We start from the raw sequence: 144,179 nt of genomic DNA on the forward strand, positions 1-144,179 counted from the left end.
AGAGATCACTATGAAAATTAAAATAACGTAACCTGAAGTATTAAAAAATTGCCTGTGAATGCTATTAATTAGGTATTAATTTACCCATGTGAAGCTGGAGTGGAGCGTTAGTAGATAACAAAATTTAAGCATTAAAGAAAGAAGCTTAATATGCACAATTAGGTAATTTATAAAATAATTATTTCGTCGATTTTACATTAGCTTCAGGTTAAAATCAGACTCTCGACCATCTTCGGTAAAATTTTGGAATACTTCAACCAGTAATTTCTAGAAAAGATAGGTACTATTAATGTGGTGAAATTATTTGTCAGACGATCAGAAATCAACGAAGCCGAAGAAACGAGATCTAGAAGTAACATACTCAATAACCCCAATTCTTCATCGTACCTCCGCTCCCGATTTAAATTATTACCACCACCAGTCTGTCCTAAACGCAAAGGGAGTCAAGCTCAATCCAGGATGCTCGAACTTCCTGTGTGTAGGACACATTTTATGGGCAACTCTTTCTCGTATCGAGCTGTCCAGTTATGGAACAAACTCCCTTCCCACATACAAGAAAGTCCGTCTATTACTTCTTTCAAGAAAAGGTTGAAATCACATTTTCTTTCGCTTGAGTAATTTTTTTTTGTATCTTTCTAATTGAACTGTCAAATCTTAAAATTATTAAACTAAATTTCTAATGTAAGTAGTATATTCATTTATTTTAATATTTATTATATAAGTAGGTAGGTATTATATGAGATTTATAGATGTATGTACATTTATAAATATATTATTATATATTTTAATATTTTAAAAAATTAAACATTGTATATTTGTTTATGTATTACACTAGTGCAAGATGCGCTGCACTCGGTGACTAACAGGTCTATCACAGACAGAGCTATAATATACATATATTCTTTATTGCACTAAAAGATACAGTAATATCAAGAAGTTAATAACACTGTTAGCAAAGGCGAACTTATCTCTAAAAGAGAATTCTTCCAGTCAATCTAACACAGTGACATAGGAAGTAGTGAGTGAACAGTAGTAGTGCTAAGCAGAAACTAAAATATTTACATAAATTACAAAAAAAATAATAATAAAGCATACTCGTATAAATATAAAATATATAATATACTATATATTAATAAAAATCATAGTAAAGCATTACGGTACATTTTCTATAGTAATCTTCACGTGATTACATACGCAGCTATGGTATATATTTTTATTGCGTTCCAAAATTATGTGGACAGATATGACACGATTACGTAGAGATCGTCTTCGGCAGCTTGCTATAATATTACCATATATATCTTTATCTATCTACTATTGAAAAAGATACAGTAATATCAAAATTTAATAACACTTTGTAAGCAAACCGCAGAACTTTTGAAGATATTTTAAAAGAGCTGCTGCCTACCCATCGACCATTAAATTTTCTTAGTTGCTTCTTACGATACCCACGGGAAAGGAAGGGATGGCTCATTCTATCAGGAGATCACACAAAAATAACACAATATTATATATATAATTACATATATTAATACAGTATATAAATTAATAATGCAGAAAACATCATAAATAATATATATAATATAGATATATTGCGCCGAATATAAATTGTATGTAGCTGATGAAACACGGGTGTAACCTGAGGGCAAACATGTATATCTTACCTTCTTTCATTGATGTTTATTTCCACTAAGGAAATTCCCACTACCAGAACTTAATAATATTAACTTACAATATATGTATATTTTTAAATGTAATATATAAAAGCACATTTAAAAGGTTGACTAGTAAAAATGCCTACAGAATTATGTCAGCCTCTCGTACCATATTTTATTGGTCAATAAAATTTAAATAAACAAATATATTATTCAGACACACTCCCTTTACCTTGTTATAAAAACGGTATTTTCATATCTCTATAAATCTTCGCTTTCCTAATTTAAAATATAACATAGGGACTAACGGTCCCGACAGATAACGTTCTGTCAAAAACTACTTGACTTTGATCGTTCGTCTGCATCTTACGAAGAGTTTATATGCAAAAAAGAATAAGATTCAACATTCGAACTTCAATAAAATAAAAAAATAAAAAAATAGCCGAATTGGTCCTGGTCCTGGAACTTTTCATATTTTAAGTATAGAAACAGAGTTTAAGCTTCAGTGTCGCAGGTTTTTCTGCCTAAAAAAAGCCCTTCTTTCAATAATAATAACACAGCTTCTCGATTCATTTTTATATGTTTGCATTAAAGCTTTAACCACATTTCGTGGATCTTTCAACGGATCTAAAGATTGGCTCGTAGGAATACCAGAATATTAAATAGTCTTAGTATAAACCAGTCAGTTACACATACCTAAAATGAACTTTTATTAAAGTAACGCATTATGCTGTATACGAATAAAGCACAGGATCCACTCAGCACCTTGTATCATTTGCATGAGTTCTTTAATTACGTAAAGATATAGCCTCCCTCAGTATTTTCTACCACCGTTTTCATGGGGATTACTTAGATGAACTATATTCTCTTAATCCATTTTCTCAATGATATCGCACCACGAGGATAAACCACGTCAGATCGTTCGCGTACGTGTACAAATAAATTATGAATGATGTTAGTTATTTACTCCTACATTAACCACACCTTAACATTTACCAGAGAGAGACTTTGTACAAAAGTGAAGCAGTTGTGTTTCCATGGCTGTGTTTCGGTTTGAGTGGTGCGATATGGCAGTGAATTTACGCAGGGTACAGAGGAATAACAATTGAGTCCTCAGGAATGGCAACGCATGGGGATATCATGGGCGAAATAGTATACTCTGTAATGTCCATGGTACTACTGATGTCTATATGCGACGGCTACCATCTTCCATCAGGTGGGCCGTCAGCTTGTTTACCATTATAAATTGCATAAAAAAAAAAACATTTAGGAATACCCTTTTCCGTTACGTGTTCCTTTCATCCTATAATCTCGGACTCTCTAAACGTAACGTGAAAAAGCACTCTTTTTGCTGTTGATCACATTCATGGACTATATTGTCGCTGTTTGCTTTCATTTTATCCCGTGCCATTACATGTGAAAAAGAAATATTAAGACAAAATTTTAAAACCATTTTAATTAAAATTATTTGTTGAACTTACTTGGGCATTTGTATAGAAATTGGATATAGATGCAACTCCATCTTTTTTATCCGCTATTTAATATCTATTTCCCATCAGTTCTGTTAAATCTTTATATTAGACAGATTTATGTCCATTTACATAACTATAATCAATGAATCAAAATTATTAGACAGCAACATTATTGTAGATCAATTAATGATTAGATTATAACATTTTATAATCGTATCAGATTTATAAAAGATTGTGAAGCACTCGAATATTATTAAATAAGTAAACGATAGTACACTGAGCAGTTAATTTTTTTTTTTTTTTGAGTGTCCAATATGGAATTGAAATTATTTTTTTTATTTAGCTTAGTTTTTATTATAACAGTAAATGCTCAAGTTCGTATGGTATACGATAGAAATGATGTTTTTGATCGTAAGTTGTACGAAGAAGTGTTGGACCGCGGAGAGTGTTTGAAACAAATGAGATATATTGTGACAGAAGATCCTTTGTTATGGGCTCGATGTAAGTTTAAACTTAAAATTACTTTATAATAACTGCATATCGTTTCTTTGCTAGATACAGCTCTCTTCTTACAAAATAAGGATAATATATAAAAACTTAATACGTGTTATATTTCTAAAGAGAACTTTTTTTTTTTAAGATAGACTTATTAACCTTTATGTCAAGTATTTAAAGGTATAAATCTCTAGTGATAAAAAAGTTTTACATAAGTTTTGTCTTACATTATGATTTTTTTTTTCGGAATACCGTATATTAAATACAATCTAATATCCTTCTCCTACTCTTCTCTTTGGAACACAGTCGCATATTCTCTCAAAAAATCCTATATGGTTCATTATTTCTTCAGTTACTTACGGGAATAGTACAAAGTTACATAGTGCTAAGTTCAAATGAAAATTTTATTTATACTCAAAGTTTTTCATATTATTTTATGACATATTTGAGACTCGATATTAATAAACCTACGATTATATCGATTCCTCGTTTGAGAGCAAAGTAAATAAGTAAGTAAATTTGCATCTTGACATAGATTAAATCATTAACCGGATTGGGGTGAGTCGTTTCCGGATATTAGACTTAATTATATGAAAATTATTAAAGAAGTTTGTTTAATTTTATTTTGTAACATTACTTAAGCTTTTAATGGCTGGTTGATTTGAGACTCATTATTTATTGAAACATATACTATATAATACTATATAATTTAAAAGTCTTCTTTAAAGGTTGTTGAAAATGGAAAATCTATTAAATGATTGGTTATAAATCTTTAAAGATTGATTGACTATTCAAATCCAATGAGACAATATGCATATAATGAATCTGAGAGACTAATAGTAGAGTACCCAATGTACAATTTTCAATGCGATATGCATATAATGAATCTGCCTATTTAGTGTTTTTTTTTTTAATGAGAGACAGTTGTCTATGACTTTAAAATATGTATGTATACAATTATAAATGTTATTCCTATTAATTATAGTTATATATATATATATATATATATATATATATATATATATATATATATATATATATATATATATATATATATATATATATATATATATCTATATATTATTAATAAGATATTTATAAATTGTTTGACAACTTATTTCTTTTTTTACTGATCAATAATTTTTATTTAAATCGACACAAGATTGACTAGCACTTACCTGGTCTATAAAATCTTTACAATATTTCAACAATATTACAAATGGTCATTTAAATTAAATACATTTTATTCACTATTAATTATAGTTATATAGACTTATCAAATAATTATTAAACTGGATTCTACATAAATACGGATGATTCAAGTTTCAGTCTTTAAATTAGTGGCATTTATTTTAAATACACTATCGGGACGCGATGGAAAATTTTGCGGACAAAAAGTACCTACATATATGCCTTTATATTGCTGACGTTTCATCTTGGATTAAGCTATGTCGTGGTTATGACAGGTCAGGATAGTGTATTTAAAATATATGTCAACAATATGAAAGTTTAAAATTAATTAATGATATACATACATATCCTTAAATAAAATTAACTGAATTATGTCAGATAGGTAACTTGACAATGTTAGCTAAGATAAACGTTGCCGATTGCGCGGGGAAAGGAGCCCTCACTTGTCCTTAATTTTTATATAGAGTTTGTACAATTTTGTTAATTCTGCTAATTGTACCCTGTCATGACCATGGTACTGTTTATTTCTATAAGAGACGGTTACTAGTTTCCATCAGGTGGGCCGTCATCTTGATTACCATTTTAAATTGCGTAAAAATGTGACATAAACAAAACTACATTCACTTAGATTTATTTCGAAAAGCAAAAAGTAAGTAGAAATAAGGTAAATAAATGTATAAATTAAGTATTTATTGTATACAGATAAAATTAATTAAAAATAAATCAAATATGTTGTAAGAAATAATTGAGAAAATATAAATAATTTGATGTAGAGAAAAAAGGAAGAAATAGGTGGACAATGTTATTAAAAAAACCTAGGAAAAAAAGAGACAGTTAATTACATAAGTTTAAATTTATCAAAAACATTTACAAATAAAATACAACATAATAATACAGAATATAAAACATAATTGTAATGATAAATTTTTAGACAGAAATGATGTACGTAGAAAAGTGCAATATGTATATGAGGTATGAGAAGGTACGATGTACCCAAGTACCCAACATACGAAGTAGAATAAGTAATAAATAAAATAGGCCTTAACAAATCTCCGGATGCGGATAAGATTAGAGTGACTGATATTAAATATATCAAGAAACAAATAAGCCCAGACATAGCTAATTTTATCAACATGAGTGTAACTCAAAAAGCTATATATATATATATATATATATATATATATATATATATATATATATATATATATATATATATATATATATATATATCCTGAACAATTAAAAACAGCATCAATAAGTCCGTTATATAAACATACACACTCATTATGAATATAAAAACTATAGACCTATCGCTATTCTTTCTGTATTTAATAAAATAACGAAAGAGGTTATTGTAACAAAAATTACATTTTTTTAGAAAATAACGCTATATTGACAGATGTGCAACATGGTTTCAGACAAGGGCGCAGTATCAGGTTCCTGGTATGAGAACAGATATAGATTTAGTATACGGAATTAGAATACAAGTTTATAACGTTCTTTAAAAGGCTTTAAATTGAGGCAAACTAGATTAATTCTTTATAACAGTTTAGTACGTAGTCGATTGGAGTTTACCTCTGTTGCTTGGAATCCAGTCTACAGGTCTTCATCTCAACGAATAGAAAATATCCAAACGAGCATTCACTAGACATTTAGGTTACATAACCCTTAACATATCGCATAGGCGACCTTATAGTCAGAGGATATCTTTCTTTTACATTACCTTTCTTGGAACGCGTCATATGATTGCAGATTTAATGTTCATTCATAAAATTGTCAATAATAAAATTCATTGTGCGGATTTACTGAGTTCAATCCAATTAACGATACCTCTAAATTATCCTCGACACCAGTGTATACAGTGTGCGTGGTGGCATAGTGCGGGTGACAGTTCCAGTAATGTTTCGTTTCACTCTTGAAAGTCGCTGCGATTTACAAATTATAACTTAGTATTTCAGTTGTACCATATTCGTAATATATTAAATCATTAGTAACTGTAATAACTTAAATTTAACCCAGCCATACAGGCAATGTCAACGTTGTCAACTTTCATCCGTACCATGGTACAGCGCACATAGTATAGTGTTGTACACAAGTGTTCCTTTTCATTGCAGGATTCTGAAATATATATTTCTTTTATTTCTACTCTACTCCTATTTATTTTTTATTTGGTCTAATTAAAAATATAAACTTTCATAAATCAACACTGAGTAAATTCTTTACGTATGTAATGTAGGTACTTGCCGGTTATTTTTGTTGACGTTATAAGTAGAATCTTAAAAATATATTACAATTTGTCTTTTATTTTTAAAACTTATGCTTATTTCTATTCGATGTCTGTATACATATGGAAAATTAATGAACTCAGTGAGTTTTAGTCACATCTGACAATTGAGAGTCATTAACAAAACAGTGAGTGCATTAATTTCACGTATGTATACAAACAATTTGTCTTTTATTAAAACGTAAATACTGAAATGGGGTTTGTACGTTTTCAGTTTTAGATGCGGGTTTCAGAATGCCACGAAGTTTACAAAAAGGAAACTTAAACGATTTGGGTAGTTACTACGAATGTTTGGGTATAAATGAAAATGTACGAGATATGAGTATAGAAGGTAAATATTGTACGGCGAAGATACCGGTGAATAGATTTTTCAATTTGACTAGTTTGCCGATACAGTCGGAACTTCGAGAAGTACTATGGCCAGAGTTCAATCCGATGATGTTTAATATTGATGATAGTACCTACAATGATCTGATAAAGCAAATGAGTATAAAGAAACAACTTCAAGGATTAATTGGGACAACACCAGAAGACAATAACATATCGAGGTAAGTGTAACATTCCACAATTACTAAAATTATAAACAAATCTATTTATTTGAGAAAAGTTTAAATTAATTCTACATTAATAGAAGTTTGAGAGGTAACTGGTATGACAGAAAATAAAAATAAATCGATAAATAAGGTGTATGACCAGCCATAATTGAATTCTAAGTAGCAACTACGGTAATGACAAAATATATTCTAATAAGAACGAGAGAGAGAATATTCTTTATTTATACTATTACAGTACAATGAGATATGAGATGCTTTGAATAAATACTGAATATATATTAATTTACGAATATAGTTTAATAAAATGATGCGATGATAGGCATCCTGCAACTAAAACCAAATTTCAATGCAACTTTAGGGTGGAACGTGTAAAAGGAATTTGCGACAGTGACAGTTTTGTTACTTTATCATATTTATGTTATTTTGGTATTAAATTTCAGAGACGATGATTCTATATTAGGTTATGAGATCAGTATACGACTGGCAGTGTGTCTTCCAAAACCCTGTTCTTTACAAAATGTATTAGAAACTGTATCAAATATAAGTGGTTTGCAAATTCAAGAAGATTATTGCAGGCTTCCAAATGATAAACCATGGGCTGCTGCAGATTATGTGGCTTTGTAAGTAAACTACTATAAATCTTTAAATGTACAGTATTTCTTAATGCAATGTAGAATAGCAAACATGCTTACGGAACTTTTGAAAAGTGGTAATCGTCGCACATGATTCGCCAATCTTTTGGTACTTTTGTTTTATGCCTCTGTATCTTGTAATTTAATTGTTAAATCTCACCCATCAAACCAAAATATAGCCATGCTATTACATTTACTTCACGGCAGAAATTCGAGTGAAAAAGAAGTTAGAACATACATTTGCAGTTGTATTTGTTTGTATTTTTGTTGTATTTTATTAAGAGAGGGACTGGTTGAAAACTAGTGCTATGCACATTGCATTGGGACACTCACAGTATTAGCTGAGCCAGTTCCTTATGTCTAATATGGGACACAACTTATATATAACATTTCTATATTTTCTGATGTAATTATATATTTTTCTGGTAACAAATATTTTCTATTTTATTCTAAATAATTTAAATCAGATGATTTTTGGTCAGTTTTTTTCAGGTATAACAAAAGACTAGACTGTTATACTTGATGGCATGTGGTAATTTTCGGCTAAAGCCATGAATTGCATTACAGACAACATAGTATATGTATACCTATACTAATAAATGGTAATAACTTTTGAAATACTTATACTGTGAATTATTTGTTTCAGAGTTACATTTACTTTACTTGGTATTCTAATGCTCATAAGCACTACTTATGATATACGACACCGTATATTCTTAAAAAAAGGTGAGAAATTAATTAATTATTTTATCTTCAGTAACAATCTTTTTATAATACGACTATATTTTTGCCAGCAACTTTAACATGTTTAAAATTAGAAAAACCAGTCAAATACGAGTAAAATATGTCTAAATGGCATACCGGGATAAAACATACACTAGCTTTTAAGGTAAATCTTTAGGAATACAACTGTGAAATCGCAATCATATTGGTATAGTAGTTTTTGCGTTATGCTGGAACAAATATATAGACAGACGGATAAATCTCTGAAAGCTATTGTTTTGCCTACTATTGCTTTTATTAAGCCCTTATAAATTTTTTTCTTAAAAATCTTATATCGTGTAACAAAACAAAAAAATAGTAAAACAAAGCATTTGGGGATTGCTATATCTGGCGGCGTTTATATGTTTTTTGCAATATTCTTTGATCTAATATTTTGGACTGATGGTAACACGGTTTTTTGTTTAAGATCCAAAATTGGCCAATAAGCTGTACTTGTCCTTTTCCGTCTACACCAACACACTACGACTGGTGACCTACACACCAGTACCAGGAGCTCTGGAATGCTTGGATGGTATCAGGGCAATTGCAATGCTTTGGGTTATAATTGGACATACATATCAAATGTTTGTAACAGCGCCTACGATGCACAATCCTTTAGATCTTTTATACGTGAGTAAAATAAAAAAATGATAATTTTTTACAACATTATTTTCATATACGAGTACCAATATGTGTGTGCGTGTGGTTGTGCGTGTGCGTGTGCATGTGCGTGTGCGTGCGTGCGTGCGTGTGTGTGTGTGTGTGTGTGTGTGTGTGTGTGTGTGTGTGTGTGTGTGTGTGTGTGTGTGTGTGTATGTTTTGCAGGCATTAATATGCTACGGTAACCGTTTACCATCAGGTGGGCCGTATGTTTGTTTGCCACCTCAGTGGTAACAAAATATATAGCACAACGATTGGATGTGCTGTTAAGAGGCCAAGATGTTCGAAAAATCAGTCAAAACAAACAATCAGGAATACAACTATGAAAAAGACATCTATTTCAATGAATATTTGAAAAAAAAAAAATAAGTCGAATTGGTCCAGCCGTTCTCGAATTTTGCTAGCAACATATTTAACGACACTTTTTTATTTCTATACATATTGGCCGTGTAGTCCCGATATATAATAGGCCACCCCTTCCTTTCCCGTGAGTGTCCGAAAGCGACCAAGGGAGGGCGAGGGATGAGCAGCAGCGTCCCTCTTAAAACATCTCTAAAGTCTGACTACGGTTGCCAATTTGGCTGCCAAGCGTGGCAACTACTGGCAAAACTACCCACGGGAGAGGCTTATATTCAGCAATGGACGGTTAAATGCTAATACATATGATGATGATGATGATATTAGTGAAGATTTTAAAACTTTTTTTCTTTTACAGTTTCTACGATCCTTTTGGTCTTTGTGGATAACGGCTGCCCCCATTACTGTTGACACTTTCTTCATGCTTAGTGGACTTCTGTTAATTTATACTATAGCAGGCAAAACAACAAGGTGTAAGTATTTTGAATGATTTACGTAGATTAAAAGTATTGTGAAGGAATTTGTGATATAATTTATATTACATATTTTCACTTTCACTATTTACAGTATCTAGGTGTATCAAAGTTTAATAAGTAAATACATAATTACTGAATTTCAGCAAGTGTGATTTTAGTCTAATTTCGGTGTACTTTTTTGGTTTTGAGTCTTCATAAGTCGAAGTACTTTGAAAGTATTTGATAAAATAGTTTTTCTTTTCTTCTAATTTATCTCTATTTATCTTAGGTTTCAAAATCTAAGATTTCCACACAAATTTGACAATATAAACATTAATACAGTGTTAATGTAAATCTACACAATTATTCACAACTTTGGCACTCATCAATTCTTTCAATCAATTTCATATCAAACAAATTTTATTAAGAATAATATTACATTTTACTGTAGTAAAATGAAATGTCTCACTTTTATGGAAAAACACAATAAATTGCGATAGGAATACAATCATGATAAGTACAGTTACAGATAATATAATACTGTATGAGCTACAGTTTAGCTTACTAATACCTAATAAATAATAAACATTTGTATTGTATACAATTTACAATAACAGTTTACAATATATACATATATTGTATGTATTATAAACTGAAATATATTTTGTTCGAAACGTGCCATATGAGATAAATTGAACATTAATTTAATTGAGATTGCACCTTATTCTTCGGTTACTGTTACTTAGTCAACCTCAATACAATTATAACTAATATTAAATTTCGTCATAGATGGCGAGTTTTAATAAAAAAATATGGCGATAGTTGTTTGAGAATGTAGGTTTTAATAATAATTTATTTTCATCTTCCAGCAACACTCCTGAAGAACCTGCACCTGTTCTACTTGAGTCGATATCTTCGACTATTCCCTGTATTGGCCGCCAGTATTCTCCTTCAAGCGTCGCTGTTCTATCGGGTGACAGACGGGCCCGTGTGGGAATCAGTTGCGCAACAAACATACCAATGCAGAAAGTATTGGTGGTCAACATTATTGTACATACAGAACTATTACAACCCTCGCTTCACTGTTAGTATTTTAAAATGTTTTTGAAATACTTTAATTTTAATTAGGCATTTGTTATACTGAAATAGTAATTTCAGTATAACATTCAAATATAATTTGTTATTATTCCAGTGTATTCCAAATACATGGTATCTGGCAGTAGATTTCCAACTCTTCTTGATATCTCCTATTATTCTCGTCGGAGTCATTGGTACAACCAAGAGAACAGCTTGGATCACATTAACTACTGCACTACTAGCTAGTATTACAGGATCTAGCATTTTTAACTTTATAATGAGATTTACAGCTGCTAATTTTGTTGTTGGGTAAGTAACATCCTTAGGTATTGTAACGCGACATACCGTTGGCGTCACAGTATATTCTATATTCCTCCTACAGATGTTCATGTTTATAAGCAATCTCTAATATTGTCTATTTTACTTTTTGTAAATAAAAAATACTGTATAATCACAACAGTATCATAGCAACTGTTAACTGTTTTTTGTTGAACATAAGCCTCCCCCCCATAAGAGGGGTTTTGCGAATAGTTGCCACGCTTAGCAGGCGGGTTGGCAACCATAGGCTTTTGGTGATGTTTTAAGAGGGACGCTGTTGCCTATTTTTTGACCATTAAGTTTCCCTAGTTGCCTGTTACGACGCCCATGGGAAAGGAAGGAGTGGACCATTCTACTAGAGGGAGACTTTGTACAAAAATCCTTTGCTTGAGCATCTCTGTCCCATTCGTTTTTCTACCATGAAGTAGTTGTGTTTGCTTAGCTGTGTTTTGGTTTAAAGGGTAGTGCGTTTACAGGGTACAGGGAATAAATAACACTTAAATCTTCAGGAATGGTAAAGCATGGGGAGTACCATAGGCAAAATAGTATACTGTTATATCCGTGGTAATGGTACTGCTCATATCTATAGGCGACGGTTACCACTTTCCATCAGGTGGGTCGTCAGTTTGTTTGCCCTTTTAAGTTTCATACTACATTTTCAGCGAGTAAAATAGGCTATATATTATTTTCGAAAATTCTATCTATCTCTACGATGCCGGTCCAGATAGCCAGCAATAAAAAGGAAAACAATTGTTTGTTATTTCGTCAAGGATAAAAAAAGGTTGACGTTAGTTTGTTTGAATAACTAATGAAACAACTTCTAAGCAAATAGTAAAAATAATAGTAAAAATATTTTCTATTTCAGCTCAACAAGAGAGGATCGACCGGATTATTTTACTTTGTACTACGTAAACACATTGCCAAGGGCATCGCCCTTCTTCGTGGGCATGATATTTGGATATATTCTATATCTTTGCCGTGGAAAAGAAATAATTATGTCAAAAGTAAGTTTTTTTTATTTTTTTTTTTTTATTTTAAGCCAGTTTAGTCTAGATACTAGTATAGTATTATATTATCTGTGGTCTAGATAACGGTCGACTGCAGTCCCGAGATCTCAATATCGAATATCAGTCTAAACCTCTGAATTACCTAAATTCACGTTTGGATTAGATAATTAAGATTGTCTTCTACAAATAAAAACTCACTTCAATTGTGGCAAAACCAGTTATTTTGATTTAAAAATTAAACTAATGTACCGATTTAGATAAAATTTCTATAGGTTCAGATAAAAAAAATATCTAAATCGGTTTATAACTTAAAGAATTTGAATTTGGAAAGTTTATCGTTTTACTTTTCACCGAACAAATTAAAAAATATTTATTGTTCCCTGTTTTCAGATACAAATTACCTTCTTATGGTTTTTGACTATAGTTGTGTCATCTGGAATAATTTGTAGTCATTATATAGTTTTACGACCAGACTGGGACAACTGGATAGTAGATGCCTTAATCAATTCCTATATGAGGCCACTTTGGGCTTTGTCTATTTGCTGGATGATCTTCGCCTGTACGCATGGATATGGAGGTACGGTGACGAAGTTTTTTAAATGCCTATTAAATTTACTAAACTAATATTCTACTATATATATATATATATATATATATATATATATATATATATATATATATATATATATATATATATATATATATATATATATATATATATATACACACGCACTACACGCACACGCACACAAGCACGCACGTACGCACGCACATACTCACGCACACACACACACACATATATTATATATGTCATGTTTATATTTTACTCTTAAAGTTGAGGAAAAAGGAAGGACTCAGTTAAGCTCAGGAATGGCAACTCATAAGGGCCACCATGGCTGTCATATTTTGTTCTGTCATGTTCATTGTATTCTTTATGTTTATAGGCGACTTATGTCAATTCCCATCAGCTAGGTCAGGTTATATACAATATTCTAAGTATAGTAAAACAATACAATGTTACCTTATTTCAGGTCCAATTAACTGGATCCTGTCACATCCTATGTGGAAGATATTGGCAAGATTATCATACACCATGTATGTATTCCATTATCCACTTATGTTTGTTGTCAATGGATCCTTAGTAACTCCGCTTTACTTCAGCGATGAATTCGCAGTGAGTATTTTATTATGAGATACATGTATATTTTTTTTACAGTAGATACAAGTATTTATTTTATACTATCTGTAACTTCATCCTCGTGACCAGAATATACTGTTCGACCAACGTAAAAATGTCCTATATTTTTTCTATCACACATTGTATGTTCATACTACATTTCACGACGATTAGTTATTGAGGTTCTAAGAGGTAACAAACAATTTTTTTAAATGACTTCAAATGAGAAATATAAAAAATCACCTTTATAATATTAGTAAGGACTCTTTATTTAAATGGTTTTATTCATCTTGCTTTGTTCAGATATAACTGGATGATGGGAACTTAATGAACTTACCATATTTGTTATTTTCGACACTTATTTCGAATATTGTATACAAAAATATCACCAAAAACCATTGAGAAACTGGTAAAGATATAATGGGATATATCTATGTATCTATTGCATTTATAATAAGTTTACTACTGTAATCTTTTGGAGGAAACAATAAAGAGTATCTATCTATCTATATATATAAATATACAGACAAATAGACAATCTGCTCCTTTTTAAGACTCACAGAAAATAATGCCGTTGACTTTGATCCTTTTTTAATCAAAATGTTTCAAAATCGATATTTTGTAGAACAAAAATATTACATAGATAGAGATACTCTTTATTGATTTATATATTTGATATTTTTCTTAATCATTTTCATATGATAAAATATTGATATGAATTTCTGTTCATTTGTTTTTAATCAAATTAATATTATTAATTTACAACTAACTGTTGGAGATGGTATAACAGTAAGGTACTGCTAGGAGTCAATTGATACGCGGTCTTGATAAGCAGCAGCTTTTTATATTTCCTGAATTAACAGGCACAATAGTTAGGTAATAACTGGTGTAAGGATCGCCCCTATAAGAGTTGTGAATCGTCTCACACAGCAGAAGCGACACCAAACCTCTTTTATAGGAGATAGTGTGAAGATAGTCCAAGGAGTGGAAGTAATTTCATATCACTGTAGTAGTCTCCAATTAACGAAACAAACAATATGCTTAGGGGGAAAGGGATTGTTAGTAATGGAGACTAAAAATCCCATTGCTAGCAATATCCCCAACCAGGTCGACCTCCTTGTGGTTCCCCCTGGAAACTATCATAGTTAATTCCTGATGAATTCATCATGATGGGCTAACTGACCTGTTTTCATCCTCATCGATCACCCTTCACTGGTGCTCCGCCAGCGTATCCCGTTACCGCAGGCGGGGTAGCCATTCCATTTTCACCTATCAAAAAAACAATATGCTTAACATAAGATACATCCTTAATTACACAAGTGTTGTAATTTTGTACAGCGCCATCTAGCGGCATGATGAAATATTATATATGTTACAAAACTTTTTTTTCAGATACACAAGGCAATGACTGATTTCGTGATAGCAGTTTTGGCTGCGTATATAATCACATTGTTTGTAGACGCGCCCTGCTCTGTGTTGATTAAACATTTCTTGGGAGGTTAGTATATAATCGACATTTTAAGTTGTTTTTTTTTATCTGTATATTGAGATAGATAGATATTGGGATATTTTTAGGTAGATAGTAGTTTTTAATTAGTAGAAGGAGGTTGTATTTTTCTTTATGTTTATTACTTTATAACTATACGTTATTTATAAATCGATTTGGAAGAATTTTCTATTATCTGAAAGAATATACTTATAGATTAGACTTAAAACTTTTATATAATCGGTATAATAGTTTAAGTTTTTAAATCAAAATATCTGGTTATGCCATAATTGAAGTCGGTATTTTTTTTATTTAACACAATCTTTAATAAATCGTTATACTTTCTTGTTGTATGATGATTCTTACGTTCAAATTTAATTTGTTTTAATTACATATTTTTTGTTGCGTTAAATAACCTAACGCAAATTAACGTTTACTTTTACGAAATTAAAATTATTTTATTTTATTGATTTGAAAATTTATTTTTTAGGTTTCATCAAGCAAGCACCGAAAAAACCCTTGGATAATGCTGCTGATACCTCAGAAGTGAAAAATAAAAATGAATCAGCATAAAATTAATAAATAATTAGACCGTTACCGCCGCCTAGTCTTAATCTAAGAACCTGTATTATAATTATTAAATATAAGATATTCTATAAATAAATAAACTTTTTTTTATATATTTTTTTTTATTTATAAGTTAAGATGGAAAATGCCCAGTAAGCTGCATTATCTGGACGTTCCATAAGTAAGTATAAATAATCGTACCTACTCATGAATAAATATTGTAGTTTGTGTTAAATGGACATCGAACCCGCAAATATCGAAAGGTGAAGCAATGAAAACCGAGGTTTTCCAAAGAGACTACAGCATGGGGTTCTTCAAAGGGAGGGTAAAGAGGTTTCTTTAGGATCAGTAACGCGGCTATATAGGCTACGGTAACCACTTATCATCAGGTGGGCCGTATGCTTGATTGCCACCTCAGTTGTATAAAAAGAAAGAAAACAAACACTATACCACCGAGGTCGTTAATTTAACATAAATTAGCTTGAGTTGAGAATATTTAAATCGGATTGCGCATACGCAGCTAAGTATCGAATAGAGATATAGAAGTTGATAATGGTTTGATAATTATGCCGGTGACTCGAGCAATTGATGTCTGCCAGCCGTGCAAAAAATCAACGGTCGCCGCCGATTACCCCCACCCCCCCTCATACGCTGCTGTTTATGTTTATGCAACGTAAACATTCAATTTACATTGAATCATTTAATCGTATCAAATTTGGGAAAGCGCTTGTGAGTAATTAGTAACACGCCTATTGCTTGCAATATATCCTATCATCGCCCTCGATGTGTTTTTTCAAAGAAGCAATTGTGGTCAATTTTGTATTCGTCCAAATGGACCAATTAGCTTGCTTCATTCTCACCTATCATCTCACACTGGTGGACCGTCAATGTAAACCATTTTATTTTCACCTGTTAAAAAATCGTCACAAATTTAATATAAGACAGATATGAAGGTATACTATATCGATTGTAAAAATAATTAAAAATTCTAATTTTATAAGTCACCCAAATAACCTTTTACCTACACTAATTACGTAATTTGGTTGCAAATTTGCAAAGTAATGATAATCTGAGTAATGTAGTTATTTTCTGATTATATCGGTCCCGAAAATTACTTCAGCAGTTCTAATTATCATTATAATTAATAAGCGACAGATAAGTTGCCATCTTTTGGTTAATAGACTATCAATCAAGTGTGATAATACACGTACGTGATGCAGACTTTAATTAATCTACCTGCACGTATATATTCGTAGATAATAAAACTGAAGTTTCAAAGTGACATTTATAAAATTTTGAAGTTAAGCATTCAATCTTTCTGTCGTCATTTTATCGTTAAAAGATAAAATTACGCAAGCGACTGTTATATCATCAAATTGACAATGGTGAATACAACAAAAGTACAGGCTGATTAAAATTGACGTTTTTTACAAAAAAAAAACTTTATCATCGTTTGAGCCATTATTTGTCCACTGCTAGACGTAAGCCTCCCCCATAGACTGCCATATGGAAAGGTCCTAAACCACCTGTATCCACTGACTCCTTGCAATGCATTTTAGGTTATTACTCCATCTAGTGGGGGGTCGTTCTATACTGCGTTTGTCCGTATGGGGTCGCCAATCAAGAACCTTTCTTCACCATTGGTTAACGGTTCTTCGAGCTATATGACCAGCCCATTACCGCTTCACCTTGCTTACCCTTCGGGTTATGTCGATTATGTTGGTTCTTTTGCGGATATCTTCATTTCAGATTCTATCACACAAAACAACTACGAGCATAACTCTCTCCATTGCCTGCTGAGTAATTTGAAGCTATTGCATACGGGCAATCATGTAGGACAACATTTCGGTTCCATAAGTCTTTACTGGCAACACGCACTGGTAAAAGACCTTCGTCTTTAAACTCTGAGGTATTTTGGATGAAAAGATGTGGCTTAGGTTTCCGAACGGTGCCCAGTCGAGTTGTATTCGTCGAATGACCACTCAGTTGAAGTTTAAAAAAGTCTTTGACCTTTGAACCTTAACCTTAATGAAGAACTTTAACCAGAGCCTGTTGCCAATGATAACCTACGGAACCGAAACATGGTCCTAAACAGTTAATCATATGCAAAAGCTTTAAGTTACTCACCGAGCTGTAGAGAAGGCTATGATCGGAGTAACTTTGCGCGATAGAAAGTTATTTACTTAAGTCTTAACTACATTTCATAAGTTTTGTAACAAGATCCAAAAATTTGTCTCAAACAAATAAATAAACAATCATAGTAAGAACCTGCCAATAAGAGTAGTGTTTTAAGCTATATAAACCACAGATCATATATGGAGTACCTACTGCTTGAATCTTTACAACCATTCTACTCAGTACTATGTACATGTATAGATGACCTGTACATCTCATGGAAGATATTGGATTCTTTTTTTATGAAGAGTGCTTAGATAAACTAAATTCTCATATTCCACTTTCACGCTGATATCGAGCTACGATGATAAAGCATGGTAGATCGTTCCCGCTTGTGTACAAATAACTTTAGAAACTTGCATAAGCCGCGTCGTTACATTAAGGAATATCCTTTCCCGTTACGTATTCCTTTCATTCTATATTCTAGAATCTTTCTACCATATTCTTAATTAGTAAATATTTTTTACCGTAACTAAAAGAGTACTTCACCGACATAGTATAGCGGTATAGCTAACCCTTGAACCCTTAAAAGTAAATTATTCTCTTTTAGATTGTTCACATTCATAGACCATATTATTCCTGTGATTGGTCAGAGCGGTGTAGTCGTATATCGAATTTCAACATGTAAAAAGGAAATCATAAGATAAAATTTTACAAGTTTATATAAAATTATTTCCTAACTTAGATATAGTTTGAATATTAGATACAGATACGGCTCCATGTTTTCTTTCTACTAATCAACATCTATTTCGTAGTAATTCAGTCAGACATTATATATATTACACTGATTTATGTCCATTTCTATATATTCATCATCATCTTCCTACCCTTATCCCAATTATTATTTGGAGTCGGCGTAATATGTTTTTCATCCATATTACAAAAAGATTTGTTTACTTTTACATTTCTATATATATTATAGTCAATATATAAAAAAATTTTAAACAGCAATATTATAGTCGCTCAATTAACGATTAGATTATAAAATTTTATAATCGTATCAGATTTATAAAAGATTGTGTACACTTGAGTTTTGTCTTTATTAATATTAAATAAGTAAACGTTAGTACACTGAACAGTTTATATTTTTTGTCTCTTATCTCTTTTTTTTGAGTTTTCAATATGAAATTATTTTTTTTATTTAACTTAGTTTTTATTATAATAGTAAATGCTCACGTTCATATGGTATACGATAGAAATGATGTTTTTGATCGTAAGTTATACGAAGAAGTGTTGGACCGTGGAGAGTGTTTGAAACAAATGAGATATATTGTGACAAAAGATCCTTTGTTATGGGCTCGATGTAAGTTTGAACTTATCATTACTAGTGCTATAATATTGCAAAATTTCTCACTGTTAAATACAACTCTTTTCTAAGACAATAAATATAATATTAAAAAGTATTACGCATAATACTCCCCAGTATAATTGTTTTTGCCAATTTGTACTTATTTGGTTAGCTTTTTGTTTTACTACATAAGTTTTGTCATACTTTGGGATTTGTGCTTATGATATTTTTTTCAAAATAGTTACTACTGGCAGTAATATGATACTTTATACGCATAAGCCAAGTACAAAACACGTAGCTTCAATATTCTTCTGGAACACAGTTGCATTTTCTCTCAAAATCTTTTATAAGTTCCTCGTCGCTCAAATACATCCTTTATTTTTTCAGTTAATTTGTTATGTGCGAGAATAGTGCAAAGTCCAGATTATAAGAGGGGTGTACCAGGAATTTGAGTCCAACTTAATGCACTTTTTTATCCTATTGTTTACATCGACCTTTGAAAACTAGGTTTAGATATATGAGGATTTATTAAATGTCCGAACCAATTTATGCCTAAAAGATTTAATATTTTATATTATTTAACGGAAGATAGGCATGACAGATATGTATATATGTATTATTTCATAATATTATTCAAGTCTCAGTATTTATTAAATCCTACTAAAATATTTATAATTTTATCATTTGAGAACAAAATGGATAAACTTGAACTTCTACATCGTTCCCAGCTAGAACAAGCTTATTCCAGTCAAACTGGTACACCAGGAAATGCGTAATTTTTAGAGAGTGACACGCTCTAGGAAATAGGAGAAGTCGATCACCTAATCGAAACGGGCTGACCACAACCGACCGACTATTCAGCCTAAAGCTAGTATAGGACATTGAGTAGAAATAAAGGCAGTCAGCCAAGTATGAGCATTGATGATTAAATTGGCTGTTTATAGGCAGTCTCGTCATGGGCGTTGTTTTCTATTTTGTTAATAAGATGCTTCCAAATTCACTGTCCGTTTCTGATGGCTTGATTATTTTTCTTGCAAACAGGAAGTTTAAGTTTGTTTTGATCTCCGGCTTGTTGTTGTCATTTACCTGATAGATTATCAAAATATTAAGATCTTGTTGGAATGAATTTTTCCAAGTGAAAGATTAGTTTCCCTATTTTCAATTTATTTGCTGTGCAGTTCATTTGTGTAAAGTAAGTGCGAGGATTTAAAGATAATAACATTTAATGATTGTTTTTCCGTCAAGCATATCACTGACTTTTTGATTCCTTGGTAGTTATTTTTGAGTCGATAATGTCAAATAGTATTATAGGTTCATATGTACTGAAAGCTAATCTGTTTGCTTTTGTAATCGTAGCCATTTTTAGACTATGTATCATTGGTGGTTCAATTATAATTCGGTACCATTTGCCATTATATTTTTTTTAATAAAGGGAATTAATGTTATTACATTTTTGTTCACTTATTTACAGCGTGCTTTGAATAAATGAATAAATGAATGAATATACTTTCTTTAGATTGCACAATATAGGGAATAAGCATGACAGTTCATAAATGTAACGATACAATTGTGTAAGTACAGTAAGATGGTCTTATTGTTGAGAGCAATCTTTTCAAGACAATCTTAGGATAACGGACTAATTGTTGTACAAGTAGGCATGATAATATTGTATATTTAAGCAATTTTGAAATAAGAGTAAATGTGCTTTTCCGATTGTGTTCTGAATGTATGTATGTACCGAGATATTTGATTTTCTTTGGTTGGAATTAGATATATGCGGATATATTAAACATCTGAACTAATTTTATTTATGCCTAAAGATTTAATATTTTATATTATATTCTGGAAGATAGGCATGACAGATAAATTATATTTTATTTTATGATATTATTTGACATTTATTATTTATTAAATCCTACTAAAATATTATATAATTTCCTCGTTTGAGAACAAAGTGGATAAAGTTGTTAAATTTGGATCTTGATTTAGATTAAACTATTAAGCGAATTAGGATTAGTCGTTCCTGTATAGTGGACTTAGTTAAATGGGAATTAAAGGCCCGATGCCATAACTGTATATGATTTTCTCATTTGAGAACAAAGTACATAAAGTTATTAATCACTAGTGCACATCTTGATTTAGATTAAAATATTGAATTGAGTCGAGTCATTCTCAGATAAGAGACTTATAATAAATGATTTATTAAGATACAGGACTTAGTTAAATGAGAATTAAAGGCCCCATGCCATAATTGTATATGATTTTCTCATTTGAGAACAAAGTTTATAAAGTTATTGCACGTCTTGATTTAGATTAAAATTTTGAATTGAGTTGAGTCATTCTCAGATAAGAGACTTATAACAAGTAATTTATTAAGATACAAACAAATTTTAATTCTTCAGTATTTCATTAGATTTGAGACTCACTTTTAGTTAAAATATTAACATGACGACCCTTGATTATTTACTACTAAATTATAGCGTAATTTACTATTTACCCATTTGAGAAAAACAAAAAATCTTTAAGTTTGCGATAATTAATAGACAAGGTCATAGCAAGGTCATAGAACCTTTCATTATGATTATGATAATCAAATCAGCCGTTAATTTTGCATTGCTGAACATAGGCCTTTCCCACAGTTGCCACGTTTGACAGGCGGGTTGGCAACCGCAGATGGGCTTTGGTAAAGTTTTATGAGGGACGCTGCTGTACATTGTTCGACCATCAAATTTTCTTAATCGCATCTTGCGACACCTACGGGAAAGATAGGTGTAGAGCTTCTACTTATAGTGATGTTCAAATGTGAAATTAAAATAAATCTAATCAACTAATCAATAATGGACAAGTCAGAATTATATGTTTTTATTACTGTTTGAACAAAAATGTAATTTGAAATCAATGCATATAATAAAATCGTAATTAACCGCTATATGTACATGGAAGATATATAAGAAAAACTATTATAGGGGGGCTTTATAAACGCATTAGAACCCAAAACAATGGTTTTTAGTATTTTTGTTTGTTTGTTTGTCTGTACGTTTATGCAAGCTAATCTCAGAAACAGTTTAACCGATTTGAATTCGGTTTTCACTAATACATTACGGTTTGATCCACTTAATATTTAGTGTTTGTTTATCTTATATAAATCTAAAGAATCACATATAAAATTATATAAAATAACCGATAAGGTGAATTCGCTGAAACTTCATGAAGGTATTATGTATGTAATTATCATTTAAGTATATAATACAATATAAGACCGAATATGAAGGGATCCAATGGGAATGATATACGGAAACTACATAGAAACGGGCAACGTCGCGAGAAACAGCTAGTGTAATATATAATTATAGCAAAGCCGCCTAACTGATATTAGGCTAACAATCTCCTTTTACAGAAAATTTACTGATTAATCATATTTTAATTTAAATCGACGTGAGTTCATTTAGCCCTTACCTGATTTTGATATTTTAATATCTATTAATGAATACTCAGCAATATTACAGATAGAAATCTTATTAAATAAATTGGATTCCGTATTTATGATAGATATAGATAACATATCTATTAATACGAGTATATTCTTATCAAATAATTATTATACTGGATTCTCCACGAATAAGGACGATTCGAGTTTTATTAATTAGATTACTTAAATATCTTTTCTTCTTTTCAACATGGTTTTAAATATTGTTGCTTTCTTTGTTTCTATTTAGTTTTTATTAATATTATAAAGAGTAAATGTTAGATTTTTAATAGGCGTAAAAAATATTGCATTGATATTAACAAAAAAATTCACCAATACAAAGTTACATTATTAGCAGATAGAGTGGGCTGTATTTTATTTTAAAAAAATCTTGTGAAACCGACTCGAGTCGCTGGTAGATAATAAATACATAATAAATATAGAATAAAATTTGTAAATATGTGTAATTATGTGTATTTCGTTAGTGATATAATGGTAATAGTACTCTGTAATAGATACACTGGGAATTACAGAGCTAAGCTAAGAATTTAAGAAATAAGACAGGCAATCCGACAATGTTAGCTAAGCTGAACATTGGCCTTTGTACGGGGAAAGGTGTCCCCAGAAATTATCTTGGAAATTATCTCTTTTCCTTAATTTTCAGTCTGAACTCAGTTTCAGATAATACAGTTTGCATAACTTTGTTAAGTGAGCTAAACAAAATTACATTGCCTTTGCTCAGTGTAGCTTGCACTTTTGTCCACAATTGTTCTTTTTCATTACAGAACACTAAAAATATATATTTCTTTTATTTATCTTATACTCCTACACATATCATTGCATTTTTTTCACTTCTATTATCTAATTATAAACTTCCGTAAATAAACACAATAAACACTGAGTACATTAATTCTTTTACGCAATTATCTTCATTATCATTGTACTAGAATGATAAATAGATTTCAAATGTATTTTAATCGTACTAAATGATAAAATTATCTGTAAATTGAACAAAATTATCTGACTACTACGATACAGGTCTGCGAGCCTAGTGTAGTAATCACTGTATAAGAAATTGTGTACCCGACTTTTAGCTACAATAAAGTTATTATTATTATTAAAGTTATTATTATTATAATATTAGAATTTGCCTTTTATTAAAACTAAAATATTAAAATGGATGCCGTGTAAGTCCTGGCATTACCGTGGAGGTCCCGGCATAGAATAGGCCACTTCTTCCTTTCCCGTGCGTGGCTTAATAGTGGTAGAGAAATACGTAGAAGCGTCCTTCTTATAATATTATCAAAAGCTAAACTGCAGTTGCCAATCCGCCTGCCAAGCGTAGTAACTACTGGCAAAATCCCCCTTATAGAGGAGTTTATGTTTTGCAGTGGACAGTTAACGGCTGTAATGATGATATCAAAATTGTTTTAACAATAACAACACACACATTAAAATGGAGTTTGCACGTTTTCAGTTTTGGATGCGGGTTATAGAAAGCCACGAAGTCTACTAAAAGGAAGTCTAAACGATTTAGGCAGCTACTATGAATGTTTGGGTATAAATAAAAATGTACAAGATATGAATATAGAAGGCAAATATTGTATGGCGAATATGCCACTAAATCAATTTTTTAGTTTATCCAGTTTGCCAGTACAGTCAGAACTTCTAGGAGCATCATGGCCAGAGTTCAATTCGATGATGTTTAATATTGATAATAGTACCTACAATGATCTGATAAAGCAAATGAGTATAAAGAAACAACTTCAAGGATTGGTTGGAATAACATCAGAAGACAATAATATATCGAGGTAAGTATAACTCCTAAAACAACTAAAATTATACATAAATTTATTTATTTGAGAAGGATGTAAATTAATTTTGCAAAAAAGAAACTTATTAATTTAGATAGATAAATGAATCCAGAACCTATAGCTTGTGTCGTCGTGTCGTGTGTGTTGGCTCGTGCCAAGATTGAATTCTTGACAGCAACTGTGGTAGATGAAGTGGTAGATGTGGTAGAAGAATGATAGAGGGAGAAAAGTGTATATTATTTATACTATTAAAAATATAATGAGATGCGAGATGCTTTGAATAAATACTGACTATATCTTAATACGAGTATACTAGTATAGATCAATTAGATGTTATAATGATAGGCATCCGGTTATAGATACTAAGCTTTCAATGCAACTTTAGGATAATACATGTAGAAATATGGATGGATGTAGAAACATGGATGGTGTATTTTGCATCAATATTTATCATATTTAAGTTGATTTAATATTAAATTTCAGAGATGAAGAGTCAAGCCAAGGTTTTCAAATCAGTATACGCCTAGCAGTGTGCCTTCCAAAACCTTGTTCTTTGCATAATGTACTAGAAACTATATCAAATATAAGCAGTTTGCGAATTGAAGAAGATTATTGCAGGATTCCAAATGATAAACCATGGGTTGCTGCAGATTATGTCGCTTTGTAAGTAAACTTAAACTTTTAAAATTACAATATTTATTATTTGACGTATAAAATTAAGATGTTGATGATTAATCTAGAAAAATGAGATAACTAACACCTATATATCATCTTCCTACCATAATCCCAATTTATTTATTTTCGAGTGAGACAAAAGTATTCTTTTAAAAAGTAGAAGAAATTTGTCTACTCCACTTTTAATATTTTAAAAGACTAGTTAAATCAGTGATTATGATATTCTCATTTTTTTTTTATATTTCTGAGAATAGTGAACAAACTGATGTTGACCATCTATTGAAAAGTGATAATCCTCCCCTTAAGGGATGAATGGTATTATTGATTTTTTTTATATCACTAAGGTGGCAAACAAGCATAATGATGATGGTAAGTGGTTACCGTAGCCTATGAACACCTGCAATACCAGAGGCATTACGCGTGCATTGCCGACCCTGAAGAAACCTCTTTACCCCCCTTTTGAAGAACCCCATGCTGTAGTCTCTTGGGAAAACCTCGACATAGAGAGCTCATTCCACAATCTGAGTGTTCGTGGGAGGAAACATCTCTGAAACCGCGCTGTACGCGACCATTGAGGCTGTAGGACATGAGGATGAACTCCCTGTCGATGGCGAGCCGTACGATGGTAGAAAGTAGCTGTGGGCATCATATTGAACAATTCCTCTGAGCACAACCCATTGTACAGGCGGATATCGCTGAGTATACAAAAATATCTAATATCTAATAATTCATCATAATTTATAAATCATATCTATATACCATGTGTTACTTGTTTTCAGAGTTATATTCACTTTACTCGGTATTTTTATGGTACTAAGCACTGCTTATGATATTCGACACCGAATATTCTTAAAAAAAGGTAAGTTAATTAATTAATTTGTTTGTTTTTAGTTAATATATTATTATTTAACAAAATTTTTGGCTGCTACATTATACACGTGGAATTTATAAATAGAAAATATAAAATGTCACTTATACGAGTACATGGCTTAAGATAAAACAAACCAATTTTTAGGTTAAATCTTTAGAAACAAATGTAAAAATCGAGTTAAATTTGGTGTAATAGTTTTTGCGTGAGGCCAGGTAAATATATAGACAGACAGTTAAACAGAGAGCTAGACAAATAGACAAAATATCTAAAAATAAATATTTTAATTGTTATTGCAAAAAACAAGGAACAATTTTTCCAAGTACAGATATCGTCTAGTTGCAATTTAATTCTAGTTGCATATTAGTTAAATTTTGTTTGTGAGCTGCTGTATCTGTAATATTGTCTTTTGTAATATTTTTTGGTCCAATTTTTTTGGACTGATACTAACAGCGTTTTTCTTTATAGATCCAAAAACAGCCAATAGTCTGTATCTGTCCTTTTCCGTTTACACAAACACTCTAAGACTGGTGACCTACAAACCAGTACCAGGAGCTCTAGAATGCTTGGATGGTATTAGAGCAATTGCAATGCTGTGGGTTCTAGTTGGACATACGTATCTACATTATCTATCAGCGCCTGCGCTACACAATCCTTTAGAGATTTTCGACGTGAGTAAAATAAAAAATGTTCGATTTCTATTTACTTATAATAGATCTAGCTTTTAGTCTTAACTTTGTCTGCGTGTACTGGATATGTGTTTGACTGAAATAAAAAGTGGTCTATATCCTTCTCCATCTAAGCGGGATCCACTGTTGTGGGCACGATGGGCATGCCCATAACTCTAATAGACATATAACGTTACACTTTTACGGTTTGTTAACGTTGATATGCTGATAAAATTATATTCGCAATATGGGTGCCCAATGGTTAATACTAGGCTCTTTCTTCAACTCCGATCAGTGATCTTATCATTTGCCTGAAGATGCCTCACTTAGAGATGAAATACTAGTCGCAAAACGTACGTGGACGAAATGGCATTCGGAGATTGAGGGTATGGAAATATGGAAAGTTGTAATATGGAAAGTTGTACTTACTTCTGGTAGTAATGATGGTGCTCAATCTTCAAGTGTTGGTAGTCATGCATGTACAAATGGAAGTGGAATTGAATAAAATCATTCTAATAAAATAACCAGTAATAATGTCTTCTGTAAGATAACACCTATTTCAATAAAATATTATATTTAGTCAGTATTTTATATTTATATTTAGTAAACATATATCTCCTTTGTAGTGTAAATATCTCCTTTGTGGGAATGTACTAAGTTGATTTTGAGCGAGTTCATACTTCGATTCGCACTTGACTAATTTTCGAATGCTAATGACCACAACCTTTTTTGAGAGCTAAATCTGTATCTGCCTGCACATATAGTGCAACGAATAATTGTAATTCAAATGAAAACCTAAAAACTTAGGAACAAATAAAGTAAATACTTGTAAACCGTAAATTTATCATTATGTTTAGTGTCCCATTAGCGAAATGAATGTGACACCAAATATTAAAGAAAACGGCATTTTCTAAGACAAAAAAGTATAGTGCAATGATTCGATGAGACATTGAGACGCCAGAGTCACAAATAAAGAAACAATCAGGAACAACTGTGAAAACCTTATCTATCCCAAGGAATACTTAATAAAAAAGTCCTATTGGTCTAGCCGTTTTTAAGTTTTGCTCTTAGCAACAAATTTAACAATATATTTTTATATACGGGTACAAACATATTAGTAAGAATTTTGAAACTTTACTTTTTTTTTATTTTACAGTTTATACAATCCTTTTGGTCTTTGTGGATAACGGCTGCCCCCATTACTGTTGACACTTTCTTCATGCTTAGTGGACTTCTGTTAATTTATACTACAGCAGGCAAAATGACAGGAGGTAAGTATCTAAAAGTATCTTATATTGTAGTATCTAAGATTATTTTATATCATTACCTGCCCACTGCTGAACATAGCATTCCTTCCCCATAAAGGGCGTTTTGCCTGTTTGCTACTTTGGTGTTTTGATGATGTTTTTAGAGGCACGCTATTGTTTATCTCTGAACCATTAAATTCTCATAATCGCCTTTTACGACAACTACGACAAAGGAAGGGTAGTCCCATAGGTAGATTATATAAGTAAATAAATTTCTTCATTATCATTTATTTTAGAGTGGTTAGTATATACTGTGAAAAAATTTACGATGTAATTATTCATTGATTTATGATGATCGATTGATGGATATGATTTTCATTCAAATTTATCAATGCAAATGTAAATAGGTGTGGTTACAATGCAAATATTTAGTACTTGGCACAATTCACAGCTTTGGCACTCGGCCTTTCTTGTCCTTACAATTAAATTCAAATCAAACAAATTTTGATGAAATTTGGTGTCATAAGATTATCTATCACTTTGGTAAAATAAAATTTTTCTCATTTATAACAATTAATATCGAAATGACGCCATCTATTTTATACTCTATAAATGAAAATAATATTTTGTTTAGCACGTACTATCTATGATTAAAATTTAATTAGGGTTTGCACATTGTACTTCGGCTAAGAATAAGACTAGTAATTTCATTAAAATTTCAATTAATTTCACCTCATAGATGGCGTGTTTTAATACAAAAATATGGCAATAGCTGTTTGAGAAGAAAATGTATTATAAATTTATTATGCGAAATGTTTGAGGCTATTGCGATACATGAATCATTTTAGTTACTTTATTTTCATGAGTACTTTCCTTGTCAAATTCTCATTTTTACCTATAGCTTTAAAAGGTTGTATTGTGTAATTTTAAAAATTAATATATTTTACTATTAATAATTTATTTTTATTTTCCAGTAAAGTTACTGAAGAACCTCCACATGTTCTATTTGAATCGATATCTGCGTTTATTCCCCGTGCTGGCCGCTTGTGTACTCCTTCAAGCGTCGCTGTTCTATCGGGTAACAGACGGGCCTGTGTGGGAGGTCGTTGCGCAACAAACATACCAATGCAGAAAGTATTGGTGGTCAACATTATTGTACATACAGAACTATTACAACCCTTACTACGTTGTTAGTATTTTAAAATATCATTAAATAGTAGTACTTTAATTTATATAAACAATTTTTTTTTTGGTATTATAATTTTTTTTTAATATTAATGGAATTGAAATAGTAATGTCGACGAATATGTTTGATCTACCTTTTAAAATATGATTTGTTATTATTCCAGTGTATTCCAAATACATGGTATCTGGCAATAGATTTCCAACTCTTCTTGATATCTCCTCTTGTTCTCGTCGGAGTGGTCGGTGCAACCAAGAGAACAGCTTGGATCACATTAACTACTGCCCTACTGGCTAGTCTTACAGGATCTAGCATTTATAACTTTATAATGAGATTCGCATCTGGTATTTTTACTCTTAGGTAAGTGATATTTAGATTCTCAGAGATTATAACGATGTAGTGACAAAAATCGAAAAAGGAATGTTGCGTTGGTTTGGTCATTTGGAGAGGATGGATGAAAGAAGAATTACGTAAGAGATTTATGGAGCAAGAATGAATGGAGATGTCGGTAGGGGCCGCCCTAGACGGAAGTATGTTAACCAAATAGGCGACGTGCTGAAGAAGGGCCAAATTAAAAGTACCCGTAACCGGCGAGCATGTATGAAAAGATTGATGAATGTGGAAGAAGCGAAAGAGGTTTGTTTAAATCGAAGCATTTGGCGTTCCATTGTTTCTGCCTACCCTAATGGGAGACAGGCGTGACAGATATGTATGTATGTATGTATAACGTGTTATACCGTTGCTCTTATGACAGTCTATAGGGGAGGCCTACATTAGGCAGTTAACGGATAATGGTTGAAGTGATGGTGATAATGATACCGTTGGCGTCACAGTGTATTCTATAATATTCGAGCTGGTGTTCAACATCATTACTACCATGTAAGCCTTTAACTATCCATATATCTATGCCTTCCCCTTGGGGGGTTTTGTCAGTAGTTAGTTGTCATGCATGACAGGCGAAATGCCAACCCTTAATTGCTTCTTACGATACCCACGGGAAAAGCAGGGGTAGCTTATTCTATGCCGGCACTACATAGCCACGGCTGGAGTTCATATTTATAAAAAAATCTCTGTTATTTTTATTTTATTTTCTGTATGTCGCAAAAAATACCGTATAGTCATAACTATCGTAGGGGTATTTTGAATTTAGTAGACGCTAAGTTGAAAATAGCGTCTCATACATATCATACATATATGAAATAAATTACCGGAGTGTTATTTTGTTTGGGATCGAAAAGGACTAATTGACTTAATTATTTATCACTAGCATTTTCCTGCGACTTCATCCGTGTGACTGATTCACTGTTCACAGACGGCGATAAAAAAAACACTTAAATGTAACAAACAAATAAACCCAATTTCATCTAAGGTAATAGTAGAAAAAATTAATAATATTTTCTATTTCAGTCCATCAAGAGAGGACCAGCCGGAGTATTTTACTTTGTACTACGTAAACACGTTGACAAGGTCATCGCCCTTCTTCGTGGGAATGATATTTGGATATATTCTATATATTTATCGTGGAAAGACGTTAATTATGTCAAAAGTAAGTTTTTTTATAAACCATCTTAGTCGGACAACGCTCGACTGCAGTCTGGATATCCCAATATCGAATACCAGATACTAGAAAAAGACTTAGTACGAAAGTCGTTTGCTTGGGCACCTCTGCACCATTCGCGTTTTTACCGTGAAGCAATTGTGTTTGCATGGCTGTGTTTCGATTTGAAGGATGGGATATGGCAGTGAATTTACAGGGTATAAAGGAATAACACCGAAGTCCTTAGGAATTGCAATGCGTGAGGGGTATCATGAGCAAAATGGTATACTCTGTTATGTCCATGGTACTGCTCATGTTTATAGGCGACGGTTACCATTTTCCATGAGGTAGGCTGTTAGCATGTTTGCCATTCTAAGTTGATTAAAAAACAGTCTTTATATTAGAAATTTTAACCGACATCAAAAAAGGAGGATCAAAAAAATCATTTAGATTATATTTTTTTACGTTTGTTTCCTCATAACTCTTTTAGTTGTAAACCGATTTAGAAAATTCATTTTTTTTATCTGAAAGGATTTGCTTAATGGTCAGTCTCATAGAAATATTATCAAAATTTGATAATTTAGTTTTACATTTTAAAGAGGTTTGTTTGAATCGAAGCATTTGGCGTTCCATTGTTTCTGCCTACCCTAATGGGAGACAGGCGTGACAGATATGTATGTATGTATGTAGTTTTACATCAGTAGTTTAGTTTTACAATCAAAATGACTGATATGCAATAATTGTAGTAATTTTTTTTTGTGGTGCGCAATTTATTTATACATGTTACTTTTTAGCGATCATTTTTTTATTGTTAGTCGAAGTATTATTAGTCATGGGCGATACAGTAAATTCTGTAATACATAGTTAGTGATGCTGTTCATGTTTATAGAAGATGGATTATGGAAAAGTTACCGATTTTCCATTCATTTTAATTTAATTCTTTAAGCTGACAACATTATTATAATTACAAATAATTACAGGTACAAGTTGCCCTTTTATGGTTTTTTGCTATAATTTTGTCATCGGGAGTCATTTGTAGTCATTATCTAGTTATACAACAAGACTGGGATAATCAGATAGTCGATGACTTGATCAATTCGTACATGAGGCCAATTTGGGCTTTGAGCGTTTGCTGGATGATCTTCGCTTGTACACATGGATATGGAGGTACGATTCTGAAGTATTCCAGATACCTATTAAATCTTATTAAATTAACAATGTATTAGGAAGGGGTTTTTTTTTTAAGGATGAAAATGGTATGGTAACGCCGCCTGCGCTAATGGGATATACTGCTGGAGCACCAGTGAAGGGTGGTAGATGAGAATGAAAACAGTCCAGTTAGCCCATCATGATGAATTCATCAGAAATTAACCATGATAGTTTCCAGGGAGAACCGCGAGGAGGTCGACCTGGTTGGATATATTGCTAGCAATGGGATTCTCAGTCTCCATTACTAACAATCCCTTTTCCCTCTTATTAGGAAGGGGTAGCCCACTCAATACCGAGTATACCACACGGTATAGAATAGAATTTTCCGTATTTGTTGTAAGAGGTGACTAAAGAAACTTAATGGTTAAGAGATGACCAGCAGCATGTCTCTTAAAACATCACCAAAAACTTAATTGTAATTGCTAACCCATTTGTTAAGCATGAAAACTGCCCAATAAGGGGAGGCCTATGTTCAGCAATGGATAAATATGATCATGGTGAAATTTACAATACTGTTATATAGTTTATAGACAGTCATATGAGTATGATATGTCATACAGTTACCGTAACCTATGAACGCCTGCAATACCATGGCTATTATACATACGTTGCCGACCCTGGAGAAACCTCTTTACCCCTCTTTTAAAGATCCCCATGCTGTAGTCTCTTGGGAAAGGCTCGGCAGGGAGCTCATTCTATAATATAAATTCTGAGTGTTCGTGGTAGAAAACATCTCTGAAACCGCGTTGTACCGCGCGACCATCTAGGCTGTAGGGTATGCCGGTGAATTCCCTGTCGATGGCGAGCCGTACAGTAAAGTGATCGTGGGCATCATATCGAATAATTCCTCTGAGCACAATCCGTTGTATAATACAAGCGGTAGAACACGCAGAATGAGGCAAAATTTATCCTAAAACTTAAAGATTCGATACAGCGTGTAAGACTGGCATCATCGACAATTCTTATAGATTGTCGTTGCACTGAGTCGAAGTGTTCAAGCTGGTATCTTGATGCTTCCGCCCATAATGACAGCAATATTCCACGTGGGGTCGGATTTGTGATTTGTAGAGCATTAGTCATTGATCCGGCGTGAAGTAATGCTTCGCTTTATTAAACACATCGAGTTTTTCGGATGCCAGCTTCACCTTACTTCGAAGTAGCCTCGGAACTGTACATCAGCTAGTAAAATGTAATATTATTTTTTTTCAGGTCCCATTAACTGGTTCCTATCTCATCCCATGTGGAAGATACTGGCAAGGTTATCGTATGCCATGTATATTTTCCATTACCCACTTATGTTTGTAGTCAATGGATCCATAATAGCCCCTCTTTATTTCAGCGATGAATTCGCGGTAAGTGTTTTAACATGAGATATACTATATATATTTTTATAATATTATACAAGTAAGTATTTATTTTATACAAGCTTTTACCCGCTACCTCTTCCTTGTTACCTACTTAGATAGGTTGATCGAATTAAAAAGTAACTTACTTTTTTCTGACAAAACTTTTTTTTTTTCAAATAGGATGTGTGATTTTTTGCGTCGTTGAGGCTCTAAGATCTAGCAAATAAACAATATTTCAAGTAAGTTAATATTAGAAACGTAAAAATTCACGTTAATATTAGTGAAAAAAAAAATATTTATATGGTTTTATTTAGCTTCTCTTTTTTAACTGAGCAGAAATGTGTATTTTAATTGTTATAGAAAAAAAAAATTATTTTTGCGACCTTATTATTTAATACTAATACTAATTTTAAGGAATAGTTTAAGTTAAATAATAAACTTTATAAGACTGGATAATAGAAATTTAATTTACTTAACATGTTTATTATTTTCGACAAATATTTCGACTATTCTATGAAAAATTATCATAAAAATCGTTTTAGCAACTAATAAAGATATAGTATCTATAGAAAAAAATATACAAACATATACATATAGTTATAAATTCGCTACTTTTATTGTTAAAAATTTTGTAAATATACATTATAATATATTTTAATATAATAACAACCGGATTAACTTACATGTTAGTTAAAAGGCGACCCTTGTAGATATAAACATAGTCAGTGACTATAACACGGCAGGCGAAGAGGTAAGCTATGAGAAATCCAGCAATGCCGCATAAGCCAACAGCTCACGTTTAGCGCGCCGAGTCGCGCTGTTAGGCTCGCGCTCGCGTAATGTCTGCTCGTAAATAAGGGTTAAGGGTTGGTCCCGAAAGTAGTAGAGCTTTCTCGACTAAAATATACTTAAGTCAGTTACATTTGAATGTAATGGCGTGAATTTACTGGGTACAGAGGAATAACATCTGAGTCCTTAGGAATGGTAACGCATGGGGGGTATCATGGGCGAAACAGTATACTCTGTTATGTCCATGGTACTGCTCATGTCTATAGGCGACGGTTACCACTTTCCATCAGGTGGGCCGTCAGCTTGTTTGTCATTCTAAGTTGCATAAAAAAAAAAATTAAATTGGATGCTCTTGTCCGCGCTAAGCCTCTCATTTGGTCCATTGTACGTATGAGTCATGGCTAATATAATCAGCCCAGCTCCGCCCAGAAACACAGAAGCTTCCTGGGAACTTTATAGGCCTCATGGACCGACGACACTATTCCGAGAATTTCTAAACATTGAGGGGCCACAGCTTCGCATTCCAGGATTATGTGAGCAGTCGTTTCTTCGGCGTCAAAACAGCCTCAACATAGAGCGCTGTCTGTGGCTTCTATTGTATATAAATGTTTAACGGGCAATGGCCCGTTATTGTCCCTATCATTATTTTAAGGCTTTTCCTGTCTAGATATAATAAACGTTTTGATAGTCGTTTATTCCACGTTGGAATTAATTTTACTATTTTTGATTTTCAGATACAAAAAACTATGACTGATTTTGTGATAGCAGTTTTGGCTGCGTATATAATCACATTGTTTGTAGACGCGCCCTGCTCTGTGTTGATTAAACATTTCTTGGGAGGTTAGTATATTATCAATCGATATTTAAAAGAAAGTATTTTTTTATGTTTGTTCCCATAACTACGTTAGTACTGAATCGATTTGAAATATTCTTTATGTGACCGACATTAATTTTTTACAAAAAAGATTTTACATTCAATATAATACAATTCTTTTTTATATGAAAGAATATATTTGCAGATTGGTTTCATAGAAATTTTATAAAAATCGGTAGTTTAATTTTTAAACCAATATAATTGATTATGACAAAACTGAAGTAAAATTTTATGTGAAAAAGAAACTGAATTAATCGATACATTTTCTTGTTGTGTATTGTATTTTCTTGCCTTTAAATTAATTTAAAAATCAATATTAGTCTTAATTATACTTTCAAAACAACAAAAATATATAAAGGTAAAATAATTATATTTTATTAATTTAATAAATTTATTTCTTAGGTAACAAGAAGCCAGCGCCAATAAAACCCTTGGACGGCACTGCTAATCCCTCAGAGGCGAATAACAAAAATGATTCAGCATAAAATTAATAAATAGTTAGACCGTAACGCCATCTAGTCTTAAACTAAGGACTTGTACAATGATTATTAAATAATTGATGTACTATAAATAAATGTCATTTTTTTTTATATAAATAACATATTTAGATGGAAAATGCCAAGATAATCTGTATTATCTGGACGTTTCATAGTAAGTAAGTATAAGCAATTATGAATAAAAATTGTTATTTGTATTGAACGGGCATCGAACCTGCAAACATCGGAAGGTGAAGCAATGAAAGCACTATACCAACGATACAATAAAATAAGTATTATCTATTTCCCTGTAGTTTCATTTAACATAAATTTGCCCAAGTATTTATGAGACTTTTTTATTGTAGAAAATTTGCCATAGCTCTATGTGATTGCATTCACTAACATTATATGTTACTTGGGGGAAAGAGATTGTTAGTAATGAGGTCTAATATATCCATTGCTAGCAATATAGCTGACATTTTTTGATGTTTTCTTTTATATAACATTTTGAATTTTAATGACTCATTTATCATTTATTTCTTTTTAAGTTTTAATATTTGCATGCCTAATTATGGCAAAATATGAGGACTTATACTATTGTAACATCTATACACTTACCATGTTTCTTGTAAATAAATAAAATAAATAAAAAAAAAATACCTTAACAAGTCGACCTCCACGTAGTTTCCCCCTAAAAACTATAGTGACTAGTTTTTGACAACTTCATAACTTCATCACAATAGGCCAACTGACGTGCTACATCCTCACTTATCATCCCTCACTAGTGCTCTGCCAGCTATACCGACAGCGCAGACGGGGTTACTATTCCATTTACATCCATTAAAAAAAACTAAAAAATATGTTATTCTTTTATTATAAACTAACGACAGCCATTCCTAATATTAATTATTCGACTATACCATTCGAACTGCATGTAAGTATAAACAATTGGCCCGGCAATACGATAATCTGTTGATGTCTGTCTGATGGCAGTGCGAATAAAAAATTGTTTAATTTTAGAACACTAATGAAATATGGCGACGATGGTCTTTATCGTATGATTTGTTTATGGTTTTTAATTTTTGGGTATGTATTAAAAGAGGAGAGGCAGGAGGAGGTAGGAGGAAAGGGCGGCGGCAAATAAGTATAATTAGAAACTTACCAGTTTTTATTTCCTTTACAAAGACGTATATGTCAATAAAGTAAAAAATAAAAATATAAAAAGATATATTCAAAATAGAGGAAAAAAAATAAAAAGGTATATATTATATATAAAAGGAGGTCGATTACCAATAAAACGAAGGGCATACTGCACGCTCCACTACTAGAAGCAATTTAATTTCGAAGACTCAGCTAGGTATAATTGAGCCGAATATATGACCGTTTGTTAATGTCCAATAACAAGCAAATTAATAAAAAAAGTCGTTTCATTAAAGGAACGTTTCGATAAGTTAATATTTTTTTTAGAGAAAATAAGGATCAAAATCCTTATATTAAATATACATTAATTAGGTGATTCGGTTGCAAAATTGAAAAATAATAATGAATTGACTAATATACTATATTTTGTGATTGTATCGGTCTCGAAAAGTATTTTAAAACTTTTTTTTATCATTATAATTAATAAACAACAAATAAATAGGCACATTTTGTTCAACAGACTATCGATCAAGTGTGATATCTGTTTTAATCAAACTACATATATTTATATTTCTTGATAATAAAATTAAAGTTCAAAGTAATGTTTATAATAAACGTTGCATTGAAAAAAACACCTACTGAGCCGACATAATACGGCCAACCATTGAAAGTAAAACATTCTCTGTTGTTCGCTTTCATAGATTATTACTGTATTCGCTAAGTATGGTATTATTATATGACGTGCATAAATAATAATAATAATAACACCATGATTGTAGAGTGTTTACGTACATGTACAACCGTAAAATACTTCTGTCAGAGGTATCTACCTGAAGGCAATAAGAAGATTACGGTAATATAACATAAAATGTCAAAAATTTGTCCACTAATGCTAATATAAAATAATAATAGTATTGTCTACGCGTTTCAGCGGATCCTTTAAAAACCATGCTGCTAGATTGTAAATTTCCTTTTCCATGCTTATCTGTGAGAGTCAATTCCTAAATATTTTTAAGAGTGGAATAAAAGAGCATCATTATGGACATATATTTATTTGTAAGTGTGTGCCCTATGTGACATAAAAAACATACATAAATAAAAACATAAAATATTACTATAATAAATAATTAAATGTATTATAAGAACAAATAACAAACTACGATTCAAACTAGCCATCTGGCCCCAGCATAGAATAAGTCACCCCTTTCTTTCCTGTGGGTGTAGTAAGAGGCGACTAAGGGAGGGCGAGGGATGGGCAGCAGCTTCTCTCTTAAAACATCTGCAGAATCTAACTGCGATTGCCAATCCGCATACCAGGCGTGACAACTACTAGCAAAACCCCCCTAGGGGGGGGGGGATAGTTAAAAGCTGATATGATGATGACGAGTGATGCTGAATATATAAATATGTTAAGTATTACTTCAAGTTTCCTTATTCTTGAATGCACTGCTTATCTACGTCCTTGTTTGCTCATTGGCTTATTAATAGAGAATACCATCCGGTGTTAAGTCCGCCAAATGTACATAGAAATACATTGCTTTAAAGTTTAAATAAATAAATAAATAACTCAGTCGCGTAGACGAAATCGCAGATAAAAGCTAGCTAGATTACAACAACAACATGGTCTTCTCTTGTCCGCCAGATGATGTGTGGGCAGGCGAGATAGGGGCCTCGGGGCTACCCTATTACCCCGGCTTCTACTCCGGAGGCGACGACCTCCGGGTCGCTAGGTTTGCAGCCGGCATACATTGTTGGTATGTGTATGCCGGAGTGGTGTCTTTAGATTACATATCTCAAGATGGACAAATAACAAGTGTCAAAAATGAATCAAAATTAATTTAGCCAAACGTATGGCAATGTGGTACATAAATAATTTATAATGTGGTAAAAAAGAAAACAACTAAATACGCATTATTTTTTGTATTGTATGGAATTCGATTTTAAATTAGAAACTGTTTATATGTAAGATAGATACATATCATGTACATATTTTATACGATTATTTTCATGCGTAAATCAAAATAGCGGCCACTTTGATTCCGACGAGGAATATATATATATATTATAAATCTATTCTCAGATATCGAACAAAGTAATTGGCGACGATAAACATCGTTATGAATGATTATACTCTGTTTATCCTATTTCTTCAAATATATACGTAGAATATTGTATGTTTTTTTTTATTTTATATTATATACCTATATTTTAAATATTTTTCAACTTAATCTACAAATAAAATCGCCCACGTATTTTTAAATAAATAACGTGAAAATATCTTAGTAAATTTTTAGCTAAAACATTTAAAAAGGATATAATAATAATAATAATTTTTCTTTTAGTGTTTTATAGTCTTAGTTACATCTCCTTTATCTAATTTAGGAGACTCGGTGCAAAGTTGTATTTCTTCTTTTAGGTGTTTCATTCTCTTAGTCGCCTGTTGTCTATGTCCTGACCTTATTCCAAGTTAATTGCATTGAATTAATACAGGATTAAAAGATTACAAGAGAATACTTATTATAATTATTATTACATATCAACATGTTAACATATTTATACAGCAACTTCATTATAATTAAATCAGTTGTTGATTAGATTAATCAATATTATTTTGACAGTATAAAAATATTTTGAGATTATGCATTAATGTGTTATTAAGACTTCATTTGACGTTAGACCTTAGTGTTTCAAGGAGTTTTTAATATTACCAATCAATGTTTTAAATTTGTTTCTCTTTTTTTTTTAAATATGGAATTTAAATTAGTATTTATAATTATCCCAGTTTTTATTATCACGGCAAATGGTTATCGTGATTTAATATATAATCGATCTGAACTTTTTGATGACAATTTGTACGAGGAAGTGTTAAATCGGAGACAATGTGCGGCGCAAGTTAAATATCTTAGAATAAATGATCAACGTCTATGGGGTCGATGTAAGTTTCAACTTATGTTTGGATAAGTTTTTTTAATATTTATAATTAAAATTAATTTAAATTTTATAAGTCTTTCTTTAATAGTTCAAAAATTCAATGCTTGCTTCTCCCAAAACAAGGATAAATATTTACGGCTTACGGCAGCAGGAGACAATTTTCTACGAAAATTTATTATTGACTGGCTACAGCGAAAATCAATATTAAAAAATAAATCATAAAAAAGAATTGTTATTTTAATATTATTATTATGATTTTTTTCAGTCGTAAAGAGTAGAAAAAATGCTTCCTTTTGAGACTTAAAAAGTTAAAAGTAAAAAAGTTTACTTGGGCATTAAAATAAAAATTCAATGCATAAATATAAAAACTATCAATTCCAAATTTGAATTCTTATTATATGATAAAAAAAAAAACAATAATACTAGTCCTTTGGCAGTATTAACAAAAAATACGGGGCTTTAGTTCGGTAGCAATGAGCCCCTGTCACTTCAAACAAAAAATTTTTCTATGTAATCTATGTAATCAGTTTACTTAATTTGGAAATTTTATTTTACAAAGTAACTAGGTTTATTATTATATCTATCGGTATCAATATTTTGAAGAAAAGCATATTATAAATGGTTATATAACAGTATGAACCACAAACGCTAGAAACTAAATGGTCGCGTAGAGTGCGGTTTCAAAGGAGTTTCCTCCCGCGAATGCTTGAGCTGTGGAATGAGCTCCCTGCTAAGATTTTTCTTAAAACCTTATTACTATTGTATGAGGATCTTTAAAAAGGGTGTATTAAGGTTTCTTTAGGCGTCCATAGGTTACAGTGACCGTGTACCATCAGACGTGCTGTATGCTTGTTTGCCATCTGCGTGGTATAAAAAAAAATTATAGTAATTTGATTTGAAAATTTGAAAATTATACAATTTTTAAAAATTGTATTATTTATAATAATAACTATTAGATATCTATTTTAAATGTGAAAAGCAATAAAGGTCATTTTCAATTGATTTAAAAAAATGAAAAGGTTGTATTTTTCAGGTTTGTTATCTCATAACTCGGTCAGTTGTAAACCGATTTAAAAAAAAAATTAATCTGGAAGGATATGCTTACAGATCCTATAGAAATTGTATTAAAATAAATTCAGTAGTTTAGTTTTTAAATCAAAATAACTTATTGAGTCACAATTGAAGTCGGTTTTTTTGTGGAACCAAATTCAATTATATCGTCATAGTCGTAGAATACTGACGGATCTGACAAATATTACATATAAAGATCCGTCAGTATTCTACGACTATGACGATATGTCATAATTATTTATGTACAGAACCCTTAGCATGTAATTTCCACTCGCAGCGGGTCGATTCTTAATAAGCTGGGTGGATTTTATTTCATATCATATCGTTGGATTAATTGGATTTAATGACCTAATTGACATTTGTATAAACGTGAAAGTATACTTATATGCAGCGGAACTAAATCCAATTTAAATGTTTTTTATTTAAAAAAAAAAGAACTTTACTTTCGTAAAAATGTTCATTTCATTTATATTTTTTTAGATAATTAATTTCCTTTTTCTTTAAATCAGACTATAATCAGAATATAATAAATATACATTGTATGCATATGATAAGATATAAAAAAAATATTTTATACTAACATTGTATGAGAATTTGGACTGAAAGTGTATTCATTTAATCCAATACATATGCATTTATCCATATCTATAGTCCATCTACATATGTATATGTTGTCACATCAAAAATGTATTCGATATTATCGCAAAAATAATTTAAAACATCGATTATCTAAACGGTGTTTAAAAAGACTGTCATATTAAATATTGTAATCGATGTAATAATTGTGAAATTTTAATTTTATAATAAAAAACTATGGTAATAATTTTTTTTTATACCACTGAGGTGGCAAACAAGCATACGGCCCACCTGATGGTAAGTGGTTACCGTAGCCTATGAACACCTGCAATACCAGAGGTATTACGCGTGCGTTGCCGACCTTGAAGAAACCTCTTTACCCCCCTTTTGAAAAACCCCATGCTGTAGTCTCTTGGGAAAACCTCGACAGGGAGCTCATTCCACAACCTGAGTGTTCGTGGGAGGAAACATCATAACAGATTTGCTCATTTTAATATTATAAATGTGAATGAGGATTTTTTAGTTACCTTATATTGCCTTAACAGTTTAACCAATCACTATTAAATTTAGTGTATACTTACTATAAAGGATGAAGTAGGATATAGGCTATTTTTTTCCCGGTCAGTAAACATATCCCAGTCACGCGGACGAAGTCATTTGTAAAAGCTAGTTTTTAATAAGACAGACTATCCTTTGTTTAGACATAAACAAATTTTATACAAACTTTTGTAGTAAAAACTTTAATTATGTATTGTTTATACATAGTAAGTTTGAATTTTTTGTGGTAATACGGGTAACCACGAAACGTAACGTTTACCTTCAGTACATAATGTTTGTATTCTTGCAGTTTAGTATATTATTACTTGTGTGTTTGTTATTATTTACTATAATCATAGATATGACAATTCTATAATATATTTTTATATCTACGCACGCACGCACGCACGCACGCACGCACGCACGCACGCTTTTAAAAATTACAGACGTTTTATCGTGCTTGCGATTAAACTGTTTTTAATTACTCCTATCAATCCAAAGGTTGCCTGGAAGAGATCGCTCTTAGCGATAAGGCAGTCCATTGTTTTCTTACTGTGATCAATTCTTGTAATTGTTTGTATATATAATGAGTTTACTATTGCAATATTTTAGAATAAACAATAAAAAATATCTATCTAACTATTGTTATAGACAGATATATCGATTATATCGACCCGGATCCGGCTTGAACCGATGCATCCTAACCGTTGACGTCACAAAGCTAGCATTAATGACAGTAGCGTACATTTTTGGTATTACTGTACTATAATCTATCTAAACTCTAATTATTAATTATCTATTTAATTATCATAATAAATCTACTTATCTAATAAAAGACGTCACGTTATTTTAATAAATTTCATTTAATCCATTAAGTACTAAAAATAACGCATGTTTAATATTTTTATTTGCTTCATTATAATGAATTTAAATCAAGTGCCGAATTGTGATTATTGTACTCTGAACTGAACGTCATTTCGTTCAAAAACTCTTTAATAGAAATTGAATAATTGTTGTAGAGATAATATAAGATAAAAGATTAACGAGAAAATATTAGTATCTGATAAATACGATACCTATTAAAAAAAAATAAGATTCTATGTTCGACTGTATTATATTTTTGCCCGCTGACATTTACCTGACTTGAAAAAAAATTAAAATCATTTTTTCATTTGAAAAAGTATACTCCTAATGGTCAATAGGACCATTTATTATTCTTATTTACCTCTATTTAATCATTATATAAAAATGGGAAAAATTAAAAAAAAAACAACTTTAAAAAAAAAATTGAACCGACTTTATAAAAAGATGAAATAAGAACCAAATAACTCTCCAAAAAGCGAAAATTCCACTAATACTAGATTTTTAATTTAAAAGGTAAATGTGTTTGAAGTCGGCGTCGATTGTTGCGTTATATTGTTTTTGATAGATTTGTATAATTTGACGGTTGTTTAAGTGTTGGTCTTTGACTATTTTTTTCTAAAGTTTATTCATTTGAATTTTTACCAGTTTACGTTCTCATTATTGAAAATGTTTAAATTTGTATTAAAAAATATGTGAATATCTAAATCCCCAAGCATCTGCCAACCCTTTGAGGGTTTCCATAACCTACTTTTACAATAAGTATCAAATTTCTCATTACATTTTGCTTTATGCTTAATGCATATAGGAGCGAAAATGTAATGTGAAAGAAAAAGAGACAAAAAACTTCCACTATCTCGATCTGTCACGTGCACGCGGTAACGAAAACAAATACCGATAATTTCGTTTGACCCTTATCTTAGCGGACAGCCCATTATACAAGTAGAATACAAATCTATCGATAGATATGTTATCGCTACCGTGCATGTACCTATTTACAAAATAAACACTCAAATTATTAAGTTCACGTTTATATTATTATTATTATTTTATTAAAATTTGCTTCTATTGGCGTATATCCGATACACGTAGGTGGTTTTAGAGATTTATTATATTTATTGATTAAATTCCTATCAAGATAAGCAACGATTACAGTATTGTGTACGCGATCTATACTATCTATATTTATGTAATCAATCGTACCATTTCGATCAACCTTCGGTCAACAGTAACTATTATTAATTGCTTTGTTTACAGAGGGTTTTTATTTTCAATTAACTTGCTATATTTAAATAAAATATATTTCATCAGTAATCAATTGTTAATCGCTGAACAATACGGCATTTCACATACTGGACTAAGTTCCTTCATATATAGATGGCGCCACACCGCGTTTCTTGCACACTGTCTTTACGAGAAAGGGCGGGAAAAATATTAATTGCAGCACTGCGTGGTCAGTTTGTGAAGGGACGCGATCTAGCATTTGAAGGGATTTAGCCTCCTGCGTAAAGTCATTGTGTACTAATTCTCTATTACATATTTAAGATGGCACCATCTAGTTATAAAATGTGTGATTTTTTTTAATTAATTAATAAATAATGGTAACCATATTGTTAAGCAATTGGTTTACACTGGCAGGATAAGAGTAAAAGATGAGAAGAGAGAGTTGGTCTAACATGATGATATCACTTACTAATAATCTTTTATAATAACGTTGTTAAATAATAATTCTCGTGGGTGTCAACCCGCAAGTAGGTTGGCGGTTGCCAACCTACTTTCAATCCCCCTGCTCCCATGGAGAAGGCCTATATTTAGCAGTGGATAGTTAATAGCTGATATTATGTTGATGATTATGAATAATAAGACACTAAATATAATTAAAACAGAGTTTATATTTGTTTACAGTTTTAGACGCGAGATCAAGATTTCCGCGGAGTTTAACAAGAGGGAATGTAGTCGACTTAGGTGGTTATGATGAATGTTTGGGTATAGAGAAAAATGTACGAAACATGAGTATAGAAGGAAAATTTTGTATGGTGAGAATACCACTTATCCAATTTATACATTTAGTTAACCTCTCAGCACCGCTAGAGTTCTCACAAATATCACAGACAGAGGTCAATCGAAACTTATTAAATTTTGAGAACACCAATTATAATGATCTGACATCGCTAATAAGAATACAAACGCAACTCCAAAAATTTGTGGGAATGACACAAGAAGATGTTATGCAAAGGTAGGTAGAATTTTTTTTCTTAACATCGAGGTCAAAGAGCATGTAGCTTATACAGCCGTTCATTTATACGCGAAATATTTTAATATTTAATAAAGTTTCAAAAGACTGGAATTACTCACAGTTTCATAAGCCACTAACATTTGCCACCAGTAATCTATTAAAATTTTGCCGTTTCTGCCGACCTCCATAATTAAATCATATTAATTATAATTTTTTGTCATTGAAAACTTAACGTAACTTTATGATCATAAAAAGAAGTTTTGGACCCAATTTACAGCTCCTAAAATTTGCCGCACTAGACTTCAACCGGCTTGTAAACTCACACATAAATAACCTCACTAATACGCTTTTCATTTAGTTAGAGCTACCATATATGATCATCTATCATCTAGAGTTATTTATTAACTATATTTCAGAACCGAAGAGGTGAATCCAGTTTTTGACGCGAGTATACGATTTGCAGTATGCATTCCAAAGCCCTGTTCTTTACGGAATGCATTGAATATTATATTTGGTCTGCAAATAACTGGTTTGCAAGTTGAAGAAGGTTATTGCAGGCTTCCTAATGACAAACCGTGGGTCGCTGCAGATTATATTGCTGTGTAAGTAAATGACTACTATTATTAAAATTACCCAATTATTGGGTGAAGTTGATGAAAATTTTTTACGTGATTTTTAAATTAAGAACTTTTCAATTCTTCTATATTTTTTTATATGTTATGCTATATCTTTGCCAATTCGTAACTAATTTTAATAATTCTTCTTGATTCAGTAGATAGCATGCACATAAATCTTACGTGTGCAAAAAATATTATGATTATTGATATTGGTATTGTTATTTAATTATTATGAGATATTATTTTTATTTATTATAATTTTTTTTATTTCAGATCCATATTTTCTGTTATTGGTTTTCTTATGGTATTGAGTACTACTTATGATATTCGTCATCGGATATTATTAAAAAGAGGTAAGCAGTTAATTTACGAGTATCTTCTTTGATCCTGCTGGTTAAACTAAAAATATATAAAAGAATTGAGTTTTAATGTTCAATTTAAATTAGATTTATTTCATTTTAACTAATTAAGAGTTAATATTTCTTTAATAATTTATATCGATTAAAATAACTTGTTACATTCACTTATTTGTTTATTTTTAACCATTTAATTTTGTTTCCGTTAATTTTAATTCATGAATAATTTGATATTACTCTTTGAATATTGTAATTTAATTTTTATGGTCCAATTTTCAAAATAAATTTATTATTATTTTTTAAATTTCACTAAAATTCTCATCTGCCCTCTTAAGGAGAGGAGATGGCAACTAACCCCCGGCAGAAGCACAGTCGGCCGGGGTTCAGGGCCCCAGGGAGAGAAACCGGCGTACAATGCGGGCAGAATCTAAGAGCACCGCTTTCTGCATCTTTCGGAAGTGAATCTGAATCCCAACCGTCTGAGATGTTGTTCGAGACTGGTTGGGATAAGACCGTTCACCGACATAACGATTGGGATGATTTCGGTAGATGTCACCCCCCACATTTCGGTCACCTCGTGAGCCAGGTCGAGATATTTTCTCTTCTTCTCGGTTTCGGCTTTCACGAGGTTCTCGTCATGCGGTATGGTGACATCCACCAAAAACACCCTCGAGAGTTGATCCATCACCACGATATCAGGTTTGTTCGCAAGAACGGTCCTGTCCGTGATGATGGATCGGTCCCAGTAGAGCCTTACGCTGTCGCTTTCGAAGACCGGCTGGGGCTCATACTTATAGTACGGCAACCTCTCATTCGCGAGGCCGTACTTCAGAGCTAGCTCTTGATGGAGTATTTTGGCTTTTGTGTCTGTGCAAGTACTCAGTGTTGGCTTGAACAACCCGAAAGCACATGTCTGAGTGACTCTCCGGGATGGCGACATGCTCGACAGATGTCCTCGGTGCCATCCTTCAGAATGTGCTTTCGGTAATTGTTCGTCTTAACCACCTGATCCTGTATTGCACAGACAAAACCCTCGGTCTCTCCGAAGAGATCACCGAACTGTAGCCAGTGCACGGAGGTCTTCGTGTTTACGTACGACCCGTGAAGGGCTTTGAAGAACCTTCCGTGCAACTCCTTCTCTTTCCATACGGCCTCCCGCTGAGAGGTACCCAAAACTTCGGGTTTTCGCCAGTCCTCTTTAGCCAGAGAAAGAGGGGTGAATCCTTTGTCACATTCTATGACCTCTCTATGCAAACCCTCGTCTCTTTTCTCCAGAAAATATGTCCTGAGGCTGTCAATCTCGCGGTTGTGCATGGTCTTAACGCTTAACAAGCCTCGACCACCAGCTTTCCGCGGGATATACAGCCTCATGACTGACGATTTCGGGTGATGCATTCTATGGAGGGTCATAGTTGTGCGGACTTTCCGATCCAGGGCTTCGAGTTCGGTTTGAGACCATCTGAGCACGCCAAAAGTGTAAAGGAGTACGGGTATGACCCAGCCGTTATAAGCTCGGATTTTATTGGCGCCCGACAAAGAACTTTTCAGTACTCTTGTAAGGCGCGCAAAAAATTCCTCGCGGACTGACTGTTTCATATCCGTCTCCTTCACACCGATGTTTTGTGACATGCCCAGATACCGGTATGTTTCAGCCTCGGAGAGGGTTTTAATATTAGAGGGATCTGTGGCGATCCCTTCAGTTTGAGTGACCCGTCCCCTCTGCACATGGAGGACCGCGCACTTGTCTATTCCGAGCGCCATCCTAATAGAGCTGCTATAATCGTTTACGATATTTAGCAGCTCCGTCAGGCGTTCGATGCTCGGATAGCAGTTTCAAGTCATCCATGTACAGAAGGTGAGACACTCGTGTACCTCCTCTCCGATACTGAAATCCAGTCCCCGAATTCTCCAGTAAAGTACTGAGTGGATTCAGGGACAAAAAACCAAAGTGGACTCAAACAATCGCCCTGGAATATTCCTCTCTTTATCTCTATCCGGTCAGCGGTATCCGTCAATCGCTCGCCCTGGATAGTCAGGATCGTCGTCCACTGCCTCATGCATGCCTCCAAGAACACTCGAACTGTACCGTCGATCTTGTACAGCTCGAGTATCCTCCGGAGCCATGAATGGGGCACGGAATCGAACGCCTTTTTATAATCTATCCAGGCGGCGGAGAAATTCCGACGGTTCCGCTTGACCACGTGGCCAGCGACAGCATCAATGAGGAGCAGCTCCTTCGAACCGCTCCTGATCCGTTCTGAGCGCTAGATAGGATCTTATTCTCGTACACATGACGAGAGATCTTAGCGCTCAGAACGGATGTTAACGTCTTATATATTGTCGTAAGACAAGTGATGGGGCGATATTTAGATGGATCCGCGGTATCGTCCGTCTTAGGAGCTAAATGAGTGATCCCGGTTGTAAGGAAGTTCGGGAGCGTCCTGTTTTCGAGGGCACTCTGGAATTGCACGGCTAAGGTCGCATGGCTGGCCGAGAACGCCTTTAACCAGTAGTGCTGCAATCCGTCGATCCCCGGACTTTTCCAGTTCGGAGCCCGACGAATCGCGGCAACCACGTCTTCCTCCGTAATGGCAATGGCGTTCATCGGCGTTATTCGAGCACATGCTTCCTCAACATCGTGCATCCATTTTCATGTTCCACAGGTTCAGACCACAGCTGTCTCCAGAAGGCGACGAAATTGGCTGTTTCGGGTCTTTGTCCTGTGGGCTGTAGTTTTGGGCGCTCCAAGTTCCTATAAAACTTCCGTTGATCACTCATAAAGAGGCGATTCTGTTGATACCTCTCAACCCTCTCAGAGTACCGTCGGAGTCGCTTCCCCCATGCAGCGATCTTCTGCTTCAGTTCATCTATGCGCTCCGTAAGTTTGTGCCCGAAGTCCGGCTGGAACAGACGTACACCTGTCCCAGCAAAGGCCTCTTTTACGGAGCGCATAATTCTCGGGCGTGTGTTGCCCTCCCTGAAGCAGAGCAGTCTACCAATGAGGACTCTGGCCTGGGCGATCCGTCGTTCAATCCTTCTTTTCCAGGCTGGTTTCATATTATCCCTTTGGATATTACGTCCAGCCCGGGGCATTTTTGCGCCGGTATATCGGCATACTGCCAACGCAGCGCCAAACAGGATTGAACTCGTCTCTCCCAGGTCACTGCTGCCCTCAAGGTACTGAGGCAGCAGTCCATTTGTGGCCTCAATGGCATCCCGCGTCGCCACATTTGGATATATCCGGGGAAGCTTCGGTCTCTCTTCGAGGGGAGTTCTTCGGATCTCTAGAATCGCCTCCTCTAGTATGCTCCTCATATGCTCTATATCCTGGGAAGTTGTTCCGTCCGCATCCGCTTCTGAAAGCGTTTCGGCAACCACCTCTACGCTAGGTAGCACGTCTGAGATGGGTTGCTCTACGGTCGCGGAGTTTGCTTCTGGAACAACTTCACTTCGCAATCGTTCGAGTTCGGTCGCGCTAAACATACCAGAGCGCTGTATGTACCGAACTCTGTCGGCTAAGTTCTGTTCCGAGACGGTTAGATCCGGTAAAAGACGCAGAAACTCGCGGTGCATTACTGCCCGGTATCCTGTTCTGCCTGTTTCTGTCCCTGTAGCCCTGAAGAACGCACGCATGAGGTCCTCATTCATGGCTCTTGTCCACCTCATGCGACGTGTACCACCAGTGGCGGGCACCGATTGCTGGGCCTGTGATTGCCGGCGCCAAGCCAGCTGATGTCGATGGCGAGGGGTCGGACCGGCCAGGTGGTGGGGCCGGTCGGCTGGCTCGCATTCTGCCGCGCCTACCGCCAGTTGTAGACGCGCCCCGGCGACCCCCGGGCAGCGACCCTATACTCTCTCCGTTATTATTATTCGCCATCTTTATTTTTGCCATTGCCCCTTTAGCCGCGTAGGTTTAATTTATACGCGTGACCGCCTTCCACGTGAGCTAGATGGTGAGCTCGGACGCGGGGTTGGACTTTGGAAGGCTTATTTATTATTATTATTATTATTTATAGCAAATCACGTAGGTAAAAATATATATAATCTATAATTACGATTTGACTGACGCATAATTTTATGTAAAATAAATACAAATATAAATACATATAAACTGTTTTTACACTTAATTTTTTTTTTATCATTGAATTATTATTTTTAGATCCAAAGACTATCAATAAACTCCTTCTGTCCTTTTCCGTCTATACCAATACTCTGCGATTGGTGACCTACAAACCATCACCAGGAGCTCTAGAATGTTTGGATGGTATCAGGGCATTTGCAATGATGTGGGTTATAGTAGGACATACACATGTAACTTATTTAATATCTGCTCCATTGCAAAATCCTTTACAGATGATAAATGTAAGTAAATTAAAACATTTTTCTTTTAGAGAATTTAAGTAAGTAAGTTTTACCAGAGGGAGACTTTGTACAAAAGTTGATTGCTTGGGTACCTCTGTCCCATTCGTGTTTCAACCGTGAAGCAGTTATGTTTGCATGGCTGTGTTTCGGTTTGAAGGGTGGGATATGGTGTGAATTTACTGGGTACAGAGGAACACCTGACTCCTCAGGAATAGCAACGCATGGGGGGTATCATGGGCGAAACAGTATACTCTATTATATCCATGGTACTGCTCATGTCCATAGGCGACGGTTACTACTTTCCATCAGGTGGGTCGTCAGCTTGTTTGCCATTCTAAGTTGTATAAAAAAAAAAGTAGTTTACAGTAATTCTTTTTTATCTTTTTAAGCCTTATTATATGAAGGCGGAAAAACCTTTATTTATTTTAATTGTCATTTATTTTTAATAAGACCCTTTTGTAAGAGTCTACCGCAATTTTAAATTTTTGTGATAACACCGACAGAGGTTACATCTTTATATAATTACAGTAGCTTCAAGTTTTGCTCCAGTCAGTATCTTCAGCAATAAGAATAGCTCGCTTCAACAGAATATTGGAAGCATGAGAAAGACTTTTAAAGACGGAATTTTCAAATATAATTTTGTTATTAGAATAATTTGAATATATATAGTATCCATTTATATATTTAAACTTCATTTTTCAATTCTATAAGTAAGAGTACATGTGGCAGACTTAACACCTAACGATGTTCTTTACCAGTGAATCATATATATATATATATATATATATATATATATATATATATAATATATATATATATATATATATATATATATATATATATATATATATATATATATATATATATATATATATATATATAATATATTTTTTTTAAATTTTTCAGTTTATGCAGTCATTTTGGTCACTGTGGATAACGTCTTCTACTATAACCGTTGACACTTTCTTTACGCTTAGTGGCCTTTTACTAATTTACACAACGACAGGCAAAATTACAGGATGTAAGTTGATATCAATAAAGAAATAACAATTAAATCTAATTATTGTTTCTTGCACTTAGTAGTACTCATACTGTGGAGAGGCTGGTACAATTCCGGCGAATTAATACTAAATACGATAAAATTCACAATCACACCAGCCGTTACCTGTCAACTGCTGAACACAGGCCTCGCCCATGAAGGGGGGTTTCGCTAGTAGTTGCCACGAATGGCAGACGGGTTAGCAACTGCTGTGAGGGTTTCGTGATGTTGGAAGAGGGACGCTGCTACCTATCTTAAACCCTTAAGATTGACCACCAGCATTACTACCAGAAGTTCTAAACCAAATAAAGACAAATGACAATGCAAATGACAGTCAGAGATTGAGGGCTAATATAGAAAGTTGTAGAAATTCTGGTAGTAATGATGATCGTCAATCTTCGAATGTTGGACTTCACACATATACGGTAGCGGAATAAAACAAAATAATTCTTATCAAATAATTTTGACCTATGTTGAATTATTATATTGCTTGACATTAAAATAAACACTATGTTTTAAACGCATGTAAAATACGTATACAAAAAAATGTAAAGAAATTAAATGCTGATTATGGTACTACGCCATCTATTACAATAGATTAAATATAAAGAACATGTGTAAGTTGAATAGATTGTTTATTTTGCTTTCTGTTCTGAGAATAAAAAGTTATTTACAATTAATACTTCGTCCACAATATAGATGGCGTTATTTAAGACCTAACTATATATATGAATGATAAAATTTTCGGTTATTACACTTTATAATAAAGATGGATCGTGAAACTAGTTTCAAATCAAATTCAATGTATCATATTAATATCATAATGCAAGTGAACTTCATAAATCTAGTTGTGAAAGTAGGATCTCCTTAGTGAAACATGCAATATCGCACAAACCATGGCTAAGTTTGCGTGCATGATAAAATTAAATGGATGGTAATGAAAAATTTTATTAAAATATCACGGAATAGTGTAAAACTGTTTTTTTATACTTTTCCATGATGTTTTAATATCGTGTTTAATATCGTGAAACTAATGCGTGCATGACATATGCAGATATTCATGCGTGGAACTGTTTATAAAATTATTACTATGAAACTAGTTTCATAATAGTAGTTAACACAATCTAAATTTTTTATTCTCCTAAATTTTTTAAGTATATATCACGCAACATCTTTTCTAATTAGTCTAATAGCAGTGAGTTTAGCAGCCATAATAGACTAAATAGATTGTAGTCAAGTATTTGAATGTAATAACATATATACCAGAGGGAGACATTACAAAAGTCGTTTGCTTGGGCACCTCTATTTATTCGTGTTACTACCGTGAGGCAATTGTGTTTGTATAGCTGTATTTCGGTTTGAAGGATGAAATATGGCAGTGAATTTACAGGGTACAGACGAATAACATCTGAGTTCTCAGGAATGGCAACACATGGGAGGTATCATGGGCGAAACAGTACACTCTGTTATGTCCATGGTACTGTTCATGTTTATAGACGACGGTTACCACTTTCCATCAGGTAGGCTGTCAGCTTGTTTGCCATTGTAATTTGTGTAAAAAAATATTTTTTTTTCAACTTCCAGGGAAACTCATGAAGAACCTGCACTTGTTCTACTTGAATCGATATCTCCGTCTATTCCCGGTGCTGGCCGCTTGTGTACTCCTTCAAGCGTCACTGTTCCATCGGGTGTCAGATGGACCTGCGTGGGAGGCAGTTGCACAACAAGCCCTCCAATGTAGGAAATCGTGGTGGCCTACGTTATTGTTCATACAGAATTTTTATAGTCCCTTATATATGGTTAGTATTAGTTATTTTTTCTTACTAAGAATGGTAAACAAATTAACATTCCACCTTATGGCAACTATCGCCTATATGAAAGGAAAGGGATTGTCAGTAACGCGGACTACCAGTCCCATTGCTAGCAATATACTTTGTCAGGTCGACCTCCACATAATCTCCCCTGGAAACCATAGTACTGAATTCCAAATACATTCATGAGGATAGGTTAACTGGTCTGCTTTTTTATTCTCACCTGTCATCGCACACTGGTGCTCCGCCAGTGTATACCATAGGCGCAGGCGGGGTTACCATTCCATTATCATCCATGAAAATTAAAAAAAAAAAACTATGGGCTGTAGAAATTAACAGCATCATGTAGGTATATCACAGAATTCACTGTGGCGCCCATGGATTGCCATTCCAAACTCTATAATTTGTAAACTATGACTTATCCAGACTGAGTGCGTTCCATGTTATACCACCAATTGAACATCTTCATAAAGCATCATCTGTAGCAATATTTCTTTTGACTGAATGTTTATTTTTTTACTGATTAATATTAAAAAATAAAATAAGGAATAGGTCACACCTTCCTTTCCTGTGGGTGTCATAAGAGACTACTAAGAGAAGATAACAGTAGTTTTTTTTAATGGGTGAAAATGGATTGGTAACCCCGCGGGCGGGGTATACACCGACGAGGCGCCAGTGGAAGATGATAAGTGAGAATGAATGCAGGTTAGTTGGCCCACCATGATGAATTCGACAAGAATTAAACATGATGGTTTCCAGGGGGAACCGCGTGGAGGTCAACCTGAAAGGAAACAGTAGAGGTTTGGACAGCAACGTCCCTCTTAAAACATTATTAGGGTCTAAATGCGGTTGCTAACCCATCTGACACGCGTGGGAACTACTATCAAAACCCCCCTTATGGGAAAGACGTTTCAGTAGTGGACAGTTAACGGCTGATATGATGATGACGATTAAAATAAAAGCAAAGAAATGCTCCCGTCACAAATGCAAACGTATGCAAAGGTGAAAAGATTTACGCAGTTTTTTATTTATTTATTTAAAGACAACCATCAAAGCATACATCTACCTAAAATACATAATAATAAGGTTACATTATAAAGTGCTGCCTCAATTAATGGCCGCCACGACACGCGTATTCATAATATAAATAACTATTAGGATGAAAAATGTAAAAAACTACATAGGTATACAGTAAATAGTTAGATTACAGTAATACTTTGGATTTGAAAGATTTGTACACTTATAATCTATACATATCGTCATAACCGTAGAATACTGACGGATCTGACAAATATTACATATATAGATCCGTCAGTATTCTACGACTATGACGATATGTGCGATGATACATGCCATGCTGTTATTAAGCTGATTAAATTAAACTATAAAATTTATACAAAGTGGATTTGAATTTGTTTAAGGTCGTGTTAATATCAATATTAATATAAGGCAATCGTGCCAACTGACTATAATCGCAGCTACTCAATATGTCGTGTGTTATGATCGTAGGTCGTCGTATAATACATATAAGTAATTTACCACAATCTAAATTCGTGATTACCACGGGTATTATCTTTAATATCGTTATCAGTTATAACATAATGCAGTTTGTCAAAAATGTTGTTTGGCAAACACGTATTTTGTTTAATCGTGGATTATTATCATACGTCCACTTCAATGTGACATGAAAAGCGACAACTGTTATTTCTTCATATTTAATGAGACGGTTTATTAAGTTGTTTATTAAGTTAAAGTATTTTCCACTGACATCAAAAAGAAGGAGGTTCTGATTTCGGTTGTATTTTTTATATGTTTAATATTCTATAACTCCATCAGTTCTAAACCGATTTGGAAAATTATTTTTTTGTCTGATCCTATACTTACAAATTTGTTCCATAGAAATTTCAGTTCCGTAGTTAAATTTTTAAACTAAAATAATAAGTTTTGTCACAATTGAAGTCTGTTTTTTCTGTAGGACAATCTTTCTCTTTCTTTAATTATATATATAGGAAGATATATAATAGAAGATATTTAAACTTATGTCCTTTATATCTACATAACTAAATTAGATTACTTTTTATGGAGGTATTAATTCTTAGTAATATAATAGTAATGGGGACATATCATCATTATCAAAGTCGGGGTCGTTACAAACTATTCTTTCGTATCCACGGTGCTAGTCAAATCTACAGACGAAGTAATTACACAATTTTAACGAAATTAAAAATAATTTGTTTTTTAATTTTATTTTTTATTATTTCAGTGCCTTTCACACACTTGGTATCTGGCAATAGACTTTCAACTCTTCTTGATATCTCCTCTTATCCTGTTCTGGGTGGTCAGCGGTAAAAAAAGGACAGCTTGGATTACATTAATTACTGCTCTATTAGCTTCTCTCATAGGATCTACCATTTATAATTTCATTATGGGATTCAAAGCTGGACCTTTCACTCTTAGGTACGTATTTACGAAAAACTTATTTACTTGAATAACGAGAAAACCATCATATATTGTAAGATAATGCAGAATTACATTAATATTTACCATAAAAAAAATGTTATTTAGTCTATACATACTATAGAAGAACGAAATGTAAACTGTCACACATAAGCCCATGTGGATTAAGTTATACATGATATAATTATCATAATAAGTTAAAATAATAAAGTAAATAAAAAGAGAGCCATAAATATTTTCATTAAGAAAATACCTATGACGTGCTTTCGGTTTAACTGATATTTTGTCATACATAGTTATAGATTTGTAACTTGTTTTTAGTTTCTTTATTATAGAATACACATTTTCCATTCATTATTTTCTTCTTTCATTCCTTTTTATCCATGTAAAAAGCGACCAGGTGATTCAGTGGCGAGCTGGCAGGGGACATAAGTAACAGCCTGCTCCGGACCTCTGGGCCTGGGGACTCTAAACGCCATTTTCCTCATTCATATAAATATTCTATGTATATTTCTTTGAGTCTAATTGAAATTTCACTTGCAAGTCATTTGTACTTTAAACATTTATATATACAAATATGAACTGAATAAAAAACTTGTCAAATTATACCAAATTTTTAAGCTGAGAGCCACATTCAACTTCGCTGCTCCGGGACTGATGAGCTTAGTCCGGATACACACACGTTCAGATGAACAGAGTAAGATAAGAAGAATTCGAAATAAAAAGCCTACACCCAACCGTAGGATTAGCGAGCTTTTTTATTGCAATAATACTCATTTACTTTTAATTGAAGCATTTTATTATAATATACCATTTTTCTATTTCAGTCTATCTGCAGAAGATCAACCAGATTATTTTAGCTATTACTATGTGAATCCACTTGTCAGGTCATCGCCATTTTTCGTGGGAATGATATTTGGATACATTCTGCATTTATGTCGTGGAAAAGAGATAATTATACCAAAAGTAAGATGGATTTTTTAATTTCATATATTCATAATTCATAAAAATATGTATCAATTGTTATAAATTTTTGTTTTATATTTTAATTTTTCTACATAAGTTGCTCATGGGCGTTTTTTTGTTTTATTAGACTCAGTTGATGTGAAACTGGTATAAGTTACTACTCATAATATAAAATAATTTTAGTAAAAAAAAAAAATGATCAACATTGATTATTCTTTTATTCTAGGCACAAGTTGCCTTACTGTGGCTACTGGCTTTAATTTTATCATCTGGAGTAATATATATGCATTATCCTGTCATACAAATTGACTGGGACAAGCAAACTGTCAACGATTTAGTTAATTCATTCATGCGGCCAATATGGTCTTTGTGTGTCAGCTGGATGATCTTCGCCTGTGTGCATGGATATGCAGGTATTCTTTTGTTTTTTTTTTGTTTTATAAAATACTTTCAACCATGCTTTTGTATTCACCCAACTTGTTCACTAATACCCCACCAGCATATGCCAATACTGCATGCGGTATTAACATTCCATTATCAATCATTAAAAAAACTCTTTGGTTTGGCATTAAATGTCGCTTTGTGAGATTTCTAATGATCATCATCATATGTATCTGCGATTAACTGTCCACTGCTCAACATAGGGTTCTCCCATAAGGTAGGTTAAGCTAGTAGTTGCCATGCTTGGAAGACGGGTTGGCAACTGCAGTTTAGCTTTTAGTGAAGTTTTAAGTGGGACGCTGCTGCCCATCCCTCGAACATTAAATTCTTTTAGTCGTCTCTTACGTCACCCACGGGAAAGGAAAGGGTAGCTTATACTAAAGATATATAATATAAAAAAAATGTATTTTATTTCAGGTCCTATCAACTGGCTCTTATCTCATCCTATGTGGAAGATATTGGGTAGATTGTCTTATGCTATGTACATTTTTCACTATCCGCTTATGATTCTTGTTAATGGAACCGTACGAACTCCACTTTATTTCTCTAATGAATTCGCTGTAAGTATCAATATCTCAATCATCATTATATTATATCATCATTCATCATCATTAATATTATTTTCTTAAAGAGAGACTGTATCTAATTAATGATATTATTAAAGTGAAAAGTTTGTTTAGTGTGTGTGTGTGTAAATAAAATAAATAAATAAAAATAAATAAATTATATCGAATTTTATCATCATCATCTAAAAGTATATACTTTCAGATAAAAATAATGTTCCAAATCGGTTTATAAATGACAGAGTTCTGAGACAACAAACATAAAAAATGCAACTGAATTTAGAACCTCTTCCTTTTTAAAGACGGTTGAAAAATAAATGCTGCACGATAGTAAAATGTATCTATAATATTTGTTTGGCAAATAAAAAAAAAAAATAATAGTCTAATTAAGGTTTTAAAAAAATGGAAATTTCTAACTTATAATGTTAACGTGTGACGTCGTGAAGTGTGGTCATAGAAAGAAAAAATAAAAGACGTGACTGAGGAAACAGAGTACAATATGCTAGTGGAAATAAACAAAATAAGAACTCAAGTTCTTAAAATCCTATACCGAACTGTCCGGCCAATGTGGTAATAATAGATTTACCGCCTTGTTCACAAAAACTTCAAATTTGTCATAAACCTTTTTTTAGTTATTGAATTATTGTCTTTATCTTTCTTAAAAATTTTCAAGTAACAAAATACTCTGACATAAATGACAATATATATATATATATATATATATATATATATATATATATATATATATGTATGTATATGGTACTATACAGTATATTTTATAAGTAATTGCTAAGCAAATGAATCGAAAATTAATTTGCAATTATTATTTTCAGATTCAAAAATTTTTAGCTGATTTCGTGACAGCGGTTTTAGTTGCCTATATAGTTACAATGTTCGTAGATGCGCCCTGCTCTGTGTTGATTAAGCATTTTTTGGGAGGTTAGTATTATAGGAATAAAAAGAGAACTTGCTTAATTTATAATATATGCTTTTTACATTCACATTTAATTAAATATTTATATTAACTAATATTATTAATATGAAAATGTATTTTTGCATATTAGCGGATGTAATAATTTAACTAACGATCCCGAAGTTAATTATACTTATAGTATTTGTGATAAAGAACTAAACAGAATAAATTTTATCCTGATCAATCAAAACTAATATAATATAAGCTCAAATAATAATGTGCCGATCATAAAGCTTGAAGAACTGATGGGAAAGAAAGTTCTCGAATAACAACACCGTATAGGCAAACATACGTTCGTCGATTAATGATGAATTTGTGTTATTTTACGTTAACAAATAATGATGTCTACTATTGAATTGAATTGAATATTTAATTGAATATAATGACCTTAGTAGTCTAGCGGCTTAATACATAACCTTCCGATGGTTACGGGTTTTGCCCCTATCCTCTCTCTTTTCCTCTATGTATGCAAAATAATGACATTTGTATTTACAAAACAAGAAATATTTAAGTATTTCTATCAGCTGCCTATCTACTGCCTATAATACTTGCTCTGCGGAGGAAGGATTATTAGTAATGTGGTCTATTTAAAAAAAAAGTACTGGCTTTGCTTAATTTGGAACTAGATGGCACTGTAGTATGTATCCGGTGGTATTTATTATTTGACATATTTAAGTTAAAGTACATTCTGGAATAATTTTTTTGATAGTATTTATAATCGTTGAATTTATTCCTTAAATAATGATTATCTTGAGTTATACTGTATTGATATTATTTATGCCGGCTTTATTCATGTTTTAAATTCAGAGAGGCCCGATTTCATAGCAACCTTAAGTATTTATACTTATTCAGAGATAGAGATAAGCCAGCTACCTATCGGTGAAATATAGTCAAAGATAAACGCCTCTGACTACCCCATAATGGAGTAATTATGATCATGTGCCTACTTATATATTTTATCTTATTAAATTCTATCTTATTTTGTTCTTATATTTGTTTTTCAGTTGACAAGAAGCAAGCACAAGTAAAACCATTGAGCGGCACTGATAATCCGAAAGAAGAAAAAAACTAGCAAAGTTATAATCGTATTTAAAATAGCAAGTAGGTTAGGTAGACTATGAATTAATAATGTAGGTACCTGAAGAAGATATTTATTTAACACTAGTAACTTTACCAGATGCAAATTGTACATACGAACCTTCCATAAAAGCATATGGAAGATTTACGTAAGAATATCTAAATTCCAGTTAAACCCGTAAATATTTTTTTTTTTATACAACTTATAATAGCAAACAAGCTGACGGCCCACCCGATGGAAAGTGGTAACCGTCGCCTATAGACATGAGCAGTACCATGAATATAACAGAGTATACTGTTTCGCCCATGATACCCCCCATGCGTTGCCACTCCTGAGGACTTAGGTGTTATTCCTCTGTACCTAGTAAATTCACGCCATATCCCACCCTTCAAACTGAAACACAGCCATGAAAAAACACAACTGCTTAATGGTAGAAACACGAATGGAACAGAGGTACCCAAGCAATCGACTTTTGTACAAAGTCTCCCTCTGGTGATACATAGACGCGGACAGTAACTTTTTAATAAACTTCAAAAAGATGGAAGTTTTCAGTTCGGTTGAACGTTTTTTAATGTTCATGTTTGTCGGTTATAAACCAATTTGGATAATTCTTTTTTTTTTTATTAATCTGAAAGGATATACTTACTGACTAGATAGTACTATATGGATCGAAGAAGGCTACTTTTTTAATTCCGTTCGGTAAATATATCTCAATTACGTGGTCGTTGCGGGTAAAAGCTAATATCGTATAATCCGTAAACGATTCTCAATTATTCTGTATTTATTTTGTATTTATGTTACGCAATATATTGGCCGATATTTTTGTTGAAAAAATGTATTTCTTATTATTAAAAAGTCCTGCGATTGACCTCAATACCATCTAGTGATATGTGATGCTGACGTCAAAGCTTGCGTACTTTTATTTTTGCCTCAAAAATATATAGATTCCTATAAGTCTAGATAAATAAATGTACTTTTAAAGCTATTGAAAGTAATTTAAAAACAAATTCGTCACTATGTTCATTATCATCGTATCAGCCCTTTACAGGCCACTGCTGAATATAAACCTCCCCTTGGGGGGTTTTTCCAGTAGTTGCTATGCTTGGCAGGCGGATTGGCTTACTGCGGTGGCTTCGGTAATGTTTTAAGAGGGACTCTGCTGCCCATTCCTTGCTGTCCTTTAGTCGCCTCTTACGACACTCACGGGAAAGGAAGACGTGGCCTATTCTATGCCGGGCCTATTATATGGGGATACTATATTACAAATTTAAAAAGCTTACAGCGATTGCTATCAATTTTAACTACATATCTAGCGCATTTTATTATTTAAATATATTTTATATATATAATTTAGCTCATAGGAACACAATTTTATTGTTATTAAGTTAATTTAATTAATTAAATAATCGATTACTATGCAATAATTTATTAGTTGATATTATTAACAAATAAATATGTATTTAAAAAAAAGCGTTTCCAAATTCCCTATTTACTTTAAAAACCCACTGCCTATACATAAATATAGACTATAAAAAATGGTCAAAAATGTAACAGAGGTGATGATTGACTGGTGATATAGCAATTATAGATTACAGATGTATCTAATCTTAATCCTCAGATATGGTAACGCAGAAGTACCATGGATAAATTTCCTTTTGGCAATAGGTTGACTGGGAGAGAATGAGTATTAAGTCCGCCTTTTGTACCAGACTTTTTTTGTAATTTTTAGAATAAATAAAATAAAATAAAAAATTAAAAATAATGGTATCCATGTTTGTAATATTTAGACATGAGTCTAAACACATCCATAGTACTTTTCCTGCATTGTCATAGACTATGAGAATGGGAACGTTCATCGCTATTAATAAATCATAACCTATAAGATAACATGCAGATATATATATGTTCCATATACAACAGAATCGATAATGAATATAGTAAACAATCAACTGAAATTAGAACTCCTATATACAATATTTAACTAGTTTTTGCTCGCAACTTCGTACACGTGTATTTTAAAGTAACTATATAATCGGCTTATCAAGATAAAATATTACTAAACTTTCAGTCAGATATCAGCCCTTAACTGTCCACTGCTGAATATAAGCCTTCCCTTTGGGGGTTTTGCCAGTAGTTACCACGCTTGGCAGGCGGATTCATCGCAGTTAGAAATCAAGATGTTATAAGAGAGACATGCCCGATATTTATATATTACGACACTCACGGGAAAGGAAGGGGTGGCCTATTTTATACCGGGACCACACGGCTATCGGACAAACTACCATCAGATATGCAACTCTAAAAACCGCATCCAATTTTTACAGTATTTTTTAAGTGATACCAAAAAAGATATAAATGTTTTAGCTTCGCTTATATTAAATTGCTTATATTAAAATACCATAAAACATTTTTTATTAAATATTTAACATAACTCCTATTTATTACTTACTAGTTACTCTATTTGAGTCATAGATTGTTTTTCTTCTAATACAGTTAATTATTCGATATAGTAACATTTTATGTATTTATTATATTTTCATAATATATTAATATATTAAGTATTGCTTCATATTTCCTTATTCTTAAATGCACCGCTTACCTATATCTCTCTTTGCCCGATGGTTGATTATTTAGGTACAATTAACTATGCATTAAAGTTTAAAAGCAGATATGTTTGCATGGTTTACAAGAGAAAAAAGGTAACGCGATTATTTAAGTTAACTATAATAACTTTTAATTAACGAGATCGCTATATCAATCTACTTGTAACCACGGCTAGTTTAACCTGATCCAAATATCGAAATAACACAGATAAATCTTCGCAATTTGCCAAATATATCGCGTTAATTCCCGTTTCTTATACATAATAAAAAATGCAATATTTAATTGTCATTTATTTATATCCGCAGGAGATATTCTAATATATGTGATATCTATCAGAATAGTACAGATATTATTGTCTGTGCAAGAGAAAAAAAATGTTAAGTATTTAATAATGCCATCACCTTTCCTTAAGAAGGGAGACGTGAATTTTGTTGTTAAATATAAATAATAATAATAGTAATCTCGTTCTTGTTTTTACTAAACCAGTAGCACACTTAAAAGACCGATAATAATAAAAAAGGACAATTACACTTTTACTTAATACTAGTTAGTTTACTATTTTAATAATAATAAAAACTGTGTCGCAAATATCAACGCCCTCCTCCTCATTACAGGATTCCAAAACAGAAAATTAAAACGTACTCGTATAGTTGTTACATCAACGAAGACAATTGTTTGTATCTAGCAACTAACCAACTACAATACTAAATAATAACTATAAACTACAATAAATAAAAAAAAAAATGAAAATTTAAAAACTAATGTGTGTGTGTGTGTGTGTGTGTGTGTGTGTGTGCGCGTGTGCGTGTGCGTTTTGTAAACTACATCAAACAAATAACATTACTGGATACGGATCTTTTCCTATTAGAGAAGATTATTAACGAATTATTACTGTAGTTAGTATACGGGTATGGTTTACAATTTATTTCTCTGGAATTTGTTAAGATTCTTTTTCTCTTACACAAATTATATCTATTGTTATCCATATTTTTTGGAGATATTTCCCACAATTTAGTTATAACAACACTAATGTGAAAAGGAAATGCATTCAAAGCCGTAAAACATATTGATTAAAAAAACAATGAAGATGTGCAGTTTTTTTTATAACACAGGGCAAACGAGCATGCGGTTAGTTGATGGTAAGTAACTACTGTCGTCCATGATCATCTGCTACACCAGAGATATTGCAGGTGTACTGCCGGCCTTTTAAAAAGGAATATGCTCTTTTCTTGACGGTTATGATTTCGTATCTGTTTGGAAATATTGCTGCTGGATGTTGATTCCAAAAAATGGTTATGTGTGGATATGAATGACTAAGAAGATGACTATGAAGATACATACGTAACGAACAAGTGTCAGTTGAGACTTTGATGTAACTGGAGTTGATTGATTTTTATAATTCTAATATGTTGCTAGGTTTCTATATGGATGTGGGCTCGTACTCACTTGTTGTGGACACGATTTGTAGTTATAAAACGTTTATTTTTTTATTCTTCATTATTAAGTTCATTAACTTTGTTCCAGTCTTGAAGATTAGGCTCTTTTTTGAGCTTTCCAGTTGCCCTTCTTTACGATTTCGAATATTTTATTATCAAAGGAGTGATAGTATTTGTTAACTAACGCTATTGTAGACTAATGAAACATAATTAATCGTATCAATTTAATACAAAATCAGTGAATTATAAACTGAACAAATATACATAGATAAGATTATACGATATATATATATATATTATGTATCGTATAGATTGTACTGCTCAAATTATATTCCTTGTCGATAATAAAAACCCGCCGCGAGTTAAGATTAACTTAATGATTTTGATTGTTTAAAAAAAATGTTTTTTAAGTTTATTTTAATTATCATAGCTTCAATTGTAGTTACAGTAAATGGTTACCTTCAAATGGTTGTACCAGATAATAAAAATGCATTTGATCTTAATTTGTATCAAGAAGTTTTAGATGCTGAACAATGTGCTGCACAAATTAAATATATATTGAGAAATAACACTATGTTATTGAGTCAATGTAAGTACCATTATATTATTTTAAAATAGAAATAAAGTGATGAAGATATTATAACATCCAAACAATAATATACTTAAGTTAATGTTCTTGAAACGTTCTAAGAGACTATAATTATATAAGAATAGGATATTATAAATTTGTGCTAAGTTAGAAATAAATAATTGAAGATTTATAAAATATAATCAGTTTGAACCCTTACAAAATAAATGCAACACCAACACGAGAATAAAGAATTATAATAAAAAAATATCGTTATCAGTTAAAAATTCTACTGCATAATGCACAAGATAAGTACAAAATATAATGAAGTTAAATTGACTAATTTACAAAATTGAGTTACTATTTAATTCTAAATATAAGTATTGTAAATTCGTAAATTTATTATTAATGGTAAGTTAACATATTAGAACTATACAATTAAGACTATGCAATACTAGAACCAATTGAATAAAGTGACTAAAAGTCAATTACTATTTTAAGAATACTTAATTTCCAGTTTTGAATGCTGGACCAAAAACTCCTCGAGGTCTATTAAAAGGTAATTTAGTTGATTTGGGTAGTTACTATGAATGTTTGGAAATACAAGAAAAAGTGCAGAATATGGATATAGAAGGGAAATATTGTATGGTAAGTATACCACTAAATCAAGAATTTAGCACAATCAACTTATCTGAAGAGCTAGATTTAGAAGATATATCGTGGCCAGAACTACCATGGACAGAATTAAATTCTAAAAAGACGCGCATAAAAAAGAGTACATTTGAAGGTCTTTTAAAATATAAAATGCTAAAAGCAAAAATTCAAGAAATCTTTGGATTAACTTCGGAAAATATATTGAGGTAAGGTATGTTATGAACCTTTTATATTTACACAATTTAAATATTATCTCATATATCGCATTTACGTTATTGTAAGAATTTTTTAACATATTAGTATTTTTCGTTTTCATACAGTATATTTACTTGCACTTCTATGAATAATAATATAAACAAGTTTACCGAAATTTTTGTCGGCATTTTGTTTTTTTATGATCATATTCTTGTTTTTATTATCCTTACTAATATTATAAATGTAAATTTGTTTGAGCTTATAACGCCTCAATCGCTTAACTAATAACTATGAAATTTGCCATACATGTACTAATTGTATCTCTTCGATCAATAAATATATCTCGGCTATGCGAATGAAGTCGAAGTTAAAAGCTAATATAATATATATTTGAAACTTTATAATTTTATTAATCATTTAATTTTCTTTATTGCAGCAATGAAAAATCAAGTGGTCAATTACCTAACTTGAAATTCAATCTGGCTGTTTGTATTCCAAAGCCTTGTTCTGTAAATGAAACATTTAAAAACCTACTAGGAGGTCTGAGTGAAGTAAAATTGGATTTCACAGAAGAATATTGCAGACTTCCAAATGATAAGCCTTGGACTGCTGTTGATTATGTAGCACTGTAAGTAAATGTACTTTATTAAATGATTGATAAAAATTATTTATTACTCCTAGCTTTTTGTATTTTTACGGAGCACGTTTCTTTAAAAACAGTTACTTTGTAAATATCTACGATACATGGAGAACTTAAAATTTGCGTGATGTATCAAAAAGTGCTGTCTTGATTTTTTAGATGAAGAGTTTTAATATAAATTTTTAATTTCTAGTTTCAATTTCGAACAAGACAGAGATTTTATGCAAATAGGTAGGAGATTATAACAGAAAGACTTTTGTATAATGACTTTTTCTTTTAATTATTTATTTAAAAATTATATTTGAACATAATCTATACCGTTTATTTTGTTTCAGAGTTATATTTACAATTATTGGTGTTTTAATCTTCTTAAGTACTTTTTACGACATTCGTCATGAGGTTATTCTGAAAAAAGGTAACGTAAGATATTAAAAGTTTAATTTTGAGTTTATGATATAAAATTTTGAGTACATGGTTATAATTTTTATCAAATGGAAATTGATAACAATGACAATTCTTAAAGATACACAATAGTATAAAAGTTTTTACATAAATTTCCAGATTAAGAAAAAATGCTTAATCTGGAAATTAATGTAAAAACTTCAAAATCCTTGAAACTTAATTTGGTATTAGTAAGATTTTCAAAACAAACTAAGGGCTACAATATTAATGGTGTAAGTGAGTCTGTTAATCTGATATTAGTAATGTAAACTAACATATTGTGTTATAATGCACATAAAGTTTTATTATCAAATGTGAGTTTGTAAAAATGTCTGGGTATTTGTATATTTGTTACTTTATCACGTTTAGACAGTTGATTTTTTATAAGGATTTAAATTAAATTTGGTACACCAGTAGATTATATTCTTACCAATGCCAATATATAGGATAATTTATATATTGATTCACGTAAAAGAAATCGTAGGAAACAGTTAGTAAATAATAAATCTATTATTTATTACTTGATTAGATGCAAAAACAGCAAATAAATTATATCGATCCTTTTCAATATATACAAACACACGGCGGTTGGTGACTTACACTCCCAGTCCTGGAGCGCTGGAATGTATGGATGGGATTAGAGCGATTGCAATGATGTGGGTTATAATTGGACATACATTTGCCAATCAAATGGTATCAGCAACAGTATGGAATCCTTTGGATGGCTTGAATGTAAGTAATTGAAATTAACAAAATTGGAATATTTAAAAAATAATAACAAATGTATTATAAAAATAAATTAATAAAATAAAATATCAAGTTACCATTATGATTACACATGCCGCAGAAACAACTGTCTACAGTTACATGTATTCTTAGATTACTCTATTGGATTAATTTCTAACTCTACTTTTTATGTATGAAAATAAAATTATATATCTAATATCATTTTTAAGATTTAAAATACAAGTAGCTAAAGTTACTCCGTTAGAAACTAATGAGTTATAACTATATATATATGAGATAACACAATTGTGTTATTATATCCATTACTTAATACATAAGTAGTAATGATCGTCGACTTCTAAAGATCTATTTTTTGTTAACAGTGGATATCATCATTTTGGTCTCTTTGGATCACTACTGCTCCCATTACAGTAGACACATTTTTTATGATGGCTGGTCTCTTAATAGTTTATACAACAGCAGAAAAAATGACAAGATGTAAGTTTAGTCTTATTTAATAAGAAATGGGCATGGAATTTGTTGATACATTTAAATTATTATCAATTAGGGAAATCTTTCTTCTTATTAACCGTGACATCACTTGTGACAAATCATAACAGTGATTTTGTTTACAATGATTTTATATTGCACTAGTTATTATATTGCTATTAAAAGTGAAATATGAATTATGATTTTTATGATAAGAGCATGCGAATAGAGACTTTAATGCAGTCTGATAAAAATCTTTATTCGCTCACTCTGTACAGCCGAGATGGCCAACTGCTACTATTTCACATTTCTGTTAACCTAGGGTAGCGACTATCTACAACATCATTGAGAATGATTTGTAACAGCTTGTGTGAGTGACGTATGAATTCGAGTAGCATATAATATTCTTCTATTATATGTAAAATATTCCAAGTTTAATAAAAATGAACCTTCAACTTTTTTACAATAATATTGGAAAATATTTTGTTTAATGTTATGGTGAAGAACAAGTCTGATTATAATATAACGATAACAACAGATATTAGTTAGATAAATAACTAATATCTAAGAAAAAAAGTGATTTAAAGTTTGTTAATTCAAGTATTATTTTGCAAAAGCCAATGCCACTCATCTTCAATATTAGTATTATAATTTTTTATTCCTTATTTAAGAAAAACAAAATAAAGACAACGTAAAAATTCGGTAAAAAATAATTTGTACAAAAACTTTTATTTAACATGTTTTGCAAATTGTAAGTAATAGCTACTATCAGTGGTCATTTACTATTTTTTTTTGATGGGTTCACCCATCATAAAAACCATACCATTTTCAAATGGTAGAGAAGGTGAAGGGTGATAGATATATCTTAGCCCATCAAGATATTCATTAGGAATTTCTTAAAAAGGACCTGGTTGGGTATTAGTGGTAATAAAAATTTTCTCAACATTATTAAATTTGGCTATAACTGTTTTTTTTTTTTTTGGTAAAAATAAAATAAATAATATTTCATCCATATAAATTTTATAACTTATTTTTCTGTTATTTTATTAGCGTCTACTTATATTCACACTAATAATTTTTAATTTCTTTTTTCTTTTCAGCAAAATTAATAAAGAATCTTCATCTCTTTTATCTCAATCGTTATCTCCGTCTTTTCCCCGTTTTGGCTGCCTCTGTTCTTCTGCAAGCATCACTTTTTAATCGGGTGACAGACGGTCCTAACTGGAACACTGTTGCGCAACAAACTCACCAATGCAGAGTGTATTGGTGGCCAACATTGTTGTATATACATAACTATTATAGTCCTCGCTTTATGGTTCGTATTTCTTTCCATTTTTCTGCAATTTGAGTTGTATAGAATAATTTGTATATAATCGGTAAATATACTGATAATAAAATTACATTTCAGTAGTGATTGGTCAATTAATAGTATCAGTCGTTAAACAAATTCGTTTATTAATTTTTATCATTGTTGAGATACTTATCTTTATTAGATATACTATATAACTTTATGTTTATATATTAGATTTTTTTTTATTTTTTTTTATACTCAGAATGCCAAACAAGCTGACAGCCCACCTGATGTAAAGTGGTAATCGTCGTCTATAGACATGAGCAGTACCATGGACATAACAGAGTATTTTAACAGAGAATTTTAAAAATCAAACCCATTTACCTATTCATTAATTTTTATAACTCATAAAATCTATATTTTGAAGAAAATAAAATGCTTACATTTCTGCAAACTTATTATGTGTATAATGAAAGTTTATACAATTTTGTTATTTGTATAAATATTATGTTTTTCGTTCTTGACATAAATTGAATTAAGTTAACAAAAATGACAAACAGTTATCATAAGAAGACACATACAAGTTCTTAATATAAATAAAACATTCTTCTTAATCTTACTAATTTTATTAGTTATCAACTATGTAATTTAATTTTTTCTTAATTTTTTACGAATTTTATATATTAATTTAAGTCAACATTAGATACCATAAAATCAGAGATGACATGTAGCATGGGGGGTATCATGGTCGAAATAGTATACTCTGTTATGTCCATGGTACTGCTCATGTCTATAGGCGACGGTTACCACTTTTCATCAAGTGGGCCTTCAGTTTAGGTCAGTTGTTTGCCATTCTAAGTTGCATTAAAAAAACTTATATTTTAAACTTAAACAAATCCTATAAATCATTATCATATTATCATCTTCAGTACATGTAAACGAATGTAAACGAATACATTTATCGTGTTTTAAATAGTTTCCTTCTGGTTTCATATAAGTTATATTTAAAATAAATATGGCTTTACTTTCCCAAAGAGGGTTGACGTCAGGAAGGTAGCCGGTCGTAAAACTAAAAACCAAATCTTTTTGTAATATGGATAAAACCATATTACGCCGACCCCAAATGATTGGGATAAGGGTAGGAAGATGATGATGGCTTTACTTTTTTTAGTGTCTACCGCATACCTGGTATTTGGCAATTGATTTCCAGCTTTTCTTTTTATCACCTATTATTCTCTTTTGGGTGGTTAGCGGGAGAAAACGAACCGCTTGGGTTGGACTATTTGCTGGATTACTAATATCTTTATCTGCAGCTACTATATTTAATTTCATCATGGGATTTCGATCTGCGTCGATAACAGTTAGGTAAATATGTGATCTTTTTTTATCAAACTTGCGTCAGATTAAATTGCTCCATAGATAAAATATCTATTAAGGTTCCAATCGAAATATAATAGATTATTTTTGACAAATATTTTTAACCAGCAGTAAATAAAGGCAACTCTGTCCCATTCGTATTTTTACTGTGAAGCAGTTGTGTTTGTATGGCTGTGTTTCAGTATGAAGGGTATGCAGTATCATATTGAACAATTCCTCTGAGCATAGTCTGTTGTAAAAGCGGGCAGAGTGAGGAGATTTATATGGCGTGAATTTGCAGTGTACAGAGGAATAACACCTGAGTCCTCAGGAATGGCAACGGATTGGGGGTATCATTGGTGAAACAGTATACTCTGTTACATCCATGGTACTGCTCATGTCTATAGGCGACGGTTACCACTTTACATCAGGTGGACTGTCAGCTTGTCTACCATTCCAAGTTACATAAAAAAAAAGAGATGGACAGCAGCGTCCCCCTTAAAATATCTCTAAAAGCCTAATTGCAGTTACCAACGCGCCTGCCTAGTGTGGCAATTACTGGCAAAACTCTCCTTATGGTAAAAGCTTATGTTCGGCAGTGGACAGTTAACGGCTGAAATGATATATAATGTAAAAAATAAAATATACTCTTTCAGAGAGCCAAAAGAGGGGGAACCTAATTACGACACTGGATTTTATATTAATACCCTGACAAGAGCCCCACCTTTCTTTGTGGGAATGATTATTGGTTATGTTCTTCATATTTTCCGAGGGAAAAAAGTGGTAATACCAAAGGTAAGCATATTTTTAAGCAATTTCCAAAAAAAGTGTATAGTTATACTATACACTCACATACATCACTATCGACTCGTATATATATTTAAGGATGTATTCTACAAAAAAACAATTGTGGCAAACCCAGTTGTTTTGATTTCAAAACTAGACGACTTAACCGATTTTGATAAAATCTTTATGGGACCAATTTTTAAGCACGTCCTTTTAAATAAAAAAAATCTAAATTGGTTTATAACTGACGGTTATGTTATGAGATAACAAAAATAAAGAAAATAAAATCTAATTGATGATTTTTTTTTTTGAAGTTGGTTGAATATGTGTAAAATGTAGGTCTGTATATTATACAATATATTCGTTAACTTAATACATTTTTCGACATTAGAAAATAGAAAGTCCTCAATTGAATTTAATTATACTTTGTATAGAATAGTCCAGACATATAATAGGCCACCCCTTCCTTTCCCGTGGGTTTCGTCAAGGAAGGGCGAGAGATGAACAGCAGCACCTCTCTTAAAACATCTGCAAAGCCTAACTGCAGTTGCCAATCCGCCTGCTAAGCATGATAACTACTGGCTAAACCCCCAAGGAAGTTTATGTTCAGCAGTCGATAGTTAAAGGCTGATTTTCCAATATAAAACGCTTTATTTTTTATCGTTCTCACCAGCTATATTACTTTATGGTCATTTATTACATGTATTTGAGTAGATATTTAATAATATTAATAAATTAGATAAAGAATTAAATATAGATAAGTTTATGAATTGTAAAAAAATGGTATTGACAATGAATTACTTGTTTAAATTGTCGTGTGATATCAATACATATTTCTTAATTTTGTTAAAACCCACTTATTCCATTAACCGCATAGATAGCTATAATATTATAGTAGAAATTTAGGACAAGTTCATTGTCTTGTTTTCTATACATTATATCTTTACCTACATACTTTATAATGACGAATATCTATTATAATGCAATAAAATATGTTACCAAACGGATAATATTGAACCTTCAAGGTGACAGAATGTGGTATCTTTTTATCGATCTTAAAATTATTTTTTTTAATGTCACAATAAATAAGGTCATTGACTTTTAAATTTTATCTACCGGAAATTGCATGTTTGATAATATTAACCTACATTATATCCTTCAGTTTCAGTCTGTTTATTTAGTTCAAATGATTTAGTATTCGTAACTTATCGTGTTTTTAATTTTTTAAGGTAATAATAAGGAGTTAAATATATCTGTTTCCTTTTATATTTCTCAATAAGTAGTAATCGTTTCTCCAAGAAAAATTGCACATTCAATGGACTCAATACTGAATTAAATCGATTGTAAAGAATAATCATGAAATTTCTAAATTGTCGTTCTAATTTGGCAACGTAACATATTAAAAAAAAAAGACACATAAATTAAGAAACTCCTCCATTTAAAAAACATCTGCTGCATCTGAAATCAATATATTTGGGATGGGCGAAAAAAGTTATGTCCAGATAGGCAACGGTTACCACTTTCCATACATTAGTATTTAAAAAAATCCAAAAAAAAGTGCAGTCAATATATCGATAAAAGAGATCATACTAGTATTTATCGTAGTTAATCGACATATTCCGATCACGCAATCGAAGTCGCATGTAAAAATTAGTAAGATAATAGTTTTTTTTTACAGATACAAGTGACATTGTTATGGCTGTTAACCATAGTATTATCATCAGCGGTAATATTCAGCAACTACCCAATTTTACAAGCTGATTGGGACAACCAACTTGCAGATAACTTCCTCAATTCCTTCCAGAGATCGACATGGGCTATGTGTATTGGTTGGTTAATATTTTCCTGTGTACACGGATATGGAGGTAAATTTACAAATTTCGCTTATCTAGGAAATCAGATATTAATAGAGAAATATAATATGTCTAAAAAATATGTATAAAAATATAGTCGTATTTTTAAGTTAAAATGGCAAACAAGCTAACGGATCACCTGATAAAAAATGTTTACTATCACTGTGCAATTTATTATATATACATCAGTATTTATCAAAATGTGGATCGTGACCCTTTAGGGGATCCCCAAGCCTTTACAAAAAGGTAGCAATAGTCACAAAACTGTTAAAAAAATTATTCTATATCTATTTCAAATATTGGTATATGATAATTTAGTTTAATAATAATAAATACAATATTATTTTAGGTCCTATTAACTGGTTACTATCCCTTCGTATGTGGAAGATATTGGGAAGACTCTCATACGCAATGTATATTCTACATTATCAACTTATTTTTGTTATTAATGGCACACTGTTATCGCCCATTTATTTCAACGTCGAGTTCTCTGTAAGTGAAATTTACTGTAGTATCTATCAATATAATAATTTATGAAAATGTAAGCAAATTTAAATGAAATTATAATCATAAATACTAATGGAAACATTATTTAAATGAAAGCAGTAACAAATCGAAACATTCAACCGATTCATCGAGATTTAATTTGTATCTATTAAAGACACTAACGATTTGGCAAAAATATTTTTCGAAAATAATATATAATAATGTAGTTTTCTAAAGGTGATATTTTTAAAATCAGTTGAGTAGTTTTCGAATTTATTCACTGATGATGATGATGATATCAGCTTTTAATATTTCACTGCTGGATATGTCTTTCCTTTGGGGGTATATCAGTTGTTACCACATTTGGCAGATGAGTTGAGAGCCACAGTTTGGTTTTGGAGATGTTTTAAGACAACCGCTGTTGCCCATCCCTTGTCTTTATGACACTCAGGGGAAAGGAAGGAGTGGCTCATTCTATGCCGGGACCACACGGCGAAATTTACCCATTACAAACAAATAAACAATCAAATCTTTCTTTATAATATTCATATAGATGAAAAGACCAGTTTATGATGAGGTCTATTAATTGTTTAATTACATATTCATTAAGGTTCCATTAATGTAGAATCATTATTATTTATTTTTTTAATAAAACTTAATATATCTTAATAGTGTAACCATAACTATTTTATTAAGAATTTATGTTTTTCTAGATTCGTCAGTTTATCGTCGACTTCACGATATCTCTGCTAGTCGCCTTTGCTGTAACACTATGCGTTGATTCACCATGTTCTGTATTAATTAAATACTTCCTTGGAGGTTAGTTTTAAAATTTAATTACGAATATAATTCTCATAAATCTCATATTTTATACAATTGCATTAACATAAATTTTGTTAATAAAAATAAATTACTAATGTACAATTTTAGTAATTTAATTTATTAACGATGTTTATGCCACTGCACAATTAATCATAATACTAAGTACATATAATGGGTCCTGACCGTTTTCAGTCACGACGATCGTTTTGGCTCCGCTGTTATTAGTTAATTGTCTGCATAGGAGGCTGTTGTTGGCGTTAATGTACTCGGATGTGGTTTACCAATATATAGATAGCCAATCTTTTAAATAAAGCTTCATGCACATAGCGGGCATGCAAGCAATACTATTGCTGTTGTTGTACTGGTGATCTAGCTTTTATTTCATCTCTCTTTGCCTCTAGTTTAGAAAGAAGTGACTTTTTAAATTAATTCAAGTACATGACATGATTTGAACACATCATTTGGCCATTTGAAGAGAGGAAGGATGAAAGAATAATTACGATATAGATTTATCAAGTATGAATGAATGGAACTAAATAGTTGACGGGCTGAAGGAGGACCAAATTAAAAGTATCTGTAACCGGCGAGCGTGTGTCGAAGCGAAAGAGGTCCGTTTGAATCGGAGCATTTGGCGTTCCATTGTTTTTATACCCACTCTAATACGACAGGAGTGACGGATATGTATGTATGTATATACATACATACATATATATGTATATGTATGTGTATATATACACATATACGATGTTCATTTTAATCTGGCGCAACCTTCTTGAACTACTTGTATACGCAACGTTGTTTATTACTTTTAGAAAATATATAGGTGTTCATTGTCTTTTAATACTAACTGTATAAGTATATTATGACTATCTGTAATCAATAAAATAATAATATTATTATTGCACAGGGTCCAAACGATCGAAATCAAGTCCGGCAATACCAAGTTTATCCATCGAAAATAAGAAGGATACCGTCGAAGTTCCATGATTGGAGAAGAGATTTAAAATATTGTGATAGTGCCACATTTTCTTACCAGTTGTCCAATGAACACGTGTCTAGAACAACGTGACTAGAATTTATCATGTAATCATTCGGGACATACCAAAAGCGTAGTAGTGTAATAGTAACATATAAAGTAGTTCCTAACAAATTCTTTTGTTTGCTTGTGTGTTTCTCTTTAGTATAAGGATATAAAGTTTACGACTGAAAATATTAAAGATTATGTTTTAATTTAGAAAAAATATATTATAAAACAAATGGTTTTACTTGTTTATTCAATAATAGTAAAAGAAAATTAAGGGCAATAGTGTAATATAGGAATAATATAACAATAACCTTACAAAAGCTCTGCCATCCGCAATTCCTTTCCGCCATCTTATTTCTGTAATCCAATCGATAGATCAGTCTATTACACTCTCAGTCATATATTTTGTTATTTATTCAACACTGAAATTTCATCAAAATTTTGCTCATAAATAATATAATAATATAATATAATATTTATTTTTTATCATAAGCGTATACACATATATCTCACACAAGTGTTCTAAAGCTTTGTTGTTATTCTGTGAATGAATAGTGTTGCAATGATATAAAACCTTTTTTTATTAGGTCTCTAAATGATCGCTTTTGGGGGGCGAAGCGATTGGTAGTTAGTATTGGAAATTAATAATCTCATTGCTAACAGGCTAAAATTAACTATCAGGTCGACCTCCACGTCGTTTCTGGAAAATATTTTGATTGATTCATTGTTGAATTAGTCACGATGGGCCAACTGACCTACTTTATCTTCATCTATCATAACCAAATAACCAAAACAAAACAGACAATTAATAAAGCCAGTGATTTATATGTACATATTATGTAAAATATGTGTGAGCGTGCATGCGTGTTGTGTGTGTGTGTGTGTGTGTGTGTGTGTGTGTGTGTGTGTGTGTGTGTGTGTGTGTGTGTGTGTGTGTGTGTGTGTGTGTGTGTGTGTGTGTGCGGGGATGTGTGTTGTGTGTGTTATGTGTGAATGAAAATGATATGATAACCCGGCCTGCGCTAATGGGCACCAGTGAATGGTGATCGATGAGGATGAAAACAGGCCAGTTAGCCTATCATGATGAATTTATCTGAAATTAATTATGACGTATAAATTTACATTAGGGAGAACAGAATGGAAGTTATAAGGGATTTGTCTCCATTACAATGAATTATATATAACAATCCCATTTCTAATGTTTTTGAAAATGTATATTTGCCCCGTTTTGTCAATAAATAGAAGCCTGACAAAGAGAATTAAACCAAGGGGTTACCATTTCATTATTATTTATTAAAAAAATGATGATTTGGTTGTATTATTTAAATTAGATATGAAAATATACACGTACACAGGTTAAGAGACACCAAGCTGTACTAGTTCTTTATGAAGTAGGTAAATAATAATGTATCTATATTAATAGTTTCCGTTTCATGCTATGTAATAGCATATTTGATAGCGCCACCTATTTATTTCGATTTCTATCTCTATCAGCAACTGCGTATTTTCAGTGACCATGATACAAACAGCAGTAGAGAACAAGATGTGAAATTACCGGTAGTATAGTATATTTTTAACAGATGGCGGTATTTTGAAAAACTGATTTAAATTAAAGTGATATCATGAAAGTTAAATTCTTAGTTCTAAACAAAAGTAGATACTAAATGCTATTCTGTTTATTTAATTTTTACTGTACTCGTAAATTAATCAATAACTTTCTAATTATCTATATTTAAATATAAAATTTAAGATTATGTTCCTAAAAAAAAAACCACTTTAAATATGGCAGTTATTTTTAATTAAAAAACTAATCTACTATATAGATTTTGATAAAATTTCTAAGGAACAAATCTGAAAATATGTCTTATACATAAAAAAAAGGAATTTTCCAAATAAACATAAATAAAATAATAATTAAATAAAGTAAAGTGACCGAGTTAGGAGATAATAAAAATATAATCGATTTGAGAAACACCTTTTTTGAAATCAGTTGGTAAAATAAGAACTCGGTATTTTTGTAACTTATTTCTAACCAAAACTTATATTTTTTTATTGATGTTATTTTCCTGAGAATTATCTTGGCTTACTTAAAAGATATTACAGGAGTAATTTTAAGTAACTTGATACCTACCTTGAAGAAGTAATTAATGCAAATTAGTAAGGGAAATAAAAAATACTCTCATGAGATAAGCATTCATTATTAAAGACACATGAGGAGTATATATTATGTGTATATATACATATATAGATAGATAGATACTCTTTATTGTTTCCTCCAAAAGATTACAATAATAAACTTATTATAAATATAAACAATTACCAGAAATAATCACAATGAGAAAACAATGGGCGACCTTATCGTTAAAAGCGATCTCTTCCAGGCAACCTTTGGATGGAGAGAAGTAATTATAAATAGTCGTAAGGGAAATAAAAAATCGGAAGCACAATGGTCTATATATCATATTATTTCTTATTATAGAGATATGATATATGTAATAATGCAAAAAAAAAAATATATATATATATATATATATATATATATATATATATATATATATATATATAAAACGTATAGTATAATGCGCGAAGTCTATAAATGGCCATTCATACTTTTATGCGACAATTACCATTTTTCACCAGTAAATTGCAGAGTACGGTGCAGTATGGATGAACAGTCATAAAAATAAATCTCCAGGATTGCTTAATCTGATAAGCCCGAATGAAACTGCAAGCGATTATTTATAAATACTAATATAAAACATAAATATTTAAGAGTCATAATAAAATATCACGACATCCAACAGACCGTGCAACCCTTGATAATATGAATATGAGTTTGTTTGTTACATCTTGACGCTTTAACAGCTTAACAAATTGTATTAAAATTTTGTAATTGGGTATAAGAATGAAAAATAGTAATTGGAGAGAAAAGGATCAAGAATTTTATACTAGTCAATTACCATATCCCGGTAATTTAACCAAAATTAAAAATAGATAAAAAGTAATTATGCATGAAAATGAAAAAATAAATCCATTGCTTTATTTTAAATTATATTTTTATTTGATAATAAATGTTATACGATTTCCCGTAGGTATCGTAGGAGGCAACTAAGGGAACTTAATGTTCGAGGAATGGACAGCAGCATTTTAAAACATCAACCAAGCCTAGCTACGGTTGCCATTCCGCCTGCCAAACCTGGCAACTACTGGCGAAACCTTTATGTTCAGTAGTGGACAGTTAATGGCTAATAATGAAATAATAAATGTTATATGAATAGTCAATTTATTCGTATCCAAAAAACTTTTAAGGCCAGTAATACTGCAGATGATGGATATAATCTTGCGTACAAAGTGTACCTTTATGTAAACTAAATAAAGAATATTATGGAACAATATTTATAATAGTTAGTACAGAAACATAAAGCAGTTTCACCAAATAACATATTTATTAATTGTTAATTTAGTACTTCATGTACTAGGTCAATGTGTCGTCTCAACATTTCTGTTTTATTTTTCTTTATAGTTCTCTAGTTATATAAGTTCATATTTATTATTTTATTTATAGTAGCTGACAATGAATAAGAAATAACTAAGTATAAAAAGTAAGCAAATGCTCCATCACATTATTAGCAACGTCATATCAATATCTCCTACAATAGAAACCATTGTCTAAAATGAATAAATTCATAAATAATTTTACATAGTTGCGGGTAACAATAATTGCACAAATGGGAATCGCACTCGACCGCTTTTTCTCCACCATTAAATCCTGCCTCATTCACATACAAGAGGCAAATGCATTACCCTTTGTGACATTTCAAAGCAGAAAACATCTCTTGTTTGCTCGTTTATATTTTGCGGGAAGTTTATACCAACTGGCGACCGTTACTTTTTTGTCCATTAGCTAACTACTCTGCAAGCTGAGACGCATATTTTTTATTCAATAAAGTGGTATGCTTCTTAGTATAATACAGATTATATTGAAAGAAGATTTTTTTATTTATAAATTCTTGTATACATACTCTTTTAAATCTACTTTATTAATTAATTTACTGAAATTTAATTTAAATAAATTAAGAAATTATAATTTAATCCAATTTTCATTAATAATGTTCGTACCAGGAGACATTTTGCATTACCTTTCAAACAAAGAGACTTGAATGTGTTTAAATATTATCAAGCGACTATACTTCAAAAGTGACACTTAAACATTAATTATACGTAATAATATAATTATATATATTATATTATAATTTTCTATTCAATCATGAGGCTATACGTAATATTTCACTTGCCTACCTATTAACTTCTCAACTGACGAAATACAATACAAACTTTCAACCTTGACATATGGGTCAGTCAGTCAATCGGCATTCTCTTTTATATATCAGCCATACATACATACATATGTACATCCAAATGGACGAGAATCAATTATCTCCAGTTCCACTCGAGATTCGACCCTCACCTGTTATGCAAGTTTATAATAATTTATAATGTCATTGGTATATATATTTTTATATACTTTATATATCTTAAATATATTAGCGGAATAATTTTAGTGATAGCAGTTTATGACGTATATAGACTATTAAAACAATATTATATTATAATATACGACTGAAAAAATATTGATTTTTTTATTAAAATTATAGCGAGTCTTAACGAGGTTAAGTTATGAGAGAGAGAACTAAGCTAGAGAACTCTAGCTTAGGAACCTTGCTTTAAAAAGATACAATTATTTGTAAATTTGTTGTTAAAATTTGTTGTGTTAAATAAATATTTAGAGAAAAAATATTATAAAATTTACTTTGACACTTAAAATTATTTTTTAAACTTAATGAATAAAAATTTAACACTGACTGACTAATCGAAAAAGTTATTGAAACATTATCTCACTCAAAAATTTTCGCATCTTAAAGTGGTGAGTGCAGAAATTTAAAAGTACAAAATATTGCACTTCGCCTTATAATAATAATATAATGAATTTATTATGAAGGTTTTCCTTATTATTTCCAGGAAAAAAGTAGGAAATGGGTTTTTGCGCAGAGGAAACCGTAGTAAATGGTAAATAATTTAAAAAAATTCGGTCCCAATTAATGCAAAAGCCTTTCGTAACCTCAGCATTGCCAGATTGAGAAGCTTTTTCACAATGTTGGGTAAAAATTTTGTTTTGTGCACGCGAAATTTTAGAGAAATGAAACAGTTGGAGAAATATGGGTATATTTTTACTGTTTTGGAGCTTGTAAACCGAATAGTGATACAGATATTATATAAATTTAGTAAGTTTGTAAAAGTAAATGAAATATATATATTTCATTTACTTTTTATATATATTAATAAAGCGGGAAATTTATGAACTTGCCTAATCCCGCCAGCACGGACGTCTTCACAGGCTTTCGGCTCTTCGAGCTGTAGCCCGCAGAGCGAGGTGAGACACTGTAATGCAATACACAGTACTCCCCATGAAGAGGGGAAAAGGATTTTTAGTAATGTAGAACTAACAGCTTCATTGCTAGCAATATATCCTATCAGGTCGACCTCCACGAAGTTACCGTCAAAACCATCTCGGGTAATTCTTGTGAAATTTGTCACGGTGGACAGCCAGCCAGTTAGGCTTGCTTTTATCCTTATCTATTATCTGATAGCAAAGGGGGGGGGGGTTACTATTCTATTATCAGCTATTAAAACACCTCACCACGAAGAAGACTTCTAGATGAAGTCTTAAAATTTTCGGAAACGACAAATATGGTATGTTCATAAAATTCCCGTTATACACATATATAGACAGCATTAAAAATGAACATGTATCAACGAAATCATATCAATTCGAAGAATTTTTTTTTTACATTTGGGTAAAAAGCAAATATCGCATCTGACAACTTTACACAATCTTTATGCAATAGGGGAAATATTAAATTGAATTAAGCTTCTAATTTTGGTACATGCGTGGGTGATTTAGATAGTTTGTTAATTTGTCCTGACCTATGAACGTCCTTTGGGACATATTACTGATAAAGTTATATATATACACTAACTTGTTTAATAAATTTTGTGGTTTTATTTATTAATTATGGGTAATACAAATATATAGGCGATTAGTTTTCACCCGCAACTTTGTCTGCTAGATCGGGATATATTTACTGAACGGGATAAAATGTAGCCTATATTCTTTTATACTTACGTATGTACTTTTCATAAGTACATTTACTATGGTATAGTAGTACAGTACTTTTCATAATGATTGTTTAAAATGTTAAGACGCTGTAGGGTAACAAATAAACAAACAAACTTACTTTCACATTTATAATATTAGTAATGATTTATTATTATTATTATATCAGCCAGCAACTGTCCACTGCTGGACGTACATAGACCTCCCATATAAGAGGAATTTTGCCAGTAGTTGCCACAGGTGGCAAATAGGTTAGCAACCGCAGTGAGAATTTAGTGATGTTTTAAAATAATCGCTACTGCCCGTTCTAGTTCAATCTCTCGACCGTTAAGTTCCCTTAGTCGCCACTTACAACGCCAGAAAAGGATAGCCCATTCCATGCCAGGATCATATGGCATAGAATAGACCACCCCTGGTACTCCAGCGTATAGTAATATCGCAAATTTACCATTCCATTTGCATCTAAAAAAACCTAATCATACCTAAAACCTATAACTTAGGTACTCAGGCCGACGTTTTCAGGAAAGTTATTTGATTTATGCGCCGCCGTCATGTCTATGAAAAGGTTAAACGGGATCGTACGTAAAAGATTTATGTAATTCTCTATTGATAAATTATATCGATACTCGGTATTAAAATCGGCAAATGTAGCACGCACATAAAACTTCCATTCGTTGAAAACGTTCGAACTGTTTGAATTATGTACTAACTTGTTTACAGTGTTGTTTCCGCAACTTTAATAATTATTTTAGCGGTATTTATTTCATTACTAGGTAGATTTGCGAGCGTTATTTGGAATAAAAAAATATCCAATATGTAAATCTACCTAAAAAAATAGTCTATAAAATTGTCACTAGCGTCTGTTGTATAATAGACATCCAAATATCTTCACAAACATCATATTTATTTATTTTAAAATATAAAAATTGATGTTAAAACTTAAATTAATATATGTCTTAAACATACGAAAATGACCAAAGAACTTCATTAAATAGATGAATAAGTGATTACCGCCGCCTATAGGCACCTGCAATATCAGAGAAATTACAGGTATGCTGCTCGCCGTTTAAGGAATATGCTCTTTATTATATTATCTATAAGAAATCATTTTTATCGACAAGGCCGCCTTTTGTATTTGCACATTCTGTATCAATAGTCCTTGTACACATATTTTTTGTACGCAATAAAGAACTATTATTGTTATTTATATAAATCATTTACTTCAAAATAAACTATTATACTTATTACTATAGATAAGAAATTTACATTTTGTTTCAAAGAAACGAATGAACTAAAAATGAATTATAGGTCTCACCCATAGACTACCATAAAAAAAACGATCCTGAGTCACCTGCATCAAAATGACAACAGATGATATGCAATTGTAATTTAAATGTATGAACAATATTTGTAATTAAAGTTAAAACAATGTAAGAACCTATATAATTTAAAAAATGACCAAATATTTGCACGTCTCCCCAGAGGTAGAATAGGTAAGACAATGTTTATTACTTAATGAATGAATACAAAAGGAATGTTGCATTGGTTTGGTCATTTGGAGAGGATGGATGAAAGAAGAATTACGAAAGAGATTTATTGAGTAAGAATGAATAGAGATGTTGGTAGGGGCCGCCCTAGACGGACGTATGTTGACCAAATAGGCGACGTGCTGAAGAAGGGCCAAATTAAAAGTACCCGTAACCGGCGAGCGTGTATGAAAAGATTGATGAATGTGGAAGAAGCGAAAGAGGTTTGTTTAAATCGAAACATTTGACGTTCCATTGTTTCTGCCTACCCTAATGGGAGACAGGCGTGACAGATATGTATGTATGTATGTTCATTACTTCTAAAAATTACCTACATACTTGCAAAATAAATTCATTTAATTTCATTTCATTTCAAATACTTGGAGTACATACCTTTATAACCAGCTGTATATAATATACTCATATATAGGATATATATCCTATACACCTATTTATTTAGAACAAAAAGAATATCACATAGTTTAATTACAGCCATTAAGAAATAAATAAAACTCATAGAAAAATATATACTCGACTAAGTACTCTCAATTTTGAAAGGACATTTTAGATTTTAATTAAATTTACAACGACAAGGAAACCTTAAAATACGAGTTAGACACGCGTTTGACCCGTTTACTTACCTTTAAAATAGGCCGATTTAATTTTGTTCGTTAACAAAACATTTAGTTATCAGTAATAGTTATGGCTGCTACAATTTTTTATTATCCTTTGATGTTAAGATAAACAAGCTGATGACCTACTTAATGGTAATTAGCGACCATTGTCTAGCTTTGAAAGTTAAAATTCGGGCAAATATAATAATATTAGATTCACCTCCACAGTAAATAATGCAGGAGATTCTTAATAAAAGATAAAGTTACTAAAACAATTGAATATTTTTATAATAAAAAGGAACAAATTTTAACTATACAATGAAAAAAAATATATACGATAACAATAGATTAACTAACAGTTAATTAGTTTTCAATTATAGAAAATACCACTTAAAATAAAAAATGCAATCGCTTCAAATAAGTACATGATATTATTCTATTGAAATCACTTAAAAGATTGGAGTCGATTCTAAGACACCATTCTTAAAACCTATCTTTAAAATTATAATTTTACTTTGATAGTTAAAAGTACTATTTTGTGAACTTTTTTTTTTGAAACGGACGGCAAACGAGCATGCGACTCACCTGATGATAAGTGATAACCGGCGCCCATGATCACCCACAACACCAAAGGCATTTCAGGTGTATTACCTGTCTTTTAAAAAGGAATATGCTCTTTTATAGAAGGTTAAGATATAAACTATTAGAATCTATTGGTAAGTCTATAATAATTTTGACTTAAATCTGTTAGAAATTTAATTTATATTAGTCCTTAAAATAAAGATGTTGCTCTGACAAAAAATTATACTTTAGTTTTTAGAGATACGTTTAGAGATGGCGCGTCAAAATCCATTCTAATATCTCAAGACTACACTTCAGTTCATTCGATCATAATATATCATCCAATACAAAAATAAAGCCACTCAACAAGTAGAATACAATACTTCGCATAATACACCAATTCCCAAGCTTATCAGACAACAAAGTCAGAACGTTTTATTGCTGTCAAGTATTGAACAGGCAACAAACACTCGTTCTGTCGTATCTTCGAGTACTCATTCTGCATATATTCACAGTATCTTAAAGAGTTATTATGAAAGATAAAGTATACTGGGATGTAGATTTCTGTTATTCGTCAATCTAAACTGTTGCGAAAGAGTGACATAGGTTTTCGATGACAGAAATGGTTATATTGAACTTATTGTAATCAAATGACAATGACAAGACATTAAAAATATATTTGACTCTGTCTTAGGATGATCATAGAATGACACTTCCTACCATCGTACGGCTCGCCATCGACAAGGAGTTCATCCTCATTACCTACAGCCTCAATGGTCGCGTACTGCGCGGTTTCAGAGATGTTTCCTCCCACGAACACTCAGATTGTGGAATGAGCTCCCTGCCGAGGTTTTCCCAAGAGACTACAGCATAAGGTTCTTCAAAAGGGGGGTAAAGAGGTTTCTTCAGGGTCGACAACGCACGCGCCTCTGGTATTGCAGGTGTTCATAGGCTACGGTACCCACTTACCATCAAGTGGGCCGTACGCTTGTTTGCCACCTCAGTGGTATAAAAAATAAACATGCTATTTATCATATATTTTATTTATTTATAATATCATCATTAGCCGTACTATTTACTTATTTTATAATTGGTATTTCATGATGAATTAACCAATAACTGTTGGTTTTATGTTTATATGAAAAATTTCATCTCAAGATATAATATGACTCGTAAATTACACTTTATATGAATAGTTGCTTATCATAAAAGCACTTTCACAATCATAAACACACAGATATTAATATACGATAAGTTTTGTATACCATACCTGAACCTATGAAACGCATAAATTTTCAACACTTCTAGGAATTGGTCTTTTCCATTAAGAGGGTCTGAGAGGAGGATTTGTAGTTTATTATTATGCTGACCAGACGATAGTATATGATTTTATTTCACGATTTCCTTCTTATGTACGGTGATGGTGTACTCTTATTTTGTTACCACATGGAACTTTATTTTATGATGCCTTATGTAAAAAATATTTGATACAAAACAGCGCATTTAGAAATAGATTTTGGTTTACAATAAGCATATTTTTGCTTTGTAAAGAAAAATGGAAGCATCAATCATCACAAAATTAATAGGGGAGTTTTTTTTTTAATGGATGATAATGGAATGGTAACCCCATCCGCGCTATCGGTATACACCGGCGTGGCACCAGTGAAGGACGATAGGTGAGGATGAAGTAGATCAGTTAGCCCATCGTGACGAATTCAACAAGAATTGTTCACGATGGTTTCCAGGGGAACCACGTGGAGGTCGACCTAATAAGGCATATTGCTAGCAATAGGGCTGTGGAATTTCCATTGCTAACAATCCCTTTCCCCCTTAATAGGGGAGTATAATGAGACTAAACTCTATAAATTACAAAAAGAATTATGAATATCGATTTAGAATTATAAATAAAAAATAAATGGATTGAGATAGAAAAAGAAATGGTAAATACTAAATAAATAATAAAAATAGACTGATGATTTATATTGGATCTCGTTCTTTTGGAAGGAACTTAAAAAGAGAATATGACAGAATCGTTAATGATCGAGTTGAAAGTGCATGTATTTTGTCAGTAGGTACTATGTTTTTTTTCTCTCAATCATATTTTCTACATATCTTGTAAAAAAGAAGCTAAAATTATATAGTCCAGTATTTTCAGAACTGTTATTTTAAGTCAATTGACCGAAATTTAAGAGGGAAAACAAGGTAAGTGCTTAATAAGTGTTTATATTTTTACCAATATTTTGAACGTCTATAACTTTTTTCGCGTGGATAAAGTCCACCCTAAAATGAAAGGGTTCAAACCCTTCCATTTTCCGGAACAAAAGTAATTTTAAACGGTAAGCTGGAATATATTGAATCCAATGACGCGTTCCGGGTACTGATAGACCTACCCCGCTCCTGTAACACATCAGGCATGTGTACAAGGCATGTCTTGATTGCTTTTATGCAACAATGCGCAAAAGATGCGCGTGTCTGATACGCAAGGTCTTTTTTAATGAATGAAAATGGAATAGTAACTCCACCTGCCTTAAAAGTGTAGATTGGCGGGGTTGAGAGATGAACTTAACTAATAAATTTATAATGATACATTTAACACGTATTGACTACAATAGTTTCCAGGGAGAACACATGGAGATCAATATACCGCATTTTGCAGGCCTGAAGTTTAAAATTAAAGTAGGTAACAAAGGTAAATTTTAATAAATAAATATACGTATTATTCATACTCGTTCAAACTCGTAAACTTTCTGTCATCATTCCCATTAATTTGTAAAAGCCATACAATGAAACCAGTTTTCTAGTCTTCATAAACTGTGAATAAAAATAAAATACATGTAAAACACAATATCGATGGATCTAACATCCAGTGCCGGGGAGAAAGGGACTGTTAGTAATTGGGGTCCAAAAGTTCCATTGCCAGCACGGGGTACCTCTGCAAACCGTCATAGTTATTTCTTGTTAGATTCATCACGACGAGCAGCATGTACCGATAGCGCAAGCGGGATTACGATTCTATTTTTATCTATTATAAATAAAACACCCAGACACGAGTCATTTTAGAAAAAATCAATTCCTGAATTGTCAACCGAGCATAGAATCCAAAAGCTAATTACGTAAACCAACGTACTCATTATATTACGAAGTTTGTCGATAATAATTTATTTTTAATTTCCGTTATGAAAGTCTGCTGACCCATCAAGTGATAATCAAACTTTTGCAAAGACCTACAATATTTCATTAATGATTTTGTTTTCGATGGTTTTCTGAAAGCTGTCAAAAGTTTAGCTAAGTTCCATGAACTCGGTTGGCATCGACAAAGATGAGATTAGAATATCATCGCGATATCTAATTGAATGGTGTCTTGTTATTAAATTGACAAGTCTTAGGGTCTATATAGACTAAGGAAATTCCTCGGTATTATATATGATGGTGGCCGTGCAGTCCCGGCATAGAATAGGCCACTCTTTTCTATCCCGTCGGTATAGTAAAGATCAACTAAGGGAGAGCGAGGGATTGGTAGCAGCGTCCCTCTTATAAACATCTCTAAAGTGTTCCTATATTGATATACAAGTTCTAGTACTTTATTGGATTTATACACACATAACATATTTTGAATATTTATGGGAATAGAATGGAGATATACATTACTATATAACATTAGTATTTTATAAATATCTTTCATCAGGATAATTTATAATTAACATGATTATTCACTTCAATGGTTATCAAATAGAAGCATATTTGTACATGTTTTGAGGAATGTTCTGACTGCAGTTGCCAAATCTGCCTGTCAAGCATGTGAACTACTGGCAAAACCCCCCAAAGGGATGCTTATCATCAGCAGTGGACAGTAAAGGCTAAAATGATGATGATGATTTGATGAGTTATGATTTTATTTTATTTATAAAAAAAAAACTTCCATTAGAACGCAGTCTTTAGATGAAGTCCTTTACTTCTAATATATCTTATACCTAGAGAATATGTTAATAAACATTCATGTCTGTCACTTTTTAGCTACACTCTTTATTTATACCCATTTTCTCTAGATCTGGTAGTTTCACATTCGAAATTTTAGATACTGTACAACTATTTTTATTAAAAGACTCAGCGAAATCAAAATTATTCTTATTGCAACCTGACCGTCCTTTATAGGCATGATGGAAAACAGGAGCTGCAGGGTAGGTACGGTATTCATCTTTATTGTTTTCGGACCGAAAAGGGACTAGTTACATGAATTATGAGTATAATTCGAAAGGAAATTTCTGCACACGGTATTATATATGATGGTGGCCGTGTAGTTGGCCATAACCACGATTATAACACTGTAGTAAATGTTTATTTTTTGGCACAGTAAAATATGTATGTATATATGTATTTATCTTTATTGTTTAAAGTACTAATTTTGCACCTTATATGTTATGCTTTTTATGCTAACCTTATAAATACTTTCTCCTCTCGGGTTCTCAAGGCTGACTGGAAGAAATACCTTTAAGGGCTAAGTTCGCCTGTGTACACTTTGGTACAATATAATATCTATATTATATGTGATTTTGAACAAACAAATAATTTCTTACTAATATATTTTTTACGTCCGTGTGTTCCCGTCATAGAATAGACCACCCATTCCGAAAGAAAGGAAACGGGAAACCGTGGGTGTTGTAAAAGGCGACTAAGTGTGGTCGAAAAAGAGGTAGCAGCATCCCTCATAAAATATCTCTAAAGCCTAACTGCGGTTGTCAATCCGCCTGCCAAGTGTGACAACTATGGACAAAACCGCCCAAGAAGAAGGCAGTTCAGCAGTGGAACGTTGGGGGCTGATATGATGAGAATGATGATGATGGTATTTTTTTATTTTACCCCAATGATAAACGAAGTAAGTGATAGTTTCATGATTGATCACATAATCTATATATCAGATATTCAGAATATTTTCAGCATGATGTTTAATTAAAGATATCATCATAAAAACAACAAGACTTAACGCTTATGCAGACGTCAGACATTTTTTTGAGTACTTTTACTGGACATTTTTTTAAATAAATGAACTAAAATAATAAGTGTGGTCCCGGCATAGAATGGGTTACTCCTGCCTTTCCCGTGAGTGTTGTAATAGGTGACTAAGGGAACTTAATGTTCGAGGAATAAAGCAACAGTGTCCCTCTTAAAGCCTAACTGCAGTTGCCAACCTAACTGCCGAGAATGGCATTTACAGGCAAAACCCCACCAATAGGGAAAGGCCTATATTCAGCAGTGGACTGTTAATGACTGATATGATGATGTTGATGATTTGTTATATATATTTTGTGACATTTTCAAATATAGTTCATTACATATATATAATATAATTTTACTTTGAAACAATGTATCTATTAAACATGTCGATGTATTTCCAAACAGAAGCTTTTAAATAAAATTGGACTACTCTATTTTACTGATAATTCTAAGGCTTCAAATTTGAAAATTGTTAGTAAGCCACGATTAAGCCGATTAAAATATATCCAATATTTTCATTTACTAAATTTCTATAAAAAATATCGCACGAGTAAAATCGCAAGTCTGTTCAATTAACAAGACACGATTTCAAGCATTGTGATTCTGATTGCACAATTATCGGTGTATTGGCGGTAAAGTGAATTTAATTTCACAACCAGACAGAATCAAAAATTAATTCAAATTTTTAACCAGGCCGTTATAAAAGTTACTGGTCAGTTAGAGATACGTGTATATATTTAGTTGAATGCACTGTATTTAATTTCTTTGACTTGTACATCAGCGTTTTGTATATCAATGTTAGTACCTAGACATAATAAAAATTTAAGTAAATCTATGTATATTTTTTTTTCAAACTTTTGGACAATTTTCAAGAATATACATGAAAATTTTATTCTTTTTATGACATTACGATACCAAATTGTAAATATAAGGTCGCGTATGCCCCAATAATATGAATGATAGGTACAAAGCGCTTCAAAAAGATATTGTTAGTTGTCTATTGTTATTTATTAAAAAAAAAAACTTATAATATCTTTCTCACAAATTTACAAAACAACTAAATTTTTTTTAACTTAATACAGGATATCTGTCACTTTTTTTTTATAGATGAAAATGAAATGGTATCTCCGCCTGCTCTATCGATATACGTTTGCGAGGCATCAGTAAAGTATTATACAAGTAGGTGAAGATGAAAAGGCAGGTCAGTTAGCATACCGTGATGAATTCCTTAGTAACAAACAATGGTTACGAGGAGAACCGCGAAGCTGATAACCCACCAAGTTATATTGCTAGCTAATGATCTCTATTACCAATAATCTTTTCCCCCATCTGTTATGTTAACTAGTTTAAAAGAAATATTAACAATATTTCTTTTAAAGTAGTTAACAAAACTGTTAGCGCACTATTAAAATCCGCTACTGTATCGAGTCTTTGGCAATTGGGGCGTACTAATAAACCGATTCTCGATATCGTAGTCGAATTGAAAATCGATGTGCTAATCGTTCCCGCCTTCCCCAACCAATTAATGGACGCAAACTCCGAGGGCTTTATTAAGTGAATGGCTGGTTTTCTAACTTCGTAATATAATAGACTGAGTTAAATAAAACTTTGATGCTTTGTTTATAATCTATTAGGGGTCTTGATAAATTAATAGCCTTTATTTCATAATTATTACATTTTATCAGAATGTTTGTTTGCGTTGTAATAAAATTTACATATTTATTTATGTACAAAATTAAGGATACAATTTGAATATTCGTTGTCGAAATACGAACGGGAAGGTTTCTACTAAAATCATAAATACAAAAGTTTGTGAAGATATTTGAATGTTTGTATTTTTATTATGCGCAATAATAAAATTATAATTCAAATAATGCATTTAATAAATATTTAAACAGATTTCGATGAAATGCTGTAAACGGAATCCTTCGGAGAATTCTATCAAAATTTGTGTTATTCTTAGCATCAATACGGGTTAAAAAGGATTTTTGTTAAATAAGTATACGTTGATCATATTATAACATTTGTTTATATAAAAGCTTCTCTAGTATAACACCACAAGTGTTGACTTGAAAAAGGATTTGGAAATACCCTTATATATTAAGTACATTCATACAATATGGTGATTTACATCCGCATTAAATTAAAACGAACTGGTTGCTAATGGGAATGCTAAAGAAATAATCAAATATAGAAGTTTTTAATATTTAAATTAATTATAAAATAATTTTAATTATTATTATTACTGCAATTTAGAAAAAGTAAATAATTTGTGAGATTGGGCATTAAAATTTTTAATAAGAATCCAGAACACGTATTGGATTTATTTTTAAAGCAAATTTAAAAGTCATTAAAAAAAGTAGTATTTTATCACTGTGTGTACAATAAAGAATAAAAGACAAAAAAAAAAATAAAAAAAAATAATAATAAAGCGTAATAGATACACTAAACGATTTCTCAGAAGACAAATATGTTTGACTCAATAGAACCATGCTATATTTTTGTCTATATTACGAATTAAGCCTGACATATATTTGAATATATTCTGTTTGGCATGTAATGCAATATAATATTTACAGTAATGGACTTGAATTGTTTAATGATTAAAATAACACTTATGCTATTTGGTAGTCTGTATTGATACTTTATAAATTGTAAAATCAAATTTTGTTAAAAAAAGCAATAGTTGAGTTTCTTATTCGTTCTTCTCAGCTATGAAATTGCATTCCGAATAAGTCCGAAATAAAAATATTTTTTATAATAAATGGGTAGAATTAAAAAAATATCTAAAAGTAATTGTAATTGAGTTTATTTGAATAAAAAAAAAATCTTATTAAAATAAAGGTTATTTGAATAAAAAATGTACACGGTACAGAAGAATATCACCTGAGTCCTCAGGGATGGCAACGCATGGGGGGTATCACGTGCGAAACAGTATACTCTGTTATGTCCATGGTACTGCTCATGTCTATAGGCGACGGTTACCACTTTCCATCAGGTGGGCTGTCAGCTTGTTTGCCATTCTAAGTTGCATAAAAAAAAATTTCTTACAAAATTAGGGTTATGAGAGCATATATTATGAATTTTGTTACGTACGTAGATTATACTGTTTCGCCCATGATACGCCCCATGCATTGCCATTCCTGAGGACATGCCATGCCATGACATGTCGTCCTATTTATTATATAAAAAAAGAAAATTAATATACTACGTACCATCATATTATTTCGTCGTCATCATCTCAGTTATTAACTATCCACTGCTGAATATGGGCCTATTAATTTTATTTATTTATACCTTTTTTTTGTGTTTAATATGCACTATCACATTGTAGAGTAAAAACTGTCCAACAAAACATTTATTATTATACTCGTATATCAGTCGTTAACTGTCCATTGCTGGACATAGGCCTCTTCGATAAAGGAGAGTTTTGCCAGTAGTTGCCACGCTTGAAAGACGGATTGGATTATTTTTACAACTACATAATAAACAGGTACCTATAAATTGATGGAATAAACGGATATATAAAAATCGGAAGCATCAGTAAAATTCGAATACACACAGAGGCTGCTTTTAATTCAATGTAATAGTTTCCAACAACGAAATCTAAAGTTAAATAGGGTTACCACGAAATGCTTTTCCGTGGTGACAACATAACTAAGTTTGGATACTTCCAAGGCTTGCTGAGGCCGAAACCGCAGCAAGGCTAAAATTGCTCCGTAGCTTGCGTTCTTTGATAATTCCAGTGGAAGGAATATAAAATTTTATAGCATGAACACTAGATTATATACATTTAGATGAAGTATCGAATGATAAAATATGATCCAAAAACGATTAGCAAATGCGTTTTATTTATTTTTTATCTGAAAGTGTGCTGGAGGTTGAGTGAAATGAGAGATATTTATGAAAAATTATTATAGTAAATAAAACAGAATGAATCAAGATCTTGTATACAATCTTGATGTCATTTTCTAATATAGAAAGACACAAAAGTCGATTGTTACAACGGTTAAAGGCATATACATATACACTACTATGGACTTTATAAATAATACACAATTTTCAATCGGGATAATCAAAATGCTACCATCTTTCTATAAGTTGTAATATCTATGGCTAATAAAGTCTTCTTAAACCTACTCATCGATATATATCAGGCAAAAGCAAACTTTAAAATCTAAAAATGGATATTTGAGCATTTTTCGGCGTTTAGAATCAGAATTCAAGCATTAGAACAGAAATCCAAAAGCAAATATTTTTTTGGTAACCTGTATAATATAATAAATATTTATTAGCTGCCTATTGTCATATTATTTTATTTATTTATTGACCATATCACAAAAAAAATGTTTGGTATAAGAATAACGGACTTAATACTTTATGCATACTCTTAGCCAATTTTTGAAAGAACAGGAATGTAACTATGCAATAAAAAGTATTGAAAGTTGTAGGTAAATAGATGTACCTATATTGATACTTTCCACAAAAGTTCATAATTTTTTTTTATAGGCGTTTTTGTCTAAGTATTTCTGGGAAGACGCTCCATCTAAATTTTATTGATCTAACCATAGATATTAATTTCCTCGGGATTTTTTCTTAAAAATTTTAATTAATACCCTATTGACTAAACGGAGACGGGTACCGTTTTGGCGTGATATAAAACGGGTTATAACAGGTCAGCCCGCGGCCATCTTTGAGATAATTACTTATTCAAGATGAGGGTCGGATGACAAATGCTTTAACCAGCTTATATTGAGTCGAAAAAGTTTTTATATAACATCAGTTAGCGCAAAATGAACTAAATCTTATTAATAGCAGGGCTTATTATCGAAATAATAGTATTAAGGAGAGTTTTAGTAATTGGATCAGAGAATAGCATTTGCGAATTGGCTCAAATTTTTTTTTAACCCTAGACAGATACTCTACGTCCGCGAAACGTACGCAGTCGTTAAATATTGTTATTTCTTTTTATCTACAATAAGCAGCGCACTGTCCGTCTCAGTCAACTCAGTTGGCTGTCGGAGCTAACGTTGGATGGTTATTTCACAGCGGTAAGTGATGTTGGTACCTAGATACAGCTATGTCGTACGTCCACGAGACGTATGATTATCTTTTGTGTGACTTTCGCGAGATTGGTATTTTTTTTTGTTTATATGTTTGAATGTATATTTTTATATATTTAAGGTACATGTAATATAGCTATAAAATAATAATAATAACTATAAATAGTATTATTTATTTGTTATGTGGTGGCAATCAATAAGATCAAGCCATATTCACTGTGGTTATAACTTGGTTAGGTGTCTGTATAGTAGAATATAGGGTAAGGGGTAAAAGGCCGGCACACCTGCAATGCCGTATGGGTGTAGAATATACTGTGTTGTAAAAAAAAAAAAAAAAGGGTGATAATGATCGTTTATTAGGTCAGACATATTCGAGTAGGACTATAATTTTTGTCAAGGACTAGTTTAACCGGTAGCTTTGCTCGAGTCAAAGAGATAATTTTATTACTATTGAAAAGTTTTACGATTGACCAAAATCTCAACTGATGGAGAGTGACGACAAGGACAAAGATGGAGGTAGTCCATAATTAGTCTATTCATTTTTGCTCATTACATGTTTCATTATTCAGCTGTTCGAGACCGCGTTTTGGATTAAGGTTTATGATCTTCTTGATTATAAAAAGATAGACCTTACAGCCTAAATGGTCGATAACAACGCGGTTTCAGAGATGCTTTCTCCCACGAACACTCAGGTTATGGAATGAGCTCCCTGCCGAGGTTTTCCCAAGAGACTACAGCATGGGGTTCTTCAAAAGGGGGTAAAGAGGTTTCTTCAGGGTCGGCAACGCGCGCGTAATACCTCTGGTATTGCAGGCGTTCATAGGCTACGGTAACCGCTTACCATCAGCCGCTTGTTTACCATCAGGTCGTATCAACATTACCTAGGTCTATATACTACAGTAATAGTAGGTATTGTTAACAATAGTTATATATTGCACATGTTAATTTATTTATTTATATAACATTCTTAATAAATCTTAAACTAATTAAAGCTTGTACTATAGTTACTAGACAACTAATAAAAATACTTAAATATTTTTTGTAAATACAACTAAGATCGTAAATCAACAGACATACGCACTTGTTAGATATTTATTTTAAATTATATTAAACGTTAAAATTGTTATTATATAAAAATCAGACTAATTAAATATAATAAAATAAATTATTCTTGTAACGTATATAGAACACTAATTTATATTTTAATTAATTTTATAATTATTTATTGTCATGATACTTGAATAAAAAGTAATGAAATTGTAAGAACACGTGGTCTCACTAATTTTTTCACTCGAATTCAGCCCTGTAGATATAAAATATTGTTATTTGGGTGGGGGAACATTTCTTGTCCAACCGCTGAACAGAGCGGAGCTCCCTGATGTATCAAGAGTGAACAAGTATAGTAAACCACGTGGTCATTATATAAAATATATCACAATAATTGTTGATGGAAGTCCTAAAGAAGCTATAGTTAAATAAGTGTCAATGGATTAACAGAAGTTGGGTATTTATGTTATATTATTTGTTATATTTCATATACAAAGTAAAATAAGTAAATATATGATATATTAGTATGATATCTAAATTAAATGAGCTGTGAGTAATTGTACTTTGTTTCTCTTAATTATAAAGAGGCTTATAACCTTTATATTTCTAAAGATTATATCTTATATACCATGTAAAGTTACAATTACGTAATTAAATTGCTATATAAATCTATTACCCTACAGTTATTTATTTATTAATTTGACACACTCATGCAAACTCACACGCACACGAACACGCATACGTATGTATATGTATAGTTGGCATGTTAATTAAGAATGAGCGTTGCTCCGTAACTAATGTTGCGGTGTAAAAACACCTTTAATTAATTAAGTGGCTTCACTACCGAAAAATATTCCCGCTATAGTAGAAAAATATAAAAAACTTAGCCCACGCCCACGCCGAGTGACCCAATTTCTGTTTGCATTTAGGTTTATTATTAATTTAAGTGCTTAATATCTTGTAATATTACGTTAGATAGAAATAACCTATTAGTATAATGAATAAATTAGCTATTTACTATTTGTAGGCCTGCGTGAACTTATTCTCATGGGACAAACAGCACTGACAATATTGCATGGCGTTATCTACGTTCATACTAAGCGGAGTCTTTACTATAACTTTCTATGGAGAAAAATACTTCAACATTTATTTTTTTAAATACATTTACATGAACATAAAAATGTATGAATATTGAACCCGCAACTTGCAATTATCCCAACCTTCATAACATAGGACTTTCTTATCTTGAGAAGGATGAATGAGAAACGGACATTAATAAAAACAATAGAGAGTTAAAAGGTTAAAATACAGGGCTATCTTATACGAGCTGACGATTATATAAAGAGCATAGTAAAAGGAAAAATAGAGGGCAAAAGAGGATGGGGAAGACCGAGGAATAACTACATAGAACAGATAAAAGAAACATTAGATGTCGTATCGTATAGGGAGGTCAATAATATGGCCTGGGATAGAGCTGGTTGAAAGAAGATGCATGATATGCATAAATTAAAAGAAAAAAAAACCATTAGAATCGTCAAGTACTTATATTGTAATTATTCATGTTGCTTTTACCTACTTTTTAAATTCAGGGATGCCCAACTAGTGTCGTTGCTTATTCATGAGTTGGCGGAGAGTGTAGCGCGCTGTCGTGCGGTAGCGATTGGCCGTAGTGGTGGGGCCGATTGTATAGCACTATGTTATCGTGTTCTCGTGTCGCCGAGAGACAGGTTTGATTCCCGGGTCGATCTATCTGGCGAAGTTAGGATAACGACATATACTGTACGGACTGTGTCGTACTCCAGGTTAACATTCCGACTTATGTTTGATGCAAGAATCTTAACTTGTTTCTGGAATCTTGAAAAATAGCTAGGAAATGTATATTATAATTACTGAATTTTCAAAAGAGTTCCAGAGGGCCGTATCAGTCTAAATTTCTCACCATGAAAGGCCTATTAAACTCGGTAAATTATGCAGAGCGAATCCTGTCATAAATCATTTTTAAGATTCTAGATACTCTTGCATTTACTTTCGATGTAAACCTTTCAGGGAGTATTTTTCACGAATATAGAAACATGAGAGATCATACTTTCATAATTTAATATTAAAAGTTTGATATGAATTTACTAGATTTTCAAATTAAAAATTACATAGAATTTTCTTTCATGTTAATTTTTTTTTAACTTCCGTAGTTAACGCTCAAAATAATGAGTCAGTCAGATCTCATTAGATTATAAAACCTAATAAGTTTAGAGATAGATTTTTTTACTCTTTCACACGAAAAAAAAAAAACTAAACGGATTTAAATAAAATTTTATACACGGACAGACGACAATTTAACTTTATATATAGGATAATTTATTACTGATTTACGTATATGAAGATATGGGATAGAGCAAGTATTATAAACGTGAAAGCCAGTTTGTTTGTTACCTATTTACACTGTAGCAGCTCAAACAATCGCCATGAAATTTGGTATACAATACATGTAGTATTTGGTATGGAGAAGAGCATTGGCCACATTTTACCTTATTCAATCAATATAATACGGTCTAATAGTAATTTTCTTTAGGAACTCAGAATGGCAGCTAGGCTGACGGCTCACCTGCTGCAAAGTAATAACCGTCGTCTATATAGGTATAGGTACAGATGTCGCCCATGATTACCCTTAATAGATTGCTATTCTTTTTTTTTTATATCACTGAGGTGGCAAAAAAGCATACGGCCCACCAAATGGTAAGTCGTTACCGTAGCCTATGAACACCTGTAATACCAGAGGTATTACGTGCGCGTTGCCGACCCTGAAGAAACCTCTTTTATCTTTTATTCTTAAGGAATAAGGTGGTATGCCCCTGTATCCTATGATTTCATTGTCATACGTATATCCCTCTCTTCAAATCCAAAACACAGTCCATAGAACACAACTGTTTCACGACAGAAACACGGATGGCACAGAGGTACCCAAGCAGACGACTTTTGTAGTCTCCTTCTGGTACATAAAATAAAATAACGTATACTGTATTTTGTTATTTTATCTACTTGACATTTACTATACAGTGACAACCCAATTTCGGAGCATCACAGTCCGTTTGTCATGATAATCTTGGTGATAGATTGTTTCGTATTCGTCTCTGTCGATTCTGAAACCAATTCAGCGAATTTATTGTATTGAATGAAAGTAAGCATCACGTTAAGTTCTTATCTATACCTACTGATAAGAGTAAAATATAAAATAATGTACAATAAAGTATAAATAAATTAATCAATAGATATAATAAAATCGTAACTGGTCGTTGTCTGTACAATATATATATATATATATATATATATATATATATATATATATATATATATATATGAATAAAGGGGTCTATATGAATGCAATAGAACCCAAAACAATTATCTTTATTTGATTGTCTGTATGACTGTTTGTCTGTATGTTTGTGCACGCTAATTTCAGAAACAACTTAACCGATTTGAATACGGTTTTCACTAATGCAGTTTGCTTCACTTAACATTTAGTACTTGTTTTATCTACATCGTTTCACAAATAAAATAGTTATATCAATCTAAAGAATCACGTATAAAAAACTATAAAATAACTGGTCAGTTGAATTGACTAAAACTTTATAAAGGTAGGTTATATAATAAATTTTAACTCATAGGATATTTTATATACCGATCTACGCAGACAGCGTCGCGGCAAACAGCAAGTATGACATATTTTTTTACAATTACAGATTGTTTATTATATTTCAATTCATTTTGTTGTTGTTTAGCGTGTCGTGTTAAAAATATTTTTACAATGAAGGTAAACCAAAAAAAACTGTTTGATACCAGAGGTCCTTTAGGTAAGAACGTATGTGTGCTAAACTCTGTGTAACATCTAGTTAATATAAATCTATAATATTAACATATATTTTCTGCAATACTAATAGTGGCAATATAATAATATATAATAATATTTTTTTTATTATCAATAAAAATACAAAGTTACAGAAATTATGTTACATTATTTATTTATTTTATTTATTTATTTATTCATTAGTACAAATATGTGTACATGACGGACTTAATGCTAAAAGCATTCTCTCCCAGTCAACCATAGGGAAGTGTCAGAATACTCGAATGCGGTACATTAGCATTCAAAAACTACGTAGGTTTATAAATATTTTCAAATTATTTAAATTGTATTAAAATCATGCAAGAAGTATTGTTTTAATTTACATTTGATGTTGCTAATAGTTGTTTATAATTACTCCTCTCCATCCAAAGGTTGCCTGGAAGAGATCGCTCTTAGCGATAAGGTCGCCAATTGTTTTCTCATTGTGATTATTTCTTGTAATTATTTATATTTATAATAAGTTTACTATTGTAATCTTTTGGAGGAAACAATAAAGAGTATCTATCTATCTATCTATCTAATAGTAATGTTATCTCGTACATCGGTGGGTAGTTCGTTAATAAGTCGAGGAACTAGATAGTCAGCCGTACGCTCACCATAACAGTTATTTACGCGAGCGCTATTGGTACAAAGTTGCTTCCGTGCGACCGCCCTTGTATATACAGCATGAGTAATTTCATTCCAATATTTTTTGTTAAAAAAGTTTTTTTTAAGAAATGTGTATTTAAATAGTAGATGTACAGGTAAAATATTTATAGTAGGTATAATATATATAAGGTAAATATATTACAGTGCAAAGGCTGGTGGCTCAGGAACGTTCCTTAAAGCAGTCTATTGGGGAGGTCTATGTCCAGCAGTGGGCAATCAATGGCTGATTTAATAATAAAAATAAATAGTGGTAATAATACTTCTGTGTTGGTCCTGTATAAATTTTATTACAATTTGATGTTTCTATTTTTATTGTAAAGCAAAATTATGTTTATTTCAGAGTAAATTTTTTGTTTTATTTTATTTCGTTGTTTTATATCAATGTGTTCTTTATTTTTTTTTTTGTGACACAAACTTATGTTTGTTGCAGAACAAAATCTTTTTGTGCACACACGATTTCGCGTTTCAAATTCAAACATTTATGAACAATACAAATATTTATGAAACACCTCTTGGTATATTGATGTTTCATTCTTTTTCAACTAATCCTTTTATTCATAAAAATGTCAAACCTTATGAGAGATTTAACTTATTTTAGCTATTATACTGTTTTGTCTCTTTCTTTTATGCTAAATTCCGAATTTGAAAGAAAGTGACAATTTAATGTAATTAGATTTATATTAGGTTTTAATGTTTATAAATAAGGAGATAAGTATATTGTGATCATTATCATTCATCAACGTCATTCACACACAGTAGTTCACTATAGAACACAAACCTTTCTCAAAGTGCACCGCTTCGTATGTTCCTCTCCTTTACATAATCCAGTCGTTCTATCGTCTTTTTGCAAACCGTCGCGTTTAAGGAGCGTCCCAGACTACGCTTGCCTAAATGCGGTGTCCACTTCAGAATACGTTTGCATAAACAATGTTGATATTATCATTTAATATGTATTTTGATTTTCTGTCACGATTGAAGTTGCTGTTTTTAACTTGTGTTTTTTTTTCGAATGGTCAACTGAATTTTTATCGATACGTTAGAACTTTAAAGACGCCAAGATAAACTGATTCAAACTTTGTTTTCTAAAGAGTTAGAGGAACGAATTTCGTCGTCTCTTTTATATTTGGTCTTTCTCATAAAACGAAAGCGGAATTGATATCATACCATTTTTAATTATTACTTTTTTATATTGAAAACATTTGAGTGAACTTTTTGTACATTTTTAGACCAATAGGAATTAATTATTTCATTGTTTAATTGAATTGAATTTTGGAGGCGAACATATAAAATGTTACTCTTTAAGGGATTTCTAAACTGTCCATTACTGTCCATATATATAAATATCTCTTGGTATTTTAAACGCTTATATAGATATATAACCAGTCATGGATGACGGTATCACATGTAAAAAATAATATATAAATATTATGTGTTCATCAAATATTAATTTTTTTTTTCTTTTAATTGTAATGGCAATTCGTTTTGGCATTACGTAAAGTATATACTGCACCAAATTGAATGCAGCTTTCACTGTTGTACTTCTGAAGATCAAATTAACAAACTACACCAATTACTAAATTTGATCTTTAGAAGTACAACATTGTTTTATTTTGATACCCTATTTAGAAGTGACCTATTTCATTGGTCTTCCTGCTATGAATCATACGAAGTAGCGGGCAAAAAACTAATAAGTAAATATATATGTTTTTCAAATGTTTCAGATATATAGTTACATAGATGAATACTCTGTATTATTTCTTCCAAAAGATTACAATAGTAAACTTATTATAGATACAAACAATTACAAGAAATAATCACAGCGAGAAAACGATGGGCGGCCTTATCTCTTCCAGGCAACATTGGATGGAGATAACGAAAAACGCAACGCGATGCATGAGAGGGGGGGGGGGGGGGATATCATGGGCGAAACAGTATACTCTGTTATGTCTATGGTACTGCTCATGTCTATACGCAACAGTTACCACTTTCTATCACGTGAACCGTCAGCTTGTTTACCATTCTAGGTTAAATAAAAAAAGTAATTTTAATCAGCAATCTCAGCTGATAGGAGCGTGACATAAATTTAACTATTGCTAAATCAATTATTTTTATTATCAAGACAATCACGATTTTGATAACCTGATTTGATAAGTAGACTAATTATTTATATCTTTTATATTTTACGCCACAAATAATTATCAGTTCGTTTTATATTATGAACTGGTTGTATCTCTGATAGCTTATATATACGTATATTACAATAGTGTCCCATGTCTTAATGTTGTTTATGACGGGAGAAGGGATTGTTAGTATTGGATATTAGTAGCCCCATTGCTAGCAATATATCCAGTCAGGTCGACCTCTTCGTGGTATACCCTAGAAATCATCGTGATTGATTTATTTAGTTAGATTCATTATGGTGGGCTAACTGACCTGCTTCATTCTCATCTATCATCCGTCACTAGTGTTCCTCCAGTGTACTCGTATACCGATAGCGCATTCATGGTGTTACCATTCCATTATAATCTATTAAAAAAAATCTTCTTTACAGTCTATGTATGTAAAAAAATCTATTAAATATCATCGAGCTGTTAAAGTGTATCAAATATTCGAACATTTTTACTTACTTTTACATATGTAATGTTAGTATGTTTACATACATTTCACTTAATATTCAAGAAATGGGCAGCAGCATCCCTCTTAAAACAACTTCAAAGACTAACTGCAGTCGCCAACCCATCTATGATGACTGGCAACTATCGGCAAAATCTTTCTTTTTGGGAAATCCCTTTGTTTAGCAGCGAACCGTTAATGGCTTGCTGACATATTTCGACAAAAAGGATTATAAAATTATTATTTTAATTTTGCCTCCTACCTTCTATAATAGAAATTCACGTCGAACGTCAAAGATTCATTCCAGAGATCTCTATGATTTCTAGAGATCAGATCCACGCGAAGTATTTCGGCCCATCATTTCTAATGTGAATTGTAAAGGAATGGAATATTCTGCTTCTGTATTTCCGGAGAAATACAACTTGGAACTCATCAAGTCGATGGTAAATAAGTATTTTTTTTGGATTAGTTTGATTCAACCCATCATCACTTAGCAACAGGTTTACCAGAGGGAGACTTTGTACAAAAGTCAATTGCTTGGGTACCTCTGTCCCATTCGTGTTTCTACCGTGAAACAGTTGTGTTTGCATGGCTGTGTTTCGGTCTGAAGGTTGGGATACGGCGTGAATTTACAGGGCACAGAGGAATAATACCTGAGTCCTCAGGAATAGCAACGCATGGGTGGTATCATGGGCGAAACAGTATACTCTGTTATGTCCATGGCACTGCGCATGTCTATAGGCGACAGTTACCACTTTCAATCAGGTGGGCCGTCAGCTTATTTGCCATTCTAAGTTGTATAAAAAAAAACAGATAGAGTCTTACTTCAAGTGCAAAACTATTTTATCAATACATATAATAAAATCGTAACTGGTCGCTGTCTGTACATAGAAGATATATAAGAACAACTATTACAGGAAAGCCTCTCTATAATAGTTTTTGAACGCAATAGAACCTAAAACAATCATTTTTAGAATTTTTGTATGTTTGTCTGTATATCTGTTTGTTTCCACCCTTGTGCACGCTAATCTCAGAAATAACTGATTTAAATGCGGTTCGCTAATGCGTCGCGATTTGTTTCGCTTAATATTTAGTGTTTATTTTTTTTTATTTGAATCGGTTCATAAATAAAAAAGTTATATCAATCTAAAGAATGCTCACGCCTGCGAAGCTGAGACGGATTGCTATGAAAGAATCTTAGTGTATACAAATCTCGTAAAAGCGTGTGACTTAGACCACCTTATCTAAGTAGACTATTCTATTCCGCAGTACGTCTGGAATTAGTTTCACGTTTCTGTTTAAACTAAACCTAGTGCTTTTGAAACCGATTGCCAGATCTAATTTGGGAAGTTTTAATACAATTATACTTCGAATTGGTTGGTGTATGGATAAACTATTCCTTTATGGGGGAAAGGGATTATTAGTGATAGAGACTAACGACCCCATTACTAGTAATATTGGTATAATACAATTATTATATATTTAGTCAAATTGACCTCCACATGATCCGCATGGAAACCGTCGTGGTTAATTATTGATGAATTTCGTCATGATGGACTAGTTGACCTAGTTTCGTTCTCGTAACAATACCACAGGCGGGATTTAACATTTAATTACCAACCATTAAAAAAATAAGGATCAATTTCTTCATCTTCTTTTAATTATCTAAATGTAGCTCTGTGGAATCTGTTATATAACATATTGATATATTTAATTTTAAGTACTGATAAAGAGTAGAATTTATTTATAGAACATCTTCCACATGAGCCTATAGACAGATATATAGATAGATAGGTACTCTTTATTGTTTCCTCCAAAAGATTACAATTGTAAACTTATTATAGATATAAACAGTTATAAGAAATTATCACAATAAGAAAACAATAGGCGACCTTATTGCCAAAAGTGATCTCTTTCAGGCAACCTTTGGATAGAGAAAGTAATTATGACTAGTTTGACCGAATGCACGATAAAGATTCTATCATTTCTAAATATGAATATGTAATACCCGTAATAATGTAAATATACATCCCTACTCATTATTATATATATACGCATGCACGAATGCACGCACGCACGCACGCACGCACGCACGCACGCACGCACGCACGACGACGCACGCACGCACGCACTCACGCTCGCACGCACGCGCGCACGCACGCTTTATATTATGTTGGAGGGACGGGCTGCAGCTTCTCTCTTAAAACATCGCTAGAAGGCAAACTACTGTTGTCAATCCGCCTGCAAAGCGTGAAAACTATTGGCAAAACTTTACTTATGGGGGAGGCTATATTCAGTAGTGGATAGTTAACGGTTTTTACAATAACATACTTATCTAGTGCTGGCAGAATTTTTTTTTTTATTATTATGAAATAAATTTTAAAAATCAATAATTTTTTTGCAACTTAGAATGACAAACAAGCTTGCGGCCTACCTGATTAAAAGTGGTAACCGTCGCCTATAGACATGAGCATGGACATAACAGAGTATACTGTTTCGCCCACGATACCCCCTCATGAGATACCATTCCTAAGGACCCAGGTGTTAGTCCTCTGTACCCTGTAAATTTACTACTATATACCACCCTTCAAACCGAAACACAGCCATGCAAACACAATTGCTTCGGTAGAAAAACAAGTGGGATAGAGGTGTCCGAGCAAACATTTTTTGTACAGTCTTCTTTACCAATTATAAAAATTGATGCAGTTTAAATTATATATATTTTAATAATATAATTAATAATAAAACCTATTTACAATACTTAATATTACTTGTATTTGTACACTAAAGCTCTTTGTTGCTATAATTATTTTCAATAATAATTTTAAATTAACAATGAAATTTATATGACAATTCAAACCAATTAGTAAACTCAAATATTGAAATTAAGGTTATTGGGTTATTGTAACCAATGATTTCCCGAAGTTATTATGAAGGGAATATAATTGAACTGCAAACATCTTTCAGATGAATTAATAATAATAGATACATTATTTATAATATTTTTTTTTTTTTTTTTTTTTTTTTTTTTTTATGAATGTGTTTGCTGTTGGCCGTGTGTGGCCTTTAAAGCTTCACCGGACGCGAATGCAGGGGCGAGTGCTGATGGCATAAGCCCGCGAGAACGACAAGATGTCGACTCTTTCTTTCTATAGAGAGGACTGCGGTGTGTGTGTGCATATATATATATATATATATAGTGGCTCGGCCTCGGCAGGCCAGGCGCAGACCCCCGTCGAGGGACGGCGAAGGGTCGGTACGTCTGGGTGGGTGAGATTGCGACGCGGTTGTTGTGCGCTCGGGCGCAAACCTGATCGCGCGCGGACCGTGTGTCGCGAATGGTCGCCCCCGAAACGATGTGTGGGTGTGTTTGTTCTTGACCGAGGGTTATATGAGACGCGTTTGCCGTCGTTATGGATCATCGGGGTCCAATATTTTTCGGGCGACGACGTTTTGGAGCGACGTTCTCTATGGGGGTTTGTATTTGACCGCTTTTTGAGCGGATTTATATATAGGCGATAGTATATCGAGACGCTTATCATGAATTGCCTTATAGTGGGTATTTTGAGGTCGCGGTGTAGATCAACGTTGCGCACGTACCACGGGCGCCCGTGGCCCGTCGCAGAAATTTATTTTGCACCACCTGAAGGGGGTGAAGTAATGAAGGAAGGGCGTGGGCGAAGACGACACTAGCGTACGTCATCACCGGTCTTATACATGCTTTATAGAGCGTCAGCTTTGCGTTGAGCGACAATTGGCTGCGCTTGTTAATAAAGGGATGGAGGCGTTTATAAAATTGGTTTTCGGACGCGCTAAAGATGAGATGCGAAACTCAACTTGGAATCTAGTGTCACGCTAGGTATTTGGCATCGTTCGTCCAGGGGACGGGCGTGCCAAACAGCTGAATAGAGGCGGGAAGGGATGGTTTTCTTTTGGCTCGTGAAAAGCACGGCGGCGCTTTTATCTGGGATGACTTCGATGCGCCAATAAACCGTGATGGTTTCGTCCACCGCCCGTTGAAGCCTGTTGGCTGCACAGGCGGCCGACGTGCTGTCCACATATAGGGCTGTATCATCAGCAAAGAGGGCGATTTGCACTCGGGGCTGACGCGGGATGTCGTTGGTGTACAACGAGAAGAGGGTGGGGGAGAGGACAGCGCCTTGAGGGACGCCGGCTCTAATCGGTCGTGCGCTGGAACGCACTCCATTGACGCGATAGCGATATGAGTATTGGACAATTATTTATGATGTGCACGAGCATTGTCTGGCATATCTTGTGCAGTTTGAAAAGAAAGCCGCTGTGCCAGACTTTGTCAAAATATTACGTCGAGAAACAGGGCACATGTGACCCCGTTGGATTTCAGGTGTCGGGCGTTGAGGACGTGTTCTACTACACGATGTACTTGATGAACAGCTGAGTGCTTGGCTCTAAAGCCGAACTGCTCATCGATCAGGATGCCTTTGGACTGTAGCCAGTCTTTCAGGCGTTAAAAGTTCATACAGCTTCCCCAGCGAGCTGAGGAGACTGATGGGGCGAAAACTGGTGGGAATGGGGACTTATCTTTCCCAGGTTTAATATTACGACATCGGCTTTTTCCAAGCATCTGGAAAGATGGCATTGGTAATTGCCGCATTGAAGATCGCTACTAGGAGTAGCAGAATGTTTTCTGGCAGAATCTTAAGGAGTCTGTTCGAGATACCGTCGGCACCGGGTGCCTTTCGGTTGGGGGTTCCTTTGATGAGTGTTCGCACCTCATCCAGTGTAACGGGGGAGTTGACTCTACTGGACAATCGACAATTCGCTCCACCTCGGATTCTACCTTCTCTAGATGATCATCGGGCACGGAAGGGTGCTCGGCATGCAAAAAGGCCTCTAGGCTGTCTGCTAGGCATTCAGCCTTTTCTTCATCAAATATGGCCGGACTGTTGTTTGTTCGGACTAAGGGCGGAAGGTCGGAGTAACACTGGTCTGTTTTGAGGGTTTTGGCTACTCGCCAGTACGCGGTATGGCAGGGGGTGAGTTCTTTGGTGAACTTATCCCATCTGTCTCGCCGAAGTTCCGCTATGCGACTCTTTACTTCGCGCTGTAAAGCTCGCAGGCGGGTTCGGCTCTCTTCTGAGGGATAGCGGTCATACGCTCGTGTGGCTGCATTCTTAGTGCGCAGCAGAGCCCTTACATCATCAGGCAGGTTCCATCTACGGTCGCCCGTATCCGGAGTCCTCCCTGGAGCAGTGATGACTATATGACTGCAGGTGCTATTGAATATTTTCGATAGATTCGACTACATCGGGATGCGGTCCAGAACCGGAGAGTTAGTCGACTCGAGGACTTTCTCGAGCCGGCTCCAGTCCGTGAAAATTGAGGCGCCCCGTCTGCAGGTGGGTAGCGAGAATGTGACGGGGCGGTGGTCGGAGATAGTTCGGCATGGACCTCCATAGAACTCAGCCTTAAGGCTACGTTCTTTAGTAGGGCCATTCGAGGATGGAGGGCTGATGAGCAGTGTTTGCCGGATAGTGCGTGAAGTTTTGGGGGAAATGTCGACCCATGGAAAGCAGGCGTTCCAGGGTGAGACCGTTTTTGCGATAAGCACAGCTCCAAAGGCTGTATATAAAATTTGATTCCGGCAATACTTAAATAAATGAGAGCTTGAGGTCGGCCCGGAGTAGCTTTTTGGAGGGAGAGAGATAGGCCGATGCTATATAGATCGGTCGATGGTCTGTCATCGCGAGGAGGCATATCGATTTATGTTTACGAGCGGAGGCGTATATCGGAATGCAATGAAGGGACCTTCGGTAATAAATTAACAATATGTACCGCCGCCGCGACTGATGCGGTCATTGCGTACGATATTGTAGTTTGCGATTCTTGACCGCGTGTTGAAAGGAATTTAGTAGGAGAACGTCCACCTGATGGGCGGTGAGAAACTCAATTTCGTCTCTTTGAAATTACTTTGTAGTCCGTTAGCGTTGAAAAACGCTAACTTAACGGACCGAGGTTTGCATCTTTTCGCCCTTAGATCCATAATTAGTTGTTAAAATTGAGGATGGCGACTAGTATTTACGTCAATTGCTCGCAGACGGCTGCGAGTCTTTCTTGTGGGTCGTTGACTGACCTTAATTTGGATATAGCAAAATCTCGCCAGCGTCGATGGAGCTGGCGAGTTTTACCAGTGCGAAGTCGGCTGCGAAATTGAGCCTACGTTCGTTCCAGTTTGTGGGGCGGGGCGCGGAGGAGCGGGCGATGCCACAATCTTGGCAAGCGTGGGAGCGGTTGCAGATGGCATGGTGGGTGAGGGGGTCGCCTTGACGACCGGAGGTCGCACAAGCATTTTTTGGCGGGAATAGTTGTGCAGCTGAAGGCTTGGGAAGTGGGGGCGCGGGGCGTGCTGCGCGGGGTGCCTGAAATTTGTGGCTTTTGCGGAGGCCTTGTTTTAAAGGACGGGGAGCGCGGGGACATTTTTGATATTTAGCTGTGTGGCCCTGTGTGCCAAGAGTACACAGCTAGGTGGGGTCGGGGTGCCACCACGCGAGTGCATTGCGTGAAGTAGTTGGTCTCCCAGGCTGTGTGACGCAACGTTCGCGCGCGTAGCAGTTTCGGGCGGAATTTACAATTTTGGCAGGAATGGCACTGCCCGGGGTAGGTCCGCTTATTTGGCGGTTCTACTGATAGGCCTGAGATCAGGCAGACACTTCGGATGTTGAAGATAGATTTCCCCTCTGGGGAGAGATTGTTACCACTAGTACCATGTCTAGTGGCGTTTTGGCTTGCTGCGGTACATCCTGTGTATCGTGGACGGGGTAGTTTTGAGAGCGGATGTCTGCGAGGATGTCCTGGCAGTCCAGCTCCTTAGGGACGCCGCGTATTACTACGCGCAGACGTTTCTCCTCCTCGAGGGCATAAGTGTGGTAGCCCACACTGTTTGTCCTGAGGAAGGAATTAACTGGCGATGATCCGCCGATGTGGGAATATATATGATTTAGTGAGGTTACCCTTGCATGGGTAAAGGATATGCGCTTTTCCTTCAGCGCAGCTGACACCCTGGTCCAGGCTGTCTTGTCCTGGATGATTATAGGAGGAGGAGGCCTCACTTTCCCCGCGTGATCGCGGTCGGTTTTATCGGCGTTAGCCGGAACGGGTGCGCCATCGTTGGCACGTTGGGTTTTAGGCGGGGGAAGATCGCGCGCCCGCTTCGCGCGTTTGGTGCGCTTGGCACCCACAATTTGAAATTCCTCTTCCGAGGAGGAGGCAGTGTCGGAGGAGTCGCCTGTTTCGGCGACGGCGTTGGGAGCGTCTAGCTCCATTTCCGTTTCAGAGGAGGGGCGGTTGGGAGCAACCTCCTGAGGGGACATCGGCTCCGGGGTACTCACTAGGTGGTCCCCGGGAGAAGGTAATATAGAGGAAGCTCGTCGATGGGGAAGGGAGGCCGCCGGTTAGGCAGGGGCGTCGTCATGTATCACATGTGCGCCCCTGCGCTCATCGAAAAATGCCTTTAAGAGGTGAAGGACATTTGGCCTTTAAAAAGGCCACGAATTGTGGAATGTCATCCTGGGACAGCGACATGTTGTCCCAGGAAACACTCCTCTTATAAATTAGCAATGCACCCGACTCTTAAGTCGGGTGCCAATACCTAAAAATAATTAAATTTATAATACGGACAATGCGATACTATAAAAGTGGACACAAAAAATAAGCCGCTACAAGCCGCGTATATAAGGGCCTGTTGGGACCTGTCCAGGTATGAGTCGCCCTTTATACAAGGATTAGTCACCGGCCGGGCGACGGTTACCCGGCCGCTTTGTGTACAGTTAAACCCCCCCCCGAGTACGGCGGGGGGGTGTGTGCCTATTGTTAATGTAAAAATGGAATGTAGTCACCGAAGTGACTTGTGTACCTGTTGCCGATACTTGGCCGGGGTGTCGAAGGCGGCGCGGGTCGCCGGGGAGGAGAGTGCTGGTCTCTGGCACCGGCTCCGGAGCTGGTGCGCTGCGCTTATGGCGCAGTACACCACCCTAACACTTGTTAGTCCGATGCACTAGAGTTCACAACACTACACGATTGTCACTTGTAAATATTCACATGCACTCACTGCACTCGCGACGCGACGAGGTGGCAGCGCGTGCCGTGTACGCGAACGGACGGCCGTTAAAAAGCGCGCGAAACTAAGGCGACGAACGAGAACCTCGTGCCCAAGTTGTTCTCTACTTTTCTTCGTGTCCGACGTGTTTGCGTATCCGCTGACTCCGTGCAACCATTATTTATAATAATAATCACTTAATAATAAAAGCGTTTTAAAGGAATGTTTACAAAAAAGCAAATAATTGTAACGGAAGATCTATCTTTCTCTTTCTTTCTATAGAGAGAGAGATTTTCTATTGCATTTATAAATGCATATATATATATAGTCAGTCAAACTGCTCAAAATTAAGAGACCGAAATGGTCCCGAAACTAGTCGATCTTTCTTGACCAAAATATATGTTCATTAAATCGATAGTTATTACATTAAAATATTTTTACAAACTTTCATATTTTTAATATTATATATAATATTGTACATACAATTATATTAAACCAAATCTTCTGCATTTCAAATCAACGTAATTGCGAATTACAACAGATTTTACAGGACAATGATATTGTATGTTAACATTGCTGTCGGAAAACCAAACAGACTTGATAATTTGTATGCAGCCTGTGTGTGCTAAGCTCAAACAAGCTATGATCACTATGGGAAACCCACCAGACTAGTGGCATTAAAGTTTTGTTTGTTACATAATGATTTAGTGCAGTGTTTTTCAAACTTTATAATGAGTTTTCTAATGGGTAAAGATGGAATGACAATCCTGTTGTACTTTCGATGTATGCTGGTGGGGCATCAGTAAAGGATTATAGGTAAAAACGAAAGCAGGTCAGTTGGCTCAGCTCAGGGCAGTTGTGATGACCTCAATAAGAATAAACCGTGATGGTTTTCAGGGAGAACCGCCTGGAAATCGGATCTGATAGGGCAGAGATTCCTAAATTGGATTCCATGGATCCTAGAGATTCTATAAAAAAGTCACCAGAGTTTCGCGAAATTATTTATACAGTAAAACAATTTCATTTTTTCACATTAAAAGTTAAAAGAAACTAGAAAGTGCTAAACTTTCAAAATATTTCGAATAAAAGCTTATGTTCTTATTTAAATTACAGTGTCTTTGATTTGTAATTTATTTGATATGAGGTTCAATAAAATAAAAGGTATTTGTTGGGTGTTCTAACTTAAAAGTTCATCTTAGAAGTTTAGGAACCCCTGTAATAGGTTATATTGCTAGCAATGGGGCTTTTAGATCCCATTACTAATATTCTTTTTTCCCCTTGTTAAGGAGTTGGGTACTATAATAATTAATGTGATTATAATTTAATCATAATAATTTAAGATTTTGCTCCGTAGATTTTGTTAGACTTACATCCTTTAACAGATTTTTACGTGCGACTACTTCGCACCATCAGGATAGGTACGTTAATTGACCAGGACAAAAAGTAACCTATGTCTTTCTTCATCCTAAATAATACGTTGATTGGTTGAGCCACAAAAAGGTAACTAAAGAAAATCACTTCACATTTATAAAATTAGTACGGATTTATGACAATATTACTAAGCCACAAAATAAATATTCATGTCTATCTATACACGCTTTTATTTTTTTTTATTTGAATTTTACCAGTAATAAAATCAACGACCGTAGTCAAGGGAACGAAGAAATCAAATGCACTTTAATTTTACCCAGCTAGCGGTTGCGTTCTCCCGAGGGATCACGACGTACAGTTTGAGAGACACTGATTTTGGTGTGTAAATGTTTAATACGCCTGAATTTTAGTCGTTATGCTGATAATTATATGTACTCGTATTGAATATTTTTAATAGAATTTTATAACATCAAATTGTTAGAAAAGAGTAACAATCTAGCGAGTTCTATTCGGTGAAAATTAATTTCTGAACTGGTAAATAAAAATTAAATATAATTCCGACCATGACCATGTCTTATAAAGACCAACATAAATTAGTATATTTTTTGATTTAGTTTGAATTTTCAAATCATAAGTTTTTTTCCAAATTGATGCTAACAGTCTTACCAGAAAAAAGTTAAATTTGCGATAGACAGGTACCAAGGCATATATAACATTTGTTTATACTTAAATAAAAAAGTTGGTCGTATTAAAAATAAAATGTATTTAATGTAGTAAATTTTATTACAACAGTTTATATTTATATTTAAGTATATAAAAATATAAAATAAACCTTCTTAAACCGATTAAACAATATGTAATCCTTTAGAGTTTTTTTAAACATTGTCTTGTAAAAAATTTTTGTTTCGTAAAAAATTTAAACAATGTTTGAAATTACTTTTATGGTAAGACCGTAACAATTTAATTTGTATTTTTAATCAACCTAAAAGACGAAATTATTTTAAATTTTCCTCTAGAGTTACACGGTATTTTTGTCAATTGTGAAACAATTTTCGTAATTCTTTCGGTAGTTATAAAAATTCTATATAGCAAAAAATGAAGTCAAATCTCTTCTACTTTCTGGAACCGTCTAGAAATATATGACGAAGTTTTTTCCAAATCAATATTTGGACATAAAAATGAGGGTATACATACATAATCAAACGACATTCTCAGGGGAGAACGTTGCGTGTACAATTTTATTTACATATCGGGGGATAGTTGTTATGGGTTGTGAATGGTTTGTGACAAAATAATCGCAGTGACAAATAAAAATATTGAATTCTTTTAATAATAAAGAATCTATTCATGTAATTTTTGATATTTACCAGAGGGAGACTTTGTACAATAGTCGATTGCTTGGGTACCTCTGTCCCATTCGTGTTTCTACCGTGAAGTAGTTGTGTTTGCATGGCTGTGTTTCGGTTTGAAGGGACATGGCGTGAATTTACGAAGTACAGAGGAATAACACCTGAGTCCTCAGGAATGGCAACGCATGGGAGTATCATGGACGAAACAGTATACTCTGTTATATCCATGATACTGCTCATGTCCATAAGCGACGGTTATCACTTTCCATCAGGTGGTCCATCAGCTTGTTTGCCATTCTAAGTTGTATAAAAAAAACGGATTTGAATGAAATTTGGTACGCGGGTAGTTTATATTCTAACTTAGCACATTGGTTACTTTATATTCATGCAAATAAAACCGCGAAATACAACTAGTATGTAATATATATGATTATATTATACAATGGAATAGAACATAAAGTATCTACAATCTAATAATTTTATTGTTCAATGTTTCGTAAGCACATTTATTTTAATGTAATAAACACCGGTTTAACTTACGTCTAATTAAATCAATAAAGCTCAATCAAGCTGGTACTCGCGTCACAGCGGCTCATGATTAAGGGTCCTGAATTGGTACCGAAATCGGTCGGTCCGTAGTCGAGTTTTCTCAATCTAATTGCTCGTGAGTGAAACTAGTAATTATTTCATTCTAATAGATATCTTGAAAATTGAGACATGCTTTTTTTAATTGTAATCATAATAGAAGGTAATATAGAAGGAAAGAGTGGGAGAGGGAGACCGAGACATAGTTATATCAGGCAGATCAAAGAAGGAGTTGGTGTCGTGTCGTATCAAGAGGTGAAGAGACTCGCTGAAAATCGTAGTGAGTGGCAAGAGCTCCACCGACAAGAGCGCAGCTCTTAAATAGGATAGATAGATAATCATTTATCATTCTACTGCTAGGTCCGGAATGTTGTTATTTGCTGTGGGAATAAAACAATGTACATTATAAGAATTTTTACATGTCAGTAGTAATGAAACAAAAATAAATAACAATTTATTCCGGTAATTAAATGTTTTATACGAGGAAATAGGCAATATAACTTCAATCACGATAAATATAATATTTGAATTTATTGATTGAATGAGGTATCTGTGGAGAAATATAAATAATTTAACCGTTACAAAGCTCACAACTTGATTTGAGACACCGTTATTTTCCACCGAGCCACAACTTCCGGCTTGAATAATTAGTGGATTTAGTAAAATATTTATTAGCGAACCCTTGAACCGCTTTCAGATCAAAGGCATCCTTTTGCGCTAATATTTAACAAAGAGATGAGGTGAAGTGATAAAAAAATAAGGTATTTTTTTTGGAATTTCTCCACAGAATTTGTAAATAAAAGTTTGTAAGAAGAATGCACAACCAAAAACACTTTACGTAGTTATTTACTGTACTAAATATATTAAGGAAATATTTTTTAATATTTCAAGCAATTTGCGTATGTAAATAATTATTTCTATTTCAAATTCTTTTCCTTCTAAACTTTGCACATATACATTAGTATATTTTACATGAGTTAAACATTGAGTTTATTTAAATGATTAATTAGGAAAAACATAATTTATCAAAACTTTTTAGCAAATGTGCCATACTAACTGTATTATTCGGCTTCGTCCGTAGTCGTAACGTGATGCCTATAACTTTCCTCAAGTAATGAGCTATCAATTTTAAAGAAAATTTTTCGAATGCCACTGTTAGTACAAAAATTAAAAAAAATAAATGTATAATAATATATATTTATATATTTCGCTAATATATATAAATAAGAAAAACTAAATTACAAATACCGTCATTGGAATAAAACTGCATCATTTTCTCTAAGGAAAAATACTTTGGCAGAGTTTCTTTGACCTTGAAAAGGCTTATGATAGAGTGGAGAGGAATGAACTGTGGTCAACACTGGCAATGTATGGGGTGAGTAGCCATTTGATACGGGCATTCAAATCTTTATATAAGGATTCAAATGCCTGTGTCAGAATAAATGGAGTCTATACAGACTGGTTTGGCATTGAACGCGGTGTTAAACAGGGCTGTGTAGCGTCTCCTTGGCTGTTCAACCTATTTATGGACAGTTGCTTGACCGATTTGAAAGGATCTAATTCAGGATGAATGAGTCTCTGTTTAAGACTCTTTTATACGCCGACGACCAAGTACTTTTTGCATCGTCGGAGTATGAATTACAACAAATGGTGACTATAATGAATAAAGCGTATGCAAGAAAAGGTATGAAAATAAATGCGAAGAAGACGAAGGTAATGGTTTTTGAGAGGAATGAAAGTTTAACGGCATGCCAGATTATGATAGGAGATGAAAAAGTAGAGCAAGTGAGTGAGTTTCTATATTTAGGTTCTTTATTTACGAGGGATGGGAAGTGTGACAGAGATATTGAGAGGAGAGTAAAAGCGAGAAACAGTGTTAACGGTGCACTGCTCTCGATTATGTCTATTGCAATTATATATATTGCAATAATTAAAATTTTTATTAACATTATAATTGTGTCATTGATAGACACATTTATAAACCTAGGACGAATGAATATTTATTCATCCATCCTTTACTAGGCTACTTTATATTCCCGATTATTCATGCTGTCAAAGACTCAGGTAGATACAAGTAATTGATGATTTAACGAAAAAATTGTACTACAACTTGACGTAGTGAAACCGAACAAAAAAAAATACAAGCAAATGAGAACCTCTGTTTTAGTGGAAACACAAAAAAAACCCTTATTTATTCAAGATTATTTATTTGTAAAACATGCGTATAAATACATGCAGATGTTGACAAAACAATATCGTTCGACATGTTTAGCCTGTACGGCATACAAAAATATGTTACGTATTGTTATTATGTTAGCAAAATTGTTTTACTCAAATTCAAATAACTAAATTATATATAATATTATCGGAATAATTTGTCTAACATTATTCGGAGGAAAGGGACAACCAAGTACAATAATGATAGTCTTGTTCAAATAATAGAATTGATAACATTCGTGTAGTCACAGTATTGAAGCAACAAGGCAGTTTAGATTCGTGTTGCGATTAGCAACGAAATTGTTGATCCGTTCCGATAGCACCCCTGGGTACAGCTTGAACAGTATCTATGCATAAGAGAAATGTACCCCCATTTGTATACTACACAATAATATGTATTCAGGTTAACAATCATCTCTCGTTACGAATAAATAGTTCCGGAGATAGACAAGATTGTTCTATCTGTTTTGTAAACAAATAATTAGTTGGAGAGAGACAACATTGTTCGATTTGTTTTGATACTTTGGCAATTCCGTTTTCCGAGTTACCTTATTGTAGGTTAACTACATGATAAGTATTTGTGCTATTTTGTAATAGTCTATACAAAGTAATGTATGAATTTGTGTAACAAATGTTATTTCGCTCGTAACATGTCAAATATTCCAAGCCATTTCATTGCTATTTTGTTTATCAGGAAACAATCTAGAAGGGTTCTTATATACATATATATTGTACACAAAACAAACACAAACACAAAAATTGTATATCTATATTTATATTTGTTATGTATGGACGTTTTATTATTCTGTCACGTAATTCTATTAACGATGTAGATTGGTTTATTGTTAGGTACAAATTAACTAAAGTTGAACACCTTTAGTATCGCATTTAATGCTCTATCTTGTATTCGAACAACAATGGAATTAAAAAAAAAATATGCTTATGATTAAAATACTTGATGATACATTTAGAGGAATTGCCGACTTTAGAGGTATTGCTTGACGTGCCTATATTTCATCGAACTGTCTTTTTTTTATAATTATTCCTGTAAGTCATCTTTTCCACCTTTGCGCAGGGAGGATGACTCGTTGGCAGAACGCTAAAGACAAAGGCCGATCTTCTTGACATTAAATCCATAGCTCTTGCACTTTTCTCTCTCGATCCAATGGTTGTCTGATTGATTATTTATTGCAATTGTTTTTATCTACAATAAGTTTACTATTGTAATTTATTGGAGGAAACAATAAAGACAGATAGATAAATTATTTATTCACTACACACCACCGCCACATAAATTATGTACTACAAGTACATAATTTATGAATTAATAAATGAAACAAAAAAATGTAGGTGGTTTTATGTGCCTCTACCATAAAAAGGTAACCAACTCAGCATTAAGCTACGAAGTACCCGCAGCGCTGATATTCTGCTGGTACATTGTAAAAAGAATAAAGAGTATCTATCTATTTATCTCAGACACAGTAGTCAGAGACGTTGATATATTTAATTGAGAGTTACACGCCTTACTGTCCGACTTGACCCATTGAAACTGCGCAGAGATGTTGCGTCTCTGTGCATCTTCTACCGAATTTATCATGGGGAGTGTTCTGAGGAATTGTTCGGATTGATACCTGCTGCTGATTTTCACCACCGTACAACCCGCCACAAACTAAAGTTTCATCCCAATCATCTGGACGAGTGGCGGTCTTGCACAACCATTCTTTGGAATCAACTTCCAGCAGCAGTATTTCCGAACCGATACGACAACATAACCTTGTATATTCCTTTAAAACCAGCATACCTGCAATGCCGCTGGTGTTGTGGGTGAAAACGATCGAACTGTTTTTTATAATTATTCCTCTCCATCCAATGGTTGTCTGATTGTTTATTCACCGTGATTATTTATTGTAAAGGTTTACTATTGATAAATACACACCACCGCCACATATTATTACTACAAGTACATAATTTATGAATTAATAAATGAAACAAAAAAATGTAGGTGGTTTTATGTAATTCAGCATTAAGCTACGAAGTACTCGCAGCGCTGATATTCTGCTGGTACCTTGTAAAAAGAATAAAGAGTATCTATCTATTTATCCCAGACACAGTAGTCAGAGACTTTAATTGAGAGTTACATGAAAACGATAAAAAAAATCTATCCAACGCGATGAGAAAGAAGCTTGTGCATAGCAATGGTTCTTTTTATCCCCTAAAGATTTACTACGACAGAAGGCTGTCGTCTGTATTTCTATATTTGAATATAGATGAAGTTTACCAGAGGGAGACTTTGTACAAAAGTCGATTGCTTGGGTACCTCTGTCCCATTCGTGTTTCAACTGTGAAGCAGTTGTGTTTGCATGGCTGTGTTTCGGTTTGAAGGGTGGGATATGGCGTGAAAATACTGGGTACAGAGGAATAACACCTGAGTCCTCAGGAATGGCAACGCATTGGGGGTATCATGAGCGAAACAGTATACTCTGTTATGTCCATGATACTGCTCATGTATATAGGCGACGGTTACCACTTTCCATCAGGTGGACCGTCAGCTTGTTTGCCATTCTAAGTTGTATAAAAAAAAGTTTATCATTTATTTCCCCACAGATTTGTTTTTTCATTAATTTATATACCAATTGATGTTGTCATCGTTACTATTTATTCGTAATTTATTACTATCTAGGTATTAATGACGGATTCCATGTACAATTATATAAATAAAATTATAATTAATGTTATATTTTAATTTCTTTAAACTAATTATTATAACAATAAAATAACACTATCATATTGCTGTGTGGTCCCGGCATAAAATGGGCTATCCCTTCTTTTCACTTGGGAGCCAGAAGAAACGATTAAATGAAGTCGAGAAATGGGCAGCAAAGTCTCTCTTAAAACGTCACTAAAGACTGACTCGGTTGCCGATCCGCCTGCCAAGCAAGGCAACTATTAGCAAAACTCCCATTATGAGGAAAGCCTATGTCCAACAGTGGACAGTTAATGGCTGATATAATAATCATAATAATTATTTTATATAATTGTATTTTAAAACATTTAATTTTAAAATCAATAATATTATATTATAATTACAATAAATAAAAATATTTGTTTTATATTTAATTATTTAAGTTTAAAATAATGATCTCCGTGGCGTAGCATATGGATATGTGTATTGTTTTTTTTTAAATTGCATAAATATAATATTTAATAAATTTTATTTCAAGGAATTTGGCGCTCAAAAGAATATACTGTCTTGCGTGATCTCGAATCATAAAAAGCTAAAAATATAGCTATTCTTATTGCTGCTAAACAAGAAACCTTTCGATTGCAAAGATTATAAAGTATCATAGTCGATTCAGAAATAACAAAGATATCGAGTACTACAAAGTAATACAAGAAAATATAAACGTCTTGAGAATCCATTCCTTTTTGTAATCACTTAAATCAGTGTTTCTCAAACTTATGGCTCCATGTACTTATTTACTTATTACGTATTATTTATTTACATATTTATATTATGGTGATCCCTCTTAAATAACTGTCAATACAACAAATAAGGTATTTTATTAAAAATAAAGCACAAAAGAGCAGTAGAAAAATATTGTTTCTATTATTTAGTCAATGTGTGATAAGTGTGTTTGCCTTCAGATCAGCATTCTTTCAAATCTTATACGAGTATTTCGTCTTTAATATGACCAGGTGTGAACATTCTCTCTCACATAAATCATTGCCTAAATTTTGTCGCGTACCTCCTGCTTTTAAATAATGTACCCCAAATGGTACATTTACCCCACTTTGAGAAACCCTGATTTCAACATAACGTGTAAAATAGCCGTTTTTATTCCAGAAACTGTTTCGAGGAACTTGGCGCTTACAAGAACACACTGACCGGCGTTATCTTGAAAGTTAAAAAGCTGAAAAAAATATAGCTATTCCTACCGCTGCAAAATGAGAGTCTAGCGAAAACAATGCGCTCGGCTGACGTCTATCGTAGCTCCCTTTGCAATTTCTCTTCAAAGCAAGAGTTGAAACGGGTTTTTGAATATTGTTCGCTGTTTCTGATGAAACCGGTATTTTAACCTAGTTTGATAAGAGTTGTTGTTGCAGCCAGTTTTAGTACTGTCGTTTGCACTATTTTAATATTGTAATTATGTTATCTAATAAAATTCTTTGACGGTATTTTGTAAATGTAACTGCATTATAATGACAGTGATGTAATGTGTTTTACCTTTCGTTTATATCATGACTAGTTTACTAACTGGGATAAAAAGTAAATATATATATATATATATATATATATATATATATATATATATATATGTGTGTGTGTGTGTGTGTGTGTGTGTGTGTGTGTGTGTGTGTGTGTGTGTGTGTGTGTGTGTGTGTGTGTGTGTGTGTGTGTGTGTGTGTGTGTGTGTGTGTGTGTGTGTGTGTGTGTGTGTGTGTGTGTGTGTGTGTAGATATGTGTATGTGTGTATGTATGTATATATATGTATTTATGTATATAAGTGTTTATTTATTTATGTATTAATGTTATTATTCATGTACTTTTATTATTTACATATGTAGGTATATAGAGCTGTTTTTATTGTTTTATATATTTAATTTTTTTACTGGGTATTATTTAGTTTATCTTTAGTTGTACGGTTATTACCCTTATACATTCTACAGTTTTCTTTCAGCTTCTTAAAGGTTGACTGTAAGAGATCCCTTTATGGGATAAATCCGCCATTGTATATTAAACCATTTATCAGTGTTCAATCTGAATTATGTACAATAAAGATTTTACAATACAATACAATACTGTCCCTTATCATCGTCTCATATAGTATATAATATATATACCATATATTACAGCGATTGGTTACACCGTTAAAGTACTATGAGATAACAAATTAATTTTCACATTTTTAATATTATTAAGGTTTAAAATTCACCGTATAATCCCGGCATAGAATAGGCCACTCCTTTCTTTCCCGTGGATATCGTAAGAAACGACTAAGGGGTTACTGATCGAGGGATGGGCCACAGCGTCCCACTAAAATATCACCAAAGCCTAATTGTTATTGCCAATCCACAAGCAGTTGCCATTCAAAGTATGGCAACTACTTGTAAAATCCCCCAATAGGGGGAGGCCTATAAAAATGGACAGTTAACGTCTGATATCGTGATAATCATCATAAAGGTTTAGAACAATAAAATAAGCTACAAACAGACCCTAATTCTATTAACGTAAATTAGGGCATATGTAAATCATGAGATGAATATTTCGTACAGAGTTTAACGTCTTGAATAAACATGATTTCAAAGCTACCTAAATTATGTCGTATTCCAATCGAAAATGTTCACGTATCTTAATCTGCATACACTTTTGACATAATCGATTTGAGATCGAATAGAAATCATATCGAATAGATTTCAAATGGACGTCACATTTGCTTAAACTAGATGTTTATTCGAATTCATAGCAATTCGATTGCATCAAAAGGCACTCACTGAATGTAATATTATATATTCACCATTATGGTAATAACGTTCCACTAGTAGTATAGTGTTATAATTGTGATTCAATATAAATGTTATTTTGATTAATAAATATAATTTAAGATTGTGTTCAATAAAAGCAACCAACTTCGTGGCAATAAGAGTTATTTTCATTTTCGAACTAAATTGCTCAACAGATTTTGATAAAACTTCTGTGGAGTCGTCCATCTGTAAGTATATACTTACAGATGGACGATTTGGAAAAAATTTTTCAAATCGTTTCATAAATGATGAAGCTAATAAATTCGTTAGTAGTTGCTGAGATTAATGTTGGGATAGACGGACGGATGAAGTCGCACATAAAGATTCCTTTGTACCTTTTTGAGATGAAACCCTAAAAATAGACAAATTGAGAATCTTCTTTTGAAAGTAATTTACAATTGTTATAATATTACCTTTATACAATTATTTGGAATCCTAGTAGACTAAGATCCCGCTGCTTATTGCTTATGAAACTTGCATTTAGATCAAAGATAATCTAAAATATAATTCACCCGGGTTGCCTGTTCTTATTTAGCAGCAACCTAGATTTGTTAGTTGCTGGAAATCTTACCTGTGGCTTTTTTTATAGACAACACTCTGTTGCTGTATATAAAAAAAGAATAAACTTCCATTTAGTGCAGGTTTTATCAAAAGAAACCAATTTCTTGTCACTACATCGTCGTCATCTAGAACAAAAATTTAGATGTTGGCAACCCTTACTTTCAGTAATATTTTTTATAAAGTAACCATACTTTATTGTATATAGTAAAGAATAAACATCCATTTAGTGTAAATTTTAACAAAATCATGTTAAGTTTACTAAATTTATTAAAATTATTACCTATTTTCACCTGGCAATAATCATGGGTTCACTCTACTGTCATGTATATCATCTTTCACGTCGTCCATCCATATTTTCTTTGATCATCCCCTCCTTTTACATTCATCTGCATTTATATTCAATACTTGCTTTATTACAAGACTTTATTTTCTTCTTAGGATACTATCAGTATAAGATATAACCTGCAACACCAAAAAGTGGCATAAAAAAAGAAAAAGCTGACCGATTTTGATTACTTCACATTGAACCAAAAGAGATGAACGTTTTAATTAATTTTCTTTTGATGGATTTTTAATGTAAAAACAAATAATAAATAAATAATATAAACAAATTGAAAAACAACATAAAATATTTAGTGTTTAACTTTTAAATAAGTTTAAAGTTAAATTATTCGACAACATATTTATTTGAACAGCTAACTTTGTTACTTCACAAGTAACAGAATCTGAAACTTTAAATTTCGTTTTTGTTGTGATCCCACAGAATTCATGATATATAAATATTATGTATTAGATTCCTTAGAATATTCTCGAATAACTTGGCTCCTCTTGAAAGTGACTTTACTCTGGTATATATATTATATTATAACTACGAGTTCTTAACTTACTATAGATGTATGTACTTACAGAGAAGTTATGCTGAATTCATTTGGAGAAATATTCTATTTCAACACAATATATTTAAAATTAAATCAGTCTTGTATAGAGTATTAATTTTTTATTGTTTACCTATACTAATATTACAAAAAGGAAATATTTTATTATTTAAAACATTTAATCCACAAATTACATAATAATAATAATTTCATCATAGCTATACAGGATCAAGTCATTGAGACCAGAAACTACCAGAAATATATTAAAAAAACACTCACCTCTGATACATGTAGAAAATGCAATAGCTCTCCACAAACAATTCAACACATTACTGGCTCATGCAAGGCAATAGTATAGACAGAGTACAAGCACAGACACGATCAAGTAGCTAACATTATTCACAAAAACCTAGCACACAAGTACGATCTAATACAAAACACACATACTCCATATTACAAATACACTCCACAAACTGTGTTAGCGCGACAATAAAGTTTATATGAAAATAATAATAATATATCTTTATTTCTTATAAACTTAGCCTAAGGTACATTCTCAGTTCAATGTGGGTATTTAAATATAAATTTCCTTATAGTTTGACTAGACTAGCCAGAAACATTGACAACTACCTCCCGTATTATTTATAAGTTGTATGATGGTAGAGTAGTGAGTCAGTTCCGTTTTATTGTGTTGGTTTGGTATTTATATAGTTGTATGTTTTATATAAGTGTATTTGTTTATGTATAATAATAATTGTATTACTAGGATAATCTTCGCACAGAGGGGAAAGAGCACTTTTCAGGTAATGTAGTATGTACCAAATTTCAATATCTTTTCTCAATATTCAGATGATATTATATTCAAGATTAACAGTATCTCGTGATTTGTTTATAAAGGAAAAATAGTAGTTTATATGTTAATCTAGGATATGGTCTGTCTATGTACCAAATTTCATTCAAATACGTTTAGTTAGCCATTAAAACATATGTAATTGAGTAAAGAACGTCCTTTTCTATTGTTTTTTTTTTTAAATCCTTTTATTAGAATATCTAAACTGTTGTTAAAAATGTTTGAGTTTCTTCAAAATTATTAAAATATACAATATTTTAGAAATAATAACAAATATTGTGATAATCTCGTAATTATTATAGCTATTTGAAAAATTCTACCTACTTAAAATGTAAACTGTAGAAGCACTTCAAATTTTGTTGCCAAACTAAACTGTAAACAAGATGTTCTAAAACTTGTGCTTGACTCTTAAAATCGATTCAACTTGTAAGAGCTGAAGTTTTAGAGACTGTTTACATTTTAGTACTTGCAAGTATAACGCAGCTTGCAAATTTAAATAAAAAAAATAAATAATATTTTAAACAGTATTTTATTTTTATCTTAAACAACCCATTAGTATCCTAAGTACTGGACATGAGAGGAAGGAGGCATTATTACTAATGGGAACACTACTTCACATCGCAATATGCTTTGTCAAGTAGACTTCCGCGTGGTTTTCCCTAGAAACCATCGTGGTGGACTCCTATTGAATTTGTCGTGTTAGAACAACTGACCTAGCTTCATCCTCACCGTTTCATCATCCACTGATGGTCCGCCATTGTATACTGTTAGTGTCAGTGCATTTTTCCACCTTCATTCATTAATATCATCATTATCATCATATCAGCCTTTAACTGTCCACTGCTGGACATAAGATATATATATATTATACAACTTAGAATGGTGAACAAGCTGACGGCCCACTTGATGGAAAGTGGTAACCGTCGCCTATATATGCTGAACATAACGTGGCAGCTACTGGCAAAACCCCCTCATTAACATACTAATGGATTAATGACTTTAAGGGAAGGATTTTAGCTTTATATTTATTCCCGGCGTCGCACGGGTGAACATTTTAACATTTTAAAAAGTGCCCATTAAGCTGCACACGCGACGGAATCTTAAAAATGGAGTAACTTCTCCCGTTTTCCTAACATTTCCCTTCACTACTCTGCTCCTATTGATCGTAGCGTGATGAAAAGTATACTATAACCTGTTCATGAGTATGAAGAATAATTGCACTAAGTTTCGATAAAATCCGTCGAGTAGTTTTTGTTTCTATAACGAACATACAGACAGACAGACAAAAATTTTACTGATAGAATTTTAGGCATCAGTATCGATCACTAATTACCCCCTGATAGTTATTTTGGAAATATATTTCATGTACAGAATTGACCTCTCTACAGATTTATTATAAGTATCGATATCAGTCGTTAACTACCTATTATTGAACATAGTTCTTTCCCATAAGGGAAGTTTTGCCAGTGATTGCTACGCTTGGCAAATGAGTTGGCAACCGCAGTTAGGCTTTGGTGATATTTTAAGAGGAACGCTGCTCTTGCCTCTTACAAGATATTTACTATTATTAGATCCGAATAGAAAGTAGCTTAAGACCTCCTCTCTCAAAATACTACGTATATACTATATTTTATAACAATTGATTCAACAGCTAAGAGATAACAAGTAAACGAACAAACTCCCATTTAACATTTATAATATTAATGAGGATTTTCAAGCTGAACGTATCATTTGGAAATTCTAAAATAAGCTGCATGGGAGTTAATTAACTTTTCATCTCTCGTCTAATAAGCTTTATTACATATTCTATGCTTTATGTTATTACATATTAATATAATTAATATGATCAGTTTTCAACCATACTATGTTTAGTTTTAATCATTATAACCGAAATAATGATGTTTTGTAATAAACTCACAACGCAAACCGGGAATTATATTTAGAATTAATTTTCAAATAAACAAATACTCATAGGAGACGAGAAATAACGCTATAATTTAGTTAAACTATAACAATTCACCTGAGACATCTCAATGCTTCATCTTACCGTATGATCCTGGTATGGAGTGGGCCACCCTTTCCTTACCCGTGGATGTCGTACAAAGCGACTAAGGTAACTTAATTGTCGATGGAAGGGCAGCAGCGTCTCGCTTGAAAAGTCACCAAAGCCTAACTGCTGTTGCCAACCCGCCTGTCAAACGTAATAACTACTGGCAAAATCCCCCATTATGGAAGAGGCCTATATTCGTGGACAGTATTAATGGTTAGTATGATGATGATGATCTCGTCGTTTCGAGCAAGTTTCTTATCCATCAGTGATCACTAATCGACTGATGTAACGCTGTTAGGCCTCCGTTTCTGAGGCATAAGTTTTTTTTTCTACTCACTTGTACTTCTACGAACATCGTTTATTTGAAAATTAAATAATGACATTAATTTTACTTATATATATATATTTTTAATTAAATAATCTATTTGTATACATATAAATACTGGTTCGATTATTTATATTTTCAACCGACTTCAAAAAGAAAGAGGTTCTTGTTTCGGTGGTGTTTTTTTATGTTTGTTACCTCATACCTTCGTCAGTTCTGAACCGATTTGGATTTTTTTTATACGTAAGGATTACAGATTAGTTCCATTAATTTTTTATCAAAATCAGTAATAGTAATAAGTTAAATTATAATTAGTTTAACTTTTAAAGTAAATAACTTGTTCTGTCACAATTGAAGTCGATATTTTTTATGGATTTTTAATTATTATGTTTTATGCATTCAAAGTACATCTTCTATTGACACGTTCTGTTTATTTTTTATTTATAGATTTATTTAACAATATTTTTTCTCTAAAAAAAATACTATATATGAATGAAAGAAAAAGGTTAATTATGAAAATATAAAAAATACCACTTCTTAATGGAATAAAAGCATGCGTATTTACGACGTAGTATTCTATTGGACTATAAAAAAAACAGTGTACCTATAATGTAACACATTGTTCGCATTATTAACGACCCTTGGTGTATCTCGCACGCGCGACGAATACTCCATTAATCCACGAACATAAAAAGTTCCAAAACAGGTATGATTTACGGCACTAACTCTGTAGCCGGCTACAAGTGCCAACACCCGTAGTACCGTCTTACGAACGGCCGAACTTGGAGATATAAATATCAGAAACAACATTTACATGGACCGTTAGTATTCGTAACGCGTTGGCAACTTGAGCAACATTTCACAGAGTAAGACACTTCTCTTTGACTAAATCATGCGGTGCGTGTTTGAACTGAGGCCTGACCAATATAGACATATGTTTAGTAAGTACAAGCGATTATAACGAATTTGTTTGAAAATAGTTTAAAAAAATAAGTTTTTATGTAGTAATCTCCCATCTTATGGCCATGTAGCTATTTATTATCATTTATTTTAACGTTCTCTTCAAGGTCTTTCATTTAATACCTATAATAACAAGTATGACAAAATATACACCATCCGCCATTTTATGGCAGCGGCCATTGTGAAAATATTACATCTGTGGAATTTTACATAATTGTATTATGTGGCCGTGTGGTCCCGGTATAGAATGGGTGGTCCATTCCTTTCTCGTGTGTGTCTTAAGAGGGAACTAAGGAAACTAAATGGTCGAGGAGAGGCAGCAGCGTCCCTTTTAAAAATTTCTGTGCACGTCACAGTTTCCCGGAACAATTTAGAACTGATATCTCTTTATATAGTTAATACCTTATTTACTAACAATAAAGCCTATTTTACTATAAAAAGTATATCGATTAGTATATTGTATAATATATTATATTTATTCTAATACCATATTGACTACCTAACCTTTTTTAATATAAAATATACATAATCTACTTAATCAGGATTGCTTACCATAAAAAAATATTTACCGTATAAGTAATTATACATACATATGTGTGTGTACCCACCCAAAGTACTCACACTGTTAATAACTGAACATTTAACTATGCAAAACGGTTAACACTATGCTCCGAGCAGCGATGTAATAATTTGCCTGAAGATGCCTCGTTTAGATATGAACACGTGTCACAAAACGTGCGTGAACGAAATGGAAGTCGGGTACTGATGGTTAATATGGAAGGTTGTAGAACTGGTAATAATAACAGTAGTCAGTCTTCAAGTGTTGGCAGTCGCACACATACTAATGATAGCGGAATTAAACAAAATAATTCTAAGTAAATAAGCGATATAGACCTCCACAAAATAGTTATATATATATATATATATATATATATATATATATATATATATATATATATATATATATATATATATTCAACTCGATATGTGGATTACTTAATCAAAATTACTAACCATAAAAAATTTATTTAAATATCCATGTGAGTGTGTATTTGTGTATCTGTGTACCTGTGTGTATGCGTGTGGTGTGCGTGCGTGTGTGTTTCTTTCTCTTTCTCTCTGTATATGAGTGTGCCTGTGCATGTGTGTATATAAATATATCTACATAAAATTAAATATAATAATTTAAAATCAGAAGATTGAAAAGGTTAAACACCATTTTGCGTTGCTAGTGAACAGTGTAACTAAATTTATATGCTAAAAGGCTCCGTCATGTGTTGATTACGTTACAAACTTACTTTCATGTTAACTTGTTATAAATTTGTGTGAAGCCAGTAATAACTGGGAAATTATTAAATGGAAAACCGGTATACTTCCGTGTGGTGACAGAGTGAGAGTAATTTTAAGGTGTTACAGACCTTTTCATCCTCATGATGAGGCAACTAAGGTAACAAAGAACAATATATATATATATATATATATATATATATATATATATATATATATATATATATATATATATATATATATATATAATAACATAAAATAATAATACAAAAGGAGGCCTTTACAGGGAGATTATTCGTGCTCTGTAGTAGAATATTTATGAATTGTTGTGAGAATTGACAATTTTTAAACATCATTACTGACAAAAAAATCACTGAAGACAAATAATTTAATTATTCATTATTTAATCACTCATTAATTGACAAATGTTTTTATTACGAGATAAATATGAAGGTAACAAGGAACTGTTATCAATGGATAGCTAGACTTTCATCCCCAATATAGAAAAAATATTACATGTTTAAAACAAAGGTAGGTATTATAAATTCCATTAAAATATATTATTAACTATATTATACATCCAAATGAAAATTTGATGCACGGAAATGAAAAAAAATTGATTACCAATTAAAATAATAAATTAATTTAATTATAATAGTACGCGGTTTTTTTTTATGGGTGAAAATGGTATGGTAACCCCGCCTGCGCTAACGGGATATACTGGCGGAGCACCAGTGAAGGGTGATAGATGAGAATGAAAACAGGTCAGTTACCCTATCATGATGAATTCATCAGGAATTAACCATGATAGTTTCCAGGGAGAACCACGAGGAGGTCGACCTAATTGGGCATATTGCTAGCAATGGGATTCTCAGTCTTCATTACTAATAATCCCTTTCCCCCCAATAGTACGCGGTTAATATTGTCAGTAAAATAGTATTAAAATTAAATTAAAATGCTTATTGAAGATATGAATAATATTTAAAAAGTATCGATGGAACAAGAGAAAATGTTCAACATGCGAATTCTTTTTTGCTCGTTAAAATATAAAAATAGGAATAGAACTTTCGACATTTGCGAAAACTTTAATGATAACAATAAAATAGACTTTTATTATAATTTCCTCGTAGATGTAATATATATATAAAAGATTATGTATCACTCGTGAGAAATTATTCTCAATGCATGTAAGTCGAAGCCCTCGCCTGCGGCTCAAACAATAAACGTCAAACTCATAGGTAAGCAATCCCTTTCTTCCCTCTTTGGACAGTATATGTACGAGTATAGATTGTCTATAATAACATGGCACGCCCCTTCAAAGTTTTAAGAATTAAAAATGTATAAACTAAAATATTTCAATGCAAAATATATTTCAAAATACTCATGGTACTCCTCACGAATTGCTATTCTTGAGGACTAAGGTGTTACGTCTGACTCCATACGTTGTAATTTCATGCAAGCACAATTGTTTTACAGCAGCGACATACATGGAACAAAGGCATCTACCTATGCAGACGATTTTTGTGCAGTCTCCCTCTGGTTAGTTAATAAAACTAATAATATTAAGGTAAATAACCTTCTTGCATTTTCTATTTCCAATTATATCGTGAGCAAAATAATCTATACAAATACTGCAGTCACTGAAAAAACATTGGTACCATTAATCGTATCTATTTTGTGATTCACATGTAAAATAAATAATGTAGTATAATGCAGATAAATTAAGAATAAAACATTTTTTTTTTAAATTTAAAACTAAACTACTGAATACTGGATCAATCTATAGATATAGCCTTTCAATTGATGTAGCTATGAGGTAACAAATAAAAAGAAATACAATAGAATTGTGAACCTTCTTCTTGTTGACGTCTATTGAAAATACGCAATGCATTCATAACTTCACCAAAGTCCTCAGAATCTAAAGAACTTATCACGAACTCTAGCTACTATCGTTGTACCAATATTAACCACCATTTATTAGTACATGTCACATATATTTTAATACAGAACATTTATTTTATTTTATTTTTTCTTTTATACAATTGAATGTCTAATAAAGTTTCTATCAGTTTCCACTTTCCATCTGGTGGGTTGCCAGCTTGTTTGCCATTCTAAATTGCATAAAAAAGAGAGAGAGTTAAACCGTATTAAATTTAATCATTAGAAATATTAACATATGTAACAATATATCAATACAATAATAGCCTAGATATTTAAATTGACAATCGGGAGTTAACGCGACATCTTCATCGTCATGTTATGTGATGTCTTTAACTATTCACTGCTGAACGTAAGCCTCCCCCTAGCGGTAGCAGTGTATGTAACACGAAAGTTAGTGATTGGTACACTTAAGTCATGCGATAATTTGTTTAAATGTAGTATGAATACCGTGAGTACAGTGTGTAGAGAACTACATATATATATATATATATATATATATATATATATATATATATATATATATATATATATATATATATATATATATATATATATATATATATATACCACTTTCCATCAGGCGGGCCGTCAGCTTGTTTGCTATTCTAAGTCGCATATAAAAAATCTAGACAATAATGATGATAATGTGCGGGTAAGTGAAGAAACGTCGCAAAACGCCAAGAGTATCTAGATTCTGTAAATGATTCGACTTTGGTTGGTGGTATTTGCCTCATCTACCAATAGTTTCTGGTTCGATACTCACAAAATATACATATTTGTATTAATACGTATATTTATTTGTATTAATTTCGGTGTTTTCTATAATGTTATAGTATGTATATATATTTTAAATCTATTAGTCATTAAGTACCCATAACTCTGTATACTTTGGTGATCAGTCTCAATTTAATAATCTTTATTGGTGTATATTTATTTACTAGCTGTAATATACAACTTTGTATATGTAAATAAACTTATAATAAACAGTTACCTGCGTAGTCCATCAGTATACCAAATTCCATCCAAACCTGTCCAACCGTTTAGGCGTGATTGAGTAGCAAACACCCAAACCTTTAAACTTATGAATATCTTTATAAACTTTCACATTTGCAATATTAGTGGATACAACATTTTTTGAGGTTAAAAGTGAGATGAGGGTTGCATTCAATCTTCATTGTAATAAATAACCGTGTGAGTTTGATAAATCCATCTTAAGTTTGTGCAAGAAATAAAATTATTTTCGTGTAACAACCAGAAAGTATATTTAGAGATAATCTCAGTTAATAATATCATATTATATATAAATATTTATGTTATAAATATTTTCTTATTTTATTTTCTTGCTATTTACAAAATAAGCAATAAAATAGATGATAAATGCGAAGTGATAAGTAAGGAAGAAAATGGTATGCATTTTAATATATGACTTTGCACATAATTAGGTAATTATTCATAAAAAATAACAGATATTTCTTTTTTCTTTATGATAAAGTAACTAGAATGTCAGAATATTATGAAATAAAGAGGTTTATGTGAATTATTTTGGAGAAAAAAGAAAAAGAGTCCGCTTTTTTTGCATATATTATTTGTGTGTTTTACTTAAGAAAGATACAAAATTGATCGACGATTTATCGTGCTATGCATGCTATGCTGTATAAGTATAATATTTTGAATATTAATAGCCCTTTTTAATACTTTTTGTGCAAACTTTTCCTTGTCTTATTATTACAATTTTTTTCGTCAAATTTAGTACCTATTATAAACTAGCTACTTGTCACGATTTCGCACGTATTAATGAAATTCCTTTTTTAACTCAAATTTATCAAATTTATTCCGTGCGATTTTTTAAATATTTCCTCTTATACAAAACTTGTTCTGTCAATTACAAATACAACAAAAAATATTTAACCAAATCCGTGCAGCCGATATAAAGTGTTGCGCTTACATATTTTCTACGATTGATTTTTATTTATATAGAATTACATATTATGTAGGCAATAAGGAATAAATGACGAAAATTTATTGTATAAATTATTTCATATTATACTAACATTCTCAGACGTGTAAAGGAAATAAAGTCAAGTGTAGGTAAACAAAGTATCAGACACGTCGTCACGTTCCTCTACTTCATCCAGGAAGGAAGTAATCCGATGCAGTCCATCCGCATAGTTATCTCAGTCCTTTGTTGCCTCGCTTTACAACTTACGTGGAATGAAACGGCAAGCAACGAGCATTTAGATAAGTATTGTAGAATGTGAGTGTTCGGAATTTAAATTCTAGATGAACGATAATGTTGATCGCTATGATTATAATTATTTTAATTTTTTTTGTGTATTAAATGTAGAATTAATTTCAAATACGAAATTTTCTTTAGCTTAATTCTGCCTGTTTCAAATTCTGTCAAATTATGCTTGTGATGTGTATATGATGGAATTAAATATTATATCGACTACGTAAGTGCATATAGGCATAAATAAAATACTTAATAATCACAGTAGAGATATTACTGAACAAACTGGAAGCGCCTTCAAAGGCCGAATTGGATATTAGGATTCTATTTGTGAGAACCTATTAGTGGCTTGACTTGTAACCTCAGACCATTGTCATATATTCTAGCTGCTTTAACGACTTAACCTATTATCATGGAAGATATATTGTCTACAACGTGTATTTCTTTTATTAATAAAATTTTATTATTTTATTCTAAAATGTCCCTTTATTTCTATTGTTTATTGAATCATTCTTTATCTTTACATTCCATGATATACTATTACTGTCCACTACTTGTTTTCCTATTTTCACATCAACTGTCACAAACAATACATGTAGTATTTTTTTTATAGATGATAATGGATAGGCAATCCCGCCTACGCTAACGGTATACGCTGACTGGTTGAAAATGAAAAAGCAGGTCAGTTAGTCCATCCAGATGATCTCAATAAGAATTAACCATGATGGTTTTCAGGAACAACCGCGTTACTAGAATCCCTTCCCCCTTACACGTAGTATTTAGAATAGATAAGAACATAGATAGATAGATACTCTTTATTGTTTCCTCCAAAAGATTACGATAGTAAACTTATTATAAATATAAATAATTACAAGAAATAATCACAATGAGAAAACAATGGGCGATCTTATCGCTAAGAGCGATCTCTTTCAGGCAACCTTGGGATGGAGAGGAGTAATTATAAACAATTTGGTGGGAGGCATGATGAACGAATAGAATACTAGTTTTCTTGGTTAATCAATACATAGACCAGAACAGATCCTTATGGCAGTCTATGTTTAGCAGTGGACAGCTAATAGTTTATATGATGATATTGATGATAATTATGATAAATCAATACCATGGAAATGCGAATGCAGTTGTTACTACTCGTAGTTAAAAAATAAAGGGAAACGTAATTAAAACAAAATTACAGACCCAGTTGTAAGAATTTAAAACGAGCAAACATGATAATGTCAGAATAGGACGCCGAGTGGAAGTGACGTTTTGTAGCTTCTCCTCAAATACAAAATTACGTGTGTACATAATTAAAAATGACGAAAAGGTACGAGATTTTCTCTTCATTTTATGTATATGTGATAATTATATATCAAATACCGCGAAATTTCGAGAACGCAATATACATATTAAAAAGAAACCTTATGGCCCATATAAAAATGGTTTATTTCAACAAAATACAAACATCAACCAGAATTACCGAAAGATGATTATGACGAGGTAATGTATTGCAAACACGATAGGGACTTTGTCAAAACAACGGCTAAATTACAACGCAACCTTCGACCTTAATCAACTTGGAATGACATGCTCTTGATCCAAATGTAGGTTACAATAATATACATATACATATATATATATATATATATATATATATATATATATATATATATATATATATATATATATATATATATATATATAATAAGCAGTACTCGTTTTTTTATTAGGTATAAATATAACTAATGTGTGTAGTGTGAAGATATTATTTGAGTATTGTAGCCAGCGTGATCTCGGCACAAAATAGGTATATGTCTACACGCGAGTGTCGTAAAGGCGACTAAGGGAACATAAATAGTCCAGGGACGAATAGCGGTATCCCCTTGAAACATTATATGCCATACTGCGGTCACCAACTCGCTTATCAAGCATGGTAACTATAGGCAGTAACCTCACAATGATAGATACCTAAATAAATTGACCTCTGTTCCTCCATTGCTTTAGTATTTTTTTATGATACATAGAATTGCAAACAAGTCGACAGTCCACCTGATAAAAAATGATAATTGTCACCTATAAACATAATTAGTGCCTTGGATATTGAGAATACACTAGTAATGTATGCCCATGGCACTTCTCATGCGTTGTTTGTCATGGTATGGATATGTGATGCGTAGAGAAGAAGAGAATGTAATAAGAAAGGTATTACGTATGTATGTGGATGGTTTAAGTGCAGAGGAAGACCCAAAAAGAGATAGACGGACTATGTGAAAGATGATATGAACAGGAAGGGAGTGACTAGTGAGACCACTGTAAATAGTGATAAATGGAAGAATAAAACATATGCTGATCCCAAATAGATATGGAAAAAGGCTAAGAAGAAAAAGTACTCCTTATGCGTTGTCATTCCTGAGAATTACTATGTTATACTTCTGTATTCTTTAATTTTATTGCCCCAGTCTTCAAACCGAAACCCAGCATGCAAACATAGCTGTTTCATGACAAAAACATGAGTGAAATAAAAGTAAAGACGGTTTTTTTCCAAAGTCTACCTCGCGTGGCATGGTAGTAAAAAGTTAGTTAGTATAGGCGGTATCTATGCAAGAGGTGTATGTTCAATAGTGGACAATGATTTCAGTAAACTACAAGAAAGGTTCCTAAGATACGATTCATAATATGTGTTATGTTAAGAAAATGAGATAATACGGATATGTTTTGAAAGGATTCTTATGGTATGTCAATATATAAATACTATATAACAACCTAAGTAGTTTCTATATATTTCATATATATATATATATATATATATATATATATATATATATATATATATATATATATATATAGGTTATACAAGAACTGCAGTGGTTTGTTCCGATAATTTCATAAAATGTATACATTTGAGAAGGTTTTCTTTATGCAAAGCAAGTGCGAGTAAATGCATCATTAGAATTGTCAAGATTATCTGCAATACTTATGTGAAAGGTAAAGTTTTATAATGTACTTCAGCTTATGAAAATAATTTAAGATACTTTTTACAAAACTAAACACATTTTAATAAAAATAAGGAAGTAAACCTATTAATTAAAAAAAAAATCAATAACAAAAATATTTTACGTTTTTACAAATTATAAAAAAAATGCACACAAATCATACACTTATTTCGTTTTTGGAATCGTTTAAAGTCGATTGAAATGTGTATTATATACTTATTATAACTTCAGTACGAGATCGTAATACCGCATTAACTACAAGAAAAGCTATTAAACACTAATGCAGTTTGCTAACTCGAGACAAACTTGCAAGCTCTCAGTCAAGTTGATAAATAGAAGCAACAACTTAAACAAAAAAGCCGTTAGCGACTGCCAGCTGGTAGATGAATTTATTATTTTTATACACGATGAAGTATCCTGCAGTCTTAGAACAAAAACTAAACACAATTTAATATTTTAATGGTCATTCGAATTAGAAAGGGTTATACGACTTAGAATGGCAAACAAACTGACGGCTCACCTGATGGAAAGTGGTAACTGTCGCCTATAGACATGAGCAGTACCATGGATATAACAGTATACACACATACTGTTTCGCCCATGATACCCCTCATGCGTTGCCATTCCTGAGGACTCAGGTGTTATTCCTCTGTACCCTGTAAATTCACGCCATATCCCACCTTTCAAACTGAAACACAACCATGCAAACACAACTGCTTCACAGTAGAAACACGAATGGGACAGAGGTGCCCAAGCATCCGTCCTGACTTCACACGAGTAGATAGACTTTTCGAAAGAAAGTATTCACTGATAATGTAAGCTTCTAAGTAGGTAAAATAATTTTTAAAATTTGTTGAATAGTTTTTGAGATTATATATTACAAAAAAAAACTAAAATCTTCCCTCTCTGTAATATAAGTATAGGCAAGCGATATAAAACAATAATGACTGTTATAATATTTTATATAAACACCACATTGGTATTTAGTTTAGTTAGTTTAGTTTATTAGTTCCTAGCTCATTTTACTTGTTATATATTAAAATATATAACAAGTAAAAAGGAGTGATACATATTGTACCTAATATATGTAGTGACAATATAATTGGACCGATAGCTGTTGTCACTACGCTCTTTGACATCTACTTGTGGCTATTGGATAACCGTAGCGGAAATTCCGCTACGGTGCGGACACACTATGCTCCAAGTAGCGATCTATTAATTTGCATGAAAATGCTTTATTTCAAGGTGAAATACGTGTTACAAAATATGCGTTGACTGTATAGCGGTCGGCGATTACTGGCTAATATGGAACGTTGTAGAACTTCTGTTAATTATTATTAGTGTTACTTACTGTAAACAGAACCTTTAGTTAATAGATGTTTCAGTCTGTAAACTTTACAATTATACTGTTTATAGAAATAAAACCAAATCGATTTACTTTTCAAATCATCATCACATCACATCGTTACATCTAAAACACCCAAAAAATTTAAATATTCATATCGAGATTTCAATGTGCATCAGATATTTATAACTTGCCATTTATCACTAGATGTAGCAGTTTTTAAAATGAAGGTAAATGAAAAATTTTAATTTCTTTCTAACATATTAAAGTTATCGCGTTCGGAATTAATTATTCACTGTTTGTGTTTTCCGCATTTTCCCCTACTTTTATGTAGTTTAGTCACTAGTAGATATAGAGTCAATAGTAGATAAGAGAAAATTCATTCCAATCATCTTCACGAATTCGAATTAAAATTATTGTTATTCTATTTTTTTTTATTCAACTTAGAATGGCGAACAAGCTGGCGGCCCACCTGATGGGAAGTGGTAACCGTAGTGGGCGCCTATAGACATGAGAAGTACCATGAACATAACAGTGTATACTGTTTCGCCCATGATACTCCCCATGTGTTGCCATTGCTCAGGAGTCAGATATTATTCCTTTGTAGGTACTCTGTAAATTCACTACCATATCCCATCGTTCAAACTGAAAAAAAGCCATGCAAACACAACTGCGTCATGGTGGAAACACGAATGGGACAGAGGTGCCCAAGCAAACGACTTTTGTACGAAGTCTCTCTCCCTCAATCAATCTTGTTTACAAGCTCTTTTTAAATCGTTCCTTTTTATGAATCTACTGCAGAGTTCAGAGTAATCTTATCTGCAGAGAAGAATCCGCAAGAAGCTTAACCGTTACTCTTTTAAATTCTAATCTAAATCATCTTTATTCAAAATTCACTTTTAAATCGTCATTTTTTTCAGGTCCAGAAAGTTGTTATCTGTTGAGAATATCCCGCAAGAAATTCAACAGTTACTCTTTTAAATCTCTGTTGACATTATGTGTATTTATTTAAATGTACAATGTGTAAAATTATATGTCATTAAAAGCCATGGTCATTAAATCTCTATTAATGTGTGTTTATTTAAATGTAGTCTTTAAAATTACATGGTGATCAAAAACCCCGTGCGTGATTGACTAACATCATGCACGTTTGTCACGAGTGTAATAACATGCTAGGGATTATGCAATATGGAAAGAAATAAGCCGAAAATTCCAGTAGCGAGCATGCAATAAATTTAGCAGAGTTGGAAAGGAAATGAAAATAATGCGATTAACATAACGTATTCAAAATTTACCATGCGGAACTGTAATTTTTTTTTTCAGTCAATACTTGGATAAATACTTCGGAGTATCTTTTAACAAATACAAAAATTTACTATAAAAAAGTAATAGAATATGAAAAAAAGCTAAACCACTTCCTTTACCGTTGATGTCGTAAGAGACAAATAATAAACTTGAAACACCAAAGGAAAAATCCTCAAAATAATGATAGGGACAATAACGGGTCATTGTCCATTAAACAAACATTTATACACAATAGGAGCCACAGACAGCCCTCTATGTCGAGGCTGTTTCGACGCTGAAGAAACGGCTGCTCACGTAATCCTGTAATGTGAGGCTGTGGCCCATCAACGTTTAGAAATCCTCGGAACGGTGAGGTCGCTCCGTGAGGCCTGTGAAGAACCCAGGAAGCTTCTGCGCTTCTGGGCGGAGCTAGGTTGGCTGTACTAGCCACAACTCACACGCACAACGGCCCAAATGAGAGGCTAAGCGCGGAATACAGAGTTTTTCTCACATTCACACCAAAGCTTATCTGCTGTTGTTAACCCGCCTGCCAAGCATAGCAACTACTAGCAAGAGGGATTTTTCCAGTAGTTATTATGTTTGGCAGGCGGGTTAGCAACAGTAGATAAGCTTTGGTTTGATGGGGAGGTTAAGCAGTGGACATGGCAAACAAGCTGACGGTACACCTGATGGAAAATGGCAATCATCGCCTATAGACATAAGCAGTACCATAGACATAGCAGAGTATACTGTTTCATAACGGCCCCAAATGAGAGGCTAAGCACGGAAAAGAGAGTCAAATTACTACATTACTGTTTTGTCCACGATACCCTCCCCCCCAGTGGGATGCCATACCTGAGTACTCAAGTGTTATTCCTCTGTACCCTGTAAATTCACTGCCATATCCGACCCTACAAATTGAAACACAACCATATAAATACAACTGCTTCATGGTAGAAACACGAATGGGACAGAGGTGCCAGGGCAAACGACATCTGTACAAAGTCTCCCTTTGGTAAATTGGTGGTTTGGAGAATTCCTTTTTCATCAGGTTTGTAATTGTCAGGTTAAGGTTTGTATGAAGGTAGACCTTTGGAAAATTGAACTAAAAACACCCGTGCGAAGCCGGGGCAAGTAGCTAACATATACATAAAATTCTGCTTTCAAGAGCAATAATTAAGTCAGAAGTTTAATTTATTTATGGCATAACTTAGTTCTAATAAAACAATTCAACAGAAATCGTTGGCTTACGTTAAGTTAAAGTTAAGAGGGTCCTGATTTACGATTGTAATTGTAAGCGCAAAATTGAATTTGCCAAAGAATACCCATACTGTGCAAACTAATAATTTATTGTGTGTTTATTATATACCTACAAACTACCATTATGTTCAGCGAAATGTAGGTAGGGTTGCACATTTAATACGTCCTTAAGAAGTACTACTCTATATGGGCGCGAGCAAAAAGAGCTAGGGGGCTAATTCGGCTGTATTTTCATTTTTGTTCGTTACCTAAGGATTCCATCATTCATAAATCGATTTATAAATCGATTTCGATCACCAAAGGGAGACTTTATACAAAAGTCGTTTGGTTGGACAACTTTGTCCTATTCGTGTTTCTACCGTGAAGCAGTTGTGTTCACATGCTTGTATTTTGGTTTGGAGGGTGGGACATGACAGTGAATTTATAGGGTACAGAGGAATAATACTTGAGTCCTCAGGAATGGCAACGCATAGGTGTTATTATGGGCGATACAGTATACTCTGTTACGTCCATGGTACTGCTCATATTTATAGGCGACGGTTACCACTTTCCATCAGGTGAGCTTATTTTCCATTTTAAGTTGCATAAAAAAAAGAAAATTATTATTTTGATCTGAAAGGATATACGTCCATGATAGGCCCCATAAAATTTTTAAATTAGTTTAGTAGCTTGGTTTTTAATTTAGAATAAATAGTTTTCTAAATTGTACCTTGTAAAATCCTATGGACATAACACGGTACACTGTATTCCTCATGATATCCTTCATTCGTTGCCAATTCTGAGAACTAAGATGTTAAGAGTTTAAGGTGTTAAGGATAGGTCCTTCAAACGGAAGACAACTTTTGATTGCAATACTCATTTCAATATCCTATGCTGTGTACATTAACTGGTGTGAATATACTATCATGTTTATATTAAATGTTGTATTCTAACCAATTATACGTAATATTGTCGATGTACCTATAAAATTAATTGAAACAAAGTGAAGTAAAATCCTTATATTTTCTTTAACAAATGAATTCAATGTAGAAAAATATTCTATTTACCTCTTAATTAAACCTGAAATATTACATACTTAATAATTCGTTGAGTTTTCCAATGTTTCTAGTACAAATATGTAGACTTGTAAATAGGATTATAATAGAATTAAGTATAACATAAATAGGATTTCTCCTTGGGAATTCTACTAGGTAGATCATATTCACTTCTGTCGAGTAAATTGGGCTTATTAGTAATATATACGTATTATTTACGATAAGATATTCCTTTGATATTCCTATACTAATTGGTTCAAATAATTAGCCTCTAACAAAATGAATAAGATGTAGTAACTATTGAGAAGTAATAAGAAATAATATTTAATAATTATTTAGATATTTATGTGAATGTAATATAATGATAATTTATATAGAAAAAAATACACACACAGTACGTAGTAACAATAAAAAACTTTTCCACAAAAAAACTCGACTTCATCTGTGGCAAAACCAGTTATTCTGATTTAAAAACTAAAGTAATAAACCTATTTTGTTAACATTTCTTTGGGACCAATCTATAGGTATATCCTTTCAGATAAATATATATATATATATATATATATATATATATATATCAATATCAGTTTACAACTGACGAAGTTATGAGGTAACAAACATAATACAACCGTATTACGAACATCCTTCTTTTAATAATTCAAAATTGGCCAAAATGTACCGCTTTTTGTATATGTAACACCAAAAAAATAATACAGGCAAATTAACTAATTAGGTAATTCTACTATCAGCACAGAAAGCATAGGGACAGATTTATCGTTCCTCAAGTTTTATCAGAACAGATTTTGTCTTCTACATAAATTACACAAGAAATTATAGTAATGTCGGATATTCGGTTCAGTTCAAAGTGGATATTCGGCAAATCATTCAAAAGACGGAAATTACTCTCATAACCTTTTCTTTAATCTATAAATACCCGAGAAATCTGATGAATAAAATAATCCACAGCGGCTATTAATAGGAAACGTTGTTTAAGGAAGAATGAGAAAGATTTCGCCTTAAATCCGGTCGATTAAAATTAACAAGATACTTATTCTTCTTTTTGAGAAGCCCTCACTGATCCTCTTTACGGGGTTCTTCACAGTAAAGATAGGCGGAAAAATATAACTAATATAATACATGAAACAAAATTCTTTGATTATTAAGTGGACTTTATTTAAAGAGATGAAGGGTGACCTAAAGAAAAATTAACAGAGTTCGTGCCTGCAGTCAAACTATTTTTAATTACTCTTCTCCATCCAATAGTTGCTTGCAATAGATCGCTCTTAGCGACAAGACCACGCATAGTTTTCTTGGTGTAATCTTTTCTTGTAATTGTCTGTATTTATAATAAATTTACTATTATAATCTTTTTAGGTTACAATAAAGAGGATCAATAGGGTATCAATAGTATATTTCAATATGACAAGATCATGCCATGCCAGTATTCTTACCTCAAGCTAGTAGCTACGTATAACTCTAATAGACTAGACGAAAGATGAGCATGCCAAATGATACATTTACCATGACGATAATAATCGATAAATATCTCTGCCTATACCATTAGAGATTACATTCATGAGTATATTTAAGATTATTAAATGCCATAAGAAATTATTATGCTATCTTTATATATATATATATATATATATATATATATATACATATATATATATTTGTATTTTACCTTGCCTATTTATTACCCTTGATGTTGGCCTATTATGTGGTAACGTGACTCATGCTTATAATAATATAATATTCCATTATAACTCCATAGAGGTCCATTTATTTTCTTTTTTCGGTACATTATTCCATTGGTAAAATAAATACCAATGAATGTGTGTACATGATCTATGTATGTATATTCATTGATTTATGGAATTATTTCGTATATACCTTATATTCTTTTTAGGCTTTACTTTACGCTAAAAGTTTAAGAATCTTTACTGCGCGACTCAATTCGAATATCCATTTTATATTACAGTTAATGCTGTGTGGTCCCGGCATAGAAACGGCCATACCTTCTTTTCCCGTGAGTGTTGTTAGAGGCGACTAAGTGGAGGCGAGGGATGGGCAGCAGCATCCCTTTTAAAACATCTCCAAAGCCTAATTGCGGTTGCTAATCCGTTTGCCAAGCATGACAATTACTGTGGGAGGCTTATGTTTAGCAGTGGATAGTTCAAGGATGATATAATGATGACGATGATGATTACAGCTAATAATACAAGTACCATTAATATAAAATTTATAACAGTTTTAATTCTTTAATTTTATCCTATTCCAGTATGCTTAAATTAGCAAAACTAAATCTCATCCACATAGTTGACAGATCTGACTGGTGATATTTTTTTTTTAATTTTATTTGGTGTATTTGAAAACAATTTTTACCCAATTATGGCGAAGCGAAAAGGAGAGTTACGATTTTCGCCGGTAGGTGTAAGTCGACACAAATACATTATTATATATATTAAAATAATTATATAAAAAAACTTTATTATTATATGTACAAACCTCGTACTTTATTGCATACTAATGGTGAAATTTTATGCTACCCTTAGTACTGTGAAATATACTACTATAATTATAAAAAATAGCTCTTAATACGTAAATCATAACGCGCAAATTGACACAGCCACAGAACGTCGCGAACTAGTTGTTTATGTGAATTGTGAAAAAGGGTTTCTTGGCTTTTTTTTTTTGTTGGAAATAAATAAATATTTATTTTATGACGACTTTGCGACTTCGTTTATTGCCCATTACCTCACACACTGAGCTCGTAAAACGCAACAAAGGTGTAATGGTCTATAATTTGCATTGTTTATTTTATGTTTCTTTTTATTGCGCGTATTAGTTTACACATTAGTAATAAGAGACGGAATAGCTGTAACACAATTAACGTTACGTTTTTTTTTTATTACGCGACATCTTTGACAATTTTAAGTTTTTTTTTTTAACATTTCAGGATAATGTTCTGTATGCATAATACAATTACAGGTAAATGGTACTGACACCTGTAGTTTCAATTCTATGGCCTAGAAAAGCGGAAAACGATTCTCTTGATAGACACGTTATAACTATCGCGTGGATGATAAAACGAGATACAGGCGGACTTTGTTCCTTCTTAAACTAACGATAACGTCTCTTCTGATGCTGGCTGTGATCATAAAGTGATGCAATTTAAATATACAACAATAACAATCAGGTATGTAGTTATTATTTATCTGTTTTAGAGTTGCAAGTAGCTCCGAATAAATAATGTGTAAAAAACGGGAAAGTCTAAAATTATATAAAACGAATGAAGCACGTCATCTAAAGCTATTAATAATGATTCTTTTCTCACTTTCCGGCTAACTTTATCAATTTTGCTTTCCCCAAAAATTTTAATCGGACTCTTACAAACATTAGAAGTTAGTCTAATCGATCCAGCTGTATTCAATTGATGCCTTTAGTAACGAATAGTATTTTTTCTATAAAAACGCAATATATATCTCTCTCTCTTCGTCCTCTTCATTATGAATATATATATTCCATTTTATATATATATAATATATATATTAGGCGATATCTTGCCTACAACCATTAGTTTGTCCAGATACTGTCGTCGAGCAATATATATATATATATATATATATATATATATATATATATATGACTCGACTCCATACAAAAATATCGGGAAAATCAAAGTACGGACTAGTCTTATTTTGGTGGCATTTGAGATTTTTCTGTTCTGCCAAATGCAAGTTAATTTGTTCATTGCGGTCTTTGCTATTTGAGTCCT

The 144,179-nt window shown here is 32.5% G+C and overlaps 4 protein-coding genes and 1 long non-coding RNA gene across 6 annotated transcripts; all 5 read left to right on the forward strand.

Moving 5' to 3' along the window:
• Positions 1-3,291: 3,291 nt before the first annotated feature.
• On the forward strand, positions 3,292-16,262 carry LOC116412651 (O-acyltransferase like protein-like). Its single transcript, XM_052900209.1, has 13 exons — positions 3,292-3,628; positions 7,312-7,645; positions 8,092-8,271; positions 8,930-9,009; positions 9,473-9,675; positions 10,421-10,535; positions 11,387-11,601; positions 11,710-11,903; positions 12,778-12,916; positions 13,310-13,496; positions 13,951-14,093; positions 15,489-15,594; positions 16,073-16,262. The coding sequence occupies exons 1-13, from the start codon at positions 3,442-3,444 to the stop codon at positions 16,153-16,155; spliced, it is 2,166 nt and encodes a 721-aa protein (XP_052756169.1). The 5' UTR covers positions 3,292-3,441; the 3' UTR covers positions 16,156-16,262.
• A 3,120-nt stretch (positions 16,263-19,382) lies between these two features.
• Positions 19,383-36,067, forward strand: LOC113513767 (O-acyltransferase like protein-like). Its single transcript, XM_052900202.1, has 13 exons — positions 19,383-19,627; positions 24,556-24,889; positions 25,376-25,555; positions 26,347-26,426; positions 26,904-27,106; positions 28,260-28,374; positions 29,325-29,539; positions 29,700-29,893; positions 30,941-31,079; positions 32,051-32,237; positions 33,489-33,631; positions 35,149-35,254; positions 35,691-36,067. The coding sequence occupies exons 1-13, from the start codon at positions 19,447-19,449 to the stop codon at positions 35,771-35,773; spliced, it is 2,160 nt and encodes a 719-aa protein (XP_052756162.1). The 5' UTR covers positions 19,383-19,446; the 3' UTR covers positions 35,774-36,067.
• Positions 36,068-39,534: 3,467 nt separating this feature from the next.
• On the forward strand, positions 39,535-61,352 carry LOC113519998 (O-acyltransferase like protein-like). Of its 2 annotated transcripts, XR_008253485.1 has the most exons (14): positions 39,535-39,839; positions 44,786-45,116; positions 45,533-45,718; positions 46,007-46,086; positions 50,249-50,451; positions 51,358-51,472; positions 53,075-53,289; positions 55,565-55,758; positions 56,586-56,724; positions 56,951-57,137; positions 57,583-57,725; positions 58,562-58,667; positions 59,706-59,831; positions 60,828-61,276. XR_008253485.1 is itself a non-coding variant. In XM_052900166.1 (13 exons), exons 1-13 carry the CDS (start codon positions 39,653-39,655, stop codon positions 59,771-59,773), a joined length of 2,154 nt encoding a protein of 717 aa, XP_052756126.1. In that variant the 5' UTR covers positions 39,535-39,652; the 3' UTR covers positions 59,774-61,352. The 2 variants fall into 2 exon arrangements, 1 of the variants encoding a protein (XP_052756126.1); XM_052900166.1 differs by having other exon boundaries at positions 59,706-61,352.
• Positions 61,353-64,143: 2,791 nt separating this feature from the next.
• Positions 64,144-75,386, forward strand: LOC113513638 (nose resistant to fluoxetine protein 6-like). The gene is made up of 13 exons (XM_052900188.1): positions 64,144-64,408; positions 64,905-65,247; positions 65,673-65,864; positions 66,212-66,291; positions 66,847-67,049; positions 67,427-67,541; positions 68,633-68,847; positions 69,995-70,188; positions 70,836-70,974; positions 72,644-72,830; positions 73,168-73,310; positions 74,018-74,123; positions 75,034-75,386. The coding sequence occupies exons 1-13, from the start codon at positions 64,219-64,221 to the stop codon at positions 75,111-75,113; spliced, it is 2,187 nt and encodes a 728-aa protein (XP_052756148.1). The 5' UTR covers positions 64,144-64,218; the 3' UTR covers positions 75,114-75,386.
• Positions 75,387-132,667: 57,281 nt separating this feature from the next.
• LOC128201853 (uncharacterized) lies at positions 132,668-137,781 on the forward strand. Its single transcript, XR_008253468.1, has 3 exons — positions 132,668-132,711; positions 133,102-133,169; positions 137,744-137,781. It is a non-coding gene; the product is annotated as an uncharacterized LOC128201853 (long non-coding RNA).
• The last annotated feature ends 6,398 nt before the right edge of the window (positions 137,782-144,179 follow it).

This window comes from Galleria mellonella, unplaced genomic scaffold, assembly GCF_026898425.1.
Source record: "Galleria mellonella isolate WM207_F2 unplaced genomic scaffold, CSIRO_AGI_GalMel_v1 utg64, whole genome shotgun sequence".
Lineage (NCBI taxonomy): Eukaryota > Metazoa > Arthropoda > Insecta > Lepidoptera > Pyralidae > Galleria > Galleria mellonella.

Excerpts from the sequence above, each read along its gene's own strand:
- LOC116412651 (XM_052900209.1), top strand. The coding sequence starts at position 3,442 with ATGGAATTGAAATTATTTTTTTTATTTAGCTTAGTTTTTATTATAACA. Across the intron at positions 10,536-11,386 it reads AGCAGGCAAAACAACAAGGT|CAACACTCCTGAAGAACCTG; the intron begins GTAAGTATTTTG and ends TTCATCTTCCAG. Across the intron at positions 11,904-12,777 it reads GCTGCTAATTTTGTTGTTGG|CTCAACAAGAGAGGATCGAC; the intron begins GTAAGTAACATC and ends TTTCTATTTCAG.
- LOC113513638 (XM_052900188.1), top strand. The coding sequence starts at position 64,219 with ATGTTTTTTAAGTTTATTTTAATTATCATAGCTTCAATTGTAGTTACA. Across the intron at positions 70,189-70,835 it reads TCTGCGTCGATAACAGTTAG|AGAGCCAAAAGAGGGGGAAC; the intron begins GTAAATATGTGA and ends ATACTCTTTCAG. Across the intron at positions 72,831-73,167 it reads CTGTGTACACGGATATGGAG|GTCCTATTAACTGGTTACTA; the intron begins GTAAATTTACAA and ends ATATTATTTTAG.
- LOC113513767 (XM_052900202.1), top strand. The coding sequence starts at position 19,447 with ATGAAATTATTTTTTTTATTTAACTTAGTTTTTATTATAATAGTAAAT. Across the intron at positions 19,628-24,555 it reads TCCTTTGTTATGGGCTCGAT|TTTTGGATGCGGGTTATAGA; the intron begins GTAAGTTTGAAC and ends GCACGTTTTCAG. Across the intron at positions 31,080-32,050 it reads AGACGTTAATTATGTCAAAA|GTACAAGTTGCCCTTTTATG; the intron begins GTAAGTTTTTTT and ends AAATAATTACAG.
- LOC113519998 (XM_052900166.1), top strand. The coding sequence starts at position 39,653 with ATGGAATTTAAATTAGTATTTATAATTATCCCAGTTTTTATTATCACG. Across the intron at positions 53,290-55,564 it reads TTTATAGTCCCTTATATATG|TGCCTTTCACACACTTGGTA; the intron begins GTTAGTATTAGT and ends TTATTATTTCAG. Across the intron at positions 55,759-56,585 it reads GCTGGACCTTTCACTCTTAG|TCTATCTGCAGAAGATCAAC; the intron begins GTACGTATTTAC and ends TTTCTATTTCAG.